This window comes from Cricetulus griseus, chromosome 4 (assembly GCF_003668045.3).
Source record: "Cricetulus griseus strain 17A/GY chromosome 4, alternate assembly CriGri-PICRH-1.0, whole genome shotgun sequence".
In the NCBI taxonomy this organism is placed as follows: domain Eukaryota; kingdom Metazoa; phylum Chordata; class Mammalia; order Rodentia; family Cricetidae; genus Cricetulus; species Cricetulus griseus.
This window is the reverse complement of record NC_048597.1, coordinates 52,058,539-52,201,038: the sequence shown is the minus strand read 5'-3', so window position 1 is coordinate 52,201,038 and position 142,500 is coordinate 52,058,539. Positions and strand designations below refer to the sequence as shown.

The following is a 142,500-nucleotide window of genomic DNA, read 5'->3' as shown; positions in this document are numbered from 1 at the left end:
CTGTTCCTGGAACTCTTCTTTGTCTCACTCATCCCACCATTGTATTTTTCTGATAGACTATCGTTTCTTCCTTACAGGAATTGTCTACCCCTCACCTAGTAGGTTATTTATTCAACTATGTAGAATTTACTGGAATGAGGACATACAGAAAAGGGGTACAGAAAGTTCCCTAGGGTGCCCTGCAGAGGAGTTGAAAGTAAAACAGCAACAAAGTATCTTCTGTTTGTTAAATATTTTCAGCTCCTTTATTGGATTAGCCACGATAAAAGAATATGGAGCAGGAAAGAACCTTTGAGTTAACAGGGAAAACATTGCCCTGGAAATAAAAATTAATGTCTTAGCCTTAGGCAGGTCACTCACTTAACGTATCCTATTTGCAGAATGAGCAATCTGGACACAGTGTCCCTTAATTTGCCCCTTGATAGATGTTTGCAGAGTACTTGGTGTGTCCAACATTCCCTTAGGCTCTGGGGTGACATGGTGAGCATGTCCTGCCTACATGGATTTAACAAATGGTATTAGCACAGGGTAGAGATGCTAAAGATTTATGGACTTCCTTATTAAGTTACAGTGCTTAGAAATAAATCCTGGGATATGAGAACTCCTCGAGACTAATCTTGGGGATTTGATATGTTTTGGCTCACGATTTGACCTATTTGCATTTGAGTCAGGCTTTTGAAGGAAGTACCAGTTCGGATTAATTAGAGTGTGAGCCACTGGGATCAATCCAAGTAAAAAGAAGAGTGTGTGTGAAAGCCGGGAAGCAAGGAGAATAATAATGGCCAAACTGCTGAAAGATGAGCATTGTGCTAGAAAGTAACAGATAAGAACTGGGGTCACTCAGACTGCCTCATGGCTTGAGGGTTTCCATAGAGTGTGAGTTGCATTTTGAGTGCACATTTATCTTGTTTGTAGTAGAACTGGGTTTGACCTTCTAGGGTCTCTGATACCAAATCCATGGGTTTTCCACAGTGGCCAGTACCTAGGACCAGTACCTAGGCTTCTATTATGTTGTCACATGTGGTCCAGAGAACCACTTCAAGCCATTTATACCTGGTTGCCCTGATCTCTGGCCTAACAACTGCTACTGAAGGTTGCTAGTCATTATGTCTTAGACTTGATGAATGAAATGTGGGACTTTTTGCATGGTGATTTTTGTTGTTCAGTCCTAGGCTGATAGGAATCATCGAAGGTTTAGAAAATGAGTTTTAGTTGGATGTAGACCAATGGGGTCATGCAGAATTGTACTCCTAGAGAAAGAAGCAGCAGCTTCAACCGTGACCTAGTTAGTTTGTTTCCTTCTTTTCACGGATGAGGAAGCTGAGATTTCATGTGAATGAATTGCTTGGAGCCAAATCATGGCCCCAGTGAGAGCTCGGTGGTTCAGTTCTCAAAGCCTGCTAACTGTACTGAAATGCTGGAAAATGGAAAGGGGCGGTGTTACAGTCACTTGAACCCTACTGTAGCTCTTGAACATCATGTTCTTCCAAAATTTGTGTAAATTCTCCTCATTGTAAACCTGGCGTGTGTACTGTGTGCTGTGGTATGCTGCCGTGCTGCTTCTCTCCTCCCTTCCCGGGACTGAGGGTGGACCTCATGACCTCCCACATGCTAGGCAAGAGCCACTTCTTGAGCCAAGTCTAATATTTTGACACATGAAGAAGATTCTGTCCTTTTAAAGAACAGTTTTTTAAAATTACACAAAGCATATATGGTCCACAAAAATTTCCCTTTCTCCGTCTGTCACCATTCCGGGAAGGAATAACAAGTCTTGGCTTAATGTGCCATTGGCTTCTCCAGGATTTCCTGTGCCTTAGATGTGTCTTAACTCTGCTTGTTGTTTACAGTGCTAAAAGGTAGGAGTGATTGACATTTTGACATTTCTTCTAATGAACTTAGGTTTATTCCTCTCAGTTCAGAAACTAATTGGGGAGCCTGAGTCTGAGCCAAGTGAGTTTCCTGGGTCCTTGTCCTATTTTTAAGTGACCTTCCCTTAGTGTTTGTTCATTGTAGTTTTAAAAGATAAATATATGAGGATTGTGGCAAAACAAAAGCTAAAAAATTAAAAAAGCTAGTCTACAGTAACTATCTTAGGAATGAAGTAACTCAACAAGTAGAAGAATGTGCCAAAATTTAAATAAACCCTTTCCCCATTTAAAACCTTACATTGAATTTCTTTGTGTTGACTTTCTTTAATTCATACTGTATATTTGATGATTCCTAGATTTGATGCTACCTCCCTACCTACCCAACTTCAAATTCTCTCTCTTTTTTGTTTTGTCCTTTGTTGTTTTTCTCTTAAACCCACCAAGTTCACTGTTGATGTTACCCTGCTACTCTTGGTTGTGGGGCCTGTCCTGGAGTGTAGTTGGCCTAATGGAATTATTACACCATTAAAGAAAACTGACTTGCCCCCACCCCCAGCATCGATTAAATGCCTAAATAATTCCTCAGCTACTGGTGGGACTTTGTGTCAACATCCTCCACTCCATGCTTGGATTTTGTGTGGGCTGAGCTTGCACAGACCCTTTGCAAGCTCTCACAGTTTCTGTGAGTTAGTATGTGCAACAGCCCTCTTGTGTCTAGGAAATACTGCTTTCTTGAAGTTATCCCCCACCTCTGGCTTTTCCACCCCTCTTTACTTAAGGATCCCTGAGCCTTGGGACTCTAGAATGTGAAACGGATGTCCCTTAGGGCTGAGCACTTACTCCTCAGTCTTATTCTCCACATGCTGACCAGGTGTAGGTCTCTGTACTTGAAGTAGTTGCCATCTACTTCAAGAAGAAGCTTCTCTGATGATTGAGAGATGTACTTGTCTGTGTACAGTAGTAAATCATTAGGAGTGTTTTAATGCTGTGTCCATTTAATGGAATAATAGTGGATTCCCCCCTAGGGCCTATGACCTACCTAATCTCAGTCTTTTTATACCAATAACAATGCCAGATATGGGTTCCATTTTATAGAAGAGGCCTTAAATCCAATCAGAAAGTGATTGGTTTACTCCTGTAAAGGCCCTAAGTGTGTTTCCTAACTTGGAGAAGGAAAGGAAGAAACTTTTCCATGAAACAGTAAGAGAAGTTTTAGAATGGGCATGTATGAAAAACACAAGTAAAATTCTTAGAAAAAAATATATCTATTCATGATTTTCTTTACTGGCTTTCAGTTACTCACAATCAACTGTGGCCCAGAAATATTACATGCAGAATTCTAGAAATAAACATTTCATAATTCTTAAGTTGCAGCCCATTCTGAGTTTCATGAGGAAATCAAATTGCCCCATCCAAAACCTGAATGGGCCTTCATTCCACAGGGAATACCCAGTCCTTGGATCCCACCTTGCTCTCTGTTCCCTGGTCCATCTCATCTACCTTACCTACTCTGTATGCCTACCTGCCTGTGAATTACTTAGCAGCTTCCTTGATGACTGTTTTTGCCTTATTGAAACAAAAATCCCTGACAGAAGCAACTTGAGGAAACAACTGACTCACAGTTTCAGAAGTGTCAGCCTTTTGGTTGGAAGGCATGGGAAGCAGCTCAGTTCGTGGTGGAATGTGTGGCAGAGGTTGGCTATTAACATGGGAGATGGCCAGAACCAGGGAAGGAGCATAACTTCCAGAGGTCTGCCACTAGTGACCCACTTCCACCAGCTGGGAACCAAGCACTCACAACAGCTGCTATAGATGACCATCACAGCTGCTAAAGAGAAAATAAACAAGTCAGCAACAAAGGAACAATAGTAATAGTGACTGATGAGATAATGAGGAGGCCAGATGTGGAAGGAAATTGAAGGACATCTGCCAGAAAATGGAAGTAATGAATGAAAGAAAAGAAACTATGCCAGTAAGAAAAGGCAGAACCAGGGAGGAGGGTGGGGTGAAGGGAGGGAGAGGGAGAAGGGATTGACATGTGAAGCAAGCTTGTTTCTAATTTGAACTAATAATAATAATAAAAAAAAACTACAAAAAAAGAAAAGAAAAAAGAAAAGGCAGAACCAAAGGGAGATAGTATACTGAGATGAAATAGACCATTGTAGGACCTACACCCTAACATAACAGCAATAATCAAGTTGTTCCCTGTTTGTGCATGAGAGGTACTTAAAAACACTAGTAAGTTAAAAATGAAAAGATATTCCTGGTTACTGTATTGCTTCTCATCTGAATTACACTGAACACCTAGTGGAGTTCCAGTCATACACATTCATCCGGCTAATTGTGATTCTCTTACTAAACTGTGAGTAAAATGATGCAACCAGCTTTCATTTAAAACCCATCTACCAGTTGAGAGTCATCTTGGAAAGTGTTGGAGTTAGGTTCCCATCGCCCAGGTCAGGTGGTTCAGAAACGCCTGTAACTCCAGCTCTAAGTGGTCCAATGACTTCTGGCTTCTCTGAGCACCACACACATGCATGCACATAAATATACACAAGATTAAATATTAAACTCACCCATCATACCTAGGATAAAATTCAAAATCCTTTTAGGCTTTGTGATTCGACCATCCCAGGCTATTTTTTGACTATTGAGCTCTGACTGCCTCATTTCCACCTCAGTCTGGTCTTCCCACACCAGCTGTGCTGCAGCTTTGCATTGCACTGACCTTTTCCCTCGGAGGCTCACAGTCAGCTCACTCAGTTCTGCTCACATTTCAAAATCTCTTAAGAGAAAGCCTTCCTCTGGGCAGTGGTGATGCACACCTTTAACCCTAGCACTCGGGAGGCAAATCTCTGAGTTCAAGGCCAGCCTGGTCTACAGAGTGAGTTCCAGAACAGGCCCCAAAGCTACAGAGACACTGTCTTCAACACCACCACCCCCAAAAAAGAGAAAGAAAGCTTTCTTGGCCACCCATGTAGAGTCATCTCCCATTACTTTCTGATTGACTCCATTTTTTCTTAAAGTACTTACTATCTGCTCTAAGAGACATGCCTCATCAACTCCTTGAATGATTGACACTATAGTCCCTGAATTGGTGCCTGGAACATGGTAGGTGTTCATATTTGTTGACTAAATATTTTATGCTATCTTTAATAAGCAGCAAGTAACTGACCCTAATTTTTATGACAGTAAGAGGTGGAATTGAATGAAATAAATGCTAACAGCAATTATTTGCTGTTAGCAAATGCTGGAAGCAGTATTGATAATCAGGGGAAGTAGATTTCAGAGCAGGAACAAAGAGAAACACTTCATAAGAATTAAGTAACATTCCAACAGGAAATTTTAGGATTCAGAAACTAGTTGTATCTGCAGTGTAGCTTTTGTATATCGGGAGCAAAAAGTAACAGGCCTCTAAAGGGAACACTGGTTATGTAGGAGATGAGCATCCAGTAAGAGAGCAGATGACAAACTATAGCTTCTGAGTTGCTCCTTTTACAAAGGCAACATGAATTCTTGTAATACATCTAAAACAAGCAAAAGTAGGTCACAAAGGAACTGTTATGCAGAACACATATTTAACAGCAGAGCTCTAACAAAGTAATAGAAATTGTCTAACCCATGGGAAATGGGCAAATGGTATGAACAGGAAATGCTCTGAGGATATGCAAGTGACCAGAAATAGCGACAATACTAAATTTCACTAATTAGAAAATTTCTGATCTGTAGGTGAAAAGTGCAGAATAGTACCTTTTTCACATCAAATTATTTTCAAAAAATAAAAGTGTTGTCAAGGGGATATGGCTTGAGATGGAGATAGGATCACCAAAGGAGGCTGGTGAGCAGGCAAATCTGCTAGCTCCGGCCTCAAAGGAGAGACTGCCTCATATATGAGAGTCACTGAGGAAGACACTCAAGTCCACTTTGGCTTCTGCACGCATGCACATTTGCACACATATAAGTGCAAAAAAATAAAATGCCCACCAGATAATTCCTATTTTAGGTAACAGCATAGTAGCCTGTTTTTTCCTCACTTTCAAGCTGGTGTTTGTTATTTTACTTATGTTTTATTTGAAAGTTTTTGAAAGAATGATAGTTCTGAGTGGAATAACAAACTAAAAGTAACAGTGGGAAAGTTGCAAATAACGTTGTATGTATACACCGTTTATTTTTATGAGTAATTGTAAGAGCTAACTGTCATCTCCCTGCAAATATCCTTTGGAAGGAGCTTTTCTACAATCATTAGAGAATGGCATTATATCTTGTTACTATACATCCTATATTGAAAATGTTATTTTGTTAAAAAAAAAAAACACAGGATTAAATAAAACTTTAATTCTGAAGAATGCACTTGCTTTATTAAGAGCAAAGAAACTTTGTATATGGTTTTCTGTGGTGATATCTTGTTTGTACTCTAACAAATAAAGCTTGTCTGAGGATCAGAGGGTGGAGACAGTTTTCAGCCCTTTTTGGACGAAGGGTAGGACTATGGGTTTTCCCATTACCTGTTAGTGAATGAATCAAACACAAGCATGCCAGCATGGAATTGCAGAGTGCTTCTAATCTAACGTCTCCAGCCTTGTCTGGGTTCTTCAGGAAAAATTCTCTTTTTATTAACAGGTGTGCCCATTGAGTCTTTAAAGCTTCCTCCTCTACCCAAAATCTCCTATCTCTCTTCCCTCCTTTTTTATTTATTTGTTTATTTTTTGGCTTTGTGTAATAGCCCTGTCTGTCCTGGAACTCATTCTGTAGACCAGGCTGACCTCGAACTCATAGAGATCCGCCTATCTCTGCCTCCTGAGTGCTGGAGTTAAAGCCAAGTGCCACCATCACCCAGCCCAAAATCCTTTTTCTCTGTCAGTGGACTAAGTTCGTAGCCCAGCTGGGGAAGCTTTTCCAGTGAGAGCTGCTGTGACCCTTCCTATTCTTTTTCAGTATCCCTGAACTGTTCCTCTTGTTTTGGTAGCTTAATCATGCATTGTTTTGCATTCACTTTCTGGAGACTGCCTACCACAGTATTTCTCAACCTGTAAGTTGCAATCTCTTTGGGGTCAAATGACCCTTTCACAGGGGTAGCCTAAGATCAATTGTATATCAGATATTTACATTATGCTTCGTAACAATAGCAAATTTACAGTTATGCTGTATTGATGAAAATAATCTATGGTTGGGGGTCACCACAACATGAGGAACTGGATTAAAGGGGCTGTGGCATTAGGAAGGTGGAGAACCACTGGCCAGCTTAGAGCAGATCCTGAGTAAAAGATATGAATGAGTAGATGAAATGTGTCTGTGTCTATTGTAGTAGAGACAATGAAGTATCTTGACCAACTTGTATTTATTTGCTTTTTATAAAATTTGTTTTTGCAGTTTAGAGTGCTTATACCTTGGAGGAAACTTCATTAAGGAAATCCCACCAGAATTAGCAAATCTACCTTCTCTGAATTACTTGGTGTTATGTGACAACAAAATCCAAAGTGTGCCTCCTCAGCTTTCACAGTGAGTAGTCTCGGCTCGTAGACACAGCCATCTGTGGTTAGGAGCCACTGTCTGGGAGAGATCCCTGCTTTATAGATTGAAAAGAATGAAGAGCATGCCAATAATCTCAGCACTCTGGAGGCTTGGGCTAGATAGTAAGACCTGATTCAAAAAGAAAAGGCAAAAAAATAGGTATACTTTAAAAAAAAAAGCCGTGCTTAATCGCTCTGCAGCTTGTTATGAGCTGAGTAATTTTCAGTTTTATTTAAGTATTCTGGTTCATTCCTCAAAGTAATTGCTCAGCTCTCTCTGTGTGTATGTGAATGTCTGTGTGTGTGTGTGTGTGTGTGTGTGTGTGTGTGTGTGTGTGTGTGTCTGCATGCAGGTAGGTATAGGTATGCATGCTCGTGTGGAGGCCAGAGGATGACCTGGATGCCATTCACTTCCTTTGAGATAGGGTCTTATCAGCCTGCAGAGTTCACCAATTAAGGCCAGACTTGTTGGGCAGAAGGCCCAGGGAACCAACTGCCTCTGAGACCCCTGATATTTTTTAACTGACATTTTCACATTAATGCTGGGGATTTAAACTCAGGTGCAAGGCAGAGGCTTATAGAATAGTAATTTGGCATAGCTTTCTTGAGGAACTTAGCAATTTGTATTTGATGTTAAGCAAACTCCTGTCCATATGTGGCTTTATAATGAAAAAGGTCGTTATTTATGGCATGCCTGAAATCTTTTGTAAGTGCTAAAATATGCCCTCCAATGTCTTTAAATCTATCATTTATGTCCGCTAGGACATCAGAATACTTTGTGTTTTAAGTACTCTTAAGATCCCAGAAGGAAAGTCTTTGATACAGCATTTATAAAACTATTCTGAGTTGGTTTTTAGACACTTTATTTTTTCTTCTGTTGATCTCAATCCTAATTGTTCATTCATATGGGAGGCTCAAACCCTGTATATACACACATAGATGTATTTATGTACATTTAGAAATGTATGTAACCATGACTTTCTAAGCTGTTTTACTCATCCATTGCCTTTGGCTTCTGGGTTGTGTTCATTCCAGGTTGCATTCACTTCGTTCTCTCAGTCTTCACAATAATTTGCTGACATACCTGCCTCGAGAGATCCTCAACCTTATTCATCTGGAAGAGTTGAGTTTGCGAGGAAATCCATTGGTTGTCCGTTTTGTTAGAGATTTAACATACGACCCTCCAACTCTTCTGGAATTAGCTGCAAGGACCATTAAGATCCGAAGTATTTCTTACACTCCCTATGATCTTCCTGGGAATCTCCTAAGATACTTGGGTTCAGCCAGCAATTGCCCAAACCCAAAGTGTGGTGGTAAGTGAATAGAATGTTGGCCTTTTTCACTCCTTAGCTATGTTTAAAATTTAATGTTGTGTTGTTTTAATTAGGTAAAGTTTCTTTCACACAAAGGTGATTACTCCGCCCTGAGCCTCCTTCCTTCTTAAAAATTATTTTTATACTAATTTTGACTTCAAACACAAGGAAAATACCCAGGAAATCTCATCCTGTCTTGGAACATTGTGAGGAAAGTACGATGAAAGAAAACACAAAGAAGTGTAAACGGTTCTTCTGTGTTTATTTTAAGGTTCACTATTCATTGTATCAGATACAGTCAGGGTACACTTAAGAGATATGTGCCAGCAGACTGAGTGTGTGTCCATTTCTGGATGTACAAAAGAACTTTATATTCTTCAACTCCATGGTCCCAAGATTCTCATTTAGAGCATTGAGAGACAAATACTACTTTTAAATAAGTCTGTTTTTAATGAGTATAGAAAGGCACTGGTGTGAGGATAAGTGTAAATACCAAGAAAATGTTGTGTAATGATGTCAAAGCCAGGTAAGATTTTCCCCAAAAAGCGTCATCTTGTCGAGAGATTATTTTACAGGTAAAAAGAAAACAAAAATTAAGTTTTTCAGATTGTTACAAGTTAAAAACTGGGTTTAAGAAGAAAAGTGTTCTCTGAGCTGGTTTGGTCACCTCCTCTCCAGAGCAAGGGTTGCTGTCTTCCTCTGTGGGCCTCTGTCTAGAAATGTCTATGGCAGGGGACTATTGAAACTAGGGTGTGAAGACTTTTAAGAGGCACCATTCACACCATTGCTTCCTGTGAAACCCAGTGTGCCAGAATCTGTCCTCTTGGAAATGGGCCTCTAAAGAAAAAAAGAACTCTCCTCTCTTCACTGGTTTTCTGTTGACTTCTCTAGTATTTTAAAGAGCTGTTTATGTTAGGAATGCCTTAAAAATTACAAGTTCAGAATTTCAGATAACATCGATAAATCAGTAAAATAAAATCAATTATTTTACATGCTTCCCTACTACCACCACCACCCCAAGTTCCTTATTGAACTGTAAGTTAAAAATCATATCATTTATGAGACATTTTTTCTTTGTGTGGTTTGAAAGCTTACAAATGACTAGTATTATGAGAAGCTAATGCAGTTACGAGGATTTATTATAAGCCTAGTGAATGTATCTACTTTCTGAGTTGTTCAGAGTAGTAAACCATAAAATGTTATGGGGGAGCCATGTCTGGTAGCTCGTGCCTTTCTTCCCATACTCAAGAGGCACAGGCAAATAGAACTCCCTGAGTTGGAGGCAGTCCTGGTCTACACAGAGTACCAAGCCATTCAGGGCTACATAGTAAGATCTTCCCTTTAAAAATTAAATAAATAAGCCAGGCGTTGGTGGTGCACGCCTTTAATCCCAGCACTCAGGAGGCAGAGGCAGGTGGATCTCTGTGAGTTCGAGGCCACCCTGGTCTACAAGAGCTAGTTCCAGGACAGCCTCCAAAGCCATAGAGAAACCCTGTCTCAAAAAAAGAAAAAAATAAAATAAATAAATAAATAAATAAAGTTAACGGTGGGGAGTTCTCCTTTGATTAGACCAGGTCACTTTGTTTCATCACGTGATAGAGAGTAGTTGGGAAACTTAGGTTTGAAGTTTAAGACACAAGTCTCCATAGTCCAGTTATCTTGCAGCCAAGGGGATGGACTTTACACATGTAAGGTGTTTCTAAAGGACCAGCCAGAGTCTGGAGACATAGTAAGCTTTGCCTTCCTCTCAGCTCTGGCTGTAGCTCTATTTCCTTGAAGGACTATAGTTCAGGAGTACTGAAGTAAGAACCAAGTAAGGGAAATACCAGTTGTTTTGTTTGTTTGTTTGTTTTTTGTTTTTTTGTTTTGTTTTTGAGACAGGGTTTCTCTGTGTAGCTTTTGGAGCCTGGCCCACAACTTGCTCTGTAGACCAGTCTGGCCTTGAACTCACAGAGATCCTCCTTCCTTCCACCCAACTGGAAATACCAATTTGGGGATTTTTTTTTGTTTGTTGGTTTTTTAATTTTTTAAAATTTATTTCTCGACGGGCAGTGGTGGCTCATGCCTTTAATCCCACCCAGCACTCTGGAGGCAGAGGCGGGCATATCTCTGTGAGTTTTCATTCCTGGAGCTCTCCATGTGTGTCCCTCTTGGGGTTCCCCTTTTTCCCTGGCTTCTCTGGGGTTGTGGATTGTAGGCTGATTATCTAATATCCACTTATGAGTTAGTACATATAGTGTTTGTCTTTCTGCGTCTGGGTTACTCAGGATGGTTTTTCCTAGTTCCATCCATTTGCCAGCAAATTTATAGCTGTCATTGTTTTTTACTGCTGAGTAATACTCCATTGTGTAAATGTACCACATTTTCTTTATCCATTCTTCAGTTGATGGGCATCTAAGTTGTTTCCAGGTTGTGGCTATTACAAATAGCTGCTATGAACATAGTTGAGCAAATGTCCTTGTGGTATGGTTGTACATCCTTTGGGTATATGCCCAGGAGTGGTTTTGCTAGGTCTTGAGGTAAATTGATTTCCAATTTTCTGAGAAACTGCCATTCAGGTTTCCATAGTGGCTGTACAAGTTTGTATTCTCACCCAGCAATGGAGGAGTGTTTCCCTTACTCCATCCTCTCCAGCATAAGCTGTCATCACTGTTTTTGATCTTAGCCACTGTGATAGGTATAAGATGGTATCTTAGAGTCCTTTTGATTTGCAGGAAATGCCAGTTTTAACTCTTTTTTTTTTTTTTTTTTTTTTGTATTCACTAAATGAGATCATTGGCTTTGCAACCCAGAGATGTAGAGCCTGCATAAATGTAAGATGGCATTTTGTTTACTCTCCCACTGATGGTGCACATGTGTCAATCCTAAACCTTTGGGAGAGGTGGAGGCAGGAAGATCAAGAGTTCAAGGCCAGGCTAAAGTTTTAAGGGCAGCCTGGGCTATAAGAAACCAAAAAACAAGAATGGATGTTAACAGCTATCTCCTTTCTACAAATTCTTGTATGGTAATTACTTCCTCAATTGCTATTAAAAGAAGTGTTTGTTTAGCCTTCCTCTAGTTTTGAAAATTTCCTATAGTCTTTAGACTATAGGAAAGTGCCAGCAACTGACAAGGGTCTGTAGAATAAGGACACTTCACATAGCCTGTAATCTCTGTCAGACACTGGTCCCCAAGTAACTCAGAGAAAATATGTATGCTAAATTGTGTCCTGTCCTTTCTTGGCTGGCTCCCTTCAGATATATAGTCTTGTTTGTTTATGTTTGGGTCCGGGGGGATGAATGATTGAGAATATGAATGAATTGTGTCACAGCATACAAAGGAAGACTTGCAGGAGTGAGTTCTTTCTCTTGCCTGTGTAGATTCTTGGAATCAAAACACGGTTGGCAGAAGCACCTGGCTGCTGCACCATCTCAGCAGCCCTCCTTGCCTTCTCTTAGCAATCAGATTGCCACCTGGGAGGTCGTCCATTATTTCTCTACACTGTGCTGTGAGAAGGGATTGCTAGAATGCTTCTGCTTAAGATTCACAAAGAAAGCTTGAGATGTAATGTTTCTTTAGGAAAAAACTCTGGGTCTTTGCCTTTACTGACTTCTTATATTCTTCTTCTCTCTAGGAGTCTATTTTGACTGCTGTGTCAGACAAATTAAGTTTGTGGACTTTTGTGGGAAGTATCGCCTCCCCCTGATGCACTATTTGTGTTCTCCAGAATGTTCTTCCCCCTGCAGCTCTGCCACACACAGCTCCACATCCCAGAGTGAGTCTGACTCAGAAGATGAAGCCAGTGTTGCTGCACACCGAATGCAGAAGGTCCTTCTTGGTTGAGCAGCAGTGGATGTTGAAAAATACTAAAACTAAGCAAAGATGATTAAAAAAGAAAATGGAGCTTGAAGATGATTGGAAACCTTCGTGTTTTCATCTTGAATGTCCGTGTAAGAGTTGCAGTGACGTGAAAGGTTTTGCATTCCATCTGTCCATTCAGCTAGATTGAGTCCAATTCCATGTTTAGATTTTTGAGTATAATTTATTCTGAATGGCAGTTCAAAATTCAGCTGGTTGGTCACAATTTTCAATTAAATCTTTGATGAAACACTAGCAAAATGGTACACTCTGAGGAGCAGTTACAATCTGCCTGGAGTGGTGTCACCTGGGGCAGTTGGGCTGACTAAAGTAAGATATCATGACCGTTGTGCTACCAGAGTTGTCCTGGTTTGTGCTGAACACTATGCCATAAATAGAATGAGCCTTCTTGTGTTACCCCCAGGTTAGAACCTTTGTGCCCAACAAACAGTACAGTAAGGACTATCATTTTTAAATGGAATGTGTAAACTTCAGCTCTTGTTTTGTATGATTGTTACTGACTTTATGCAATCTAGCTGTGGTGTATTACAGTGCCTTAATCCTAGCAAGGGTATGGAAGCTTATTCTAGAAATGATTTCAGAGCAACCTACAACTTGACACTATGCAAAACACTTGGGAATGTGCTTTAGCAGACTAGGGAAACAACTGTATAGATAATACCCAAGGCCTGCAGGCCTGGAACTCTTTATGTAGAATGAGCTGGCCAGGAACTCAGAGATCCACCTGCTTCCACCCCCTCGTGCTATCATTAAAGGTGTGCACCACCACCTACTTCCATGGCCATCTTAATTTCAATTTGTTAACTGCAATGATCTCTTGTAAGCATGGCTTTCACATTTATGGGAGGCTGTAGTCGTGATCCATCTATTTGCCAAAAGACAGAATAATTGTTCTTGACAGAAAAATCTAGATGGCAAATAATCTTAAAAAAAAAAAAAAAAAAAGCTGCTTTATAACATTGAACTAAATGAGGGAAAGTTGGACATGGTTGTGCACACCTCCAAACCAGCACTTGGAAGGTAGAGGCAGAAGATCGGGAGTTCACAGTTAGCCTAGGTCCCATAGTGAAGTTGAGGCCAGCCTGGGCTGTATACGTGAAAACCTGTCTCAAAGTGGAGGTGGGGAGGATTTTGACCATCAAATGCACCTCCTTTGCTTGTATTGTATACTAAACCAAAACTTTCTCTGCATTTGAAAAAAAACCCTACAACTAGATAACATGACAGTTGAAGGTAGTCAGAATAGAGCTCAGTATGTTCATCCACAATAGAATAGTTCTTGAAGTTAGTTAAACCATTGAACACTAAGAAAGCAGTATTGATCAAACAGGAATGAAAATATTAAAATCCTGTGTCCTTAAGGTGGAGGAGAAAAATAGTAATGGATTATTGTCATTGGAAATTAACAAATTTTACTAAGTAGTTGATTATGCAATAAAAACAAATATTAAAACTAAGTTGACATCAGAAAATATCTAACTCACTACTTATTGATGATTAAATAACCAACCTGTAATAGCATAAAGGCCGATTGGTAAATGCTAAAGGTAGTTTCAGATTTCATTAGGATGTCAGGTGTTTTCTTAAAGAGTGCTTTGTTAGAGGTCAACCCTATGCTGAGACTATTTGCATGTTAGTTTTCTTGTATATATTATTTTATTTTAATAGAATATATTAGTAGATTATGGGATAATTCAGGGTTTATGTGTGTTTGTGTTATGTCATGAAACACGAGAGTTTCGTGGCTGCAGTTGTGAAACGCTGCTATAGTGAGTCCCCTTACCTTTCCCTCGAAATAGTGTAGTAAGATTAAGGTTTTTTTTTTTTATTTAGAGATTTTTCTTTCTGTTTATAGAAGTGATATTTTCTACTGCAAATGTAATTGTATGATGTTATAAAGTCTTTGTATTTCACCAAGTGAGCAGTTGTAAGCTGCCTACTGCAAGATTAGGAAAGGCACAGATGACTTGGGCAGTACCAAAGTGTCAAACTGTAAATGCTTTGTAATTAGATGACTTTAGTTAATATAGAATGTTTTCATGGAAAATATTCAGATTGATGGGACTGTATTCTTTTGGTTTAAATACTTCTACTTTCTTGATTGATTGTCATCTTGACCTAAGTAATAGCTTGAGTAGCCTTTTAGGAATTACTTGTAAAATAGCCTTGTAAATAGAGCATCTAACCATACATACCCTTTCCAGCCTCCTAGAAAGGAGGTATACTGGTTCATCTTTCATAAATGTAAATATTCCAGCCTGTGGCATATAGGTGTATCCTATGGTGTTCTTTCAGCAAAGTGTTTATTGTGCTTTTTTATGTGTATAGTTAAACTCTGTGAACAGCGTGCCAAATCAGTGTGCAGCTGTCTTTGTGGAGATGAGGATTATAGGGATTAGATCCAGGGTCTTGTGCAAGCTACAGTCCACACCTAGCATAGATAGCTTTTAGTGAAGTCTTCAATAGCAGCTGTTTTACCTTTTTTTGGTTGTTGTTTTTTTCTTTTCTTTTCTTTATTACCCATCTTTGTCCTTACTCTTTACTAGAGCTACCAATGATTGCTATTTTTTCATACTTTTTCTTTTTTAAAAAAGCTGATTATAGACATTAACTTAGTGAGATAGGAATTGGCCATCTAGAAATATGATCATCTTCTGAAGTCAGCAGGATGTATTTTAAGCAGTAGTCTGTCTCTACAGGTATGAATCCCATGTTTATCCAGCTAGTGAACTTTTAAAATCAACAAGGGCTAATTTTTCATAATATGGCTATTTTATTTTCTGAGACAGGGCCTGGCTATGTAGCCCAGGCTAGCCTTGAACTAACTTTGTAGCCCAATCAAGCCTGCTTGTAATGCTCTTGCCTCAGCTTCCCAGCTGCTGGAATCACAAGTATAAACCATGGGTCCAGCTCAGTATTTTACTTAGAAATGTGCCAAAAGTGCCGATTAGCCTAAAAATCTTGATGTCTAAATTTTTGTTGCCAATATTAAAAATAAACATACATTGTAGATGGGCCTCAAATATTAGAAATTTGGGGGTGATATAAATAAAGGGCAATCCTTAATAGTGCAGCACAGTACTACAGACCAGTTCTAACAGACACTGAAAATACTGGGTTTAAATGAAGACTCAAGAAGGGGCTGTTTGCTGGAGTGTTAAGTAAAACAAATCTTTAAAAGCAGCAAAGGATAGGGAAAGAGAAGTCATAGGTACCCAGGGAAGTCTTTGAGCCAGTAAAGCCCTGTAGAATATTAAGAAATAGTTTTGAAATTAATCCACCAAGTGGCCTCCTACTGCCATCTAAAAATCTTATCACTAAGTTTATTACTGCTAATGTTATTATTGAATCAATCCCTGCTGCTGGAGGTTGTTCTGTTGCTCTGCATAAAGCAGAGCCAGCAAGCTGTAGGCTTTCTTTCGATCTTGCTCTTCCCAGAGTTTCTATTAGAAAGTAGTTCCTATTGGCCTGGCTTATAATACAGCAGGTAATCTTAGTGAATGTTTTCCTTTTTGTTGCCTTTTTTTAAAAAACTGCAAATCAAGTATTTAGTAGTAGCTATTTGCATAAAAAGCAAACGTTTGTTTTCATGTTCATGCTTGTAGATGAGACTTTACCCGTAAAAGTATATATGTAAAATGATTTAGCTGCATTTAGTTTTAAAGGGCCTAATTATTAACCGAATGATTTGCCTTTCTTCTAAAAGTAGAGATTTTATTATTGTAAGTATTGCTCTCCATTTAGTTCAAAATACTGATTTTTTTTTTAAGTTAGACTAGGCATGTAACCCCTGTGGTGAAGTATACTGTGTAGACTTTAGGCAATGTGACCTGTAGCACATAGTTCTGTTCCCTTGCTTAGAAAAGAAGTGTTGCGTTAGCCCTCACTATCTTTGTATTAAGCATTTAATGTTGTGTAACATTAATTCAATAGCATACAATTTTTCCATTTTCATCATAGTGTGATCTTTTTGATAATATAGTAGGTAACACTATCTTTTGTGGTCTGAAAGTGCCTTTAAAGACTTCCTTTTAACCCAAAGTATAGGAAAGAAAAGTATATTGTATGGTAAATTGTCAATGATGGCTGTGTGATCTTCTACATTGACTTGAAGGAGAAAGACTGATCCTGAGAGATTCCTTTGCCTGCAGCATGGCCCACTGTGTGTAGGGCTTCTGGGAAGGGAATCTTAACCATACTGTGCCAGGAGATCAGAGGCCTCCAGAACCAAAGGTCAAGCACTACCACCACCACCACCACCACCACCACCACCACCACCCTCCTCTCAGTAGAAAGGTGTATCTTTCATATAGTATTTTATTTAAATGTTCATGCTACACAAAGGACAGCAGAAGTTCCACTGCTGTCATAGTTACAGCATCTTAGGAAAATATTGTCACTGAGGTCTAGCATGTTTTACCACCAGTTTTCCTATAGGTTGAAAGGGGGATAGTTTAATAAGTGCCACCATTGTTTTTATATTTTTCTTGATCTCTATTTACTAAGGATTGAAGTAAGAAGCATTCCACTAATTCACAAAGCTAAACACTTAGTAGGTGATCTTGATGGGTGCTGCTAGGCTTTTACTCAGCAGTAGTCAGCCTCAATAATTGACATACTATTCAGTCTCGTGTGTGTGTGTGTGTGTGTGTGTGTGTGTGTGTGTGTGTGTGTGTGTGTGTGTGTGTGTGTGTGTATGTGTATTAGATCAAGTGGCTTAGTGAAGGTTATTCACATGCAGAAAACTCGACATTCACCAGAACATACTTTATTCTTTTGGCCATGAAAAAATTGAATAAAATTGTGTTATTCAAAACTCCATTTGGGAAAAGAAACTAGGATGAGGTTGGCATTGCTGTTATTGGAACTATATCTAGGTTGGATGGTTGAGGGCCCTTGTTGTCAGTTCACATGGTCAGCACTGTGTTCCTGGGAAAGTGTTGACCCCAGTAGTCACTTTCTAACAGCCACGTGCAGACTTGTGTTGAGGTTTGTTGCATTCTGAGCCCACTCAGTGTTGTGAAAAGCAGAATATAATGGGAAAGACTGTCTACATAATCAGCTTTAGCTTTTCGTAAAGTTGGGGGCTTCATATGCCAACAAAAGATGCTGAAAATGTGTTACTTTTGTCAAATTATTGTGTGTGCTCCGACGACTTTAATTTCCAGTATCTATAGTCTTGTGTATTAGAAATATCTATATAGGTATATATGCAACTAAAATGTAACTCAGAAATATAGAACAGTAATGGAGTTTGTTTTCTGGAAAAGACAGAGTCCTATTGTATCAAATTTATGTAACCTTATAATGGCTAAATATTCTAAAAAAAATGTTTAAACTATTTAAATTCTTGTGCCTCCTCACCCAAAGGAAATGAAAAAATATATTAACTTTATATATCTTCTTCATGAATTTTGCCTTAAACATTGTGCCTTGTTTTATTAAATTGTTTTTATTAGACTCCAATTCTGGTTTTTGTAGCAGCATTTTATTCTAAACAAGCATTTTTTAAAAAACCTTTATAATGCCTGTATTTGGTATATCACTGATTATCTGTTTATTGAAATTATTGAATATACAACTCTAAAAATTAAGTGTGTTAGCATTTATTGCACATGCTAGATACAAGAGAAAACCAAGTTAGAATGTGTTCTCTATGAGAGTTCCTTCTTCCCACCCCACCCTGTGTTGCAAACTAATCACCTTGCAACCAAGGTCAGTCCTGATTTGTGTTTATTTCAGAATCCTACACTGATACAATCTTAACTTAATGGTCCCACACTTCATATTGCCCTTCTTTAGAGCACCCGATGTTCTGAATTCCAGAATGTAGAAGAATGTTTTGGTTGGCTTTGAGCTGGGCAAATAGTGACTGGGAAGGACAACATTTGCAAACCAGCTAATGCTTCAAAATTGCTGAAATGGGAGAAACTCTGTGCATCTCTGGTTATTATCTAGAAAAGGTTCCTTACAGAAACAGGCCTAAGGAATGGAAAGGATGAGGAAAAAAGCATGTCATTCTGGTCTTTTACCTTTCCTGGATAAAACTCTTCTACTCCTTAGAGCTAATGATGGAGGAGACAACATCCACCTAACTCTGCAGGCATCTGATGGCCAGAACATCCAAGGGCATATGAGGTTACATATGTCCCATCCATCACAACAGTCACTTCAACTTCAGGAGCAATTGATTAACTTAGCATGTTGGAGCTAGAAGTCAAGTGTATTTACTTGAGGGGGTGGAAAGCTTAAAATCAAGAGACCTGTCTTAGGGTTTCTATTGCTGTGAAGAGACACCATAACCACTGCAGTTCTTGTAAAGGAAAACATTTAATTGGAGGCTGGCTTACAGCTTCGGAGGTTTAGTCTATTATGGCAGTACATGGTGGCATGCAGGCAAACATGGTACTGGAGAAAGAGCTGGGAGTTCTGCATCTTGTGATCCACAGGTAACAGAAGGAGATGGTACCACACTGGGTATAGCTTGAGAGTATGAGATCTTGAAGCCCACTCCCACTGTGACACACTTCCCCCAACAAGGCCACACTTCCTCCAACAAGGCCACATCTCCTCATAGTGCCACTCCCTATTGGCCAAGCATTCAAACACATGAGTATGGAGGCCATAACTATTCAAACCACAAGACCCTTTTTTGTTCTTGACAGTTTCATGAGTTTAAGGCTGTCTGACATGAACATGCTGTGAATTTAGAGCTATCTGTTGGAGCATGGTGGGCTCAGCAGTAGGTACACAACTGAAAGCAACTCAAATCTTATCAGTAACCACTAGTTCTGCATTAAGAAATAGGGCTCCATGCACATTGATGGGGCAGCCTTGACCCAGGGCCAGTAGTAGCAGCTACTCTGATTTCATGATTGTAGTGGTTGTGTCATGCCTACAGTATGGCATTTCATAGCTTTTCTTCCTATCTTCCAGCACCTACATTATTCCCGACACCTCCTCTGCAATCTGAGCCTTAGGAGATTATAAATGTTTAGGGTTAGATGCTCAGTCATCACTTGTGAGCATTTTGGACAGCCATTAGTCTGCATTGAGCTCTGTTCACTGCAAGGAAGATTCTCTGATTAAGGCTGAAAGTTTTTGTCTGTAGTATAAAAGGTAGTCCTAGTCCCCATCTTCCCCTGCCCCCACACACCTTGGGCCTGTGACCAGTCCAGGAGTGAATTATTGATATGGGTTTCACTCCTATGAAACGGGCCTTAAATCCAATCTGCTACAATGTTTGACCCGAGTCTGATCCTGGTCCCACAAGTTCTGACCTCTGCAAGTGCACAGTGGTGCATGTACCCACACACAAATAAATAAATGTAGAAGTGACTTTATTTTTGCACTTGATTTTATACCTAAATGAGAGATGTAGTCACTATTGAGATCCGAATTAATGGGTCAAAAGATCAAGTGGGAAAATATTTCAAAAGCACAAAGATTAGACTGGAGGCTAGCTTCAATAGTGTAGTGGATTGTGGGGGGATCTGGACAGGCAAAAAAGGTTCAGCTAAGGAAAAGAAACAAATCTGCAATAGAGAAAATGTCTTAGACCAAGAAATCCCAGACACTGCTGAACGGCTCAGGTAATTACATACCAGACTGTGAACACAAACCCTAGCAAGTTCCTGCTAAAATCTGAAACTCTTTGTGTGGGGGTGGGGTAGGGAGCTCCAAGCAGATATACAGAAAGAACCTGGGGAATAGAAAGTTGGGTCCCCAGGTAAGAGCACTTGATGACTTGCAGAAAACCAGAGTTGGGTTCCTACCATACAAGCAGCAGCTAACAACCACCCTCCAGCTCTCGAAGATAAGATGTCCTCTTCTGGCCACCTCAGGTACTGCATGCAGGGGGTACACATACATGCAGGAAGATACACACACACACACATAAAAAATAAATCTTATTAAAATCTTATTAATAGGGCTGGAGAGATGGCGCAGAGGTTAAAAGCACTGGTTGCTCTTCTAGAGATCCTGAGTTCAATTCCCAGCAACCACATGGTAGCTTAAAACCATCTATAATGAGATCTGGTGCCCTCTTATGGCCTGTAGGCATACATGCAGGCAAAATACTATACATAATAAATCTTTTTTTAAATCTTATTAATAAAATTAAAATTAATAAATAAAATATCTAATTATTAATAAATTGAATAAATAAAAATTAAATCTTATTAAGAAACAAACAGAATCTGGTCTCTGGAAATAAGTGCAATAATATCTAGACTTCTGATAGGAAAGGACTCCAAAGAAATCCTTGACCAGTCAAAACTCCACTCAGTTACCAGGGAGAAAGCACTCTACCTACAGATAAGCCAGAAGTTGGAGACTAATGGAAGAAAATGTTTAAAAGGGGACTTAACCAACCAACAGACAAACCTTAATAGCTAGGAAGATGATAAAGGGAAGATATGGCAGTGAGCAATGAAAATAGGTACAGAGATAAAAATATAGATTGTGAATGCATAAGCACACATGATAAACAACACAATGGCTAAATGTATAAGGCCAAAGCTGTAAAACACACAAGAAGGATTAGATAAAATAGTTACACCTAAAGACTCCAATATGCTGATTTCAGAATCGGGCAAATCTTGAGCACCTGTTTTAAATATATGCCAGGCATGATAATAGAATTGAATACTGTGACGTTATGGGTGCCTATGTGTAAATATACCATCTCTCAAATGAACAAAACAATGAAAAGATACTTTGGTATCCATAGGAAACTTACTGAAGTCAAATATATTTAATAATGCATAAATCCTGGAAGTGAGCAGGCTATACCCCAGCACCCAGAAGACAGGGGAGGAAAGATCATGAGTTCAAAGCCAGTCTGGGCTACATAGTGAAAACCTGCCTGAAAAACAAAACAAACAAAACAAAAATGTCTTTAAAAAATTCCCACAACTACATTCACTGGTCCTGTTTCTTTTTATTGTTGTTGTTTGTTTATGATAAGTCTGTCACCCAAGTCCCTTTGCCTTTCTCTGCACTGCTGGGATATGTCATTAGACATAGTTTCTGATCTCACTCAAAGTTAAAATTAGATAATATAAAAATTATTAAAATTGGGGCTCAGCCATTGTGCACATACTATACTCACAGAGGTCCAGAGTTTGGTTCCCAGAATGCTGGTTGGACAGCTCACAAACACCTGTAACTCCAAAGCCAGAGGATCCAGTGGCCTCTGGGGGAACTGGCACTGACAGGCTCCTACCCACACACAGAAATGTGTACAAACACAAAGTTACAATTTTTAAATGATCAAGCTCATATGAAGAAGAAAAGAATTGGAGTATAAAGTACTTATAATCAACCAGAATATTCATACTTTTTGGCCGGGCGGTGGTGGTGCATACCTTTGATCCTAGCACTCAGGAGGCAGGGGCAGGCAGATCTCTGTGAGTTTGAGGCCAGCCTGGTCTATAGAGCGAGTACCAGAACAGGCTCCAAAGCTACAGAAAAACCCTGTTTCAAAAAACAAGAATGTATACCTTTTACCAAAATCCAAAGGTCACAGTGAAAACTGTACTCGGAAAATAAAAACATGTGCCATAAATGTTTTCCATGTTAAATAAGAGAAAACAAAACAGTTTGTCTTTTCATAAACAGATTTTTAAAAAAAATAGCAAAGGATGGAAAACAAAGCAAGTGACTATGGCAGAAAAGGAACAACTGTGGGTAGACACAAGATTCTCGTGTACAAAGAGGTGTTCAGATCTGTTTGGGATGGGATGGAGTGAAAGTGATCGGTGAGCCATAGAGAGGATGAAAGCTGTGAGGATTCTATGCCGACAAACTGGAATTTTGAAGACAGTGGGTAATTTCCTAGTGAAGATGCAAATTATCTAAAGTGAAACCAGAAAAGAAAGAGAAGCCAATCAATTATAGAAAAGCTGGGAATGGCACTTTCAAATCCTGCATGGTGACAATCCCAGGGTTCCATGTGCTCATAGATGAGTGTCAGTGGCCCATAGCTAATTCTGGTGTTTTTGTAAATAGCCAAGGTCTATAAGAAAATTAAAATAGAGTTCTCCAGTCCCTTTTGTGGTTTAATCTCAAAACTGTGTAGTTTCATTTCATCTAATGGAAAATGCCAAGGGCTGTAAAACTCACTTCATCTTGTTCTAGTACAAAAGCACTTAGGACTTTCATTTTAAATTTAATAAATGCTTTGGGTCTATTTTTAGAGTTTCAAAGAATGATGAGTGAAAGAAAAAAACAAGAGACAAAGGAGAGAGAGGGAAAGGGAGGGAGGGTGGGGGGAGAGAGACAGAGAGAGAAAGAAAGACAGAGAGAGAGAGAGAGAGAGAGAGAGAGAGAGAGAGAGAGAGAGAGAGAAAGAGAGAAGAGTGTGTCTTTGTCCTCAATGCCACTCTGTCCCAATTACTTTTCAGGCCTCAGCCACTGTCAATATCTTTGTTTACAGTGCTCATCCCCTGTTCTCCCAAAACACAGGTAATATGACTTTCCAAAAGAAAGGTCTGTTTCTGGAATTCTTTTCCCAATGACTGTTTTCCCCTTGGCAAGTTTTGATTTGCAGTGACTTTCTTGCTCTTGCCAGCAGTTTGTCAATGAAATATTTCATTCTTGTCCATAGGAGACCACAAGCATCAGCTCATGACCTAGGCCAGCTTTTCGGCTGCATTCCGATTTCAAAGATATGAAAACATAGAAACATGTATGTCACAGAATCAGTGAATGCCAAGAGAATAATCACTTATAGAACATAGGCATGAATATTCCAGGAAATATATTCACAATCGGGATCATATAATATATCAAAAGAATTACCAAACACCAAACCCAAAATTATGATCACTAGTTGAGCAATTCACAAGGAGACAGATGGGGGAGATGTTTGAGCTATGAACATTGAGATCATTTAAAATTTGTCATCATTACAGAAAAAAATGGTGCTGGAGATTAAGTTATAGTCTTAGTTCAGTCACCTGCCATCCAGGTGCCCTGGAGCCTGGCTCTCCTTGTCTTCAGGTGAAAGTGGGGCATACCTGGGTCCTATTCTAGGAGCCTGGGCTTCTAGGAAGACTTCTGAGCCACAAGAATCCAGTCCAAGTTTTACCTAGGTTCTGTACAAGTCAAACCCTTGGTTACTCAGGAAGAAAACTGGTCACACTGCCCAATAAATCTTCCTGCTCTTTAATTTCACACAACAGTGCAGAGTCTAATTCCAGCTCAAATGGGAATTTAAAATGACTAAGTTCTCCCTCTTAACCAACTCCAGGCAATGTGCATGCCCTGGTTCCTTTCTGAGGGCCCCATAAAAGCCAAGGTTAGCCTCAATTGCCTTGTGGGAGAGTCACAGACATTAAACTTGTTCTGAAAGCCTACTCAGGGCAGCTCACACATCCAGCCAGTCTCTCTTTCTGCAAATATTTTTTATTACAGTGAGTTTACATATGCTTATTTACTTACTTTATAATTGTAGAAAAGTAGGCACAACAGAAATTTAACATCTTAACAATTTTGGTTTTTGAAACAAGGGTTCCCTATGTAATAGCCTTGGCGGTCCTAGAACTCAACTCTGTTGAGACTGAGAGAGATCCATCTGTCTCTATCTCCCAAATGCAGGGATTAAAGGCATTTGCCACTACACCTGGCTCATTTAAAGGCGTTTTAATCATATAGTTCAGTAGCATTAAGAACACCCACAGTACATTGTTGTGCAACTCCCTTATTTACATTGTACAATTATTTAAAAGAACAATGAATCGGAGCTTGAGAAGATGGCTCTCAGCCCTTAAGATCGATAGATGCTCTTTCAGAAGACCCGGATTTGGTTCCTCGAACCCCCACAGCAGTGTACAAGTACTTGTAATTCCAGTTTCAAGGCGTTCCAACACCTCTTTTATTCTCTGCAGACTCCTGCACTCATGTGGTACACATAAAATCACTGCAGGCTCACACCCATACAGATAAAATAAATAAATCTTGTAAATTAACAACCAACCAAAGGCTAGGGATGTAACTCAGTTAGAAGGGGCTTGTGTTTGGAGATCCAGGTTCGATCCCCAGCATCTTATGAACTCGGCATGGTGGTTTATGCATATTATCCCACCTCAGGGAAGATTGAGGGCAACCTGAGATCCTGAAAAGAGAAAAAGAGGCACTGACTGAAGTTAGGTGCTACAGGAACACAGATCTACTACAATAACCTAAGAAGAAATGAAGAAAAATTTAAGGGGCAGAGTTTATTGAACTCTGGGTCCCGCTCCCCAAGAGCCTAAACAGTGCTGTCCTACAGCCAGGACAGTAATGGACAGAGTCAGAATAAAGTTTTAATCAAATTCAGGAATGTTCACATATGTTGGCCGTAGGCCTTGGGAGTCTTTCATTTTGTGGTTGAAAAGAACAATAAAACAATCATATCTGGGCCAGCAGGAAGCAATGGAGACCAAACGAGATATGTTGAAAGTTTGTATAACCATGAATGCTCTGGATGTGGTTTGATAATCAGAGCATGTTACTCAGCATTAAATTTCAAAGTATTTAAATCCTGGAGCTGGAAAAATTTAACACAAGTGACATGTATAATGAATACTTGACTAAGGATCCATTAGTTAATGAAACAGGGAAAGCTGCAAATATCAAAAAAGTTAAAGGAATCGCAAAAGAGACCAGAGTAGATGATTTTTAAAAGGAAAACTAGAAACAGTGAATTTCTCACAGCTATCTTAAATTGTGCTGTGGAGCCATCATTCACACTGCACGTGTCTAGGATCCAGTCTAGTAGAGTCCTCTGCTGAGATGAATGGAGATGAGATGGCTGTCTGTCCTAGTGCTAGACGGGGCCCAGGCTGCTGAGGAACCTCAGAGGCTCAGTTGCCCAACTTTGCTGGAACTCTTTGTCCCTGTCTTAGATGTCTGACACTTATCTCAAAGGGAATCATTCTGGCCCTTGCTGTTCCAACCCTGACAAACTTCCACTTATGCTCCAGGCACCCTCGCATGCTCAGGTAGGAAAGGATTCAGGACAAGTCCTGGCAATATGTTACTTGTTGTGGAGTCTGGCTCCAGGCCAAAACCCTGTATGTGACCTTTGAAAGCTACCTTCGGGCTTTGCTTGGCGGAGAAGCTGTAGTCACATACCACACCTGAAGTGTTGACAGTTAATTGCCATTTGAGCTGAAGTCAAGGATTTGCCTCCCTTTCCCCTGACCAGGGAGCCACGCCCACGTATGTATTTATCTTCAAAGCTCTGGCACCTTCCATTCAGAGACCTCTTCTAGGAGTTGGCTGATACATGTCCCTGGCACTTCCTCTTTATTGAAAGCCTTGCTGGAGCAGGTTCTGGACTTTGGCCCAGCACTCTTCCATTCCTAGCCCCTTTCTTGCCCTCTTAGTCCCTGGTGGCATACGCAGGGGCCTTTCTTAAAGGCTCCTCAACACTGAGAGGGCCGCTTCCACTTAGACTGCACGCATCAGAAACATTTCATCAATGACCTAAATGCCCAGCAGTGAGTATGTGTAAATAAGAGTTTGTGCATCTAAGATAAAACTATGCAGATATTTAAGATATAAGTGAAAGGTTGTTTATTATTAGCAGTTCTAAGTGGCACACACTCTGTTTATTCTAAGTGGCACACACTCTGTTTTTTACATTCAATAAGTACAGCAAACAGAGTAGATAGCAGAAGTTATCTCTGGGGTTTAGGATGGTCCAGTTGTGATGGGTTTTCCCTATCTGTGCTTTTTTTGGTCAAGAACAATGATGTATTTATTTCTGTGATAAAGAGAGAGTAGAAGTTATCATTTTTAATAGTCATACTTTTTAAACAAGCACTTGTGTTTCTGGGAGTTCATCTCTGAGTTTAAGCATACATGCAAAGACTAAGCTACAATATTTCTAAATGATTTATAAGAGTGAATATTTCAATGCAGCATAATTTCTAGTGCTTGAGGAAACTGAGAAAATAGCTTAGCAAGTGCACGGATTCTAATATCGGCAGCTAAATTGACTATTTAATGATCTGGAAAGACTTTCATAATACATTAAGTAATAGGTTTAAAGTGTCAAGTTACATAACAGCGTATTTTCATACCCTTTGACCTAGTCATTCCAGTTCTAAGAAATACTAGCACAAAAAAACAAGTGTAAATACTGTATTCATGTCAGTAAAGTATTAGGAACTGCCCAAATTTTATCAATGGAGAATACTGAAATAAATAATGGTATATTCACATAATGGAGTACCAGCAACTATTAAAAAGAATGAAGTCTTTATGGACAAACATAGAAAGTGTGATTTAAGTATGTATAAAATGTCATATATATAAGATCCACTGGCAAACTCTAGCAAAAGCTTTGACTTAGAAACCTGTTAGAACCCCTCCATTAGCTTCATCTCTCTATACAAATTCTAAAACAAACAGGGCTCTGAACACAGTGTCACTTCTGGGCACTTCTCTTCACTGTCCTCCCTGGCTTCTGGGGAAAGCCTGAAGGGGAAGTCTGTAGGGGTCAGGGTGTGTGGGCCATGTGTCTTTTCAAATGTGTACAGGCATTTCTGGCTTAGAGAGTGGAATCAGGAGGGGTCTCTCCTGGAGTCAACTTCTGGGCCACAGGTTTGCTTTGTGCAAGTTTGTTCTCTGCAAATGTGTCTGTGATGCTGTCTGTGTCCTGACTTAGACACAGGCACTCCCAGCATACTCCCACCCATTGCCAGCTGTTGGGAGTCTCTGCCAGTGTTGTTTAAGCCAGGCTTGCTGAAGCTGGCCTGCTGTGAGGAGCTCTTATGCTCAACTGAGCTTTTCCCACTCTCTCTGTTTGGTCTGCCTTTTAAAAATTCTTTTTCCCTTTTCATCGGCTTGCTTTGCATGTTGTAGGCCCAGAGCAGGGGACTATTAACCTCACCTGGCCAGCAGCCACCCTGCCCATCCCTGCCATGCCTGAAAAGCTTTGGGGTCTATAAATACCTACTGTTCTCAAGCCCGCACACTCTGCTTCCCTTATTTCAGTGACCCTCTCACAAGTTTGGGTAATGTATACCTTTGTGTTTTCAATAAATAATTCTGAAGTAACTGAAAAAATGTCATATATATAAATGTAATTGTACATATCTATATGCATGCATGTCATACACAGAAATGTAATTGTATATGTGTACATATGTCATACATAGAAATATAATACATTTCTATGTATGACATATGTATGGAAATGTATGCATGCACATACAACACACACACAGGTAGGTAGGCGTGTGTGTCATAGGACTGAACTCAGGACCTCACACAAGCGGGGGGGGGGGGGGAGAGAGGGCTGCATTTTCTTAAAAACATTAAGGCTGAGTAATTCCCTTTTCAGTTTCTATCCTAAGAAGTGCTAAGATAACCACCAAGCTTCCCAGCCTCAGAGGACAGGCTGGGTGTGGACTCTGGACATCTAGCTTGAGGAGTGTGGGAGTCCTGTTAAACCCCGCCCCCATCAGGAGACGGGAGGAAGAACTTTAAGGGAGGTAGGAAATAGGAAGTAATGGAATACATGCACTGAGACCGAAGAATTGGGAACTAACTGGAGCAAGAGCGGGAACGAGCTGAAGAGCAGAGGGGAGGGCAGTGAGGGAGAGGAACGAACAAGAACGACATACAATGATGCACATGGATAAAGACGCCATAATGAAGCCCATTACTTTGTATGCAAGCCTAAAGGGCTAGAGACATGGTTGAGTGGTTATTAGCACGGACTGCTCTTGGAGAGGACCCAAGCTTGGTTCCCAGAACCCATGTCAGGTGACACAACCACCTATAACTCAAGTAACAGGGGACCAATGCCTCTGTCCTCCACATGTATCTGCAATCACAGGTCCACGTGCACATGGGCGTACACACACACTTAAAAACAATAAAAAATAAATCTTAATTAAAAAGCAAAGCAGTGAGCCATTGTGCATAAAATATTTGGTGACAAAAGCAGGTTGGAGATGATGTTGGTTGGTCTTTGTCAACTCGACACAAACCTAGACACGACCAGGAAGAGGGCAACTCAGTTAAGAAATTGTATCCATCAGACTGACCTGGAGGCAGGTCTGTGAGAGCAGGTTTGTTTGTTTTCTTTTTCTTTTATTTTATGTGTACTGATGTTTTATGTGATGATCTGTCTGTACATCACATACATGTATACCCTGGCACGGAGGCCAGAAGAGGGCAGTGGATCCTCTGGAACTGGAGTTACAGGTAGTTGTGAGTCTCCATGTAAGAGCTAGGAATCTAACCCAAGAACAGCCAGTGCCAAGCCATCCCTCCTGTCCAACATTTTCTTGATCAATGATTGAAGTTTGAGGGCCTGGTTCACCGTGTGGAATGCTATCCCTCTGCAGGTGGTCCTGGATTGTCTAAGAAAGCAAGCCAGTAAAAGCAGCATTACTCCATGGCCTCTGCTTCAACTCCTGCCTCTAAGTCCCTGCCCTGAGTTCCTCCTCTGACTTGTCTTTATGATGAACTGCAAGGTGAAATAAACCCTTGTCTCCTCAAGTTGCTTTTGGTCATGGGGCTTTATCACAGCAGTACAAAGCAAATTAAGGGGCTGGAGAGATGGCTCAGCAGTTAAGAGTACTGGCTGCTCTTGCAGAAGAACCAGGGTTGGTGGCTCACAACCTCCTGTAATTCCAAGCCCCAGGGGGATCCAACACCCTCTTCTGGCCTTTTTTGGCACTGCATATATACGGTGCACAGACATACATGCAGGCAAAACACCCACAATACATAGAATAAAAATAAGTAAATCCTTAAAAAAAAAAAAAAGCCAGAAAACTGAGGGAGATCACCTATTGTATTTTTTTTTGAAAAACAGGGTTTCTCTGTGTAGTTCTGACTGTCCTGTGAACCCAGAGATCCACTTGCCTCTGCCTCCCTAGTGCTGGGATTAAGGATGTGTGCCACCACCACCTGGGGATTTTTTTCTTTATATACTATGTACTTCTGTTTCCTGAAAGTCTTCTCCTGTGTATCTTGCTACTGCCTGTCATGTGGAACTCATGGTCTGACAGGTGAGGCCTACACGACAGGCCCCTGTTGAGAGTCATAGTGGTGTTCCACACCTACAGTCTGGGGTACCACCAACCAAGCACTGACAAAAGAGGACACTTACCTCTTTAAAAGACCTGCTGGTAGCAAAGCGTTGCTTTAGGTGCACGACTTTTACGTGAAAAAGACAACCCTACAAAACCCTGCTTACTATGACTGTCTCTTTGTTCACACAAGACAGGCCCCCACACACATAAGGAGCAGAATCTCCCTATTCACTTTGTAGGCGGTCGTTTGATTTGTGCCCTGAAACGGTTCTTACCACTGTTACTGGAATCCTGCAGGGCAGTGACCCCTCTTCCTTAAAGCTGCTGCTGCTGCTGCTCAGCTCTTTCTTGGGGATAGATTCTGTCCATCAACATCACCAATTATATTTTTAGGTACCACCCTGTGTGCACATGGTTTGGTTTTGCTTTCATCTCTCTGAGCTTCTTCGTTTTTAAAACAAGAGGTTTGACCTGGACTGACTTTAAGAGCTGTGCCAGCTTTCAGGGTCTACACCTGCATGCTGAGTCAGTTGTAGAGGAAGGCATTTGCACGTGTCTCCTTCCCCTAGTAGTTTTTAGGCCCCATTGGGAAGCCCTCTGCTTTGCATTTCTATTCAGCATCACTGCAATTTAATCATTGGTCTCCACTGACTCTACTTAGTTAGCAGTCAGGAAATTACACATTCTAGTTCCGTCCTACCCAACCCGTCATCTCCCTTTACTCCCCAACAAGATCTCTGCAGTTCAATCAAAATAGGCAACTTGCCTTGGGCATCCAACCCTTCCCCTTGTCTGCAATGCTCAGGAGTCCTTTTCTTTGGGCAATTTCAAGGTAAAACGCCTACGACTTTGTTTTCAATTCTAACGAGAAACAAAATGAAAAGGGAATCAAGATGAGAATCCAAAACAGAAGTTATAGTTCCACGAAAAGGGCTGGGATGGGTAGAAGGCTTAACTCAGTCGGCTGCAACAGCTAATTAATAAGCTCAGGTAATAACAGTGCTTTGACCCACATGAAAACGCACCCACCAGTTGGACACAGGGGGCCTTTCCTTCTGTTCCTCCCTAAGAAGGTTCACTAATATTTCATCTTTAGAACGTATCTACTGAAATGTGCACATGCATTCTGTTGGCCTGTCTCAAGTTCCTGTCAGCCATCTTGTAGCTAGTAATCCGTCTTGCTGTGCAAGTTGTTCCTACTTTGGAAACACTTCACAAGTTAGTTATCTACAAAAAATGGCCCCTCAGCCATTGGTGGTTGGTGGCACAAGCCTTTAATCCCAGTACTTGGGAGGCAGAGGCAGGCAGATTTCTGTGAGTTTGAGGCCAGCCTGGTCTCCAGAGCGAGTGCCAGAATAGGCTCCAAAGCTACACAGAGAAACCCTGTCTCGAAAAACAAAAAACAACAATAAAAAAATGGCTCCAAAGTGTCAAGCCCTAAATTTCAAAAACCTCTCAGATGATGCAAATGAAGAATTCAATTCAACATTGTTGGAGGGAATGAATTGTTAACATGAGTATTCAATAAAAACTAATTTTACAGATTAACAAGATGGCTCAGTGGGTAAAAGCATTTGCCACTAAACATGATCTGAGTTTGATCTCTGGAACCCACTGGTAGAAGGAGAAAACTGACTCCCAAAAGTTGTCCTCTGACCTCCAGAGGTCATACTATGTTGTGTGTAAGTGTACATATGTACAGGCAGACACACACACACACACACACACACACACACACACACACACACCACAATATTTAATTTTTTTTTTTTACAAAAGCAACAGTGAAAGCTGGGGCTGTAGCTCAATTAATGTAGTGCTTGCCTGGCATGCATGAGGTTGTGGGGTTCAGTCCCTAGCATGACACAAAAACTGGGGGAGGTGGCCCACTTCTGTAACCCAGGAGACACAAACAGGAACATCAGAAATTCAAGTCATTCTCAGCAAGTTCAAGGCCCCCTGTGATAGCACAAGATCCTATCTCAAAATAACAAAAGACAAAATAAAAATTAAAAAAACAAGTTCTTCCAAACATGGAAACTCTAATACCATTTCCACTAATACCATTGTATCAATCACCTTTGTATCTGTATTAATTAGGGTTTCTGTTGCTGTGAAGAAACACCATGATCACAGCAAACCTTATAAAAGAAAAGAAAGCTAGGGAGGTAACCTTAAATCTGGATCTGCAGGGAGCAGAAAAAGACAGATCCACTAGGCCTAGCTTGAGCTTCTAAAACCTCAAAGCCCACCTACAGTGACATACTTCCTCCAACAAGGTCACACCTTCTATAATACCACTTCCTATGAGTCTATGGGGGCCATTTTCACTTGGACCACCCCAGTATCCTTGAAATAACATATATGAGAAACACAACATAATGACTGGTCCTATGGTTTCTGGGATGGGATAAGACAGATTGTCATAGCATGTGGGGGGACATCCGCCCCCCCCAAACCTCACAGCCAGCAGGGGACTAACTCAGGACAGTGCCATCTTCACAGGTACTAGGTCAAAACCTTCCAGAGACTGACCTTTTCTTAACACATTTAAACATAGAACTTGTGACCTTCGACCTTTATAATAAGAATGGATTTTATTGGTTAATAAACAGAGCTCGGGGCTAGAGCCTAGAGAAAGGATCTGTGATAGGCATACGCATAGATTCTATTGGTGGAGAATTCAAAATACATGGGGCCTCTTTCACAGGGATATGTCCTATTCACTGCAGAATTAGGATTAAGGCCTAAGCAATGTTCAGGATACTCAGGGTAGAGGCTGGCTCCTAATAGAATAGCAAAGAATCACCAGGTTGTTTGAGCATATTATTCAAGCATTCCAAGTGTCCAGGCATCAAATAGGCCTGGGTGATTGACTATCCTGGTTCCTCCCGTGCTTATTCTAAGCTGTGCTCACTGCAATAGTAGAAGGACCTGGAAGAGCAAAACTCTTTGTTTCATGGTAGCCAAAGAAGACAGACAGGCATAGACAGAGGCCTGGAAGAAGACAGAATCCCAAAACTGTAACACCCTACTTATTCCCCTGACCTCTGAAAGTTTCTATCACTTATCAATAATACCATCAAAATGGCAAATCTAGGAGGCTGAGAGAATGGCTTCGTTGATGAAGTGCTTGCCCCATAAGTGTGAGGAGCTGAGTTCAGATCCCTGGAATTCATGTTAAAAACAAACAAGCTGGGTTCAGCAGACTGCATCAAATCCCAATGCCAGTGGTGGTGACAAGGGGCCAACTAGTCTAACCAACTGGTGAGCTCAGTTCAGCAGGAGACTATCTCAAACAAAGTAGAGAGGAATTGAAGAAGACAGTGTCAACCTCTAACCTCTATGTGTAAGTATATACATGCATGCCTGCACACACACGTGTACATACATACCACACACACACACACACACACACACACACACACACACATAGAGTTTATTAGTGGTTTAACCACCTCATACTCTGCCTGCCAGGCCCGCCTATCCTTGCTCCTGCCTCGCTATTGGCCCTTTAGCTCTTTACTTGGACCATCGGGTGTTTTAGACAGGCACAGTAATACAGCTTCACAGAGTTAAACAAATGCAGCATAAAAAAAGTCATACACCTTAAAATAATATCCCCCAATACAAATGTGACTGGAAATAAACAAATTAGGCCAATCTCAAAAAGACAAATAGCACATATTTTCCCTCATTTGTAGGACCTGGACATTCTAGGCACAAAGGCATAGATGTATAGATGACATGAAAGTATATATAAAACTGTCTAGGAGAATGAAGGGGACTAATTAGACAGGGAAGGCGGGAATATGGAGAAGATATTAGGGTATGGGGGAATATGTTCAAAGTACATTGTATACTTGCATAAAAATGGTCTTTTGTAACACCAGAAAATACGATTTTAAACCTTTTAATTTAAAAGCAGGAGAATTTGAAAATCTGTCAAATTCCTAGATATGCAGAAGGGCATAGCATGTGCAGGGCTGTGTGCAGAACCAGAAAAGACGAAGAAGACAGTCAGGTGGTACAGAGGACTCACAAGCTTGAAAAGCAAGGTGTTAGGACTATGTGCAAGGGGGCACAGTAAAGACAGTGTTTAAATGGCCACTCCATCATCAGGGGGAAGGTTTTTATTGTGAGTAAGAGAGAGAGGGAGCACCCAGAGGCATCTGGAAGAGTCCAGAGCAGAGAGAAAAGGAAGTAGACAGAACATGGCCAGGGCTAGAGATGTGGGGAGGAGGAGTGAACAGTGGAGAGAGTAGGAGATGCAGACTATGGGAAGGGGGGATTTTAGAGAGAGTAGGGATCTGAGGAGAGAAGGGTCAGGCTGTCAGCCGGGGGCTTTGAAATGCATAGCAGATACTTGTGAATAGGGACTGAAGGAGTTTGGACACAGGCGTGGGATTTGATTTGCAACCGCTACAGGTATCTGTCAGCAGAGAGCCACATGTCCCTTCAGCCAGGGGCTGAGAAAGGACTCCTCTTGGCAGACAGGGGCCAGTTTCACAAGTTCCTCAGGAATGCTGGCTTTTGTGAAACCACCAGAAATCTATAGTCTGAGTTGAGCTCATCTCTGAATGTATGGACTGCCTGCAACCTAACAAGGACTAACTTAAGTCATGGAGCACTGAAGAGACTAGAGCTATGTTTCTGTTATGTAGAACAGAGAGCCAGTAAACAGAATACAGGCCTAGAAGCCCTAGCCAATAAATTATAGCAGGAAATCCCCCAATCTGGAGAAAGATACGAACATTTAAGTACAGTAAGCACTTAGGACCCATGTAAATACAACTAGAAAATAATCTCTCCATATTATAGTTAGTGTCAGGAATATAAATATAATAAAGAATATTGGAAACTCCAAGAGGAAAATCCTGAGTTACTTACAAGAGAACCACAGCAAATTTCTTGGCAGAAACCCTAGAAGCTGGAGGGATGGACTGGTGTGTTTAGCCCTAAAACACACCAACTGAGATTAGTCTATGAAGAAAAGTTACTTTTTTTTTTTTTTTTGTAGTCCTCGATGTCCTGGAAAACTTATCCTTTTAAATGATAGAATTAAAAACTTTCTATAATGCACATAAACCAAGTCAATCACCAGACCAAATTATGAAAGATATAAAAGAATCCTACACACAAAAAACAAAGACAGATACATCAGAAGAGCTTGGGAAAGAATGACTTGCACTAGGAGAATAGATAAATAAATGAAAATACAGGAAAAAGATCAAACATTATCATGTTAGTTACTTTTCCATGATTCTGACCATAATATGTGAAGGAATAACACTGAAGGAAAGATTTATTTTACTCCACAATCTCAGAAGATTCAACCCATCATGGCCAGGAGGACATAGCAGAGCTCACATCATGACAGACAGGAAGTAGAAAGGAGGGACTATGCTGTCATTCTCCTGCTCTTCTTTTTACTTCCAGTACATGGAGGGGACCAACCACATGTGGTCTTCCCTCTCAGATAACCCTCTCTGGAAATGTCTTCCCAGATACACCCAGTGCTGTGCCTCCTTAATCCCCTAGGTGACTCTATATCTACTCAAGTTAGCAATGAAGATTAATTAACACATTTATTAACTTGATAAGCAATAAAGCCTTGATGATGAAAAAGCAATACATATTTCAATGACAATCTTGAATGCAAATGCTCTTAACTCTCCAAATCAAAAGCATAGATTGCTTTTAAAAGTCAGCATTAAAAATAAGATCCTAGATGACCCAGCAATTAAGATCACTGGCTGCTCTTCCAAAGGACCCAGGTTCAATTCCCAGCACCCACATGGCAGCTTATGACTATCTGTAACTCCAGTTACAGGTGATATGCCACCCTCATACAGACATACATGCAGGCAAAACTCCAAAGTACATTAAATAAATCTTTAAGTAAAAAAAAAAAAAAGATCCTACTATTCACTGCCTACAAGAAACCCACCTTAGTAACAAACACACATACAAACTGAAAGCTAAGAGATTCTAAGTTCACAGAATCAAAAATCACTCAGGTGTAGTTTTAGTCATATTAGACAAAGCAGGCTTCAAGCCAAAGTTAGTCAAAAGGGATAAAAAATGATCACTACATATTGATAAAGAGAACAACCCTTCAAGAAGCTATTGGTCTTCTCAACTTCAAACACAAAGGGACATATAGCTAGAGATACAATAATAGGGTATAATGTCAATACCTTGAGCTCATCAGTAAATATAAAATCATACCTCCAAAAATCAACAAAGAAAGTTAAGACTCAAACTGTTCTTCAGACCAAATGGACTTGACAGACTTCTACAGAATATTCTGTTCAACAACCATGGGATGCGTATTCTTCTCAGAAGACCACAGAACTTTCTCCAAAATAGTAATCCACAAAGCATTTCTTAACAAAAACCAAATAAAAATACTCACATCTTACAAGATCAAACACAATTAAAAACATAGATCAGCCCCTAGAGTGTTTACAAAACTATATACATCAGTGGAGACTGAACAGTATATTTTGGCATGATCAGAAATTTTTTAAGACCTAGAGTTGAATGAAAATGAAAACACAAATTACCAGATATTTTGGAATACAGTCAAGAAAGCTCAAGAGGGAAGATTGGGTCTACAATGGCCTATGTTGAAAAACCAGAGCAGTCTCAAGTAGATTTCCTAATAATCATTTCAAAGTCTTTAAACAGCAAAGAGCAAATTAACCCTGACAATAGTAGATAAAAGGAAGAAATAAAATCAGGATAGAAATTAATGAAATGCAAAATAAAAGAATAATTCAAAGAACTATGACACAAAGAGTTGATTCTTTGAAAAAAACAAAAACAAACTGGCAAATTCTTAGCCAAAGTAGCCGAAAGAAAATGAGAGAAAACCTGAGTTAATAAAATAGGCAGTGAAAAGTTGGATAGTTACAGCAGACACCACTGAACCAGAGGACTGCTAGAGAATAATTTGGAAACACATCTTCCAGTAAATGGAAAATGTAGGAAAAAATAGACAAATTTCTGGACACATTTGACCTACTAAAATAGAACCAATAGTGCATAAGCAAACTAAACAGATCATTAACAAGCAAAGAGAATTAAGCAGTAAAGAAGAATCTTGTATCAAAGAAAAGCCCAGAACCTGGTAGATTCACTGCTGAATTCTATCAGACCTTTGAAGAATCACATGGATACTCACATTGTCCTATATAACAGAAAAAGGGAGGGGCATTTTCAAAAATGACACAGATTCCATCTCACCATATTCAGAATGAAAAACATACAAGATGGGTCAGTGGGTAAGACACTTGCAGCTTGCACCTGAGGACTGGAGTTTGGGTGGGGATCCCCACCCCAGGGCAAGCTGACTAGTTAGACAGGCAAATCAGCAAACATGGGTTCAATGAGAGACCTTCCCCTGGAGCTGGAGTTACAGGTGGTTATGAGCTGCCTGAGGAGGGTGTGAGGTTGCAAGAGCAGTATGCTCGCAACCACTGGCCATCTCTCTGGCCCTGCATTATTCTTTATGACTGAACATTACTCTACCACACACATACACTACGTTTTCTTTAGCCAGTCATTCATTGATGGGTATCCGGGCTAATACTACAATGTGGCTTTTATCAATAGTGCTGCAATTGACACGGGTGTGCAGTCATTGCGTCTACATTCTGAACTGGATTTCTTTGGATATCTGCAAAAATGGTACAGCTGAGGGAGGTGGTGGGAAGGAACGTGAGGAGAGGAGGGAGGAGAAATTTTGGTTGGTATGTAAGAAAAATAAATTAAAAAGTAAAAAAGAAAAGAAAAGAAAAAGGATCATAAGGCAGATCAGTTTGGGGGATTTTGAGGGACCTCCACACCCCACCCAGATACTTCCTCTTTCCCCCTCCTTCCTCCTCCCTTCCCCCCTCTCTCATGTGTGTGTTTGGTGTGTATCCATGTTTAAATGCATATTCGCATGTATATGTACACCTGTGTGTAAGCGCACATGCACGTGGAGACCAGGGCATGATGCTGAGTGGCTTCTTCCTCAGTCTCTCTCCACCTGATTAAAGGCCTGCACCACCATCACCAGACTGAAATGCAATCCTTTTTAAATAAAATAAATTAAAACATATGTGGCCAACACCTTGGGGGAATGAAGATGGGCATCCTTTGCCTTGTACACACTGATAGTTACCAGGGTGACGGAAAGACACAGCCAGTTGTGATGTACAACCCAACTTAGGGCTATAACAGACAGAATGCTGAGACATGGAATAATAGTGTTGGATGAGGGGAGGGAGCAAAAGAAACCGATGCATTGACAGCCCAGGGTGTATCCAGATATCTGCAGTTGAAAGAAGCGGTCAGGGGTTGGACTTTCCAGCTGTAAAAGTTTAGACTAGACTGTGTTGGGGTTAAAATCACTCTGGAGAGTTACTGCAGGGGAGGCGCAGGGGAGGCGGGCGGTTTGCTTGTTTTGTCATGAAAGTGACATTCTTAAGTCTGTGTTGATGGTGAGGAGACCCGGAGGCAAGAAAACTTGTTAGGAAACTATTAAAATGATTCAGCCCAGGGTAATTAAAACTTCACAGGGGCAGCAGTGTGGGAATGCAGAAAAAGAAAGTCTCCAGAAATACTTTTGAAGTAAGAGTGGTAGATCCAAGTGGGAGATGAAAATCCGTGGCCAGTAATTGAGGAGCTGCGGGAGAGCTTAATGGAAAAGGGGACAGAGGGCTGGGAAAGGGGGACCAAGCTGTTAGGAGTCCAATATAGAGGGCAGTGAGAGTAAATGGCTACCTTTAGAGGGATTCTGAGGGAAGGTAAGAGGCCACGGAGATCAGAGGGGAATCTTTAATGTGGGACCACCGACTCAAGACCCAGCTTTGGACTCCGAAGTGAGCATTGACAGAGAAAGGTAGTCCCGGAAATGTGTGTGTGGATGCGTGGGCACGCGACCATCCCGTGGAGGTCCGAAGTTGATGGCAGTTGTCTTCCTCTGGTGCCATCCACCCTAGTTTTTGAGGCAGGCGCTCCTGCTGAACTGGCTGTTCAGCAAACCCCAGAGATCCGCCTGTCTTTGTCCCCCTTCCCCTGCCTCCGGCCTACAGCACCCTTTTCCTTGTGAAGAGAAGCCTACCATGTGATCTGAACCCTACAGCCCGACTCGGTTCCCCTCCTCTCCTGTCCCTAAAGTATGTGGTAAAAATATGGTGGTTGGGAGCTGAGAAGTGGCTCCTGGCTGAGTGAGTCCTACACTCAGCGCCATCACTACGTCTTGGTTTTGTGGTTTTAGAATAAAAGAAACGAAGATATGAAATTCAAAATAGATTCCCAGGGCCCAGTCACGTCGCTCCCTACCTGGGCCCATGCCGGGTTTTCTTAAGTCAAGTCCTACCTACCTTCCTATTATAAGTAACGTTCTTGTCTTTCTGATTCTAAAGTAAACAAACTCAATGTAAAGAATCAAAAAGTACAGAAATAAAAAAGGAGATTAAAGACTAAGAAGAGAGGAAGGAAAAAGAAAGAGGGGAGTAAAGAAAGGAGAGGGGAAGGAAGGGAAGATGCAAAAGCCCAGGGAAAAACTAATGAATAACTCCCGTCTCAAACAACAGGAACAGGCACAGGACCTGGAGGCCTGAGCATCCTCCTCCCGCCCGCAGGGCTCCCCAGGCCAGCGCTCCTGGAGCTCTTGGCGTGCACTGCGAGGAGTTGCTCCGGGGACTCTCGAGCTGCACAAATGGAAGTGGAGGTCCAAGGAGTGGAGGATGCGGGGGCAGGGGACGCGGGAGTGGAGTGGCCTGCAACCGAACGCAGGATCGGGTCCCGGCGCGGGGTGGCGCCAGAGGAGGGCCGGCTGGCCGGCAGGGGAGGAGGCGACCCGCAGGCACACCGCACAGCCGCTGCTCCTGCTGTCTGCGTGGCGATGGGCGCGGTCCGCGTCCCTCCTGCCGCCTTCCAGCCCCGAGAGCCCACCAGAGACCTAGAGAGCACGCGCGTTCCAGCCACAGCCGAGGGCTCGGCGCTTCTCAGTGGACGGGGACCCCGCGAGGTGAGCAGTGCGCCCTTGAGGACCCCGCACGCGAGATTTTGTAGAAGTTCCTTGTGGACGCCGTGTGTCCACAAGACACGGGGCACCCGAAATCTACAGTAAGAAGTGGAGAGAGCAGGGGCACTCTCGTCTCCTCAAAAAATTAAGAAATCCAAGAAAAAAAAAGTAGGGACGAACGCACGACCTCGCAATTTGGGGTGGGGGAGGAAAAAGAGAGGGGAGAGTGCTGTGACTGGGTGTGAACAGAGTGCGACTTCTCTGTTCTGTTGAATAAGCGGCAAAGTGCTGAAAAAGCGATCTCAGAACTAATTCCCACAGTCTGGAGATTTCAAGCGTGACTCCAAATCTGCCCTGCAGGTGCAAGCTCACCAGGAGGGTGGCGAGCTGAGGTTTCCTACCCTGGCTCTGAAGTCTGAGAAGAAAGTTTTACTGCATACACTGTGTAAGGTCCGGGAGATGGCTTTGTTCCTGGGCACCGGAGGAGCGCCCCAGGCGCCCGAGCATCCTTGGATCTGGGCAGCGCTTAGAAAGCTAGGCACCACGTGCTACTTTCTTGGCGTTCCTGTAAACTGTTAACATTTCAAGAGTAAAATACTCCGTAGGGGAGAATGGCATGGCTGCTCTTACCCATTTGCTCTTTTTCTGGGTGCACACATGAGGAATAGGTAAAATGTGTCCTGACCCTGTAATAGACTTTTCCGTTGTATTGTTCACATATGACTTAGAGGCTGGCATTAAGTGTGTGCATACTTCAGGTGAAAAGGGTTTCCAGTGGGAAACCTTATTTGTTGGTGTGTTAATTAGGCAGCCAGGCCGGTGAAGAAGAAACAGTTTTTCTCCACCAATAGCTGGATTCTCCCAGCAGTTGGAATACCAGCCAGGCTTCCAAGTTTGTAGATTGTTTTGTTTTTTAACTGCTGCCAAAGTTACAAATGGGTGTATACAGATGAGTGAAGGAGAAACCACTTGTCTGGGGGCTTCAGACCTTTGGAGCCTGAGGTATAAAGTGCTTTGGCAAGCTTAGCTTGAATTAGGACTCAGAAAGAGTGGAGGGGCTGTCTGGTCCCCATTGTGCTTGTCTAATTCCCCTTGGGACCACCACTGTATCTGCCGTATTCCCTTCCTCTGTGTCTCACCTCCAACTTTTAGCTTCTCTCTGTTCCCTGATAGCCTAGAGTTGGCTTGGTCAGAGGCAGAGTAATGGTAGCCTGAGGATAGAGATGCCCAGGTCTAGGGGAAACAGAAATCCATATCCTCCCCACCCCCCATCCCCCATCCCTCCACCCCCCCACCTTGTGCAGAAACAAGGAGGGTAAACAGCAGAAGGCACCTTCCAGACTAAGAGTGGAAGGATGATCAAGGAACAGAGTCACCTATAAAGAAGAGGTCTCGGACACATTGTTCCTTGATGAGGGCGCCTTGAGTTCACATACTCCCTATTTGTCCATGAAGGTATTTGAAGTTGTATTGCAGGAAAATGAGGCCTCTGAAAAGTGCCCCCTCTCCTCAGATTTACCTTAAAAAATCTGTGTCTATGTGTATCTCCCTCTCTCTCTCTCTCTCTCTCTCTCTCTCTCTCTCTCTCTCTCCCCCTCTGTGTGTGGGTGTGTGTGCCTGTGTATCTGTATGTGTATGTGTGTGTGTGTGCCTGTGTATCTGTGTATCTCTCTCTCTCTCTCTCTCTCTCTCTCTCTCTCTCTCTCTCTGTGTGTGTGTGTGTGTGTGCCTGTGTATCTGTATGTGTATGTGTGTGTATGCCTGTGTATCTGTATCTCTCTCTCTCTCTCTCTCTCTCTCTCTCTCTCTCTCTCTCTCGTGTGTGTGTGCCTGTGTATCTGTATGTGTATGTGTGTGTGTATGCCTGTGTATCTGTGTATCTCTCTCTCTCTCTCTCTCTTCTCTCTCTCTCTCGTGTGTGTGTGTGTGTGTGTGTGTGTGTGTGTGTGTGTGTGTGTGTGTGTAAAGGCACATGTGGTTCTTGCTTCCACTTGTTTGAAACAGGGTCCCTTGTACTAGTTTGTTAGTTGTCTGCCCCAGTCTGGTTGGCCAGAATCTAAGGATTCTGCCATCTCTGCCTTTCACCTGACCTCCTGGTAAGGCGGCTGAGATCACAGACCTGACTGAACTACAATATCTGCCTTTCTGTGTTCTCGGGATCCAAACACTTGCACAGGAAGCAGTTTACCCACTGAATGCATGTTTCATTTCAGATCTTGAATGTTTTCAGGGAAAGTAATTTCAGTGGACAGAGGTGAGAGAAAAGAATGGCCAGGGCCCCTGTAAGCCACAGAAGTAGTGAAGTGAAATCTGACTTGAGCAGAGAAACTGGACTTGGTAGTTGAACAGAAAACAGACAGAGCCCTTATTTTACAGAAAGGAGTGAGAATTACTGGTGCTTGGGTTCTGATGAATTTGCTAAAGGATGCTGATAATGAATGCAAATCCCTCACTTTTTTTTTACCAACATACTATTATGAGCAATTTAATATATGCCAAGAAGATATCTACCTTTCTTTTTATAAACTTTTGACGGTCTTATTTTTTTAATTTATTTATTTTCACTTTATGCATGTGAGTGGTTTTTGCCTGCATGTATGTCTGTGCACCCTGTGCATGCAGTGCCCATGAAGAACAGAAGGGAACATCAGATCCCCTGGAACTAGAGCTACAGGTGGTTGACAGCCACCATGTGGGTGCTGGAAGTGGAATATGGGTAATTAGAAGAGCAGCCAGTGCTCTTAACCACTAAGTTTGGGACCCAGATCCAGGCCTGGACAGAGGTTAAGTCAGAAACTGATTAAGAAAAAAATATTAGAAAGATATTTTTGAGAAAAAATATTAATTATGCTATATAAATTTTGTTCTTGTAAATCTTTCATAACAGACGACAGATCTCTTGATTTTGGAACTCTCTGTCTCCCTCTCTCTCTCTCTCTCTCTCTCTCTCTCTCTCTCTCTCTCTCTCTCTCTCTCTCCCCAAATTTAAGATAGCACATGTGGTAAAGAGATAAGACAAGAGGGAGAAAGGCAGACTGATACTGTTCTTTTACTTATTAATTTATTCATCCATTCATTCATTCATTCATTCATCCATTCATTGCAACTGGGTCTTCGTATGTAGTCCAGGCTGGCCTCCAAGAGCCAATCCTCCTGCCTCAGCCCCCAATGTAGAGATTACACGTGTCTTATTTTTAAGATGTCAGTTGGATTTATCATTTCCCCCATGTAAAACCCTCCAATAGCTTCAATTCACACTTAAATAAAATCCAGTCCTCCATCAGAGGTGACCACAGCTCTGTGTGATGGGATGTGCTTGGCCTCACCAGATCACATCTGTTGCTGACCATCCTCTGTGGTTTTCACTCTGAGCTCACCCACCTCTGGTCCTTGTGACCTTAGTGAGAGCATGCCTGGCATTTGTCACTTTTTGATGCTGTATTTCCGTCTCTGTCAATTGGACAGATCCTTCACTGGAAACCCCATAAGGGCAAGAGATTGTTGTTGTTGTTTTATAGCTATGTTCCTAGTTGGCAAATGATAAGCAATTAACGGATACTATTGAATTTACTAGGTAACAAACTTGACACACACAAAGCCTTCTCTCTCCCACTAGGTATGTGAAACCAAGTTAAAAAAAAAAAAAACTAGGTAAAATACTAGAAGTCAGCCAATCAATTATTTATAGGTAAATGATGATGTGGAGATCAGTGGGCCTTATCTTGACGGTGTTTCTAAGCTTCACCTCCTTAAAGTCGGGTCAGTTTTGACCACATGGCCCAAGCAAAATACACAAAATTTCACTCCCTCAAAATTTCCCTCGTGTCTCTTTCTAGCCACTCCCACCGTCTAAAGCCATCGATTTCTCTTACTTGGATGTTAATGGCTCCCACAAATGCATTTGGGTAACATATCCTCTTTGTCCAGCTTCTTTTTGCTGTATTACCCCTGGGAGATTCATTGCTGTTGCTGAGTGTATCAATAGTCCATTGCCTTTTATTTCAAGGTGGTATGCGTTATATGAATATTACTGTGATGTTTATTCATGTTCATATTGATGGACATTCAGGTTGTTTCTGGTTTAGGGCTATTTTGAATAAAGCTGCTATGATTATACTTATAGATTCTGCCTCATTTTAGTCCCAAGTATTTCACTTGAAATAGAAAATCCTCCTGTGTCCCCATGGCAAAGTGACAGGGGCTCGGTGACAGGCAGAGTGGTGTCCATCAGTAGACATTTCTGCTAGGAGCTGATCTACCTCAATTCTGGAGGGGATGGCACTTGGAAAATGAGCTCCCATGTAAATCAGGGGAGCCCTCAGGTTTTCCTTAAATGTATTTTAGGCCCTTAAAAAAGACAGTGTAGCATGCCTCCTAATCTCGCTGTTATAGTCCCCTCTCTCAGATTCCCAGTCCCAGGACAAGCTGACTCTAATCAGCCCCCCCTCCCCCGAACATTATGCTACTGAGGTGTTAAAACATTCATGAGAAAGAGTCTTGTTCAGAACCTGATGAAATATTTATGTGTTTCCATGGGGCATTGGTTTCCATCTAGATTTCTCAAGGCCTTTTTCTGAGCTGTTTGTCATACTCAAGAGATATACACACAGATGATACAGTCTCAGATGATCCCTTGTTGCTGACGCCAACATTAGAGTACCCTGCTCTCTGGAGACGGAGATAATAAGCACACAGAAAACTATGATCTTCCATTGTGTCCTCATCAAGCATGTGCTGTTGAAATGGCTGGAGAGGAGAAGGGCTTGTTAATGGGGAACACTCACAGATGGGATCTAGAGGGGGTCAGTGAAAAGAACATGCTAGAATGAAGGAATCATTAAAGAGGGGGCTTACATTTCAAATGGGAGAATGAAGGCATCAGTCTTATAAAAGGCTTAGTTCCTCTGATTCAGTCAAGGACCAATCTACACAAGCTAACTATGCCCAGTGCTACAATTAAATTATGGCTTCCTGTCGTGAGAGTCTTTGGCAGGAGTGGACTCTCCGAAGGGGTTCCATGGGAGAAATCAGTCACAAGAATAAATGGCTTTGGGGAAAGGTTCTGAAGGGCCAATGCCTCTCTGTCCTGCAGCTATAGTGCAGACAGTGTTTCCAGAGGCAAATTTGCATTTGGATATAATAAGATCAGGTGTTATAATCAGAACCAAAGAGGCAGTATGGTTTGAAGAAGGTACAAAGAGGATGAGGGGATGGGTAGCCAGGCTTCAGTAACAGATAAAGCAGAACAAGAAACAGATGTGGGAAGATCTCTGTGAGTTCAGGACCAGCCTGGAGTACAAAGAGTTCCAGGACAGCCAGACTACATAGTGAGACTCTGTCTGAGATGAAAGATAGACACAGACAGACAGACAGACAGACAGACAGACAGACAGACAGAACAGACAGATAGATCAATAGAGACAGATAGTGGGCTAGCTAGAAAGCTAAAGACTAAGGCATTGATGGGACTTTAGTCTGCCTGTCATATGTACCCATGTAACTTTTGACCAGAGATTGGGTCAGATTTTGAGCCATTCTTGGGATGTGTGTCTGAGATATGGTCATAGAAAGTACTTCCAGACTATTCTACTATGTCCTGTCCAATCTAGAGAGAGGCTGGGTGCAATCTACTCCAAAGGAGGTGACAACATGAGATTAGGTTCAGTTAACATATCCCCAGATGTGACCAGAGCAGGTCTCAGTGCCCACCTTACTGCCCTTAACAAAATGCAAATGCTCCAAGTCAAACAGAATCTAGAGATTGTGCTGATTCTCTTCTCTATCATGACTCATTTATTTCAGTGGGGGCAGCTGAGGTCTAGGTACCCCTTCATCCAGCATACTTCAGCTGAGGGATAGTTAAGTGTGAATGAAAATGGCTCCATAGACTTACAGGGAATGGCACTATTAGGAGGTGTCACCTTGTTGAAGAAGGTGTGACCTTGTTAGAGGAAGTGTGTCACTAGGGTTGGGCTTTGAGATCTCAGATGCTCAAGCCAGGACTGGTATTGTCTCTTTCTTCCTGCTGCCTGCCAGTCTGGATATAGAACTCTCGGCTCCTTCTCCAGTCTGCCTGTACTATCATGCTTCCCACCATGGTAACAACGAAGTAAAGCCAGTTCCAGTTAAACACTTACCTTTGTAAGAGTTGCTGTAGGTGGGCAGGAGAGATGGCTCAGAGGTTAAGACCACTGGCTGTTCTTCCAGAGGTCCTGAGTTCAATTCCCAGCAACCACATGGTGGCTCACAGCCATCTGTAATGAGATCTGGTGCCCTCTTCTGGCCCGCAGGCATACATGCAGGGAAAACACTGTACAGAATAAATAAATAAATCTTTAAGAAAAAAAAAAAAAAGAGTTGCTGTAGTCATGACAATAAAATCCTAAGACAAAAGCAGCTGCCAGACCATCATCCCAGCCCACCAGACTGGGACTGTAGAGACAGTAGTGTGGTACTGAAGTTGTGTGTTTGATGAGCCATGGACAGGGCTGCCAACCACCTTCCATATGTGTTTTCCTTTCAGGCTGCAGGTTCCTGTCCAACATTGGCCACACTTCTTATCAGACTCAGATGTTGATTTTTTTTAACCTGGAATGAAAATTGGCAGGTGGAATGATAAGTGTGATAGCCTTCCACAAGTGATGCTATGATGAGATATGTAACAGTGGAAGTGCGGATTCTGGGAAGTTAATATTGGGACACATAGTCATCCTTTGGGATCTGAGATAGGTTGGTTCAGGAGCTGCTGCAGATAACAAAATCTCCAGACACTCACATCTCTCATATGAAACGGTATTATATTTGCATATAGCCTATATGCATTTATGAAACCTATTACAATGTAAACAATTCTATATTCTATTGTTTAGGGAATGATGACACGAAAGAAAGTCTACGCACAGACACAATTTTCCTTTCTCCAGCATTTTCAGTGTGTGCTCAATAGAGTCTACAGCTGCAGAACCGCAGATAGAGAAGGCTGGCTGTGTGGATTAGCCAGAAGCTCTGCAGTCAGGGAGAGCATTTCTTGGAGTGAGGACAGCAAATGGCATGGGAAGGTCTTATACAGAAATTTCCATTCTGGATGGTTGGAATTCCTCCCTTGCTATGGTGGGGTGGCAGGGTTCCAGAGTAACACTGGGAACATCTGACCAAGTGTGTACTAGGTTTCCCACGGCCACTGCCTCTGCTGGAACATCAGGCTGTTCATGGGTACTGCCAGCACTCCATCATGGATTCTGAAGGGCACCTGGAAGGGCTTGAGAGAAAGAGCAAAAGTGGACATGTTAACTAGGAAATGCTGAGAGCCTGAAAGTGTGACCTGGGCTGAAAGTATGGTAAGGACTTGAAAATGTCAGTTTAGCAAGATTCTGGATCAACAAAGCTTTTCTTGGAGGTTAGGCATGGTGGCATATGCTTTTTTTTTTTTTGAGATTTATTTATTATGCAGTGTTCTGCAGGCATGTATGCCTACATTCCAGAAGAGGGCACCAGATCTCCTTATAGATGGTTGTGAGCCACCATGTGGTTGCAGGGAATGGAACTCAAGACCTCTAGAAGAACAGCCAATGGCATTAAGCTCTAAGCCATCTCTCCAGCCCCATGGCACATGCTTTTAATCCTTGCACTGGGGAGGTAGGCCAATCTCAGTGAGTTTGAGGCCAGGCCAGCAGGGCTACTTAGTGAGACTCTGAGCAGAAAAAAAAAAAAAAGTAAGGGAGCTGGAGAGATGGTTAAAATGTCTCTGTTCAGGGCTGGAGAGATGACTCAATGGTTAAGAGCACTGACAGCTCTTCCAGAGGACCCTGGTTCAATTCCAGCTCACATATGGCAGCTCTTACCTGTCTGTAACTCCAGTTCCAGGAGATCCGACACTCTCACACAGACACACAGGCAGGCAAACACCAATGCACATAAAATAGAAATAAGTAAATTGTTAGAAGGAGGAGGAGGGGGAGGAGGGGCAGGAGCAGGAGGAGGAGGAGAGGAAGAGGAAGAGGAAGAGGAAGAGGAAGAAGAAGAAGAAGAAGAAGAAGAAGAAGAAGAAGAAGAAGAAGAAGAAGAAGAAGAAGAAGAAAAGGAACAAGAAGGTTCTGCTCTTCCAGAGGACCACGACTTGGTTCCCAGAACCTACGTGGTGGCTCTCTACTATCTGTAACTTCAGTTTCAAGGGCCCCAACACCCTCTTCTGACCTCCACAGTCTCTAGGCAGACATATGGGACATATACATACATGCAGACAAAACACACATTCACATAAAATATAAATAAATAAAATTTAAAAGAGAAAATAGGAGGACAGAAGATGTATGGGTTGTGCTGGGTAGGACTGTAGAAGAAAAATGGGTGTTGGGAGACAAGTGAGTAGTTAAAAAGTTAATTCTTCAGATTTTCAGCTTAAGAATGTTTTTGAATCCCCTCCCCTCACAAACACACACAAGCCGAAGATGCTGAAAATGTCCATTAGAATGAAACCAAGTTACAAAGCCAGAGCCAGGTATCATATCTGCAGGGCCATTGCCTTGGCCAGTGCCCTTCTGAGGGTGATAATTAGAAGCCCTCAGGTGTTTTCCAGCACTGCTCCAAGTATCCTCCACAAAAACAGTCACAGACCACTTCCAGCCTGAACAGCATGTCTCTCCACAGCTTCATGTGAATCCCTGCAGGGGCTCGGCTAGTTCTGTGTGTTTCACCTCTGGAGGAAGCAAGCCGAGCCAGCAAAGACTGTCTGTCAGTGGTTGGAGTAGCAGGATTGTTGCAGACAAAAGCCTCAGCTATTCTCTCATGCATGCCTCTGCTGGCTATCCATGGGCTCTGGCAGCTTCCTGGGAGGCTCTGTAGCTGAGACATTGGAGTAGGCATGATTATCATTTCATAGCCACTCGGACTGTCCAGTAGCATTGTCAATCCTGTGCTTTAATTGGCTTCTGTTGAGGTACACGAGGCGAGTCCTCTCTCCAGGAGAAGTCCTATCTGCCTTTGTCCACTAGGATCAATGGAAAGCAAATGCCAGAGAACCACTTGCCCCACTGAGCTCTGGGGGCTGGTCTTACTTGCTGTTATAAAATTTCAGGTCCTGTTTAACCCTGTTATATTTTTAAATTACAAAATCAGTACTCACACTGTATAACAAGTCTAGTAAGAAAGTGGTATGTGAGAAAATGCTATTGAACCTAAGCTTTCTGTATTCTCCCCATTATCGGGACTGTGTCAGAGGTTCAGTGTGAATACTTTCATTCCAGTCCATCCCAAACCAGACATTATGGAATTATTTTTGATCTTATACGTAAACAGGAGAATAACGTACCAGTTAGTATGCTGTTTCATTTTACTTATCATATTATGTACATTATTGTAGATTAACACATACAAACAACCCAATTTAATAATAGAACATTTTCATAATCTCTCCATTGACAGCTATTCATGTTTGCCTCCAGTTTCTTTGTTTTTACGCAACCCACTATGCTATAGTGAGTATACTATGTTTATCCATATACTTCGGGGGGTTGTTTTTGTCTATTTATTTGTTTCTTAGTAGGGCTAAAGGTTAAACCTAGGACCTCATGCATATGAGACAATGCTCTACCACTAAGCTACTTCCCTAGTCCCCATACACTTTGATTTCCATTTTTGTTGGAGAGATTCCACCGACTGGCATTTCTGGGGCAAAGGCAATACACACAATCTTAATTCTCAGGGTGGGTGAGGTGAGCCCCTTCCTCCTTTTGTCTTTCTCACCTACCTTTCTGCAGGAGGGCCTGTGTGTGATTCCCCAGGAGAGCCTACAGGGAGACTCTGCCAAGCATGGATTATACCAGCTCAGCGGGTAGGGAGTCTGCAGGGTCTTGGCTTCATTGTATCTCTCTTGCTGTTGGTTGGCCAGGCTGTTTATAATTCCTCTTGCTCATTTATTCCATGCTGTGGAGTAGAATTATACATGGCCTTCATCTGGGGTGAGGCCGTGTGAGGGGCAGTGTGCTGGAGAGGGCGGGGCTTTCAATGGCTAGTTTCCCTGCTCTCCCACCGAGCCATATCTCGGGTTTGTCATGCCCTTTCTTTAATGGTTTCATTGAGAAAGGTCCTTCCATTCCTGTCTCAGTCTTCTTCCATTTTAAGGATTTGGGGGAGCTTTGTAAGTATATACTCAATCAACTGTAACTGATTATTTGACATGAGGATAATTACATGCGAAGGTAGGGGTCTTGGAGCTTAAGGATCAGCGCCAAGCAACAGATGTGAGCACTTTAAACAAATGATTTTTGTGAACCCTGGAGTTAGGAATGAGATTTTCAATAGTTCTTGGCTTTCATTTTTTAGTTTTGCTCTTGTTGGGCTTTGGAATTTAGTCTGTTGGGCTAGGGGAAAGTAGGATTCCCCACCACACCAGAGAGGAACAAAACAACAGAGGGCCATTCAGGGAGGCTGGTGAGCGCAAGCGATCGAAATCCAGCTAACCAGCAAAATAACAAGATTTTTAAATCCTAGTGAAGGCGGCAGCGGGAACTTGGGCCTCTGAGCTGACAGACACCTTGTGGGAATTTGTGATCCTAACCCTTATCCGATGGGATTCTGCTCATAAAACACCAACATTAACCAATTAAGTCCTTTCCTAGGCAGTTTCCTAGGAAAACTTCTGTAGGCTGCTACAGAAACAAACAAACAAAAAAAACAAAACAAAACAAAAAAAAACTGCCACTGTAGTCTGTGGTTGTGGCTTAGCAGTTTCAGAGTGGATTTCAAATCCCAGATTGAACACTAAAATAAGAGAAACAAAATAGAAATTATTACAACTAATTTCTTTTTGGCTTGTTTGTTTGTTTGTTCGAGACAGGGTTTCTCTGTGTTACAGCTCAGGCTGTCCTGGAACTTGCTTGGTAGACCAGGCTGGCCTGGAACTCACAGAGATCCACCTTCCTTGGCCTCCCAAGTGCTAGGATTATAGGCATATACCCAGCTTATTACAACTGATTTCTAAGGAGAAATGTTTAAGATTAGTTGGCATACATATGTGCATATTTATACATATGTATGCCTGCAAATGAACATTAGCTTTCATGTTAATATGTATTTTATATAAACCTTTAATTTTCAAATATGTACTCAATAATAATGTTAATAAAATTAATACATATAGGTGTATCTTTTATAACTTAAGCATTCTAGTATGTATCTTTGTTTTTTCTTTTTTCTTTATAGAAAGGGTTTCTTTATGTAGCCTTGGTTGTCCTGGAATTCACTCTGTAGACCAGGCTGGCCTCAAACTTACAGAGATCTGCCTGCCTCTGCCTCCTGAGTGCTGGGATTAAGGGCGTGTGCTACCACCAACTGTCTCTATTAAGTATCTCAGTTGATGTTGTAGTTAATACTAAGAAAAGTCATATTGTACATTATTTGTGCTGTCATTGTACACATAGAGTGATGTTACCTTTATTTTTAAATTACATTTCTTTATTAATGTGTGTGCTCACATACATGCCACAGTGTGCGTGTGAAGGTCAGAGAACAACTTGAGGGACTTGGTTATCGCCTTCTATCACGTCGGACCTAGGAATCAAACTTAGAACATCAGGCTTAGCAATAGGTGCCCTTACCCGCTGAGTCATCTCACCAACCTGTAAATGTCCATTAAACTGGTCTTGTCAACAACAACAACAACAACAACAAACAAGTAAGGTTAAAGATCTTTCCAGCATTTGGTGTCTGCATCTGACAGTGACAGGCTAACTGGCTAACTGACTATCGCTTCTATGAAGAAAAATCTAGAAAAGCTATATTAAAAAAAACATTAATTAATCAAAGTCATAGAAGACATACATACCAAGGCAGCTAAGAACTTAAGAGCTAATAACCCCCAAAAGGAGAGAAACCCATTAATGAAACTCACATTCCAAACTGCCTTTTTGCTTGAGCCACTTGCTCGATAAGAATCAATAAAGTAGCTGTTTGGAGTCTGGGAAGAATATTGTGCAGTCTGATAGGACTGAGGAGAAAGGAAGGGCACATGAACTGGGTGCAGGAGACCACAGTCACAAAAGAAGAGACACACAGTGGAATCAGCCTAGAAGCCTAGGAACAGTTCCCTTCAGTTCTTTACAGACTTGGAGGTAGCACAGACAAAAAGAGTTTTTAAAAAGACAAGCAGTAGCTGAGAGGACTGGAGCACTTATTCAGTGGTCAAGAGTATTGCTTTTCCCAAGAATGAGAATTCAGTTCCTAGCACCCATGTTAGGAGCCTCACAAACACCTGTAAGTCCAGCTCCAGAGGGAACAGATGTGCTCATGTGCACATATGCACACGCAAACACATACATACACATAATAAAAATGAATCTTTAAAAATTAAAAAGCTGAAAAGATAACCAGAACTACTTGTTTTGGTGTTTTTATTTTTTAATTTTAAAATGATTTAAAAACATTTTTAAAAAAGTATGTGGGTGTTTTGTAACTAAAAGTGAAAAATAATCAAAAGAGAAGCTATTCCCACAGAAAGAGTGTGGAAAATCACATATCAAACCAGTGTCTAGGTGGAAATATATAGCAGGAAATGCTGGCGAGAGGAGTCCCACCAGGCAAGGCATGAACCAATAGTCTCAGAACTCAGAATGGTGAGGTAGGAAGACTACCTGAGTTTTAAGACAGCCTGAGCTACATAGTGAGTTTCAAGCGAGCCCAAACTACAAAGGAAGACTCTGTCTAAAAAGTAAATAAATAGACAAACAATAACAAAAAGAAAGGCTGGAATCAATACCTTCAGCCTTCATCTTAATCAACTAAAAGGAAATGAAATTCAAAATAAGCAAAAGAAAAGGAACAACACATGTCAAGGCAGCAATCAATAGAACGGACTTAGAAGGAATCAGTGGAAGCCAAGCCCTTGAGAAGATCAGTAAAACTCACTGAAAAGCCATTAGACTGCTCAGGGAGAAAAAGAGCAGGTGCAGTTTAGTTACATTTAGAAGGAGAATAGGCACACATCTTTAATCCCATCACTAGGGAAGCAGAGGCAGGCAGATCTCTGAGTTCGAGGCCAGCCTGTTACAGGGTGAGCTCCAGGACAGCCAGGGTACACAGATAAACCCTGTCTTGAAAATCCAAGATGGAACACACACACACACACACACACACACACACACACACACACACACACACTATAGACTCTACTTTCTCCAGGAAAGGAAAGCTCACAACCTCCTCTGAAAGTGTGGTTGGGATCATTTAAGAGTCATGACTTGAGAGACAAAATGATTGGGTGATTTTTTTTCTTTTATTGAAAATAGTTTTTTTTCACACAGTGTATTCTGATTATGATTTGCCTTCCCCTAATGCCTCCAAATTCTTCCCCACCTCCCCTCCTATCCAGATCCACATCCTTCTAACATGAGAAAATAAACCGGTATCTAAAGAATAATAAGAAAAGAAAAACAAGTCAGAATAGGACAAAACAAAGAAAACAGAAGAAAAAGAACGCAAAGAAAACGAGAAATACACACAGATGCAGCGACACACACATTTGCGCACATGAGAATCTCATTAAAATACAAAATCAGAAGCCATAATATATACACAAAGCGTCCGTGAGGTGAAAAAAACAAACAAGCCCGACACAACATTGTGAGACAAAGAACCTCCAAAGATGCCATTTGGTTCATTTTGTGTGGACGACCTGGACAAGGGGCCTGCCCTTACGAGTGGTTTGTTTCCGCAATGAGTCTCCCTTGGAGAAAACTAATGTTTTATTTGCAAATAGATACCAGTTGGAGACAGCTTCTGGGTTAGAGGTGGGGGTGTTTCCCCTTCTCTCAGCTGTAGGACTCCATCTGGTGCAGACCTGTGTGAGCCCTGCTCATTGCTCTCATAGTCTCTCTGAGTTCATGTGTGTGTCAGTTGTGCTGTGTGCCTTGTTTCCTTGGTGACCTCCATCCCCTCTGGCTCTTACAACCTTTTGATTGTCTAATTTCATAATCATAATCATAATCATACTTCCTTGAAATTGATTTTGGAGAATAACTCCAGTGGGTTGTCGCACATACATATGTGTGAGCTTTATCTGAGTGTCCTGCAGGAACGTATATCAAAGGTGTGTGCCATACTCCAACTCTAATGGGATCCTGTGTTCCCTATGCCATACTAGGGCTCTCATTGAGTGATTTCCCCGGGCAACACCAGCCATCACCACTTAGGACTTGTTAGAATACAAGAGCAGGCAGAACATCTTAGCAAGAAGTAAAGGGGGAGAAGGGGTGGAGGAGAGGGAGCAAAGGGAAGAGGAGGAGGAGAAATCATTGTGTTCTAGCTAGGCTTAGTATAGTTTAAGGAAATGGCTACAGAGTGACTGGTGTGTTGATGGTTTATATTTTCCATCTTTCTCCTAAAAGAGTCCTAATTGCTCCTGCCCAAGTGATTTGAACTGCATAGCAATGCTGAACTACATCTTAGGGAACTCTAATGTCCTGTTGAAACTGGAACTCACAGAGAGCGTGAAAGCTCACTTACAATGATTCATACCCGAATGCTTTCGGGTAAGTCCCTGGGTCCCAAAGGCTTTGGCACTCACATTCCTTTGTGTAGAACATCCAGTCCTTGAACAGAGTGGCCCTTACCCAGCTGTGTGGCATCCTCACCAATGTCCTTTAGCCCAGGGCTCAGGGTCACTGTGCTCTGTTAGTGCAGGAACTTAATGAGCCTGCTCAGCCTGTAATCTGAGTACTGAGAGGGACAAGGGTCTCCCTGCAGCAGGTGAATCCTGAGCTGTCCGAAGCCTTAAACTTACCCTTCTCTCTGGTCCTCATGCTGCTGGATTTGTCGTAACACCTGACTGTTTGGATGGTGAGAAATGGCAGTAGGTACACCAGCAAGGGCAGCCAAGTGTCATTCAATAGTTTTACAAAAGCTGATTTTTAAAAAATTATTTAATTTTATTTTATGTGCATTGGTAGATGGGTGTCAGATCCCCTGGAAACTGGAGTTACAGACAGTTGTGAGCTGCCATGTGGGTGCTGGGAATTGATCCCAGTTCCTCTGGAAGAACAGCCAGTGCTCTTAACCCCTGAGGCCCCACAAATTCGAAATATAGAAATTTAGAGAAACAATATGAATATGTAGATAATCCTGATTATGGGTACCCTCGTGTTCTGTATAGATGACCCTTCTAGATGGTGGAAATGAAAGAAGTTGACATTTTTAAGATACAGCAGGTATCAGTTGCCTTTGCATAAGTACCATATGTGGTATGATTTAATCACTAACAATCCCATGAAACACATATTCCTGTTTCATTGAGCAGGCAACTAAGAACTGGAGAAGTCCTGGCCAGAGACACCACTATTAGAGTATTATGAAGCTGGAGCTCAAATTGAGACTAGGCTATATCTATTATAGTGTCACTTATTATATCTCAGCATAGAAGGGAAGCCAAACTCCACATACTGGATGGAGTGGTAATTTGGCCCAGGGACACTACAGTATTCTCTTCATTTAAATGACACACTGTATATAAAAACCCTACTGCTTATAGGACTAGAGAGATGACCCCTATAGGACTAGAGAGATGACCCAGAAGTTATAATCACTTGATGCTTCTGCAGAGGACCAGGGTTCAGTTCCTAGCACTCATGTAGCTGCTCACAATGATCTGTAACCCTAGGACATGGCCATCTGATGCTCTCCTCTGGCCTCTGTGGGTACTACATACATATGGTCAACATATATCTATCCAGACAAAATACAATAAAATAAAAATAAACAGACCTAAAAAATGAAAAAGATTCCTATTGCTTATAAGATGTTTACCGAAACTTTTGGGAATCCAAGCCAGCGTCCACTCTGCATACTGGTAACAACAGCACCTTAGAGAGACATCTTAGAGAGATCTGTGAATATCCACACCCTCTGGAGCTCCATCTTGACTCAAGTTTGTCTGTTGTGCTTTATTGTATGGTGCTGGGAATCAAACCCAGAGCCCAGAACATATTAGACAAGCCCCTTATCTGAACAGAGTTCCCAGGTTTGCCATGATTCCATTTTATTGTTGGCAAGGCAGGGTCCTACTCAATTGGAGGTGAGAATATGATCCAAGGTGATTGTGTTGGAGAAATAATAATATATGTGATTTGAACGTAGAGGATGATTCAACACTTGCAAATTTCCAATGCATATATCCTTAAAGGCATAACTTTAAAAATAATAAAAAAAAACTCCCCCCCATGGTTGTGATATTTTTCCTGGGGAGACTATTTCTGTTCACCCCAGAAAGGGAAGGCAGTGACTGACCAAGTTAATCAGTCCAATAAGTCCAATGTGGCAAATCAATGAGCCTATCAGGTCTTACAGAACATGAATAACAGGTTACCTTGAGCATGGTGACTTGGGCAGCTAAAGCAAAGCCCGACACAGCATGGATGGCAAATCATGAAGCCCCACATACTGGAGCTCCCTGCCAAAACTGCAGGCAACTAAATGTTGGCTGCTTATACAACCTGAGGGACAGGCCTTCTGAGTCTTTTTCCCTCCAGTGAGTCTTGTAAGTTTCTTGAGCCTCCTGATTCTTTTAGGTTTCTTGTGAGTTTCATGAGCCTGTGAGTCTCCCTCTCCCTGTATATTTTAATGTGGAGAAAATGGCCACACAATTAAATTTACCTTGTTACCTCTCTGGATTTGTTTGCTTAGGTCCACATTTATATCTGGTATAATTTTACTTTGGCACAAAGACCTTCCTCTGGGATTTCTCTTTTTTTTAATATATTTTTATTAATTCTTAGAATTTCATAGGTGCGTACAAAGTATCTTGATAACATTCTTCTCCCAGCTCCTACCAGATCCACCCCAACTCCCAAGTTTATAGGACACTTTATGTACACACACATACACATAGATAGATGAGATATAGATCGATGAGAGACAGACAGATAGACAGATATAGATACAGATATATCCCACTGAATCCAATTTGTGCTGCCATACTTGGGCATGGGGCAATCTACTGCAGCAAGGTCCATCTACCAGGGCCACACCTTTAAAAACAACAGACTCTCTGTCCTCCAGAGGCCATCGATTGCTTAGACTACCCAGTTCTCATATTTTCTTGACCTGAAGTTTTTAAAGAAGATAGTTATTTCTTTCAAATTGTTTTCTTCCCTCTCCACTTGGATGGAATACCAGTTACATGTGTGTTGGAACACTCACTGTCATTTCATATACCACTGTGCTTGTTTTTAACTAACCATTTTTTCTTCTATGCTTCATCTTTGATAATTTCTCTTGCTAAGCCTTAAGTTAACCATTATTTCTTTCAAAAGCATTTAATCTGGGGTATCTTGTTCCAGAGATTCTATTTTTATCTGAGGGCATTCTAGTCAGCTCTTCTTTGTATCTGTTTCCTGGGCCTTCTCGTGTTTTGCTTTCTACTCTAGCAGCTATGTAGAACAGTTGTTTTAAGGTCTGTATGTGCTAGCTGTATCATTTCTGTTATGTTCCCATCTAACTATATTTTAAATTTTTATATCTGTGAGTTGCATTTATTTTGAATCTTTAAACTCTTGGCATGCTTATTGGATGTTGCATGTGTGTGTATATATATCTACATGATCATGTATATGTCCACGTGGGGTGCACATGTATCTATATATAGAGATAGATAGATAGATAGATAGATAGATAGATAGATAGATAGATAGATACATGTGTGCGTGCACATGGAGAAACCAGAGGTCGAATTAGCTTATCTCCTTTAATTATCATCCACTTTACTTTCTGAGACAGGGTCTGTCCTTGACATTATGCTCACTAATCCAGCTACACTGGCTGGATCTTTCTGTCTCCAGCTCCCCAGTGCTGTGATTACAAGTGTACATTGCCGTGATTGCTTTTTTTAAAAAAAACATGGGTGCTGGGGATTGAACCCATGTCCTTATGCTTGTCAGCTAGCATTTTACAGCTGAGCCATGTCTCCAGCTCCTGGATGATAAACATTTCTAATTATGTTGTTAACTGTTAGATCCTGTTGTGTTGCTGAAAAGAAATTGGGTTGTGTTCTTGAAATGGCTGAATACTCTATGAGTTGCTCTGGTCCTTTGTAGTAGTCTCTCTCTCTCTCTCTCTCTCTCTCTCTCTCTCTCTCTCTCTCTCTCTCTCTCTTTCTTTTTTTGCAGCACTGTTAGGCAGGCCAAGAGCACCCTTTGGACTTGAGTTAGTTTAGTTCAGCTGTCACAGTGTGGCTTTCCTGAAGATTCTAGTCAACAACGTTCTGCATGTTATGAGTCTCTCTTCTCTGGCTGCTGGGAACATTGTGTAATCGCAGCTCCAGGGACTGTGCAGTTGCTGCCTGCCAATAGTTACTTCTTCAACTTTAAGTAGTGTTCTCTCACTTGTGCAGAGATCCGTGAAAGCCTCAGACTTCCCGAAGATTCCCTGAGCACTTTCTCTCTCTTTCTTCCTCTCTGTGCTTTCTCTTCTCCATTACTCTACCTAACAAATTCCAGCCACATCAACACCCACCTTCTTCCTTCCTTCCTTCCTTCCTTCCTTCCTTCCTTCCTTCCTTCCTTCCTTCCTTCCTTCCTTCCTTCCTTATTTCAGCAGGACATCTAGTTTCTGTCTGGATTGGTTATCCTCTCTCGGTGCTCCAGCCCAGAAACTGCCTTCAGGCAAAGTGTCTCTGAGGAGCCAAAGCCCTATGATCTGTTGCCCAATGTCTGAAAAAGAAATGTTTCACATGTTTTGTCTGTTTTTTTTTTTTTTTAGTTGTTTTTAGAATTGCTTTAGGAGTAAAGCAATTCTCATAGTGTTTAATTCTTCCTGAGCAGCAGAACAATTTCTGTGAAATAACCTGCAAATAGATGGTGGTTATGTGACTAACTTTTCAATGACCAGTAATAAACAGGATTATTTATAATAAAAATTAAATAAATAAGTTAATAAATAGGCTATAAGACCATTGAAAGCCCCATGAAGCACTATTTTGGAAAAGAATTCTGTGTGGCTGATAAATGAATTGCAAGCACAAGGCCTTGGGTCTGCTGCTGTGTGTAATATTAACAAGGTTTCCTCACGGGGACCTTATGTAGAAATGTGGGGGTGAATTTGTTTTAGAAAGGGTGTGGCAGAATTTACCCCTTGAGCCTTGTGTTCTGACTCTGCTCTCGTGGTCTGATGCCTCTCCCTAATCAGTCAACACTGTAACCTTCCAGTAGTTCTCTTCAGTGGCCGAGCCCTCCACTGCTTCAGAACTTGGACCTAGGAGTTTGTCAGCCCTGAGAGATGCACTTGTGACTGGTTCGTTTGTGAATTTCTGTGACAGAGTTCCATCTTTGGGATTGTATGCCTGCCCTATATGGCAATCTCATATTGTCCTACATCAGGTTTCTGAGCTGGATATTCATGGACCAAAGGAAGAGTTTCTCAAAACCTAGTTTCCTGGGTCCCCTTGAGAAAATGGTGCATCACATGTCTTTACCAGGGATTCTCAATTCGGCACAATCTGGGGACAGTTGGCAAATGACTGGAGACATTTGTGGTTGTTGAAAATGGGAGGAGAGTGTCAGGCATACCACTAAACATCCTATAGTCAGAATGGTCCAGACAACAGAGAATTATCAAGCCAGAAAGATGTCTCTGGCTTACCAATATGATAGAAAAGACAATATAAAAACACATCTCATGGTGTAATCTGCTCTGCAATTTGTGACATTGCTCAGTAGATTATGTCAAAAAAAAAGAGCCTTTTTAGTTGGAATTCCAACAAAATTAGGATATGAATAGCCATGCCTTGTTTGTTTCTTAATTTTATATCCGGTCATCTGCCTGGACCACACAAGAATTCAAATGCTGTTGGGAAGACAGTGGATTTTCATTTTCTCATGATTGCTCTGTCGTGAAGCTGGTAAATAATTCAGGAACATAGTAGAGGCCAGTGACCGGATGACACCTGGTGCTATATTGTCCATGCCTAAGTACACAGACTCCAAAGATGACACTCTGCACCTGTCATTATTGTTCTGCCTTAATCATGGGTCTAGTGTTCAGTGACTATGGATTAGTAGCAATTAATATTTGTCCCAAGCTTCCTCCACAAAGAATCCTGCGTTGGGCACTTTTCTTTTACTTTTTTTTTTTTTACTTTTTATTTATTTAAAAGGTTTTTTTTTTCCATTATACATACCAACTACAGTTTCCCTTCCCTCCCCTCCTCCTGCTCTCCCTCCCCTACCTTTCCCCCACCCAACCTGCTATCCACTCCTCAGTAAGAGTGAGGACTCCCATGGGAAGTCAACAAAGTCTGGCATATCAAGGACCAAGCCCCTCCCTGCTACATCAAGGCCTAACAGATATCCCTCCATAGGAAAGGGCTCCAAAAGGCCAGTTCATGCTCTAGGGATAAATCCCCGTCCCACTGCCAGTGGCTCCACAGACCGCCCAAGCCACAGAACTATCATCCACATTCAGAGGGCCTAGTTTGGTCCTATGCAGGTTCCCGAGCTGTCAGTCCAGAGTCAGCAAGCTCCCACGAGCTCCGGTCAGTTGTCTCTGTGGTTTTCCCCATCCTGATCTTGACCCCTTTGCTTATATAATACCTGCTCCCTCTCTTGGATGGGACTCCTGGAGCTCCGCCAGTGCTTTGCTGTCTGTGGATCTCTGCATCTGATCCATCAGTTACTGGATGAAGGCTCTATGATGACAACTAGGGAGGTCTGCAATCTGATTACAAGGGAAGGCCAGTTCAGGCACCCTCTCCACTATTGCTAGGAGTCTTACGCTGGGCACTTTCAAAAGCACAAAACAGAAACGGCACCCTCTTAAGTTCCCTCTGTAGGGAGCCGTCCCTGCATTCTCCATTACAAGATGGCGCCTTCATCTGGCAGGCACCGAATGTAAACAAGTTAGTGCACGCAGGCGCTGGGTAACTTTCCATTCCTTGATCTCTGCCTCTTCCGTGGCGTCATATGGTCCGATGAGCTGCAGCCAATCATGTGGTGACACGTCCGAGGCGGTGGTTGCCAGCCTTTATTAGGGGACAGGATTCTTGGCTCGGGGTCTCCGCTCTGTAAGCTTATGCTCTCTCTCTCAAGACGCATTAAAGCTTTACTGCAGAAGGATCCGAGTGTCCTGTGTTGTTCTTGCTGGCGAGACAATCGCGCAGGACATCCCTCCATTCCCCAGATCTATTCTCTCTCTTAAAGGATGGGTTGGATTTTAAAAAGCAGGGATAAGACTCAGGCATGACCAATCCCATCCCACACACCTTCTCTCTCTCCCACCCCCACCCCTCTTCCTCATCTATGTTTGTAGCCAGGCTGGCCTCCAGCTCCTGCTCACCCAGCTTGGCAACCCAAGCCCTGAGATTCCAGATGTCTGGCTTGACTTCTTTCTAGTGAATATTGTGATATTCATATTACAATATTCATATTACAGATATCTTCTGAGAGAAATGACACCTCTCAGCCCATTTCTCAGTTCCTCTCCCTGGAGCCTGATTAGCCCATTGCACCTGGGCGATTCTGACAATTTAGAAACCAGTACAAGCTCTGGACAATGCAGCTGTCTAGACATGGAAAGCTCTTCCACACCCTGAGAGATGAGAGCAAATAGCTACAAGACAACATAGGGGAACTCAGGCCAGAATCACCTAGAATCAAACAGAGCTTAAGCCAGGAGCTATGTGGAAAGATCTTAGAACATGAATATTGGGGAGGGAAAGGAGGAAGATCTGCCTCAGAAATCAAAAGCACAGTTTTTTTGTTTGTTTGTTTTTTACATGTATATAACAATCATAATTTTATTTATGTTCATGTGCACATGTATATATTTATGCACATGAAAATGTATATTATACACACTCACACACACACACACACACACACACACACACACACACATATATATATATATATATATATATATATATATATCACATACTGAGTCCATTTAGCTTTACTCATATGAACATGTGTACTGTACTGACCACTTGTTACTGGACTGATTTTTCCACTTTCATCAGTCATTAGTTATGTGTGGCTCTTCATCTAGGGGTGGTATCACATGGCATTCCCCTTGTCTATGTTAGCATGTCAACGGGTGCTGTCATCATGCTGCCCTTCTTCAGGCAACCATGTTGTTGAGAGTTCATGGGTTCATCTTCCTTGTCATATCTCATAGCAGACATTCTGATCTTCTGACTCTTACAGTTTTTCTATACCCTCCTCCCCAATTTTCCCCTTAGCCTTAGGTATAAGGGGCAACATTGAAGATGTATCTGCTGGATTGGGCATTTCATAGTCACTCACTCTCTGCACTTTGGCTGATTGTAGTTGTCTGAGACTCTCTGCACTTTGACTGATTGTAGTTGTCTGAAGTTGTCTCTGTAGTTGTCTGAAGTTGTCTGTAGGTATCTATGTAGTTGTCTGTAGTTGTCTCTGTAGTTGTCTGAAGTTGTCTCTGTAGTTGTCTGAAGTTGTCTCTGTAGTTGTCTGTAGTTGTCTAAAGTTGTCTCTGTAGTTGTCTCCATCTATTGCAAGAAGAAGTTTCTTTATGGGAGGTGCCAGCTACAGCTGGGAGCATAAGCTTAAGTGTTTACAATGTAGCTAGAAGTTATGTCATTTAGGAAAATGGCAGTAGAAGCTTTTCTTCCTGGGTCTTTAACCTCTCCAGTCATGGGCAGTTGAATGAGTTTCCAGTACTAAGAAAGGATTTCCTCTTGTTGAGTGGAGTTTAAGTCCAATCAAACAGATGTTCTTACTCTTACAAAGAAGTGCCATCCCTTTACTGTTGACAGTATCTTGCTGGTCCAAACATTGCTGTGGTTCATAGGGTTAGCAGCTGGGCAAGACTACCAATGGCTTCTGCCTTGGCAGCTTGCATAGTATGGAAGGAGGGGTTTTATTGGTTGTTCTACTGCAGCCACTTTGAGGTGACTGGAGAGAAAACTGGATGAGATTCACCTTGAACTTCTAGGTTATTCACTGTACTCAGGGAATTTGGGACTATTTTGCAGTTTAGAGAAGTTCCCTTAGTCACAGGGGATTTCAGAGAGGCCTCTAGGGCTCAGGGGAATTCCCCAGCTTTCCTATCTGGGCTAGGGTATAGTTCAGCTCAACTCCCAGAAAGAGGTCAATGTGCCCAGGGCAGAGGTCAATGTGCCTAGGGCAGAGGTCAATGGTACAAAGGTAGCGTTTAGGTCTTTGGACTGATTAAAGATTACAGGATTGCATTCCCTCTTGGATTTGGAGTACCTACATCTTCCCCTAAGAAGAGTAGATGCAATGTGCGTCTTTCACTGGGGTAGGAGTCAAGAGGAGACAGGCCCCCCATCAGCAGGTGCTGGCTACTCAGACAAGTAGACAAAGTCTCCAAAACAGACTGACAAAGCTTTTGGAGAATATATTTAAAAACAAACAAACAAAAAAACAACACAACAACAAAAACTTCCTCAAATTCAGACAAATCATTGAAAGGTTTTTAACAACTTAAATTACTTATGAGAGAAAACCCTCACCAAGGTGTATCCTGGGTCCAGTTAGGTTTCTAATGCTATGGCTCTCATAACACAACCCCAACCTTCAAACAAACACATTTTGAAGCTACAAATTGCATCTCTTTCCATATGAAATGCACAATCTCTCAATATCTCTTCTTCCATATCAAATGGTCTCTCAGCATCACATGAGGCTAGTGGATGCCCTTCCTTCCCCAGAGAGCTCATGCCTTTCTTACTGTGTTTCCCTCACTTGTACTTTGAGCGACTCTGACATAAGTGATTAGTTACTGTGCTTCTAATTTGTTTATTCTTGAAGAAAGGATCGGGTCTTTCTCAAGTCTGTGACCTCTATTCCCAGTACAGGGTTACAGAGTGTATGGAGTATAAGAGGTAAAACTTTTTGGAATTCCTGAAGGTCATGTGGACATTTCCCCCCTTTCTATTTATTTAAATGGGTTTACTAGGTATGCTCAGGAAAGAAAAGGTTTGTTTTGGCCTACCGTTCCAGGCTACAGTCCATCACTGCAGCAAAATCAAAGCAGGAACTCAAGGTAGCTGGTTACACCCATAGCCAAGAACACACAGTGAATGAACACATGCCTGGTGTTATGCCAAGTTCACGAGACCCCCCAAAAAAATTACCAAGGAGCTAACTCACTGATGCAAGTTACAAGCCTCGGCAGGGACCCTGTCCAGCAAACTGGCACAGCAGCCGCAGGAAAAAGGGTGCCTGTCCTCAATTGTAAGGGGTTTTTAAAGGAAAAAACAACACACACACAAGCAGGTTGGTACGTGGCTTGATTGTTCAGGATTGAGTAAGAGTAAGGTTTGGATTCATTGATGTGGGAGCTAGGGGAATTTCAAAATTGTTACTAACGGTTGGCCACAAAGACAGTTGTGTCGAGAAGATGTTATTTACCAAAATTAGTCATTGCCTAACCATCCAGATGGGGTCACTTGATAGTTTGGGTGCTCCTTGGAACTGTTTATGGTTCCTTGGCTGAAGCTGAGTCAGTCTTGCGTCATGCAGGGAATTTCTCAAGGTGGCTTTTTCTGAGGATGAAGTTTCTCCATCCTCTCTAATTTACCTCTTACACCTGGAAGTTCTCAACTCACTTTTGACATGTAGACAGTCCAGGATCCCCAGAGAAAGGGTCCAGACCTGTTACTCCTCTCGAGTCCTACATGGTGACTGCCAAAAGTACAGTTTTTAAAGAGCTTGGCCATTAAAAGGCTCTGGAGAGTGCAGAGATTTTTTTACCTAGAAATTATTAAATGTACTTTATCTCTGATTCTAAACTATTCATTACAATGAGTTTTAAATATATTTATTAAAATATTTTCTATTTTAAAATGTTGTGATATCTATAAGCATATAAGTACACATGATAGAATGTAGCTGTATATTAAGATAGTAAAAATATTTTAAACCTGTGTGTGCATATTTGTTAGTTTGTCTTCTTTCCTCCAGGGCCCGGCTTGGGAGCGCTTGGAGCGCTGACTGCCCTCTGGTGGTCAACTGGTGTCAACACGTTGTATGACCTGAGATGCCCACTCTTGATCACGTGGTACCCACTGGCCACAAGGGGACAGCAGAAGAATGTCTGGTGTTCAAGTATGACTGGTGAAGGAGTCTAATGAAACAGCCCTTCTACTTGAATACCCTTTTACCCTGGATTTGGAGTCTGAAGGCAGCTCTGAGATGGGGTCCCTGAAAGGACGACTTGAGTTCTTCCTGCATCCTTGCCAGGGAGTAGCCAAGACTCAGTAGGTGTCGGTAGAGGAAGCATGTGGTGACATGGAGCCGGAAATCAACTGCTCTGAATTTTGTGATAGTTTTCCTGGCCAGGAGCTGGATCGGAGACCCCTTCATGATCTTTGCAAGACGACCATTGTAAGTGAGCGGCCATGGGCATCAGGGCTCCTCGCAGCGAAAGGAACTGCCCGTGTAGGACAATCATGACCCAGCTTTGGTGCTGCCTCTAGAGCCTTCATTCTTGTTTTGTTTTGTTTTTCGAGACAGGGTTTCTCTGTGTAGCCCTGGCTGTCCTGGAACTTACTTAGTAGACCAGGCTGTCCTGGGACTTACAGAGACCCTCCTGCCTCTGCCTCCTGAGGGCTGGGATTAAATGCATGCACCACAAACACCCACCAGATCCTTCATTCTTAACATCTTTCTTTTCTTTTCTTTTTTTTTATGCTACCTCCAGACTGATTCGCAACACAGCGGTACAGACGTCTCTCCACTGTCTCCTGCCCTCTTGGGTGTTGTTTGGACTTTTCTTAGCTGTGGACTACTTCTGGTGCTTTTCTTTCTTGCTTTCACAATTCGCTGCAGGAAGAACAGGTAAGCAGCCTCCTGCCTAGATTCTCACCTCCTATAGCCAGAGCTGGGAAACCCAGAGTGTTAACATCATCTTGGTTCCATGAGCAGCTTAGCCAACATCCATCAGCGCAAAGCCTGTGATTGTGGGGACCTTGTCTTTCATGCTCCCCAAGTGCCTCTAGCATTTAGAACAGATTGGCACATAATGGGCACTCAGTAAATGTGTTTGGTGGTCTTGGAGGGAAGACCAATCCAAGTGGTGAATGCTGCCAAGAAAATGGCTGGGGAAAGCATGTGTATCAGGGCTAGAGAACTACAGCACTTCTATAGTGTAGGCTAATGCCCATCAGCTAGTTATACAAGGATAGCATTGTCTCACATGTGAATCTGCTCCCAGTAAACCAGTAGTTGGAAGCATTCAGGAACAAGCTTTGACAGCTGAAACAAAAGAAAGTTTGGGCTGGAGAGGCAACTGGGTTGGTAGAGTGCCTGCCCAGCATCTGAAAAGTCCTGGGTTCAGTCTCCAGCACTGCATGTAACTAGGTGTGGTGACACATGCCTGTAATCCAGAACTCAGTGGGGGAGGCAAGAAAATTAGGAATTCGACGTCATTGTCTTAGGGTTCTATTGCTGTGAAGAGACACCATGTCTACTGCAACTCTTATAAAGGAAAACATTTCATTGGGGCTGGCTGATAGTTTCAGAGATTTAGTCTATCATATGGAGGGTGACATGGTGGCAGGCAGGAAGACATGGTGCTGGAGAAGGAGCTGAGAGTTCTACATCTTGATCTACAGTCAGCAGAAGGAGACTGAGAGAGACTGAGACTGATGAGCCAAGCATCGAGTCTATGGGGCTATTCCTATTCAAACTACCACAATCATCCTTGACGATAGCAAGCTTGAGCTAGGCTCTTCCTTCCCAGCCAGTGAGATGGCTCAATGGGTAAAGGAGCTTGCTGCCAAGTTTGATCACCTGAGTTTGATCCCTGAGACCCCCACATGGTAGAGGGAGTGAACTAGCTGTTACAAGTTTTTTCTCTGACCTACACACACACACACACACACACACACACACTAAAAGATAGAATAAAATTTAAACCTCCCACCCCACAAAAGGAAAGAGAGCCTTAACCTGAGAATACCATGCAGTCAACTCCCTTTGCACAAGTAGTGGGCAGTCAATGGCTTCAGGAGCCACGGCTTCCCTATCCACAAAGCTGAAGGAGTAGAAGAGGACACAGAGGAGACATTTGCCTATATTAAAAACAAATAAGTAAAATCCCTCGATTGTTGAAGAAAACACCAGGTCAGGAGTTCATTTAAAATTTTAGTGACAACATTGTCTATTGAGGATAAATGCCATAGGTCCTACATCTTGAGACTTAAGGCTACAAAAGTAAGCTGTGATTCTGGATACAGGGTATCATGATTATTTACTAAGGGTTAGTGCCTGAATTGGGAGAATTAGTATTTTGTTAGGATTTGCTGCAAAGTTCAATGCAGTTTGAGTGTTGTGCTTTCAAGAACAACCTAGTGTTTTCCTTCTGGTCAAGACCCATAATTTTTACATGTAAGTTTTCACCAGGCAGGATTGATCAAACATTGAGGTAAGATGGCTCAAAGGTTAAGAGCTCTGGTTGCTCTTCCAGATGACCCACGTTTGACTCCCAGCACCTACATGGCAGCTCACATCCTGCTGTAACACCAGTTACAGAGCACGCAACACCCTCTTCTGGCCTCTGAGGGCACCAAGCACACATGTGGTACACAGACATGCATGCAGACAAAATACCCATACACATAAAATTCAATTTTTTTTTAAATGGGAGTTTCCCTGTGTAAGAGCCCTGGGTGTCCTGGAACTGCAATCTGCCTGCCTCTTCCTCCCAAATGCTGGGATTATAGGCGAGTGCCACCACCACCCAGTCTTAAATTAAAAGCTTTATCAAACACTTACACACCATTAAAACAGAAACTCCTGCTGGGTATGGTCGCATACACCTTTAATCCCAGCACTTGGGAGGAAGAAGGCAGGTGAATCTCCATGAGTTCAAAGCCAATCTGGTCTACAGAGTGAGTTCCAGGACATTAGGGCTACACAGAGAAACCCTGTCTCAAAAAGCCAAGAAGAAAGAAAGAAAGAAAGAAAGAAAGAAAGAAAGAAAGAAAGAAAGAAAGAGTGCCGTAAAATTTGAGCAACATTACAATCAGATGATCTGATTTATTTCAGTTGAGGTCTTTTGTGTGTGTGTGTGTGTGTGTGTGTGTGTGTGTGTGTGTGTGTGTGTGAGAGAGAGAGAGAGAGAGAGAGAGAGAGAGAGAGAGAGAGAGAGAGAATGAGAGAGTATTGTGTGTGTTCCTGCATGTGTGTGAGCAAATGATTACACATGAATGTCAGAAAAGTATTTTAGTTGTAGACATTGCATTTTTTAATTTTAAAATGAAGTTAACATGGCCTACAACAGAAAATCAGTAAAGATCTAGGAAACTTGACCTAACTGATACTTGTATAACCCTCCATCCAACAATAGCAGACTCACTCACATTGTTTATAAGGACACACAGAACATTTACCAGACCTGTAAAGATTCTAGGCCCTAGTCAACGCTGTACTGAATTTAACTGGGGTATGGTGGCTCATACTTGCAACCTCGGCACTCAGGAGGTAGAGCAAGGGGTGGAGCAAGTGAGAGGCTAACCAGGCCAAATAGTAAATTCTGGAATGGCTTAGACTCTGTCTAAAAAATAAAACAGATGTAAAAGAAAGGAAGGAAGGAGGGAAAGAAGGAACAAACAAATGAACAAAAGACAATTTAAAAGAAATCAAGCCATAGTGAGTATGTTCACTGAATAAATTTGAATTAAATTGAACTCAGGACATTCTAAAATACACAGAATCCACTTAGAAAAAAAAAAAAAACATCCTCAAAGAAGGAACTAAAAGGAAAAGTAAAGTAGAAAATATCTTGAACTGAATGAAAAGGAATATGACCAAAGTTGTTTAGTCTCATTAGGATAGTACTTTGGGTATTCATCTCTTTATTAGACATGAAGAAAGGGCCCAATCGCAATCTCACCCTCACCCATACAAAAAAAAGTAAAGAACAAATGAGCCTAAAACAAATAGTGGAAAGGAAATGATAAAGATCAATAGAAATCGATAAACTAGAAAACACAAAACAATAAGAAAAAAATAAATAAAACCCAAAGCTGCTTCTTTATAAATATCAGTAACATTGACCAAGTTCTGGTCAAACTTGATGGGGGGGGGGTGAAGATACAGTTAGCCAAATGAGGGGTGGAAGAACAGCCCAATCACAGTTGCATGCCCCTCCCCCCTCTATATATACATAGTCAAGCTGATCCCAAAATCCATATGAAGAACCTATACTACCCAACACAGATTTAAAAAAGCATAAAGTCATTAGGAAGCACCCGATTTCAGGACTGACCACAAAGCCACAGGAATAAGGTCAGCTTGGTACTGGCAAAGATAGACATGTACATTGACACAAAGAACACACAGGTATACCTACATTTCTGTGGACCACAGATACCAACCAAGAGCAAAGGCAATTTTGTGACAAGGCAAGTTCAGCCTTTTCAACAAATGGCTAGATACCCACGTGCAAGAATTACCTTTGACCTGCACCATGTACCATGTTCAGAAACAAAACCCCAAACTGTAATGTTTACTTAAGAATAATAGAAAAAATTGTGATCTTAGAAAAAAATATTCCTTGCATGAAATATCAAAAGTATATCCATAAAAGAAAATGTTTTCAAAATTTGGGTTCATAAAAATGAAATAACCTATCTTCCAAAGAGAGTCTTGAGAGTATAAAAAGAAAAGGCCATGAATTGAAATGAAATATTTATAAATCTGATAAAAAATACTTCTATTTGTATGTGTTGGCATACACTGCTTGTAAGAATGCATTCTGGTAAAGCTATTGTAAAAAACTAGTCCACCAGTTTCTCTCAAAATTCAATCTTACCCAGCAATCATACTCTTGTTAAGAGAAATGAATGTATGTCTATAGAAAGACTTGTAACCAATGTTCATAGCAACTATGGATATGGGCATGGGTGGTAGTTGACTTGGTCAGTATGGGTTTCTCCAGGGACTGCTCCCTTCAGGCAAGGATCAGGGCCAGCTCTCCTGTGCTCGTGGTGAGGGCTGGGACCCGCTCTCCTGTTGCTGAGGCTAGTGTGGGGAGGGCAGTTCTCCCAGAACTCTCGAGGGTTGGGGCCAGCTCTCCCATGACCATAGCACTAAGGCCAGTTCTCCCAGGAGAGGGGTGCAGCTCTCCCACTGTGGCAGCCAGCAAGGAGCAGAGCTAGCTCTCTGGTGCCCAGGCCACCAGAGCCATGTGTCACATTGGGCCATGGACATCATCACAAACTCTGGCTGCCTTTGGGCCACAGACCCAAACATGGCCCCTGGCAAAAGCTCAGACCTGGACATCACCATGACCTCTGGTGGCCATACAAGGTCACTCAGTTCAGCCCTTGAACATCAATATGGCCTCAGGTGGCAGCCCAGACCATAGGCATCTCTATGGCTGCAGTAGGGCCAGGGGATCTGATGCCTTCTTCTGGCTTCCATAGGCAGTGCACACACATGGTGGGTGCACAGACGTGTGTTCAGGCAAACACTTACACACATAAAATAAAAATAAATGTTATACAAACATTCTTATGTTTCTGAGAAAGCTCGCATGGGGAATAAAATATGATAGTTTGGTTTTTTAAATATTTATTTATTATGCATACAGTATTCTGTGTGTATGTATCCCTGCAGGCCAGAAGAGGGCATCAGATCTCACTGCGGATGGTTGTGAGCCACCCTGTGGTTGCTGGGAATTGAACTCAAGAAGAGCAGCCAGGGCTCTTAACCTCTAAGCCATCTTTCCAGCCCAGTTTTTGGCTTTTCAAGACAAGGTTTCTCTGTGTAGCCCTGGCTGTCCTGGGACTCGCTCTGTAGACCAGGCTGGCCTCAAACTCAGAAATCTGCCTGCCTCTGTCTCCCAAGTGCTGGGATTAAAGGATGTGCGCCACCACCCCCCACAGTATGTTTTTCTAAAGGGCTTGCTAAGTATTTTAAAACCATCTCATAATTTTAGTAGATGTTAATAATTGATATAGAAAAATACTTCCCTGATGTTATTCATGAACTTACTAATAAGCATATTCCTTTAATAATATTTTTATTAAATTGTACAATTTAACTGTTGAAATTGTTGAATACTTCAGGCCCAACAGGAATCTCTCCTGGTATCTATTCTGACATGCACAAAATAGGGCTCCTGTTGTACATTCTGCATTAAGCTAGCTTTGTTCAATAAGCCCTTTTATTCTGTGGCCTTATTTCACCATTACTTGAGATGATAGTTCTAGGTGATAGATTGATATCTTGTTGTATCTCAAAATCAACACTGGAATTCCCATCATAATCTTCAGAAAAATGTTGCTGTCTGAGAAACATGAGTCATAATTATTGTGTAGAATGTGAATTTTTATTTTATGTGCAAACTAAACCACTTAACCAGTTACTATTTCATGAATGTAAGCAAAAAACTTAAGTCTCCTGGTTCAGAGCCAAAGTAATCAACACTCATGACAGAAACAGCAAGCAGTGTCAAGTTAGACTTATTGACTCCCAGGTCAATGAGGGGCTGGTGGACACAGTCCAAATCCCAAGAGGGCGAAGAAAGGCCTACGGTGGATGCTTGAATAGCCAGTGGGTTGCCGTCAAGGGGAGGGGCACTGGATCTAGAGGATTCACTACCTTTAAAGGGAGTTATAAGTTTGGTGTGTGGGAGGGAGAAGGGGGGGCGGGACGGAGGGACAGTGGGAAACTGAGATCTGCCTCATCTTTCAAGGTTGCTCATGTCTTAGACAAACAATCCTGAGAAGGGCCTGGATAAAGAACAGGCAGTACCTGTGTCTTGGAGTACCCAGCAAGAACATACTGAGCAGTTCCTGGGCCCACGGAAACTTTGCATCCAACCCAGAGCTCTGCATAAAGGTGCCTTCCATATCTATAGGAGTGACAGTCATACCCAGTCTGAAAGTACCCTTCCCTGTGCCCTCCTCACTCCTGTACATCTTCCTCTCCGGGTAGGATCCTCACACGGTCCTCTGACTGTTTCATACTCTAGTGTGCCTTGCTGTGTTTGCCTTCTCTGCCTTCAGGAGATCCGAGTCATGGCTCTCCAGCACTACCCTGGATCTGTCTTGGACTCTGTCTCCCTGGTCTCATGTCACTGATCCTCATTACAAAAGTCCTTAAGATTCTCTTGCTTTCCTGAGAAGGCTTCCCTCACCTTTCCTTCATTCTTTCCATTTCTGAGAGCATCACCGTATCATCTGAGTGAGGTTGATCTTATTACAGTCAATAGGAAATGTTTAGTGGGCTGACTACTTATATACCCAGGATACTGTGTAAAATGTGATTTATGGGTTTCTGAGACCTTGAAATTTATCTGTCCCCTGGGTAGAGAAATATGAGCAAGTTGAGGTACATTCTGTTTTTGGGGAAAAAAAAGTAGCTTTCAGGCAGAAGTGGGGCTAGTGGGGGAGGGAGAGGACCAGCAGGAAGGGCTGGGGACTGGGGAAGGGCCAACAAAACAAAGAATGCATGAAAATGCCACAATGATATCTATTGCCTTGTATACTGATTTTGAAGAAATTAGTTTTAAAATCTGGTTTTGAAACCTAATGCTTTGCTGCTGGGTTGGATCTGTGTTGTTTTCATATTGATTGTTCCAAGCTGTCATCTTAGCGGTTTGACTCATTGGAGCTGAGAGCAAGGTGATGGGAAGGACAGGCTAGCAATGCCCATCGCTTTGGGCTGAGAGAAAGCTTGCACACGGAGTTCTGGGGTCATTGTAATCTCTGACATTGTGGTTGCTAACCAGGACAGAAGAAGAGGAAGTGGTCCATCCTAGAACAGACACTGACCACGTAGCTCAAGTGAGGGTGATGTTGCAGGGTCTGATGAAGCAGAGGGGGCCAGGAACAGATCCTGCAAGAAGCTAAGATTCGTAGAAGGAAAATATCATTTGGGGAGTCGTTTCCAAGGGATTGGGCATCTAGCTAAAAGTAGGTGTAGCATCATGAGATCAGATGCCACTGGCTTGTGGGAACAGGGCAGGAAGAGATGCAATGCAAATGTGAAGTGGTAGGGGGAGAAGGTCTTTCTTGGGCCCTGCCTGTGGCATGGAGTATGGAGTGTGTGGAGGTTAGTGGGGTAGCAGGGTTCATACCTAGGAGTAGTCTCAGCACAGAGCTTTGGTGCTCTTTAGCCATCTGGCAGTCAGATGGATATGAAGCCTAAATGAACTGCTCACACCTTCCTTCCTACACCATCTCATGTGGATTTACATAACTAGCCAAGCATAGTGGCACAAGCCTTAGGAGTCAGAAGCTGGAGCTTCACCAGTTCAAGACTAGCCTAGGCTGCATAGTAAAATTCCTGCCCAAGAAAACGAAGAATAAATGAGTAACTAAAATAAAAGTACACACACACACACACACACACACACACACACACACACACACACACACACACACTGTTAGTATTCAGGCATGTGTGCACATGAGTGCAGGTCACTGAAGTGTGCACACATGGGTGTCAAATACCTCTGGAGCTGGAGTTACAGATGGTTGTGAGACACCTGATATGAGTACTAGGAATTGAACTCATGTCCTCTGTAAAAGCAAGTATGTGCTTCTAGCCACTAAACCATCTCTCTAGCCCCTCAAATGAAACTATTCTGTATGGGCCACAGGATAAAAACCGAAGGAACAAAAGAAAGCAGATTTTAATATTACTGAATAAAGATAGAAAAAGAAGGGGCTGTTTATATTCAAATAATATAAAAACTATTATTCATGAAGGAAAATATTGTTAAATTTCTCTACATTAATAAATTTCTCTACATAAAGGTGGTGCACATCTTTAATCCCAGCACTTGGGAAGCAGAGGCAAGAGGATTTCTGTGAGTTTGAGGCCAGTCTGCTCACATAGCGAGCTCCAGGACATCCAGGAATGCATAGAGATGGATGGATGGATAGATGGATGGATGGATGGATAGATAGATAGATAGAAAGATAGATATTGAATTTCTCTGTTAAAGATCCCACTAAAAGACAAGGCAGCCATGCTATAAAGTGAGAGAATGTGTTCACATGTATGTATCACAAAAGGATTTTTATCCAGAATGAAGAACTATAATCAATAAGAACTGTTATCAATAAGAAAAACAGAAACCCACTTTTTATTTTATTGAAGATAGGTTATTTTCTCAAACAATATATCCTGGTTATAGTCCCCCCCTTTTATTCCTCCTTGTTGTTCCTACCTCCCCTCCCCTCCAGATCCACTTCCTTTCTGTCTCCCACTAGAAAAGAACAGGCTTCCAAGAGATAATGGCCAAACATAAGAAAATAAAACATAATAAGATGAAGGATATCTTTTATAGGAATATAAGATAGGAAGTGACACTTCACAAACAATCCACCTAGCCAATACCTGAATGATGGTCAATCAGAGACATGAAGTTTGAAGTCACAGTGGATAGCCTACATGCTTACTTAATGTCTAGTAGGCAAAAGATGGACGAAGTCAAATTTGGAGAAGATAGGAATTGTGATGCTGTTATGGAAATATAGTTTCTTAGCTAGAGAGATGCCCATCTGAGAAATGCCTCATGATGTGGGGCATTGTGTGAATGTCGTAGACACATTACACACACCTAGATGGCATAGCCTACTACAGACCTAGGCTATAGAAACCATTGCTGTATATGCAGCAATGTAAGCATGGGGTGACTGTAAGCATGAATATATATGTGTGTGTTCACTCAGTAAAACTGTTTCACAAGATCTATAAACCTTCAACATATTCATATCCCGTGTGTCTGAAATCCCAGAAGAACTGCACATATCGCTACCAAAATACATTTACTAGAATATTCTTAGCCGTACTATTTATAACAAAATTATTTCAGGCTATTTTGTGTTGTTTTAACAGAATATCTAAAGCTGGATTGTGTATAAAGAAAAGAGCTTTATTTGGTTCATGATTCTGGTAGCTGGAAAGCCCAAACAGAACGGCGCTACTATTGGGTAAGAGACCCTAGCTGTATCACAACATGACAGGACAGAGGACTAAAAATATACAAAAGAGGCCAAGTATGTGGGAGTTGTCTTGATTTTTAACAGCTGGATTTCATGTTAACCAACCTAGTCTCACAGGAACAAACCTATCCCCATGATGTGGACATTAATCCCTTCCCGTGGTTACAGTGATCCAAATCACCCTTTGATGTCCCATCACCTCGACACAGTGTTGCACTGGGAACCACAGGGCAAATCGGTTTGGGTGGGAATAGATGATATCCACACCATAGCAGAACTGTGACCAGGCTGGGAGCAGCTCAAGTGTCCATCAGCAATTTAACGTCACACTACCTTCAGAGACAGTCCATAAATTAGTGCTACACAACAGTGACAATGATCTCCATCTGGACAATACTGATGGCTCTCAGCAAATTACTGTTGATCAAATAAGCCAAACACAAAAATTGTACCTAGTATGATTCCTCTTGTGAGAAGCATAAAGACAGACAAGCTAGTCTGTCAAAAGTCAGGGGAGTATTTACCCTAGGCCAGGAGAGAGAGCAAGGGGAGGTGACACAGGGACCAACAGAGCAGGAGACAGGCTTCTCAAGTATAAGTAGACTTCCTTTTTTAAATATTTTTTATTTTAGAAATACTCTTATTTTACATATCAATTCCCCCATTCCCTTGCCCTCTCATCCTCCCATGTTCCCCACTGCCTCCCCAACTTATGCCCCCAAAGATAGTGAGGCCTTCCACTGCGGATCATCAAAGTCTGTCACATCATTTGGGGGAGGGCCCAGGCCCTCCTTCCCATATCTGGGCTGCAATAGTACCCCTCCATAGGGAATGGGCTCCCAAAGTCTATTTGTGCACTAGGGATAAACACTGGCTCCACTGTTAGAGGTCTCATAGACTGCCCAGGCCTCCTTGCTGGCACCCACATTCAGAGGGATTGGTTTGGTCCAATACTGGTTCCCCAGCTTTACAAGTGGGGTCCCTGTGCTCTCACTAGGTGAGGTCAGCTGTTTCTGTGGGTTTCTCCAGCACAGTCTTGGCTGCTTTGCTCATCCCTCCTCCCTCTCTACAACTGGATTCCAGGAGTGTGGTTCAGTGCTTACCTGTGAGTGCCTGCTTCTGCTTCAAACAGCTACTGGGTGGAAGGCTCTAGGAATGGCAACCAAGGTAGTCATCAATCTCATTATAGGGGAAGAGCATCAAAGACAGCCTCTCCACTACTGCCTAGATTCTTGGTTGGGGTCATCCCTGTGGATCCCTGAACATTTCTGTAGTGCCAAACCTCTCTCCAAACTTATACTGGCTCCCTCTAGACTTCCTTTCTTGAGCTGAGTGCTGGATGCAGAGGCATGTTTGATGTGAATCTCTGAATTGTATACTTACACATACGAATTTATCTTTATTGTTTCCATTTTGTTTTGGATTTGTGTTTGATTTTTGTTTGGTTTTTGAAAACGAATCTTGCTTTGTAGCCCTGGCTAGCCTGGTACTTATTGTGTAGCCCAATCTGACCTCCAATTCATGACAACCTTCCTGCTTCAGCCTCTAGAGTGCTGGGATTATAGGCATGCACCAGCTTCACTCCTGATCATGTGCATTTTTCTTCAATGTGCTTTTAAAAGTATCATTGGTTTGGTTTTTTTTTCCCCACAAGATGAAAACCTCCAAAAACAATACATGTCTTTTTGTTACAAGAAACAAAAAATCTTAAACATCATTTTTCTGGGAAAAATATTCTTATGTTTATATTATGTATATTAAAGGACATAATGATTAGTTATACAGTAAATGTGAAGTGAACTATGTAAGACTTAGTTATATATCATTGATTTAGAAAAAGGAGGAAGAGGAGAACTTGGGCCAGCAAGACTTTATCTAGGCTCAAGAGATGAAGGTGCTTGCTGGCGAGGCTGACAACTTGAATTTGATCCCCAGAACCCACAGGGTGGAAGGAGAGAGCCAGTTTCCCACCAGTTGTTCTTTGACCACCAACATATGGTATGGTTTATGCTTACATGCGCGCGTGCGCGCGCACGCGCGCGCGCGCACACACACATACACCAAATAAGTGTAAAAAAACAAGAATATGTTTATCAAAAGACTCCATTAGTTGGCAACAAAAGTGCACACAATAAAAGAAAAACAAGGGGCTGGAGAGATGGCTCAATGGTTAAGAGCACTGGCTGCTTTTCCAGAGAGGTCCTGAGCTGAATTACCAGCAACCACAAGGTGACTCACAACCATCTCTAGTGGGATCTGATGCCCTCTTCTGGCATAAAGGTGTACATGCAGATAGAGCACTCATAAACATAAAACAAATAAATACATCTTAAAAAAAGTAAATGAGAGTCCATCCCATGTGAACGGATGCTCTCTCAGCCTGGACACATGGGGGAGGGCCTAGGCCCGGCCCAGGATGATGTTGTGGAATTTGGGGAGCCCCCATGGAGGACCCTACCTTTCATGGGGAGTGGGAGGGGGCTTGTGGGGGGCTGGGGGAGGAGTGGTAGAGGGAGAAGGGATTGGCATGTGAAATTATAATTTTGTAAAAAATTAAATAAAAAATAAAATAAATGTAAAACAAGTCCAAGATCACCAAAGTTAAAACTTCTGTGCCCCAGAGGATGAGAGAGAGCTCAGTTTAAGAGCATATACTGAAGAGATAGTTCAGAGGTTACGAGCACTGTCTCCTTTTCTACATGTCCTGAGTTCAATCTCCAGCAAAAATGATGACTCACAACCATCTATGATGAGATCTTGTGCCCTCTTCTGGCCTGCAGACATACATGCAGACAGAACACGGTACACATAATAATAAATAAATCTTTTTTTAAGAGCATATGTGGTTCTTGCCAAGGACCAGGGTTCAGTTCTCAGCACCCATATCAGAGGGTTCACAATTGCCTATAGCTCTAGCTTCAGGAGATCTGACACCCTCACACAGACATACATACAGGCAAAACACCAATGCATATAAGATAAAAACAAATCATTAAAAAGAAAGTGTTTTAAAACTGTATATCAGTTAAAGGATTTATATCTAGACATTTGAAAGAATGCTTACAACCCAATAATAAAAGACAAACCAAAATAAAATGAATATCATAACTTTTGTGTTTCATGTCAGCAGACCCTTGTAGGACATAATCTCACTCCCATAATGAAGAGTAAAAATTGGTAGAACCATCTTGGAAAACAGTATAAGGTGGACTAGGAATCCGGATAGATGTGTTTCTGAAAAGATATATAAAAACTCAGCGGGTCCTTCCTTAAGTAGAGGAGGAAGGCAGATCAAACCCAATTGCATACCACTTTCCACCCACTGGGGTAGCTGTAGCTAAAAAGTTAACAAGTGTTTTTGAGGCTATGAAGGAATTATAACATTCACATACTAGGGGTAGAAATGTAAAATAGTTGCGCTGCTATGGATGTCGATTGCAAATACCCCTAAATGTTAAATGGGCAACAGTTAAATTCCTAGGTTTATATCTAAGGAAAGGAAAACATATGACCACATCAAAACTTATAAGTGGCTGTCCGTGGTATTACTTTTAATAGCTCCAAAGTGGAAATAACTAACCCAGGTGTCAGTTTTAAAAGCCAGTCACAAAGTGTCATGCATTGTATGAGTTCCCTTCATAAAACAGTTCAAAGTCAGAGCTAACTAAATTATAGTGCTAAAAGTTAATGCAGAGTTTTGCCTCTAGAGAGAGGGAAAGGTAACAATTATGACGTTGCTGTAATGTTCTTGTTTTGGACTTGGGTTATGGTCACATAGATGTTCTCTTTGTGGTAGTTCACTGAACTACACATTTATAATCCTTGTCCACAGTCATTATGTTTTAAAGGCAAACTGTCAGAAATGTGTAGTTAGAGGAGTCATGGACAGGAAGTAGCTACCCCTTCAGGGGACTGTGAAGCATGGGAACCAAAAGTTAACTTCCAAGCAACCTCTTTACATAATTCTAGCAGTCATGAGCACCATGCTTTCCCAGATTCATGTGTGGAAGCCCTAAGTCCCAATGTGACTGTATTTGGAGGCAGAGTCTTGAATGACATTAAGGTCGGTGACAGCACTAATCCCTCAGGGCTGGTGTCCTGAGAGTGCACATTGCAGGAGACCTGCTGGTGCAGAAGAGGCCTGTGGAGACAGGCAGCTGTCCGCAGGCTGGAAGGGATGCTGCACTCCAAAATGGCCTTGGCCAGCTCATGATCTTGGACTTCTAGCCTCCTGGATATGAGAAAATAGAATCCTGGTGTTTAATTCATCATTTCTGTGGTGTTTTGTCATGGCAGTCTGTGCAGAATGGTACAGCAGGCATTCCTATGTATTTCACTGCCCTTCCTCTGAGCAAATACAGTACTGAGATTTATTCCTAAATTTCCTGCTCTCTCCTGGTTTCAATAAATGTAATTGAATATCCAGATTTTACTCCATTGGGGTACTAACTAGATTTGAAAATAATCTAACATTAATCTACACCTGGTCCCTCCCTGCGCCATCTTCACTTCCTGTGAGGCCAGGAGCTTGCTTTTACCTTTAATTCAGATAGTGGATGTGTTTTCAAGCATTTTGAATTTTGCAACTCTCAACGCTAAAGCAAGTCTCTCTCTCTCTCTCTCTCTCTCTCTCTCTCTCTCTCTCTCTCTCTCTCTCCGTGTGTGTGTCTGTCTGTCTCTCTCTCTCTCTCTCTCTCTCTCTCTCTCTCTCTCTCTCTCTCTCTCTCTCTCTCTCTCTGTGTGTGTGTGTGTGTGTGTGTATGTGTGTGTGTCTGTCTTTGTGTGTGTGTATGTGTATGTGAATGGGTCTGTCCGTCTGTCTGTCTGTGGTGGGAGGGGTGGTGATTGCTGTGCTAATCTATGCACAATGACCTTTGTTTCTATCTGACTGAGCAGATGTAGAAATTAATCATTGTCACTCCTGGATGGCGCGGCTGCAGCTGTCCCCACTGTCTCTCTCACCCCTGGTAGATTTATTAGTGTTTTGTTTGTTGGAAAACATGTCTGAGCACAAAAGAACTAGCAAATTGGAGTCACTTATCTGTAAGTATAGATTTCTAGAAACATGTTTTTGCCTATGTATTTATAAATATACACCCTGAACCTTTAAAAGAAACAGGATGATGAAAAGAAAGAGAAGGCAGTACAGACTGGCCATGGTGTTTCTGGGGCACCAGGATGATTCTTTCCCTTCTGAACTTTCACTTTGGATATGGCATGGCCTCCCAACCTAGGATTGCAAAGAACCAAGTCCCCCTCTATTCCTCCCTGAGACCTGAGAATACCTTTCCTCTGGGCCCATGAAAATTAATGGTCTGGGTTTACTTAACACTAAATATCATTTTATGGTAAGACCATCTACAACCTTCAGACTATAGCCACACCTCCTGGGTCCTAGACACTCCTATTGTGCAGATGTCTCCACAGCTCCTGCAGATCAGCCCTGGTGATCCTAACACAGACCTGGATGGACATTGAGTAGCTATGACCCTTTGCATGTTGGAAGTTGACCCCAAAACCCAATGTAGCTTGGTGGGACTGGGCCTTTGTCTGTTTTCATTCTGCTGTACCAACAGACACCAAATCAGGCCAGCATGTCACAGGGTAAGGGCTAAAGAGAGCAGACCACACCTGTCAAAATCTGTTCATTCCTTTTTGATGGCCCCTTGCCTGCCCGAGTCTTAGACCTGGGGAAGGTATCCCAGCCAGCCTGGGCAGGTCTGGCCCCACCCTTCCCTCGTTGGGCCCTGTGAGGGTCTCTGCCTGATAGACAGAGTCACTTTACACTCTGTCCTTCCCCTCCCTAGAGTATCTCCTGGCTGTGCACATCTTATGTATTCAGTTCCTTGCTCACCACGCCTGTGACTTCAAGTTTTTGGCAGCTGCCTGTGGGTTTGCCCAGACTCCCGAGTTTAAACTCTTCTCATTTACATTCTTTGGATACCGTTTGTCAGTGCTGACAGTATTTCTACCTCTGGAAGTGACAACAAGCATCTTTGTGTGAGAACACAGACAAACATCAACCTTCATGGTCAGAGCCATCCCCCAAAGCAAGAGACATAAAACACCTACTAGTGGTGGCTCATTTTGGACAGAGTCTATTACGGAAACATTGCTTTAAAATTATATATTTTTTTTGTTGCCTGTACTGTCTCTTGGTTGATAATGAGCATTCTAAAATTTACTGTGTTTCACAGGTTAAAATAATTACAGGTAGAAATAAAATATATTATAAAAATTATAAATAGAATATATAGATAAAGTATATCTGAGCCTTTTCTTTTTATTGCATTACTTATTTATCTATGTGTGTGGAGTGAACATGACCATTTACATGCTACTGTGTGCACGTGGCAGTCAGAGGACAACTCTCAGGAGTTGGTTCTTTCCTTCCACCATGAATGTCCCAGGGATCAAATTCAGGTTATCAAGGCTTGGTAACAATCACCTTTACCTATGGCGCCATCTCCCTGGCCTCGTATCTGACTTTTAAATGTTAGTTTATCTTTCAAGTGTTCTAGAATTTTATGCTGTCCTACTCATTCAGGATCACTTTACAGCTCTCTGGTCTCTTCCTTTCTTGCCTGCAGAATTTATTAAGTCCCTTGTCACTTTTGTTTTCCCTCCATAGAACTTACTTTTCTCTTGTCCTAAAAGTGGCTAATGTCAGATATTCAACATTAATATACTCTGAGAACCTAACCCAGGCATCAGACAAAACTGGGTGGCTCCCTTCCTTTCTGTCCCAATGCCCAGGCTAAGGTGGGAAACGCAGTAAAACAGAAATGTGCTTAGCAGAGGGCATTGTCCTCAATGAACCCTGAGTAGAAACCCCTCAGACCTTCGAGATGACAGGAGGAATTCAGAGGCTCTCTTGGTGTCTTTAGAGATGGGGTTCACGCACCATCCATCAGCCTTGCCTCAATTCAAAAGTTTATGGTATAATCACACAGCTGGGAAGCCATCACTAGACAATAAGTTTATTGTCCAAGAATCACTAATCCCAGAACATTTCATTGTCCCCCAAAGGTACTCTGTGGCGGTTTGCAGTTTCTCTCCATCCCTCCTTCCCCAAGTCCCTGGAAACTAATTATTCTTTCTATATCTATGGTTTTTCTACCTGGAAACCAATTATTTTTCTAGAACTGTGGGTTTATCTAATCCAGACCCTTCATGTACATGGATTCATACATTAATGTCTGGCTTCTTTGATTCAGCATAATGTTAGCATGTTTACTAATTATATCCATGTGGAAGCATCAATCAACATTTCATTCCTTTTTGTAACTGAGTAACATCCCATTATATGGATACCACACATCTTGTTTATCCATCCATCAGTTATCTATCATCAGATACTTGGTTTTTCTTGCGTTGGGACTGTTATTAAATGAAATGTTGCTCTGAAAATTCACATACAATTTTTTTTTTGTGGGAGCATACATTTTGCTTGCCGTGGAACAGAGTTTCCTGGTCATATGGTAACTGTTTAACCTACGTTTAAAACTGTTTATCATGATGGCTGCACCATGTTACAGTCACACCAGAAATCTATGGGGTCTCCTACTTCCCCACATCCTCACCAATGCCTGTATACATTGCCTCTTCCACTCCACCCATCCCATGGATATAAAGTGGTGTCTCGTTGTGGTTTTCATTCTCATCACCTTGATGACCAATGATGCTTGGAGTTTTCTTATGTACTTATTGGTCATTTCTGTATGTTCACTGGAGGAATGCCCATCCAAATCTTTTGATAATTCTAAAAAATTTTTATTACTTTAATAATATGCTGAAACTAGTGGATGTCAAACTAGTTCTGCATTAAACTCCCCAAGAAGCTTTAAAAAACCTCAAGCTGGAGGCTAGAGAGATGATTCCGAGGTTAAGAGCACTTGTGACTCTTGTAGAGGACCAGGTTCGATTCCCAGCACTGGCATGGTGGCTCACAACCATTGGTAACTCCAGCTCCAGAGAATCCAGTGCCCTCTTCTGGCCTCTAAGGGCACTGCATGCATGTGGTGCACATACATACATTCAGGCAGAACATTTACATACATAATATAAGTGCATCTTTTTAAAAAATGATGCTTAGGCTTGTCTCCCTAAGTTAAATCAGAATACGGGGCAGACATTAGAAAAACCATCCAGGTGATTGAAGTTTGGAGAACCATCGCTACAGACCAGGTGACCAAACTCGTGATACTAACATAGAAATATTAGCAACATCGAAGCATTATGACATTATGCAAGTCATTTTAAATCAGAGAGTTGGTTCAAATATAAATCATAAAGTGGCTGATGGGGCCAAAAGGCAGTGATTAGCTATTTAATAAGGCAGGGGGTAATAAAAACGAACATGCCTGTAACAGGAAGTTTCAAACCACCTACAGCTAGAGAAAATGACCTAGCTGTGATTCTTATCTAGGAGCTACCCTCATGATGTAACTACAAGTGCATGAGGATTAAAGTAAATTCGAGTGTCATGACACAATTAAATCCGTGAGCCCGGGAAACTTATCTCAGTATTCGATTGTCACTAAGGGGGGAAAAAAGTGTTCGCTAGGAAAAATTGAAAGGTGGTTTTGAAAGTCGCAGGACAAATGGAGACTATTTTTAAAGACTTTATTGGAAGCGTAGAAAAAGAGCAAGTGAGAAGTTTTCAGAAATCTAAGCACACGAAAATGTGACAGCCACAGTGGTTACTGTTGGAAGAAAATGCCATCTCTCAAAGAATGTAAAAGGAGAGGAGAGCAGAGGCTCCCAGTATATGACAGGTTAGGAACAGGGTGTTGGGGCATGTGTTAGACATTTAGAAGTGCCTTTGAAGAGAGTTAAGAACACATAAAGGGAGAAGCTAGAATGACAGTGACATCTTTTGCTGCTCTATGGGGGCACAGGGACTGATCCACTTACAAAAGACAATAGGCTGAGCTAATTCCACATCTTTGCTTTATTATCACACCTAAACTGCCTCCCAAAGGGACCCGGTTGCAGTTATCAAGTATTTTTCTGGGCTTTACAAATTCCCGTGTAGGCAGTCAAATAAATACAGGCTAGCTTTTAGAAGTCTTCCAGAAGAGCATCTTCTCTTGGTTGTTCCTCTCCCAGAAACTTTTCATCCCTCTCACCCTTATTATGACCAAGCCTCTTAAAGACCCCTCTCATCAGCCACCTCCATCTATTCATCTGTAATTCATTCTTCAACCCATTCTTCCACCTCCACTGAAAGGGCATTAAATCTGATTCCTTGCCAAGGTCACTAAAAAGCATCGACAGATGCTTCTTAGACTTCATCCTTTTTAGCTTTTAAAGATGTGCTAACACTGTAAACCATCTCCCCTTTCTTGCTTCCCTTCTTTTTTCTTTTGATTTTGGTTTGTAAACAGGGCCTACTATGCAGCCCAGATTATCCCAGAACTCATAGTCCTCCTGCTTTTCCCTCCTAAATGCCAAGATTCCAAGCGTGTGCCACTCTGCCTGGCTCCATTCTCCTTCCAGAATATTCTCTTTTCTTAATGTGTACCATTTATAAAATCCAGTTCTAGGGTGCTGGATAGATGGCTCAGTGGTTAAAAGTGTTTATTGCTCTTCTAGAGGACCTAAGGTTAGTCCCCAGTACCCACCTCAAGCAGCTCACAGCCACTTGTAACTCCAGCTCCAAGGGATCCAGTGCCCTCTTCTGCTCTTCAAGCCTCTTCAGGCAATATGCACTCATGTACACACACACACACACACACACACACACACACACACACACACACACACACACACACACACACTTAAAAATAAAACTATTTTTTTTATCCAGTTTAACCTCTGTGCTTTTTCTTTTCTTTTGATTTCTTGAGACAGGGTTTCTCTGTATAGCTTTGTAGATCAGGTTGGATGTCACCCTGGCTATCCTGGAACTCGTTCTGTAGACCAGGCTGGCCTCAGACTCACAGAGATCCATCTGCCTCTGCCTCTGCCTCTGGAGTGCTGGGATTAAAGGCGTGCGCCACCACTGCTTGGCCACCTCTGTGCTACTTATCACTTGCTTCCAACAGTCCTAAAATTCCATCCACTCACTTAATTCTGATGTCACCCTGGATTCCAGTCTTGACTTACTTCCTACACTGCATCTTTTGTCTGGTTTTAATGTCTCCTCTTCAGTATCCTCAGCCACGACTTCCTCCTCTAATCCTGGTCTGACTTTGTAGTTGCCATAAGGATGTCTCCATAGTTAATTTATATTCTTTGGCTAAAATTAGACTCTAAAATAATCGCTAGTCTTACCCTTCCCCTTGATTATGTAATTTCCATCTTGTTCACTAATAGTGCCATTCATCCATATCTACTTCTACTTCCATCATCTCCCACACACGCAGCTATTTAACCTCTGGAATATCTCTCAAATCAGTCTCTTCTTATCCAGATCCATTGTCCAAGTATAATTTTAATTTGTTTTTTTTTAATTTTATTTATTTTATGTGTATAGGTGATTTGCCTGTATGTATGTCTGTGTGGGGGTGTCAGTTCCCCTGGAACTGGAGTTACAGACATTTTTGAGCTGTCATGTGGGTGCTGGGAATTGAACCTAGGTCCTCTGGTAGAGCAGCCATCTTGCTAGCCCCCTTAATTTGTTTTTATTGGGATGGTTGCCATGGCCCCTTAGTAGGTCTTTCTCATTTTGTAAACTTCATTCTTTTGTCAACATAACTTAAGAAACACAATTTAGTTTCCTAACACAGACTTAAACTCACCTAAAACCCTTTAGGTTAGCATTTAAGGTTTATGGGAGTTCTGTTTTTGTTTTGGGGATAGGGTCTCACTGCATGGACCAGGCTGACCTGAAACTCACAGAGAGTTCCTCTGTCTCCTAAGTGCTGGGACCAGAGGCATGCACCACCATGTCTGACTTGCATTTCAATCTCTGTGTTTTGTTTGTAAGATACAATTCCTACATTTTCCCTTTAAGCCATGCTCTAGCAGTGTACATAGATTGCCTGCCTGTATCAGTTCTTTGCTTGTTTCATGACAGTTCATTTGTCACCAGAAAAACACTCATCTGTCCTTTAAAACAAATTCCTTTCTCTTAAAATGAGGGTCCTGGGCCAGAATTAGCAGAATCACCCAGAAACAACCTCAGACCCAACCCTAGATTCTACTTAATCCAAAAGTTTGGGGGTAAGGAGGATCAATAGTCTGTGGTTTGACAAGCTCTCCCCATGATTCTGGTCACGCTAGGAATTAAGAACAACTGTTGTAAGACACAATTCCTTTATCAATCTCCATATCCTTTGAATAATACTTATTTTATCTCAGAATTAGATCTACTTATTCAGTTACCCATTTCCTTTGCTAAAGTATGAGTCAAATACTTTAACTTTTGTACTCAACTCCTACCATAATGCCCAGGACTAAGAAGGTTGATCCCAGAGAACCTATGTAATGATAAATCTTTCTGCCAACCACCTGAGTTCCACCTGCCGCCACATTAGGGCCCCAAGTAACACAGAGAGACTTATATTAATGCTGCTGGCCAATGATTAGGATTTCTTTTATGCTTGCTCTGTCTTAAATATCAACCATAGCCATTAATCTATATATTTATAAAGACTTATCTTATGGAGGATGCCGGCAGCATTCATCCTCTTCCTAGGATCACATGGTGGCTCCACAGAGAAGAGAGGAGGAGGAAAAGAGCAATGTCCTGCTTGTCCCTGCTTATATTCTGAGCCTGCCTGCTATGTCACTTCCTGCCTGGATCACAAGACTTCTCTTTACTACATTTCCCAGAATCCTCCTCAACTCCTAGTTCCACCTATGTTACTTCCCTATTGGCCAACAGTGCTTTATGCAACAACCAATAAGATAAACATACACACAGAAGGACCTCCCCCATCAAACCCAGGTAAAAAGAGGACTGCCTAGGAAAGGGGGTAGAGGAAAGACAAGATCTCCTAAGAAAATTGGAAGTATGGGGGTGTGGGGGAGGATGGAAAGGGAGAGGGGAGGAGGGTAGGGGAGTGGAGAAAGTTGTACAGCTCAATTAAAAACAAGTTACCAAAAAAAGGGGGGGGATTGATAAGGACTGAGTCCAGTAGGGGCTGGGGATTTAGCTGGTCAGTTAAGTGCTTGCTGAGTAGCCTGAAGCCCCCAGTTCAGTCCCCAGCATGCACACCAACATGGTAGATGCAGGGGCAAGCACTTGGAATCCAGCACTGGGGAGGCAGTGGGCATCCCTGGAGCTCACTGGGCAGTCAGTCTAGTCAAACCTATGAGCTCCATGGGTGCCCTTCAACAAAGACGTGTGTGTGTGTGTGTGTGTGTGTGTGTGTGTGTGTGTGTGTGTGTGAACAAAAGTAAATATTAAACTATAAGGTGAGGAAGATGCTGATGTCAGCTTCTACATGCACACTTATATGAACACATACATACATGGATGAAATTAATAATAAGAATTCAGCCTACTGAAATATACCTTCTTCCCTACAAGATTTATTCCTGATAATCAAATGGAATCCAACGATTCTACTCATTTTTTAAAGGATTTGTTCATTTTTTTAAAATCAATGGGTGTTTTGCCTGTGTTTCTGTATACCACATGCCTATAGTACTCCCAGAGACCTGGAGTAACTGTTGTGAGCCACCATGTGGATACTTGGAGTGGAACCTGGGTCCTCTGGAAGAGCAGTCAGTGCTCTTAACCACTGGGATCTCTCTAGCCACGCCCCCAAGGCTTCTACTCTTAAAGGATGATACATAACACATACACACACACACACACACACACACACACACACCAATTAGCAAAAATATGGAAAACTAAATTTTACATGCATCACTGCATGACAGTTTAGTAATTTCTTGGAAAATTAAGCACATACTGTGTGATTCAGCCATTGTATTACTGGATATTTACCCTAGAGAAATGAAAACATATGTTTATACAAAAACTTATATGTAAATATTTGTAGTTGCTTTGTTTATGGCACTCAAAAAATGGAGACATTGACAACAGACTATTTGAAAAGGAAATTAAGAAAGCAATCTCATTTACAATAGTGTCAAAAAATCAATAAAATAACAACTTGGGAGCCTGAGGTGAAACTTGGGGCTGAAGCACTTGCTACACACATTTGAGGACCCAAGTTTGACTTTCCAGAACCCATGTAAAGCTGGGCACAGTAGTTCTCAATGCTGTAATTCTAGTGCTTTTATGATAAGATGGAAGGTAGAGTCATGAGAGTTCCCAGAGGTCCATGGCTCAGATAGCTTGGTGTACAAAGCAGCCAACAACCAAGAGATCATGACTCAGACAAGATGGAGGGAGAAGATGGATGCTTGAGGCTGTCTTCTGACCTCCAAGTGCGTGCCCACACCTGTAGACATGCATATGCACAGACACACACACACACACACACACACACACACACACACACACACACACACAAATTAGTTGTTCCTTTTTCATCAGATTATAGGAAAGAATGTATAATTCCTGTCTGTCATAGTGCACAGCCAACACTGCCAACCCATCTCTGGAGCCAAAGGCTTAGAGATACTAGACAGTGGCAGAAACCCAAGAACCCAAAGCCAGCTGCAGCAGGAATTCAGACTGGATTCCAGCCAGTGGGTAAAATCAGGAGGCATGATGGGAAATCAGCCAACGCCCTAAATCTGAGCCAACAATGGGCTGTGAGATACAGGCAAGTCCCTGCAAAAAGCGCCAAAAGCTGTGCTACCTCAGGGAGCTGAGTGGTCCTCTGTGTCTGTTCTTGCTGACACTGCAAGATAAACCAGGTCATAAAACTATTCCAGGATGCTAGCAACCAGGGTCAGAAAGGCCTCTGGAAAAGGTTCATTAATCAAGGAGGTGCCAACTGGGTCGCAGGCAGCCATGACCAATTCAGAGAAGGGAAAGATGCTAGAGGAAACCAGAGTCAGAGATGCAGGTCAGTTGTGCCCACACTGTCACCAGTGGAAATCCACATACCAGTCCTTTCATATTAAAATGAGAGTCAGGGCAGGGTGTGAGCCCCAGGGCCCTGGGACTCCAGTTGTGCCCTGGACAACTGGTGGGGGGACAAGGCAACAGAGAGCAAACAGGTCTTCCTTCATGGTTTTCTTACTTCCCATTTTCCTAAGGCCTGAACCCCTAATACTCACCTAAATCTAATGATTAGAATTAATGTAACAGACTGAGCAGTGGTGGTTCATGCCCTCAGTCCCAGCACTACCGAGGCAGAAGTAGGAGGATTTCTGATCCTGGTCTACAGTGTGAGTTCCAGGACAGCCAGGGCTACACAGAGAAACCCTGTCTTTAAAAAAGAATTAATTTAACAGACATTTAATAAGGTACTAGTAAAACAGCCTCACAGAGGTACTCATAGCTAGGCCAAACAAGGTCCCGGGATCATGAATTCCCAGAATCTGTCCTGATAGAGACCCATTCTTGCTTGTATTCATGTATTCAGCATTCCTTGCAGATTTCCAGACACACCATGGCCCAAAATTCTCCTGACATAATAAACCCGGAGACTGAAAAGAGAGGAACAAGGGAGCAAAGATGGATTTGCAGCCACCTGGGGCTGGCGCTCTGCGATTGGATGCTTCAGACGGCCAATTGTGCTTGTGCTTTTTGTCCTACTTAGAACCAGGGTGTCTGCTCTGGCTTTTTTTGGAAGTGCTACAAGAGTCTTGCTAGAAATCACTGGTGTCCTTCCCTACAGCTGCTGTGGGAGGGAGAATGGAAGTTGAAATCGCTGCATGATCACAGCCAGTATGGAATTGGAACCCTAGGGTTAGAGAGCCTGGGGGAAAGGAGATTTTCTTCTGTGTGTCTATTGTCCCCTCTTGCTGTTTGAAAGCACATTTAAAATGTTTTACAGTTGTGTGGGATGTGGAAACATACATTTGGGCGTTAATTTTTAAAGAACTGATATCGAATGTTAGCATAATACTTTTGGATAAAGCAGGGTTCCTTTACAAGGCACACATGTGGCTTTTGCTTTCTCCTCACTAGCAGTGCGCCTTCAATGTTCCTTTCACTGCTGTCCTACACTGGAGCCGGTACAATGAGGTAATGGACATTTGCTGTGAAATGGGAATCTAAATTTCCATATTTCAGCTTTTAAAATGGATGCAAGGATGCAGTTTTGAATTGATACTTTGTTATGTTGGTAGCCCTGAAATATGTGTGCTGTAAATCCATGTGCATTTTCAAATATTAAATGTATACAGCCTATATTTATTTTGTGGGGTGTGCAGATGGCTCATCAGGTAAAGGCATGTGCCACCAAGCCAGACTCTCTGAGATTGGTCCCAAGACCCACACAGTAGAAGGAGAAAATCAACTACTGTGAGCTGCCCTCTGAATTATATGTGAATGTTATGGTAAACACGTGCCAACACACACATAAATAAATGTAATTTGAATTTTTAATCTATATATTCTCATATGTGTGTGTTAAATAGCCCTGGATACTGAGAAAAGAACTGTGAGTGTTGAATGCAATTTTTATTCTATTTTTAAAGAGAAATAAGATGCAGAGCAGTGGTGGTGGTGCACACCTTTAATCCCAGCACTCGGGAGGCAGAGGCAGGTGGATCTCTGTGAGTTTGGGACCAACCTGGTCTCCAGAGTGAGTTCTAAGACAGGCTCCAAAGCTACACAGAGAAACCCTGTCTCTAAAAACCATATTTTAAAAGAGAGAGACAGAGAGAGAAATAAGAGAGAGAAAGAAATACCTTTGTAGTGAAAAAGTTAGAAACCCAAAGGAATAGCCTTAAGAGCTGAAGGCAGAGATTCTAATTTTCTTTGCCATCTCCATTTTCTTAATGCTATGATAGATTCATATTCGGGAATTAGTTGACACAGATTGACTACTAATGAAAGGATATGCAAAGCAAAAGACACTGAGTTCATCAGCGAAAGGAGAATCTGGGGCCAGGGCATTCATCAAGTTTTCTTTTATCCTTAATAAGCAAAGCTTTTATTTGGATGATAGTTGATCGGGCTATAAAATCCACATCTCTGGAAACCAGGTCAGTCTACGGGCTAAGGAAGTGAGGCAGAAATGTACGTGACTGGCCTGCTGATGAGCCAGCAACAGGGGCATGATGCTGTGGCTAAAGGCGAGAGCTGGAAGGACCTTGGGTCTCATCAGGTCTCACGACTGCTAACCATGCGGCTAATCCATAGCCCTTGTGCTTCCAGGTCATTTACAACTTCAGTAGCTGTGGGTCCAAAATGACTGATTGGTGGATGGAAAGTTTGCTCTCTCCGGATTAAAATGAAGCTGTACAAGCCCCGAGCTTGCTTTGAAAAGCAAGCAAGCTTAGGGAGGGCAGGCCCACCCAGCATGCAGGGCTTTAAGATATAAAGGAAGCCAAGCTTCCACACCCAGCTTCAAGCAGCAAGGCGGTCCAAGATCAGCAGGTTTTCTGAAATCTGGGAGAGCAATGTATGCTGTTCACTTCTGTCACTAACATAAGCTGAGAGTTGGGAACCTGTGTGGTCATAAAGATGAGGTCCGCTGTCACATTCCGGGGTGCTCAGGGCCCTCCTGGCCGCATGACCTGGGAGATGTGTTAGACAAAAGCGTTTTCTAGGAGAATTCTCCAGAAAGGGTTTGGCCAATGGAAAGGAACGTTTGGGGGAGCCTGATCTCATTGGAGACAAGTGAACATACGTGTGCACGTTCATATGTGAATGAATACTCCCACAGATGCTGCGGTATCCTAGAAACCGAGGGTGGGAGAGCACGGAGCTTCACAAACACCCTGTTAGGATATCTCATTTATTTTCAGGCCTCTCTCATCACCATGCAGGGAGGGAAGCCCAGGAGAGACTCACCACACAAGAAGACTTGTCAGTGAGGACTTAGGGTGGCCAGAACCCATAGTCTGCAGAAATCTCAGCACTCAGAACCCCATAATAACGCTGGTCTTTTTGTGTGCAGTAACACCAGGGAAGTCTCAGCCATTCCGTGGAAGTCCACAGAGACACCTGGAAGCCACTTCTATTACCCAGCATGTGTCATACTTGTCTAACACATGGACATGAAGCAAGGTCACGGTCCCCTCTGACTTCAGTGATTGCTAACATGTTGGCTCTCACCTGCAGGGGCTTATAGTCCTCTTACAGAAGGAAGTTCCTGGAAAGAAACAGGGAGAGCAGTTAGGAGGTTATTGCAAGGAAGACTTCCATCAGTTGGTGGCAGTAGAGGTAGTGAAAAGTAGCTGGGTTCTGGTTGTATTTCAAGAATGGAACCAATGAGATTTGAAGACAGATTGGGTGTGGGAGGTAAGCAAGTGTCAGCGATGACTCCAAGGTTTTGGATTCAAGCAAACAGAAAGATGGAGTTCTCGTGCTGAAAGGAGAAGAATGGTGGAGAAACAACTTATGGGAGAAGACAAGGAGTTAAATTCTGAATGGACTGTGGTTTAAAAATAAAGGGAGAGAGAGAGAGAGAGAGAGAGAGAGAGAGAGAGAGAGAGAGCACCAGATGTGGTGGTCCACACCTTTGATCCCAGGCAGAGGTAGGTGGATCTCTGTGAGTTCAATGCCAGCCTGGAACACATAGCAAGTTCCAGAACAGTCAGGAATACACAGTGAGACCCTATCTCACTGAGGGGAAAAGGTTATATTTATGTTTCAAATTCCTGAAAACAGAAATAATTCAAATGATGAGATTTCAGAGACCCTGAAACAAAATAAAACGAAATCATTATGGTTAAAGGATGTCGAGCTTAGGAAGTGGAAAGGTTACATTGATCTCTCTGGGTGGTCCTCTAGAGAGGCCTAAGTGGGATGCAGAGGCAGGGTGACGCAGATGTGAAGCATGAGTGGTTAGAGGTCACACTAGTAATAGTGTGAGGTGTGCAGAATTTTAACTGATTAACTCAAACCCTAGAAATGGGCAAAACAGCAAACAGATCAGATCTGTGGCTCCACACTACATCATATAATAAATCTGGAGTTTTTCGTGACATAGGTTTATAATCCTGTTGTAACATAGATCAAAAACAGTGGACTGAATGAGAAACTCAACAAATTCTCAGAATCAAAATCTTTTTTTATTTCACTGCAGAGCTGTGAATGACTCCTATATTTGTTTTTAGGTGTGATGTGATGAAGCTCAATAATAGGGGCTGGGGAGATGGCTCAGTGGTTAAAAGCATGTACCACTAACTATAGTTCCAGAGGCCCCAGGTTCAACTCCCAGCACCCACATTGTTCACAGTCATCGGTAACTCCGGTTCCAGGGAATCTAATGCCTGCTCCTGTCTTCTAAAGGCAGAGACAGGCCACTGGTGCAGACACACATACAGGCAAAACACCCATACACATACATTTAAATAGAACAAAACTACTCAATGCTTGTCTTTACATCAACTCATGAGGCATTTTATAAAGTATGTCCTGATACTCCCTGAGCCAAGACACACTTGGGTGGACCTAGGCCCTATCCCAAAGGACTTGATAGACTCTGATGACACCCTATGGAAGGCCTCACCCTCCAGGGGGAGCAGAAAAGATATATAATAGGTAGAGTTTTAGTTGGGGGGTGTGGGGGAAGAGGGGAAGAAGAGGGAACTGGGATTGACATGTAAAACAATCTTGTTTCTAATTCAAATAAAAAAAAGAATAAAAATTTCTTTTAAAAAGTATGCCCTGTGAAGCTTTCTTGACAGGGTATGCCACAGCCCTCCCCAACCCTGAACCATGTTTCCAAATTCAGTAACTCAAAGTCCCCTAGCTCAGAGGCCAGTGGTTGAGCTGGTGAATGTTATAAGCATCTGAGTCCATTAGCCTACAAGAGAGACAACACAGATTTAAAATAGTTCTACAGATGCTTATTTACATGTCCTAAGACTACTGGAGAATAGAAAAATTGAGAAAATCCTTTCCTCACATTTCCAGTCAATAAATGAAGAAGAAAGAAGAAAAGGGAGAGAGAGACAGAGAGAGAGAGAGAGAGATTGTTATGTAATCTTAACTCCCCCCCATCCCGCACCTTGTTGCAGACTGCTAGTCACCTAGTCTAGACTCTTCATATGTGGAACACAAGTCATATCATTATAATGAAGTATATAATATTTCAATCTCCTGGTTTTGTGACATCTTCTGGGTGTTGTAGAAGAGTAAAAATGTTCAGCTTTGTAGACTTCATCATTTAGTGCAAAAGAAAATAAAATGACATGGTGGTTGAATAACTCCCAATGTGGCAAAAACGGTTCCCCAGACAAGTCATTCACCTACTGAATTGGAGCTGATTGACGTTTAAGTGGCTTCACAGGTGTTCGCTCAGAAAAAAAAAAAAAAAAAAAGGTTAATCATCTCCTATTCATTTTCTTCTTTTATAAGATATTGCCAGTAAAACTCAAGAAAAATACCAAAAACTACCCGTCTAGGTCTATGGCATGTTTATTTGAACAATGGGTTCACACCAGTGCTTGAGACATGAAAACTAGAGAATGCCTGTTTCATCAAAAACAACTAGACTGGGTTCCTCTTCACTATATCAGAAAGGGAGAATTCCAAACCAGGGTTCATGCAATACTGGATTGAGCAAATGGCCAAATTAGGGTGTTCAAATAAAGTAGATGCATTGAAGAGCAGGGGTGTAAAGCTACCCATCAGTGATGTAGACAAAACAGATGTTTGGCTCTGAGATCCTGGCAGGCATGCCATAAGGAGGTCACCATCATGCTCACGGCTTGTGTGTAGGAATTGTGAGAGGCAAATGGAAAAGGAGCACAAGTCCTTGTCTTACAGAAGCTCAGACATCAGTGACCCACAGAACAAGCTGGATCTCCCCTTAGATCAACTGATTCACACTCTGGATTTCCACCTCACACCAACTGATTCACACCCTAGACCTCTGCTGGTGCCTAGAGTTTGTCTGGAATCCCAGTTACCCACATTCCCCTGTAGTCTTCTGCTACCCACTGACTTCATTTTGCCCCCCTCCTAAAAAAAGGACACTGCCTCAATTCCCTGCTTTTGTCCTCTGCTTCGTCTCTCTTCCATCAAATAAGGAAAGAAAAGCAATGTGTATGTCTCATAACTGGTGTATGTGAAGAACCCCGTGTCTTCCAGCATGTCTTCAACACAGGTGCAATGGGTCATAGATATGTTACTCTTCCTATTTCCACCTAGGATTGTGAAGATGTCCAGCCCCAATCTGAACATTGTGACCTTACTGGGCAGTTGTCTGACTTACAGCAGCGCTTACCTTTTTGGAATTCAAGATGCTTTGGTGGGGAATTCCATGGAAGCGCTCATTCAGGTAGGTAACATTTGCAAATTTTGTTTCAGACACCAAGTTGAACTTAGATAATGTTTCATGCTCATAGCTCCTCCTATGAGCGGCAGTTATGTATCTGTGTTATGGGCATTCAGGGAGGCCCACTTTCTACCCCATGTCCCCTGTGGGCCTGAGACATTGAAGATGGATGAGGGTTCCACTTGTGACTCTTGCTTCTGTCCCTCCCCCAACCCCCCAGATGAGACTGTCCATGCTGTGCATTGGGACATCCCTTGTGTTCGGCCCTATCCTGGGGAAGAGCTGGCGACTCTACAAGGTGTTTACCCAGAGGGTCCCGGACAAGAGAGTGGTGAGTTGGCAGCCAGTACACAATGCTGGGCTGGCTGCCCCAGGAGCTCCATGGTGGCTCAGAGCTGTGGGAGTTAGTACACATCTCTGGGATGACTATAGGATGGCTGGAATTCTTGTTCCTCATTTCAATCCTTAGAGTCACATGGCTCCATAAAGCCCCAGACTTCTAGGACTGAGAATGAGAACTAGATCTTTAAACAGTGGCTGCTTTAAGTACACCCACCCCAGGCTCCATGGGAACCTGTGAGCTGGCCAATACCTGGCACAGTGGGAGTGAAAACAAGATGCCCAGAGAGACTGGCTCTTGGCACAGACAGGAGCTGCCATCAAAAGTGTGAGTGTAGAGAGGCTATAACAAGAAGCCGAATTATTCCTCTCCCTAGGGCTCAAGTCTCTTCCATGCCGGCAATTCTCCACACTGTGAAAGGGCATAGCCAAAGCCGTGATCAAGAACAGGGACATGGCGGGTAGAATTGATGGTGCAAGCCACGCAGCAGTCAGGTCATCTGCATGGCCCTGACACCCAGCATTTATTATAACCATACTCCTCCATTTTACCAGATTCCCTGATACAACTGCCCAGACCTCAGAGCCAGACCAGGGGCCTCTTCGGCTAGAGATTCCCCAGACCTCGGATATAATTCTGTCAGACTTCTTCTCTGTAATTATGGGATTTTTAAAACCAAACATTGTCAAATCATGGTGGATACTTAGCAAAAGTTCAGCTGTGAATAACAACACAGATGCAGAAAGTTGCCTAAAAGGACAGAATTCATCACTCTTGATTCCATTTCCAAAAATAGCTTTTTTGAGGTATAATTGACACCCAAGAAATACAATATAAAAAGTGTGACATTGTATTCACCTGGCAGAGGAGACACCATGTTCAAGGCAGGTGGTTTTCCCAGAAAGAGGCTCACACATTGCACTCGGGATGTGCTGGCCCCTGAGATTCCCACGTACATAGGAAACTTCCATGATTTGTGGTAGTGAGGGACTGTATTAGCTCTCTCTCCTGAATAAAAAGTGTGATTTTATGTCTTAACCCATGGAACACGTGATCCAGCAAACTCCACCATCCCCACATGCTCAACATCCTCTGCCCATTGTTACATTGTTACATGATCCCTCGCTACCCATAGGACACCTCTGTTTTGCTTTCTGGCTTTGAAGATTAGCTTTCACTTTTCAGAGTTTCACATAAATGGAATCGTGGCTGGAGAGATAGCTCAGCAGTTAATGGAGTAGGGTTCCCAGGACCCAGGTTTGGCATGTGCACATACCTGCACACAGGTGCACCCATTTACATAATTTCAAACTAAAAATAAATCTTAAGAAAACAAATTTTAGACATCTTTATTTTATGTGTATGAGTGTTTTGCCTACACGTATGTGTATGCACCATGTGTGTGCCTGTGACCAAGAAGGAAAGAAGAGGGCATCAGATTCCCCTAGAACTGGAGTTACAGATGGCTGTGAGCCACCGTTTGTGTGCTGGGGAGCAAACCGGATCCTCTGCAAAAGCAGACAGTGCTCTTAACCACTGGGCCATCTCTCCAGCTCCTAAAAGCAATTGAAAAAAAAAGGTTATCCTTAGCCACATAGTGAGCACACATGAGACTCTATCTCAAAAATAAATAAATAAGGAAAAATACAGTTTGCTGCTGGTGACATAGTATAGTGGGAAGAATGCCTGCTGTGTAGAATACGGTGGGCACTCTCGTTTAGTCTGGTTTGTTTTAGTCATGTAATTATTTTGAATATAATTACTCGTCCATGCTGCTGTGTACATCAATAGTTTATCTGTTCATCCATTGGTGGAGTTTGGGTTGCTTCCATTTTGAGACTAATACCGATAAAGGTGGTGTGAACATTCGTGTACACATCTCTGCATAGATGCATGCTTCCATTTCTCTTTGCTAAAAACCCGAGAGCACAGTGGTTGGCTCATACGGTTAAGTGTGTATTTTAACTTTGTTTTGGTTTTGGTTTTTGAGGCAAGGTCTCACTGGGTAGCCCTGACTTGCCTGGAACTCACTATTGTTATCAGGTTGGCCTTGAATTCAAGAGATCTGCCTGCCTCTGCTTCCTGAGTACTGGAATTACAGAGGTATCCCCTGACATCCAGTGCTAACTTAGTCTCTGTGGATTATGCTTTGGATATTAAATATAAGAAATGCAACATTTTTTCTCCTGCATTTACTCCTAGAAACTTTAGTGTGTGTGTGTGTGTGTGTGTGTGTGTGTGTGTGTGTGTGTGTGTGTGTGTGTGTGTGTGTTGTGTGCATGCAAACATGTGTGACAGAATGGGTACACTTGCCACAGATTGTGGGTGGTCCTCTCCTTTCACCACTTGGGTCCTTGGGGTCAGCTCAGGTCATCAGGCTTGTTGGCAAGCAGTTTTACCTGCTGGACCATCTCACCAGCTCTCAAGCAAGTTTTAAATTGGTTTGCCAATCTGCACAAAAATCATGTTGGGATTATGACTAGAAATGTATTGAATCTAAGATCAAACTACTGAGAATTGATTCCTTAACAATGTTAGTTTTTCGCCCATGACTACTGTGCATTTCCCCACTTATTTAGGTTTTTATTAATTTATCTCAGCAGTGTTGTGTATTTCACATACTTTTTAGCCAGATTCATTACTCTTTAAATTGTTATACTTTGTATATTTAATTGTTTGTAAACTACACTTTTACACTGATTTTTGCTCATATGCAGACACAGAGGTGGTTGGTTTTTGGTGCTGATCTTGTATGTTTCAACCTTGCTAATTTACCTAATAGTTCTAGCAGCTTTGTTTTTTTAAGACAGTCCCACAATATAGTCCAGGTTGACCTGTGTAGTCTAGGTTGGCCTCAGATTTGTGGGGATCCTCCTGTCTCAGCTTCCAAAATGCCAGGAATATAGCTGTTCTAGGGCATGCAGATTTTCTAGCAACTTTTTAATAAACTCCATTAGATTCTCTGTGTTGATGTCATATCACCTGTGAATAAAGAGCTCTTTTCTAATAGAACTGGTCAAAAACAACAGTACAACTTTAAATTGGGGTGATGAGCAACATATCCCTCATTTATTGTTGTTTTATATAAATTTATGTCTTGACCACATGTATGTTTGTGCACCATGTGCATGCAGTGCCCAATGAGGCCAGAAGAGGGCATCAGATCCCCTGGAACTGCAGTTAGAGATGCTTGAAGGCACCATAGGGATGATGGGAACTGAACCTCAGCCGATGCTCTTAACAAATGAGCCCTCTTTCCCGCCCCCTTCAATTATTCTTGATTTATGGGGAAGGTGTTCAGCCCTTCCATGCTAAGAACAAATTGGGTGTGGTTGCCTATCCGGTAGTCCTAGCACTTGGGAAGCAGAGTCAGGAATTTGGTGAGTTTGAGACCAGCCAGAGCAAGACCCTGTCTCAACAGTTGTGAAACTGTGTTATACTCTTTGTATTTGGTAGAATTCCTCTTTGGCCAGGTGGTGGTGGCACACACCTTTAATCCCAGCACTCGGGAAGCAGAGGCAGGCGGATATCTGTGAGTTCGAGACCAGCCTGGTCTACAAGAGCTAGTTCCAGGACAGCCTCCAAAGCCACAGAGAAATCCTATCTTGAAAAAAAAATATTTTGTTTGGGGTTGTGCTTATACTTTTAGTAAATATTGTTTTGTAGTTTTCTTTTTCTATGGAAGATTTATTTACCTAGTTTGGGTATTGGAGTGGCTTGATCTGTTGGGCACTGGGGGCTGGCAGTGGGACCAGGATCTTGTCTCTGGTGCATGAGTTGGCTTGTTGGAGCCCATTCCTTATGATGGGATGCCTTGCTCAGCCTTAATGCAGGAGGGCAGGCTTGGTCCTGCCCCAACTTAATGTGCCAGACTTTGTCTACTCCCCATTGGAGGCCTTACCTGTTGGGAGGAGTGAATTGGGGGTGAGCTGAGAGGGAGGCAAAGGAGGCAAGAGGAAGGGTGAGAGGGAGAACTTTGCCTTGTAGTTTTCTTTTTCTATAGTACATTTGTTTATCTAGATTGGGTATAAGGGTAATCCTGACCTTGTAGAATGAGTTGGAAACTATTCCTTCCTCTTCAGCTTCTAGAGTGTTTTGTTTACGATAGTAATATTATTATGTACTTGTCACTGTCGTAGGATAACCACTATGCAACAGTCTACTTTCATTTCTTCTTATCCCAATCTTTGTGTTATTGCTTTCATTTTACATGTGCTATAAGCCCCACTCAGTTGTCATAATTTTTTATTAAACAATTATCTTTTAAAGGTATTTAGCAAAAATAAATCACATCTTTTCCTACGTAATTGACATTTCTAGCGCTCTTAATTTACTGCATACATTTGTTTGTTTGTTTGTTTTTTAAGACAAGGTCTCACTATGTATCCCTAATTGGCCTGCCAGTCAGAGAGATCCACCTGCCTCTGGCTCCCAAGTGCTGGAATGAAAGAAGTGTGAAACCACACTCAGCCTTATATCCCCATTTTCATTTGGTATCATTTCCCTTTGGTCTGAAGGATTAAGAACGTTCGGCCGTACAGTGCCGAACTCTTTCAGCTTCATAGGGATGAAAACATCTTTATTTTGAGTGTGTTTCCAAAAGACACGTAGCCATTTGCTTGTTGTGTGGTACTGGGGGTGGAGTTCAGAGCCTTGTGGTATTGGGGGTGGAGTTCAGAGCCTTGCTCCTACTTGTCAGTCTACCACTAGCTGTATCCCAGTCTTTGAATATTTCCTTTTGGTTTCTGTACTTAGATGAAGATGGCCCTCTCCCACTGTCTTCTCACTGGGCCTTATACTGTGAGGTCTGACACTGTCTTGATCTTTGCTTCTTGGTACAGAGCGTGTCTTTCCACTGATTGCTAGCAGTGGTTTCTCCTCTGAGCAATTTGATTAAGCAATGTTTATCTTGCTCTTGCGAACATTATAACTGTCTTGCTTCTTTCCGAGGGTGGTTGTCGAGAACTTGGATCTGCCACATTGTCACCCTGTACAAAACCCAACTCCAAAGGGATCAAGGACTTCAACATAAGACCAAATACCCTGAACTTGGTAGAAAAGAAAGTGGGACTAGGTTTGAACTCATTGGCACAGGAAAGGCCTTCTCAACAGGACAGTGATAGCACAAGCATTAGGACCAACAAGGGGACTTCATGAAGCTAAAAACTTCTGTACAGAAAAGACACCATCATTTGGACAAAGCAGAAGTCTACAGAATGCAAAATTCTACTAATTAGGTAGTAATCTAGAGTATATAAAGAACTAAAAAAATATCAAAACAGTCTTATATATCTTTTATTAAATTGTCATAATCAATTTAAGATTTATTGTCATAAAAAGAGCAGTCTCTTCATACTAGTGAATCTATAGGGAAAATACTAATAATGCCTCCATCTTTCAGTCCCATCTCTGAGTTATGGCAAAGTCTGGTAGTAGCTCTCCACATTTCTCATGTGCTCATAGAGATAAAAGTGAACTTCCTTTACAAGACCACTGGAAACCTTTGCCAGAAAAGTTAGGACATCAAAACATTAAACAAGCTGGGTGGTGGTGGCACACGCTTTTAATCCCAGCACTTGGGAGGCAGAGGCAGGCAGATTTCTGTGAGTCTGAGGCCAGAATGGTCTACAGAGTGAGTTCCAGGACATCCAGGCCACACAGAGAAACCCTATCTTCAAAAACTAAAACAAAACAAAAGTTAAACAAATGGAAAGGTTTAATGGTAACAATAACAATAACTGAATAGACTCTCAGGGAAGGCATTCAGTCTTGCAGTCCTCATCGGTGTTGTTGTTGATGGCTGCGTTTGACTCTCCAACAGAGCGCTGTCACTATAGCCCATAGCTCAGAGCACAGGGCACACTCTAGCACCCGTGTTAAATACAGCCAGCAAGAGAGGAGACATCTTGACCTTGACTCTTTTGCAGATTATCAAAGACCTGCAGTTGCTGGGTTTGGTGGCAGCCCTGGTGGTGGCTGATGTAATCCTGCTTGTGACGTGGGTGCTAACAGATCCCATCCAGTGTCTTCAGATCCTTGGTGTCAGCATGAAGGTGAGGGCCTCTCCCTAGGCAATCTAATTCCTGATTGAGCTGGCTTCTGTGACTGTTATTGTCTCATCAGCAGTTGTCCTGCAAAGAAGTAGGGAGCGGTGGCTGCCCTGAGCACCTTGTACCTTGTCTGCAGGCTGAGCTGCCACCTACAATGCTCCTTGTGCCCCCCAATCTTCTCGTGGGTGTCCTCCCAGATGTCAGAGATGGGGAATCTGCCTGACAGCTCTCTCTGCTTGCACAGAGACACTGATGAGAACTAGCTCTAGGGAGTTGCCTTCCCCTCCCTGTTGGGAGATAAAGGTGAAGTTTTGATTTTGTCATTGTAATCATTGGACTTCAGTTCAAATCACAGCCTGCATCAGCCGTGCCCCTGGGGGAAGGCTGCATAACCCAAGTATCCTTTCCAGATAGAGGGGTAAGGAGGGGCTAGCAATGCTGCCTAAGCACTCTGGTTTAGGTTCTAACAGAACCTAAATTTTTCTACATTTTTCCATACTGAGAGGGGACATTCTATGCTATGGAAGAATTCACACCCCAGGAAGTTCACAGAGCTCTGCTGTGTGGTCCCAGGAATTTGAATCCCTTGGTTGTGACCCTCGTGTCCCTCACAGGTGACAGGGAGAGATGTGTCCTGCTCTTTGACCAACACACACTTCTGTGCTTCGAGGTACTCTGATGTCTGGATTGCTCTGGTTTGGGGATGCAAGGTTGGTACCACATTTCCACAGGTTACAGTCTGTCTCCAACAAAGTAGATTTGGAAAGAGAATTCCAGGATTCATGAGATTTATTCATGGGTAGTGATGACGGGGAATGGTAAGCTCAGAGCCAACCTGGGCCCATGCATGGAAGTCCCAAAGCTGTGAACCTTTTATTTCTCCACTGTTTACATTTGGAGGGGTACTTTTACAGCTCCTCATGCGCCTTCATTCAGTCTACTGACAAATCATTGGGAATTCAGTTTCTTTGGTATAAATGGTTTGTTTTTCTCTTGTGAGGAGGGAGTTCTGGGGAAGGGATTTTTTTTTATTTGTTTGTTTAGGGTCTTCCTATGTACCCCTTATTGGCTGTATAAACCAGGCTGGCCTTGAACTCATAAAGTGAGCCATTGTATTTTTTTAAAGGAAGGAGTATTTTTTTAAAGGACGACTCCAGGAAGCAAACAGCTATCTCTCACTTGTATCCCAGAAATGGTTAGGAACCAAACCTCTGAATGCTACAGAATGGCACTGAACTCTGCCCTGGCCCCTTCCTAGCTGAACCCCAATGTCATGTAGCCTCTGGGAGCCATAGTCCCCTCAAGTAGGGACAGTGATGACAGCCCCTTTATAGCTGCTTGGAATTCACACACAAGAGTTTCCAGCCATCCCTGTCCTCCAGATTGTTCCATCTTACTATTCTTCTTTCTCTGGCGCTCGGCAGTTCTGAAGCACTTGGGCCTTCTCGGTTCTGGGATCCCTGAGCTTATCCTCCCCTCACCTCTCCACCCCGCACCCCACCTTTATACATTTCTCTCATTACTTTCTGGGCGTTCTCAAGGTACTCCTTTTCACTATAGAAGTGTTCTATAGGATATGGAGAACATCAGAAAACTGCCTGAACCAACCCCCTGTGGGACTCTGCCAGCAAGGAGCTCCGGAGGAGGGTTGAACCCAGCCCCCATGCTTGCTGACAAAAGGTAGATGACAATCAAGGATCAGATGTGACCCCCCCTCAAATAGTAACCACGGGTTCAGTGACTTTTACTCACACCTATTATCCTTTTTAGCAAGACTTTTAGTGAAATTAAACTTTTATCAAAATCATATTTTAACATTTCAGAATCACAGAGTTACTTTTTTCACCTTTGGTAAAAACTAACAGTGATGTAACTGTTGAGTGCTACTCAATGGTATCGGTTACCTAGGAGTCAGGCCCCATTGGCCCCTTACTGGTGTCCATCTACTCAGTGAAGATCCAACGGAAACTGGGTTTGACCCTGCAGCCCCATTTGGGACACTGGGTATCAGGAGCACCATTGCCATGCTGATTCCTTCCCTTCTAGTATAGCCAAAGCTTCCAAAGCCACCCCTAGAGCCATGCCTGTAAGTGGAGTTGGCCAGGTCATGTGACCTCAGAGTCAACAAGACATCTGGCCTGACTTTCCTTATTCTCCCGAATCCTCTTGACTCTTGGCCTCACCTCATACCCAATGGCATCTACACATTCCAGTTACAAACAGTGCATGGCTGGCTCTCCTCTCCTCTCCCTACCAGCCAAGCTCTTGACTTTGTGCTACACAGTCCAATTATGAACAGGGCATGGCTGGCTCTCCTCTCCTCTCCTTACCAGCCCTCGACTCTGCTCTTTTTGCCCTCCTGTTGTTATTGCTGTTGTTGTTTTGAGTCACAGTCTCACCGTGTGGCCCAAACTGGCCTCACAGCAATCCTCCTGTCTCAGCCTCACCAGTGCTGGGATGCCTGGTCACCTATGATTCCTGGCGCGAATATCCTTGGTAGCAATGGTTTGTAACACAGTACTGTTGTTACAGGTCGGAAAAGACTAGTGTGTGCAGAAAACCTACACTGAATGCTGCCTATGAAAGCTTTGCCGTCTGGATGTGTGTAGCTGTCTCTGGGGAAAGTAGCGCTGTCAGGGGCCATGCCATTTTCTCCCTCGTACAAGTGAGAACCGGGAGGACAGGTTTATGTTTGTGAAGACAGGGAAAGAGCTGAGTTCCTTGTGGTAGAGGCGGCAATGGCATAAGCAGTTCAGACATAGCGCCTGCTGCCTGTGCCTGTGCCTGTGCCTCCACTCATTCTTGCTGGGGTCCCAGCCTGCCTTTGTTCTCCTCTTTTTCCATCTTTCATCTCCCAAGAACCCCCACTGCACAGAGCCACCGGCAGCCTATGGAGTTCCTTTGTGTGGAACAGAAAACAGTCTTCTTCCAGGCAGATGCAGTCTTGCAGGTGCAGAGCCTGACAAGCAGATGGTGCCTTTGAGCTCCCTGGGAAAACAAATAATAACCCTCTCCCTCTGGCACTGCCCTACTACTGTAGCACAGGGCTGGAAAAGCGGACCACAGGTCCCTTTCGGTTCCCATGTGCCACTCAGCCTCATTCACTGCCAAGCCACAATGGGCATGTAGCACCCCCCCCCACACACACACACACACCAGCAGGAGCTGGCTTGCCTGCCTTCCAAGTGCCCACTGCCCCGTCTGTGGAACTCCTATTCACCTACATATGGCTCTGTGCCTTCTCCCAGAAGGATGTTGTATTATCCCATGACTTGCTTGTCAGCCTCTGATAAACTCATTCTCAGTGAAGGACAGGAAGTGTCCATCAAAACCCATAGCTATGAGGACTTATCTCCTAGTTTTCTTGTGTGGTATCTTAGTGGAAGCTCACAGCAAATCTTTAGGCAGATATTATTAGCCTGGCATTACCAATGAAGACACTGTCCCCAGCCCTGCTGCTCTGACCTGTGGTCCCCTTCTCTGTGCCTCTGGTCCCTGCTCCTCCTGCAGGGGCTGCTGCTGCTGTATGGTGCTTACCTGGCTGGCCTGACCAACCATGTCAGCTCTCCTCCGGTGAACCAGTCCTTGACCATCATGGTCGGAGTCACCCTCCTGCTACTCAGCGCTGGGCTAATTTTCGTGCTCACCAGATACTTGCACTCCTGGTCCAATCTAGTCTTTGGATTCACATCTGGAGGGATCTTCGTTTGCACAACCACCATAAACTGCTGCGTATTCCTTCCCCAGGTATGCTGGGAGTGCTCTGTGGGGGTCATTCTATTTTCCCTGCAAATACAGTAGTCAGAAGAAGGGCTAGGGGCCCCTTTGTATCTCCTCAGTGCTTAGGAGAAGACAGCTCTGTTCTCCAGTCAGGCCAAAGAGGGCTACCAGTGGCAGGGGCTGTTCCTTGAGATGGCCTCACCCCTGCTTCCCACAGCTCCCAATCTGCTCTGCAACTTACTGTGTAGCCCAGGCTAACCTCAAAGAGAAAACTTTTTTTTCTTTCTAATTTGGGATTTGGGATTGCAAGTTCATAGAGAAATTTCTACCTAGAACTTGTAGAAGTGAAATGGTTTTCCAAGCCAGGTGTGGTGGTGTACCCCTGTAACCTCAGCACCCGGGAGATGGAGGCAGGAGAGTCAGGCCATCCTTAACTACACAGTGGGCTTTTCCTTCTTTATTGGGGGGGGGGAACTCTGAGTCTTCTCTATAATCTGGAGAGATTAGCCTGGCGGTGGTGTTGCATGCCTTTGATCCCAGAGCTCAGGAGGCAGAGGCAGGAGGATCTCTATGAGTTTGAGACCAGCCTGGTCTACTGAGCAAGTAAGTTCCAGGACAACCAGTGCTACACAGAGAAACTCTGTCGTGAAACACACACACACACACACACAAAGAGAGAGATTAAAATGTATTTCCTTTTATGGAGGTTAAGAATAAAATCAAATAAAGGATGGTAGAAGCAGAAAAAAAAAAAACCCATCCTGCAAGGAGAGGAGAGGTGGAGAAATACTTAAACCCAGGAGGAAAGCTCTGGTAATGGTTTTCCGAGCTGATGGGCTGCAGGGCCTCATCCATCATATTAATGGTCTAGCCACTGGATGCTTTCTTTTTCCCTCCGGCTCTCCTTGTCTTCACCCTGAGGCAACCCCGACCCCTTCTGAATCCCACTGTTGACTGTCAAGGTTACAGTCAACTTTGAGCCTCCCCAGCATGACAACATAGGCACTTCAGTCTCCTTCCTGCTCAATAATTCTCAACAAAGCATTCATGGGGAGGGGGGTGGTTCATGAGCACCTAAGACTTGGTGCAGCTTTTGTGCCACAAGCTGGAGGGACTTTGCAGTATCTAAACATTGTAAGAACTGTTTTAGAGACAGGGTTTCTCTGTGTAGCCCTGGCTGTCCTGGAACTCTCTCTGTAGATCAGGCTGGTCTCAATCCCACAGAGATCCACCTGCCTCTGCCTCCTGAGTGCTGGGATTAAAGGCGTGTGCCCCACCACCTGGCAAAAGGATTAAGGAAAACCCACAGGTGCAAAAGAGAACACATACCTGAAGGCTTGGTGACAATGCCTTCTTCTACAGTAGAAAGTGGTCCAAGATACTTATTTTGCTTGGTCAACAAGATTCCAAGGACATTGTCTCTTTTCAACAAAAGCAAACCACCAAGTCAGGAATCTAGTCTCAGATACTGAAATATTGAATGAGGACAAAAATGATGCTAAATTGAAATGAAGCATTGAATAGGCAATTTAGACACTGCAAAATATTGAGCTAACAAACTAAGGAAGCAAAAGACAGATAACTATAAAAGATTAAATAAAAATATAAAGAATAGGTGTAGGGGCAGAATTCATAGTGAATAGTGGAAAGAGGGAGAAAGGGAGAGGAGGAGGAGCAAGGAGGCGGAAAGGAAGAGGGAGAGAGACAGAAGAAGGGAGGGGGGAGGAGGGGGAGGGAGGGAGGGAGAGGGAGGGAGGGAGGGAGGGAGGGAGGGAGGGAGGGTGGGCACTAGCCACAAAGGAACTACCTAGGGAAAGGCTTTATGGTTTGTGCCACACCCCTCTGAAAATGGAGGGATCCACAAGCTCCCTGCATGGTCCTAGTTTTGTGTTTCTGCTCTGCACTCTCACCCTTGCGTTCTCAGCCTCAGCCGCAGGATTTCTGCTTCCTCTGGCGTTTGAATCCTCTACAACTGTGATGAGCACATTAACTCCTGTCTCCCAGAATTTACCTACAGTTGCCAACTGTGCCGGAGTGCGGAGTGCGAATTGGGAGGAGACTGCTATTGAGTCCCGGAATGTGGTGGGTGGGCGACCTGTCCCTCCCCTGCCTCACCCTTTTTCCGTTTTCTTGGCCTTCCCCTCTCTCTCTCTCTCTCTCTCTCTCTCTCTCTCTCTCTCTCTCTCTCTTCTCTCTCTCTCTCTCTCTCTCTCTCTCCTCTCCTCCCTCCCTCCCTCCCTCCTCTCCCCTCCCCCTCCCTCCTCCCTCCTCCCTCCCTCCTCTCTCTCTCTCTCTCTCTCTCTCTCTCTCTCTCTCTCTCTCTCCTCTTGAACTGACCGTGATAAGAGACTAAACTGCATTTTATAGTATTTTAGTTTCAGGGGCTAAGTCGTTTTTCATCAGAGAGAAATGACCGAGGTCTGTTCCTAAAATTGATTTCTCCTCTGAGCTCAAAGATATTTGGTAGAAGCCAAATATCCCTGTGAGACTCGCGCTGTGTCCCCTGGGCCGTGAGACAGCCGAGCACATTATGGAAGGTGTCCTAGGGGAGCTAGGAGAGAATCGGGTACGGGTGATGGCTGCAAGGAGGTGAGTCCTGGGCTAGCCAGAGCCTTCAGAGCTGCTGTGACCCGGAAGGGTCTCTAGGCGGCGCTGGAGAGCAGGGTAAAGGGACTGTAGGCAAGGGAACCAAGAAGCTTGTACACAGCCACCAGGAAATGCCTTGGGTATATCTGATGCCAAGCGCTGAGGTCATCGCAAGCCTCCAGCCAGCCCCTGCTTTTGTGACCTGAGTATGACCCATCCCCCACCCTTCCATTCCATTCCGAAAGGCAAAATTCCGAGGACATTTTCTCTTTCAGCCCTGCGTTCATGACACACTTAGGACTTGTCCCCTTTACGTCACGCCCACAAGACTGGAGAACTATAAGAAAAGCATCCTTATTTATTCTGGTGTCCTCTAGTCACATCTTAGCTGGTAGGGACAGGCAGTGACGCACAGGGTCCTTCACCTCTTTAAGTCTGAGTGAAGCAGATATAAGAGGAATTAAAATGTGTGTGCCGAAGGCTTTGGAAGCTGCCCCAGACTTTCCTAGAGTTTGCAGCGCCTTCACAACAAATGGGCGTTGGAGGTCAGTCTTGAGACAAATACAACAAGGAGACAGAGAGAAATAAGACAAAAAATGAGAATGAACTCCCAAGAGTGGGAAGAACTCCAAAGAAGGAAAAGCCAGATTTTACTCTTTTCACTTTATTACATTTAAAAGTACTTTCATTTGTGTGTATGCATGTGCATATGTGTATACATGTACACCAGGGTGCACGGATGGAGGTCAGATGACAACTTGCAGGAGGAATTGGTTCTATCCTTTCACTATAGAGGTTCCTAGGATTGAATTCAGGTCACCAGGCTTAGTGGCAAGCACCCTTACCCAATTGTGCCATCTTGTCAGCCCACTCCTGGCTATTTTTAAGTTAATTTTATTTTTATTATTTTTTATGTGTATGATGTTTTGCCTGCATGAATGTCATTGCACTGTGTGCATTCTTGGTGCCCACAGAGGCCAAAAGAATGTACCAGATCCCCTGGAACTGGAGTTACAGACAATTGTAAGCCAGCATGCGGTTGCTGAGAATCAAACTGGGTTCATCTAGACTGCTGAGTCCTATCTCCAGCCTCTCTGCTATTCTTGAAACAGAAATAAGGTGAGAAGTCAGAGGCTAGAGAAGCAACTCCGTGGCTTCTAGAAACACAGTGTGGCCTGATGCCACATGGATTCCCACTGGTATTGGTTTCCTGGGGCTGCTATAATACTTGTCAATGGCTTTAAACCAAACAAACATGTTGTCTTTGTCTTCGTCAAGATTTTTATTGCTGTGAAAAGACGCCATGACCACAGCAACTCTTATAAAGAAAACATTTAATTGGGGTGGCTCCCTTACACTTTCAGAGGTTCCATTCATTATCATCATTATGGTGAGTATGGCAGTGTGCAGGCGGACATGGTGCTGGAGCTGAGAGTTCTACATCTTGACTCAGAGGCAATAGGAAGTTGACTGGCTGACATACTGAGTGAAGCTTGAGAAAAGAGTTCTCAAAGCCTGCTCCTCGCCTCCCCCCCCCACACACACACACAAGGCCATACTTCCTAATAGTGCCACTCCCTTTGGGGCCATTTTCTTTCAAACCACAGTCTCGCCGTTCTGTAGAGCAGATGTCTGCAATGGGTCTTATTTGACTGGAACCAAATACCCGTAGATCTGCATTTATTCTTCTTCAGATAAGGAGAGAATCCATTTCTTGGATTTTCCAGCTTCTAGAAGCCCCCCTGCCTTCTTTAGTTCTTGCTTCTCCCTCCCCTTTCTGACCCAGCAGAGGGGCACCTTCATGGCCATCCCTCCCCTCTCTCTTTACACTGTCGTCTTCTCTGGCTCTCCTCCTCTCTGATATGAACTCTTGTAATGACAACGTGCCTACCTGAATAATCCAGAATAACCCTTCCATCACCAAACCTTAACATCACCATCACAAATTTCCATTTGCCGACTGATGGCGTTGGTGTACACCTTTAATCACAGGACTCGGGAAGCAGAGGCAGACAGATCTCTGTGAGTTCAAGGACAGTCTGGTCTTCAGGGCAAATTCCAGGACAGGCTCCAAAGTTACAGAGAAACCCTGTCTTGAAAAACAAACAAAACAAAACAACAACAACAAAAAGAAGGCAGGCAGTGGTAGCATGTGCCTTTAATCCCAGCACTTGGGAGTCAGAGGCAGGCGGATTACTGCGAGTTCAAGGCCAGCCTGGTCTACAAAATTCGTTCTAGGACAGCCTCCAAAGCTACAGAGAAACCCTGTCTCGAAAAAAAAAAATCCCTTTGCCATCTTAGATAACAGTTAACCAGTTCCAAGGAATCAGAGACAAGAGATGTGAGGAGCTATAACATACCCTATAGCATCCGTATCACCCAGAGGCCAGAAACAAAAATTTATAGGTCCTTTGGAGGAAGCACCTTGATCCTTGAGGCTCCATCATGGATATTTCAGAAAATACAAAGAGTCACGTCTTGAGGACCAGGACCTTCAGAAAGAAGGAACTAAAAGGGAATGGAGGGCTTTGGTCAAAGGGTGCCTTGGCTCCACCGGTTTAGGGAGATGAACCCAAGGGTAAACATGGCCTTATGCCTATGTTGAGCCAGTCCTTGACAGCCATGTGGATATGACTCCAGCAGACTCCTATCTAAGAATGTTCTAGGTCACTTCTGTTACTATAAAAGTTGGTCAGCCCATGCCTCTACCAGTTGCTCCCGGAGGAGAGTTTTGGGACTCCCAGAATTCTGTCTCTTCATCAGTTACATGAGAATCCAAGATGTGATAGTTCTGATTTTAGCTGTCAAAAGTGATGTGCGACCTTGGAAAAGTCACACTCCTACTCCCTTTCCCTGTTGGAAAATACAGCCATGTGTCAGACATGATATTCTGTTGTTTTTATTGAGATCCATTGGTTTTTATTTGCTCTTTGGTCATTAATTTGGGTTAGAAAGCCTCCAACTGGGCTCTCAATAGCTGGAAACACATTGCTCCTCAGCAACTGAAAGATGATAAGGAATAACTACATACAACTAGAAATAGCTTCATACACACGTTCTTGTTTAGACAGCTCCCAACCAAGAGCTTTAGAACACTGCTCGAGACATGTCTTTGCACTGGTTTCCTGTGATGCTTTGACAGCAGAGAGGCTGTTCTGTATCATGTTCTGTCTGATTCTCAAGCATTTTTAAAGCACGAAACCTTAGCATCCTCCATGTTTTCTGTCATTACTGTCTATGAACACTGCAGAGCAAATGGCAGTGTGAGGAGTAAATAGCTTGTGCTTATGTGTATTGGTAACAGTGTCCCTCGTTCCTTGGTATTTATGAGAAAGAGCAAGGGAAGCATTTCTGGGTGTGTAATTAAATAAATAACATGTGTTCTTTTGATTAACAGCTGAAGCAATGGAAGGCATTTGAAGGAGAAAACCAAACAGTCAGAAGGATGGCCAAATATTTCAGCACCCCTAGCAAAAGCTTCCATAGCCAATTTGATGAGGACCAGAGCTGCCACTTGAGGGACGAGAAGAGCTGCATGGAGAGGCTCCTCACAGAAGTAAGCCCCACCTTGCCCAGGAGGTTCCCTGTGAGGAACGCCAGCCATGTGGGAGCAACCCTGCATGCCCTCATGGTCCCGCACGCCCTCAGGGCCCTTCATGTTCTCATGGTCCATGCATGTTTTCATGGCCCCACATGTTCTCATCGCCAACATCCTCTGTCCCAGTTGTTCTTCTAGTTTCCCCAACAGCAAGCAAAACCTCACCATCACCCCAGTGACCCTCGTCCATCTCTCTCATGTAACAGATAGGTGTAGACTGAGTCATTGTGCTACGAGTTGATGAACAGGACAAACTTGGTTCTTATGGAGTCCACAGTCAAGTGGAACAAATGGATATTGGTTAAGTAAACATTTAATCATAAACTGTGATAGGAAAGCCTGGAGATGAAGTGCAGCCGATAGAATGCTTATCTAGCTCACACAAAGGCCGGGCTTTCATCCCATGTCTACTAAACGGGGTGTGGTGGCATCTGCCTATAGTTCCAGCACTCAGGGAGTGAAGGCAAGAGAATCAGAAGTTCAAGGTCATCCTCAGATTACATAGGGAGTTCAAGGTCAGTCTGGGCTACATCATACTCTAGCTCCAGAACCAAAAAAGAAAAATTTGAAATTGTGATGATAATCCTGAAAGAAGCAAGGTGATAAATGAGAATAATGGGTTGTGGAAGGAGGAAAAGGAACCCAGAAGAATAGTCAGAAAAGACTCTGAATGAAGACTAATAGTAGAGAATCATTGGCCAGGGGAAGATTTAAAAAAATAAATCCATGCAGAGGGAACAGCATTGGAAAGAGCCTGAGCTCTAGGAGATATTAGGACCCCTGTGAACACTCTTTACAGTCATGCCATTGTGTCCAGGACCTGATGGGGCCTCTCTGTGACACCTCAGCCTTCTCAGTGCCCAGCATTCTCAGATGTGTCTACAGGTGTCAGTGGCAATGAACGAGGGTCTCTGGATGTCACCAAAGCATCAAGGCACCTTGGGTGCCCCAGCCTTTCTTTATTCTGTACTTGAACCACAATTGGCCCCTCTCCCAGACAAGCATAATGTGGGCTTGAAAAACCCAAGGACTGTGCTCCATAAGAAGGCAGCACAGGGCCCAGGTGAATGAATTAGTAAGTATTTTGACACAAATTAAATCAAATCACATATATGTGCGCGTGCGCGTGCGCGCACACACACACACATATACACACAAAGCATTCCTGAGTTTGTGCTATTAGAGAAACCAAACTTGTTTTTGGTACAGGGACTGTGTCCTGAACATGAACAACCCTATGAGAGGACAGTATGGGAAGGACCTTAGTTAGACACACCCTGATGAAGGGCCAAGCCTGGCCGGCACCTCTGGGCCCTGCTTCTCTGGCCTCCCACAATATATCCTCCTCTCGGGGTCTTTTTTATCCATCAAAGAAACCTCCCCCTTTCTTTACTATTTATTAAACATCCTGGACATTATTTCACAGCCAGATTTCTCTCCACCTGCCAGGGCCTGCCCCTGGTGTTCTGTAAAGTCTTTAAAGAAACATTTTCCCCTGATAAACCGAGGGCCTGAAACTTGGCTACCAGCAGGATGGTTTCCTTTTACAATCAACCAACACTAGAACAACCAAATGGACTGGAACGGACTCTTTAGCCTTATGGTAATTTCTTGAGCAGCTTATTGTACTTCTGCCATGCTATCCTGTTTCCCACGCAGTGGCTGAATGTGCTCTTTCCAAAAGAAACCTTGAGTCTGCCGGGCAAGAGCCCTTAGCAAGCTCAAGTACATAAGTAGCAAAAAAAAAAAAAAAAGAAAAAGAAAAAAAAAAAAGCTGCCTCTGCTACAGTGTCTATGCTTCAGCATCTTCTGTAGAACAGGCCTGAGAGCCAGCAGCCAGTCCTGGAGACCTGGAGGCCAGGATGGTTTGCTCTGCGTCCTGGGTGCCAGCCCTGCCCCTTCCATACATGGGACTGGCTGAGCTCACTGGACCTGCTTTGCAGTTCCCACCATCTGACAGCCCAGCTTCTCATTTGTGTCTTGTGCTTTTAATTGTTTTCCCTTTTGAGATAGTGTCTATGTAACCCAGGTTGACATCAAACTGTGATCCTTCTGCCTCAGGTCCCCAGTGTACATGAGAGCAGTGGACAGACTGTCCCCTATGCTGACGACCCTCCCTTTTCTTCCGGGTACTAGAGAAGGAGATGTGGGCTCCTAGGGCCTGTGCCCTCTTCCGTATACCTTTGACATTTTGCTTCCTGCCATGGACCAAAATAATGATTTAGAAATGAACTTAAAAGCTGCTGCCACAGGAGGTCAGATTTTGGACTCACTGTGGCAGGACCTCACACCGTGCCTCTAATTAACACAGAGCCATGGTGAAAACGGAGATTTGCTTCCTTTTGTGGAAGAAGGGAAATTGACTGTTTACATTGATGTTTCTAAATCTGTAGTCAGCCAGCTTCAGACATTTGGTTAGCTTGGAGGAGGGCCTTCTTCCCATCTGGAGGCTCATAGGAGTTTCCAATACTCAAAGCCATTTGTAGACAAGGCACAAAGAAACAGAAGTCCTGTTTTTACCCTTAGAGTGTGGTCATCAGCTATGGCTTCTTCCTGCCTGCTAAGGCTGGCATGAGAACATGTGGGGTGGGTTTCAGGAATGGGGTGCTAGGGGAGGAAGAAAGGGATCAAGTCCCTACTGAGCAGCCACCATGGTTACCTTGTGAGGGTCTTAGAGTCATCTGACACCTCCCATATAGCACAAGGAGCCCTGTCACTCATAGGCTTCTTCTAGCTGGTCTCCACTCACCAACCACAGCCTGACCTACCAATCTTCAGAAGCGGGAGGGAGACCTGGCAGGTGAGAACTTCCCTGAAAGTCCCTTCCACCTGCTTCCCCAGTCTCTCACTGGGCTTGGTGCCTCTTCTGGTGGTGAGAAATCTGACCAAACCATCAGGAAACCAGGAGAGCCAGCACTACTAGATGCCACCTCCTAGATGCCCAGGGAGAGGGGGCTTACAGGGCCACTGTGAGCTTATTGGAATATCCCAGCTATCCCAGCTATCCCATTGCCCAGTGGGCAATGACCACTGCCCCCTTAAGTGGTCATTGCTGACCAAGCGTGGTGGTATAAACCCCTAATCTTAATGCTTGGTACACAAAGCAAAGGGATTGCCATCTGAGGCCAGCTTGGGCTACACAGTGAGTTTTAGGCTGGCTGAGATACCCTGTGTCAAAACCCAAAAGAATCACTTCTGGACAACTTTTCCATGTAATTTGATAGGCAAGCCTAGGCTCTGTCCAGGGGCAGGCTGGGTTGTCTATTTTTGTAAGACAGAGTCCATTCTTTTGTTTCCAGGACATGATAAAGGGATGTTCCAGCACTGGTCCTTGGCTCCTGAAAAGGAAGGCAGCCACAAGGGCAGCCCTGTGTTATCCAGACAGATCTTGCTGGAACCCAATACTTGCCATACTCTCTTCCCCACACTTCATCCACCCAGACCATCCATTCTTTGTGAGACCCTTCACTGCCCCTCTGCCTTGAGCATATAACCCTCCAAAGGAGAACACGCAGCCTGAGCTAGGCGGCTCACTGCTAAACTCCACAAAGGCAAGAGTGTGGGCATGCCCAGACACCCCAGCAGCTCACACCCATATCTACTTCCTGCCTCACAACTTGCAGTTAGGACAGGCACACTTCTGCAGCTGTCACCTGCCTGCCCTCTGGGGCACAGCCTGTTTATTCACTAACATCTGCACAGGAGGACAGTATCTTGATGGCAGAACTGCCCTACCCTCCTTCATCTTCTGGGCTGCACTCTAGAGAGCTACTAAGTCAAGTAAGTCCCACCTCCAAGCACAATAATCCTTTATGGGCCTCACTGTGATATTTCTGGGCATGCAAACAGTATGCATTGCTCATGGCTGTCCATACCCTCTCCTCCATCCCACTTATCTTCCCATCCCACCCCCATTTCCTTCTCAGTTCCTAATAGCCCATTTTCTAATTTAAGGTCATTGTTGTTTGTGTATCTACACATGAGAAAAAAAAATGAAGTATTTGACTGGGTCTGGCTTATTTCATTTAACATGATGCCCTAAAATTCCACCCATTTTTCTGCAAATCACAGGATTTCATTCTTCATAGTTGAATAATACTCTATTGATATATATTGTATTTTCTTTATTAAATCTTCTGTTGGTGGGCACCTCAGCTAGTTAAATCTTTTGTGCTATACAGACAGTTCTATAACCAACATGAGCAGGAGGATAACTCTTTATACTCATTTTATTTCCTTTGGATATCTGTCTACTCAAGACTGGGATAGCTGGATCATATGGTGGTTCTACTTTTAGTTTTTGGGAAACTTTTGTTTCCCAAAGTGGTTGAACTAATTTCATTCCCACCGACATTATGTAATGGTTCTGTGCTCTCCACATCCTCGCCAGCATTTTTAATTATAGACATCCTAACTGAGATTGTTTCTCATGTGATTTTGATTTTTGTATCCCCCTTATGCATAAATACATTGAGTATCTTTTCACATATGTATTGACCACATATGTATTGTATTTCTTTTTTTGAGAAGTGCCTACTGAGATCATCCATCCATTTTAAAATTGGACTCCTTGAATCCTTATTGTTGAATTTTTAAAGTTCTTTATATATTCTGCATATTGGCCCTCTGTGGATGAATTGATGAAAACATCTCTGGTTCTATTGGTCATCGCATTGCTTTGTCGAATGTTTTCTGTTCAGAAGACTTTTACTCTGATGTAATCCCACTTGTCATTCTTGCTTTTATTTCATGTTAAGCTCCAAAAATACTGATACACACACTTTTTGTTTTGTTTTGTTTTGTTTTTCGAGACAGGGTTTCTCTGTGTAGCCCTAGCTTTCCTGGAGCTAGCGCCTGTAGACCAGGCTGGCCTCAAACTCACAGGGATATACTTGCCTCTACTTCCCGAGTGCTGGGATTAAAGGCATGCAACACTACCACCCAACTACACATATGACTTTAAGAGCTATTGATAGCCAGTTGATTGCTTAGGCCTATCACACCAGGAGACCCTGTCATTTCCAAGGAAGTGTTGAAAGCAACTTGAGATTTTCATTGGCTCTCTTAGCTCCCATATGAATGGTTGTCCCAGTAATTTTCATCCATCTCCTATTCTTTCCGTTTTCCAGGCTGTCTTACAAGAGACATAACATTTGTCATCCCTGGAGAAATGCTTCAGATTCGTTTTTGTTTCCATGGGTATAAGAAACCAGAGTAGAACAATCCCAAACACCATTCTGTCTGGTGTCCTACAGAGTAACCTGACTCTTTGGGGGCTGGAGAAAATGAGATAATGGTGCAGCTACCAGCAAGCCTTAAGTCTAGGCCCTCTTCATCCTCACAGATACGCAGCAGTACGCAGCAGTACGCAGCCTAGGGACGGGAAGGGAGCCCATAGTGACAACACCTCTTACTGCCTTTCTTGGGTACCACATATCCATTACTGTGCTAAACACTTGGCATATGTCACCCAGTTTAAGTCCCACCTCCAAGCTTAAGGCTACCAACCACTTTATTGGAAGAAGTGGGATGTGAGCAGGGACTCCAGTGTCACATTTTCCACCATGGAAGGCCTTTAGAAGCGTTGATGGCCTTGCTTTTATTCCACAGAAAAACGCAATAATTGAAAGCCTGCAAGAACAAGTCAACAACGCCAAGGAGAAGCTAGTGAAGTTAATGTCTTCCGAGTGGGCTGTGTCAGCCGCAGCCTCTGCCCATGGGCTGGAAGTTCAGGGACCTTCGGAACAGCCTGCTGCTTCTGAAAATACTATCAGTGCAACTGCCCAGGACTCCCTACACGCCTCAGTGGCCTCCCAGGACACGCAAAGCCCTGGGGCATCTAGAAGGGACACCAGTCCCTCCCCAGACCAAAAGGACAACGGGACTTTGAAACAGTTTTGTGATCATTTGGACATGGGTTGCAGCCGGATACCACAGGCTGAACAAACTGAGGGTTCAGAAAGAGGAGACCAAGGACGCAGTTTCATGCCAGATGGAGTGGGCTGTGAACCCCATAGGCCCAAGAACTCAGAGAAGCTCCCAGAGAGGCCACCTCGGGTCACTTCAGTGGTCAGAGAGAAGCTTCAGGAAGTCCTACAAGAGCTGGACCTAGGCCCCGAAGCTCCCCTTTCCCCACTACCTTGTTCCCAGCAGCTTTGGAAGAGCGCCACTTCCCGCAGTCCCCAGAAGATGTCCCCATCTAAACTGGGTTTCAGCCCATATGTGGTGAGGAGAAGACGCGCAGCCCAGCGGGCCCGCTCCCACTTCCCTGCTTCTGTGGCCCTCAATAAGGGGCATCCGGCAAATAGGACTGTTTCTGGTGCACAAAGCAGACTGGCTGTGCAGAGCCGGGACAGCCCCAAGCTGGACCACCAAAATGCAAGGTCCAAGGTACCAAGGTCCTCTTCTGTAAAACCATCACCACCCTCAGATCCTCACCGGAGACGGAGTACCCTGGAGGGTAACAAGCGATGCCAGACAGAGCCTCAGGGGGCCGGAGGATGCGATGTAAGCGGTCCTTGGCAACCTCCTGCTTCTACCCTGGCACAAAGTCTCACTGCCCCATGCCTACCCTCTTCACCAGGTCTGCCCAAGCAGCGTCAGCCTCGACCCCTAGCGTCCCCTGGCTGTCCTTCCTTGTCTTCTGGGTGCTACAACCTTGACAGTGAGTCCAGCAGCTCAGATGAATTTTTCTGCCGCTGCCACCGGCCCTACTGTGAAATCTGCTTCCAGAGTTCTTTGGACTCCAGTGACAGTGACACATCAGACAGTGACCTTGAGCAAGCTTCAGAGCTAGCCTCCTGGGAAACGCTGTGGGCCCGCTCCAAGCCTGTTGTGAACTTCAAAGATGACTTGAAGCCCACACTAGTTTGAGAAGCCGCAAGGTGGGTCTGGCCACAGAGATCAGTCTGGCTCACACAGAAACAGGGATCGTGGGAGGAGAGCCAGATTGCTGTCTTTGACCAGCACCGTGCCTTGACCAGCTTCAGCTCTCTCTCTACTGTGTTCATTCTTACTTTGAAGATCTGTGAGCAGAAGTGCACTGCCCAACCCGCTACTACCTCAGCATTACCGCGAGGAGCTCTGGTGAGGGACTGTAGAACTCCTTAAACTGAAGGTGCTAAGTGAACAGATAGAGGTGTCCATTCAGTCTGTATTCTATGAAACTTTGCATGTATACCAAGTGGCTGGCTGGCTGGCTGGACAGTAAGATAGTTGGTTGGGAGATTTCTGCAGAACCACTGTGAGCCACCAAACTAGCCTTTCAGTGAACAGACTTGCCAGGTAGATAAGCCTATACCATTATCCCTCCGACTCACAGGAAAGGATGACTTACTTCCTGCTGAAGCCCATAAGTGTCACTATTTCAGGCTTCCAGCTTCCCGTTCAAGTCAGTTCAGCCCCACGTCTTCTTGTCTACCCACCATCATGGCACCTCACTCACCGTGATCCCCAACACAGTTTTCTAACATGCACCCATAGGCTTCTCAGATTGCTTTCCTGAGCTCAATAGTACCTATCTCTTGCTCTCTCCCAGTGGCACAGTGTTCTACTTGAACACATAGCAGCAATCTGTGTTGGGAGATTTACTGGTCAAAGATAGTTTTAGTGCTATTGAGATTGCATGACCACCAAAGATACATAAACCTAGAAACAAAATGGGGAAATAGAAAAGAAGATATGGAGGGCCAGGCATGGTGTTTAATCCCAGCACTCTGGAGGCAGAGGCAGGTGGATCTCTGTGAGTTTGAGGCCCACTTGGTCTACAGAGAGAGTTCCAAGACAACCGGGGCTATGTAGAGAGACCCTGTCTAAAAATAAAAAAGGGAATGGAAAGAAAGGAAGCAAAAAGGCTGTGAACATTTCACCTGAGTCAGGCTTGGTACTTGGCAATACCAAGTGGAACTTGGTGGAACTTAGTAGTTCCACCACATTTTAGTAGTTACTAGTGATAATCCTTTAAAATAGACGCTCTTATTCCTGCAGCCAGGGGCTATGGGGCTTGGAGAAAATGAGATGACAAGCCCAACAACATAGTGCTGGAAAGTAACTAGTGGAGAATTGGCATACACTGCTGAAACTCGAGGTCAATGGCTTTCCCCAGGGACGAATCCCTATTCATTCTTCTAGAAGTGGCAGACAAGATTTAGGAGAAAGATAAACAAGGGCAAAGTGGCTTCGAAGATCTGCTCACCCTGCAGTCCCAGAGGACAAAACCAAGCTCTTCATCCCCTCTTCCCACTGCTGGGGCACACCTACAGTTCCAGGGGAGCCATGGAGTTGGTAAAGAGTGAACTCCAGGAACCCACCTGCCACTAAAGCTGCAGGGAAGGCAAGCAGGTAGACTTTGAGTATTGCTTAATGCATCATCTCCTGTCTGTGCTGCCATACTGCATCTATGCTGCGTGTGGGTTTTGTGAAGGAGTTTGGGTTTCAGAGGGGACATTTGACACTAAACATCTCACAGATGTATCAAAGACTCTCAGGGTCTGCTGACACCTCGTGGGCCTCCAGGCACTTAGCCATGGAGGCCCTACTGGTAGGACAGCCATCTACTGTTCAATACCAATTTCATAATTTATTCTGAGTAGGGGATTGTAGTTTCTGTGTGCATTGTTTTACGATGACCAAGTGTACTTTTATAAAGGAGAAATGGCCCTCAAAATAAGTCTTTTCTAAAGTTGTGGTCTTGCATTGGGGAGGATGAGCCTGAGGAAGACCAAGCCACTGGAAGAAGGTAAAATACACAACTGTTGTTGGATTCTGACAGGTTCCATGAACAACTTTTTTGCAAACTTCAATTGTAATAGACTCTCTGATATTTCCCTGTACAGATCCTTATCCCCAAAACAACCCCTCGAGTGGATGGAGGAAACAGTGAAGACTCCCAGAGACTCCTCCCAAATGGTGGGGTCTCTGGCTGAGCTTCTCCTTAGCTCCTCTCCTCCCACCATGCGACCACTAGCAGCCTTCTGTTCCTTACATTGAACCTGAAGATTCATAACCAAGCACCCCAGCCTTCTCGCTCTACTTCTAGACCCTGAATCCCACTAGTCCAGCCCTTCCACAGCCCCATCCTTTTCTGAAGACCCACCCACACAATATATGCTCTGTGTGAGTAGTTTGCCTTTCAAGACTTCAGTGAAATGCATTCTTTCTTTGGCTTTTCCTGAGCATGCCCAAATGGAACTGACTGGTTCTCTGAAACGGGAAGGGAGTTTCCCAGTCTGCGTTTTGGCCTTGTAGAGGCTTCAATTTAAGCATTTTGCCTAGAATGACTTTGTAAACTATACTAGATCTGACTGAAAAGGTGAAATGTCAATGCTAAATGTTCCCTATTTATAATTTGGTTCAAATACTATATGCAAAGCACCATGGCAGTCTATTAAAAATTACTGCTGGGGATGGAGAGATGGCTCAGAGGTTAAGAGCACTGGCTGCTCTTCCAGAGGTCATGAGTTCAATTCCCAGCAACCACATGATGGTTCACAACCATTTATAATGAGATCTGGTGCCCTCTTTTGGTGTGCAGATATACATGGAAGCAGAATGTTGTATACATAATAAATAAATAAAATCTTTTAAAAAGAAATTACTGCCGGGCGTTGGTGGGCATGCCTTTAATCCCAGCACTCAGGAGGCAGAGGCAGGCGGATCTTTGTGAGTTTGAGGCCAGCCTGGTATACAGTGAGAATGCTAGGATAGGTTCCAAAGCTACACAAAGAAACCCTGTCTCAAAAAAACAAACAAACAAACAAACAAAAAAACCAAAAACCAAAAAACAAACAAAAAAAATTATTGCCTCCAGGCCGCCATTCACCTTGTGTACCCCAACCTCTTTTCCTCACCCAGAGAGTCCCTGAAGTTTCTACTCAAGAGCAGCCAATCGATGATGGGATCTGTAGAGGGTTGCACGTGCTGTTGCTGCTCTTGGCAAGTTCTTGGTTACTTTCTTGAACAAGAGGCAGTGAATTGTGTAGAGGAATCCTTTAGACGTCACTATTGCTCCTGCTGATGTCATCACACTACGTAACTGTTGGCCCTAAGGCCAGCCAAAGCACCAGGCCCTACTCTGCCCCCACAATATGGTTTCTGTTGATTGAAAATCTTGGGACCGAAGGTATCTTTCTCCACAACAAAGGTCTGCCCTTATCTCCCAAGCCTCCCTTTCTTTATAAAAGAATCAACTTGAACTCCTGTAAGTTCAAGGAAAGCCATCCCATGTAGGAGGCATGGCTTTTTAAAACTTAAAAAAAAAGTTTTGAAGAATTGTTTATGTGTATGAGTGTTTTGCCTGCTGGTGTATTTGTGTACTACATACACAGAGGCCAGAAGAGGGCATTAGACCCCCTAGAACTGGAGTTACAGACAGTTGTGAGCCACTAGGTGGGTCCTGAGAATTGAACCCTAGTTCCTACAAGAGCTGAGCCATCTCAGCCATCTGAGCCATCTCTCCAGACCCAAGGCATGGTTTTTAAAAGAACTGCATCACTTTCAAAGTGGCACAAAGCCCCGTTTACATCATGTGTTCCCTCCATGGATTACAAGTGCCCAAAGCACTAAGCATATCTTTTTCCTGTTTGTCCCATCTTGACAGTAGACCTCGGAGAGCTTTGCCCAGGGGAGAACCCAATAAATGGCTGATGGGCAGCTTTGTGAGGGGGCAGATGGAGAAAACAAGGGACAGCAAGGTAGCAAAGGCAAAATAAAGACCTTGCTCTGAGCCAAGAACAGAGCCAGAACAGGAGACAGCCATCTGGCTTTGCTTTCCCCCAATGCATAAAGAGCATGAAATAACCACTCCAAGACCCAGAAGTAACTCAATTCTGAAAATGACAGACTTTAAGTCTCTTAGGGAGGGGTGGGAGAGGATAATGGAGTTACTGGGAAAGAAGCAAGAAAGCTCTTTTGAGCAAAATATTCTCTTGGAGATTCTTGCTTCCTAGACTTGTTCATGGAACCAGACAGTGTTTTCAGGATATCTGTTGACCTGAGGAGGACATAGGCATCTACATAGAGCTCCTCCAGACAGCACCCCCTTGCCCACAGGCCTGCTTTCCCTAGCCTCTGGCACTATACCTACTCTGATCTCTCTGGATGTCCCAGATCTCAGCATCCTCCTCAGACAACTGCACTTGAAGGGGGAAACATCCTGAGATATGACCACTTCACTACTGAAGTGGCAAGAACAGGAAATACCAACGTCGTAAGACAATACCTGTTGTGAGTTTCCCAAATCTAGGCCAGGGTTTCCTGAGGCATGTGGCTTGGAGAAAGTGCTTGGGGAAGGCCCTGTGGAGGCCTGTAAGGCAGTGGGAGAAAAACAAGAAGAAAGAAAACAAGTCCATAGAACAGGGAGAGGCAAGAGGGACACATAGTGAGGGAGGAAAAGGGCAACGAATGGAGGCTCTAGGCGTGGCTCGATTGGTAGATAGCTCCTGGCAATCACTCCTTCTCTAAACAAGGATGCTGGCTTCAGCTCCCAGCAGAGATGCAGGAGGCTGATTTTTGGGAAGCAAGGCTGAAATGCCCTTGTTCTGTCCTTTACTTCAGCCAAGGGAGTATGTGATCATCTGTTTATTTCTCCATTTCCCCCCTCTAGACTATGAGCGTTGCAAGGCTGGAACATATTGCAGTTGTCTCCTTGGCTCCCAAGCTCAGCACCGTTTCTTCCATAGGGTTGTTGCTCTGCAAATATTTGTCAAAAGAAATGAATCAAGGAAGGAAAGTGACACAGAACAGTGACACCAGCAAGGCAGCTCTGAGAGGTGGCCTGGGAGACAGGACTCAGGTGCCCCACCTGTTCATGGAAGGGACACAGTGTTACTGACTTACCTTAGTCTTATCCCCCATGGTATCTGACCCTGCCCTGTATCAAAAGAAGGTAATTGTGTTGGTGAGATGGCTCAATAGGAAAAGGTACTGTGGCCAAGTCTGTGGCCCCAAGTTCAGTCCTTAAAGTCTACCTGGTAGAAGGAGAGAAGCAACTGACTCAGGTTTTCTCCTCACACATACATATGCAAACACACAGAGAGACACACATACACACACAAACACACATACACAAACACACAGAAACGCACATATATACACACAAATACACATACACACATACATATGCAAACACACACACAAAGACACACATACACAAATATACAAATATAAACATATACACAAACACAAACAAATAGTAAAAAACAGCCGGGCATTGGTGGAGCACACCTTTAAGGCAGAGGCAGGCGGATCTCTGTGAGTTCCAGACCAGCCTGGTCTACAAGAGCTAGTTCCAGGGCAGCCTCCAAAGCCACAGAGAAACCCTGTCTCGAAAAAAACAAAAAACAAAAAACAAAAACAAATAGTAAAAAACAATTTAAAGTGAACAATTTATGAAACCCATTGTTTTCTACAATCAACAAATGCTTTTAAAAGTTGCAAGTCAGTCCCTGCAGTGGCTGCCACCGTCCACCCGCCCTCAGCCAGTGGCTCGGTGCCACCTCGGGCCAGCTGACAGGGCGGCAGACAGCCTGGTACTCCTTGGGGTTCGGTGGGCGGCATCTCCATGGGGCTGGCCAGTGGTGTCCATGTGCTGTGAGGACGCTTCCACCACTCCAAGGAGACAGTTCAGAAGTTCCTGGATGGTGTGCCTTGGGAGGAACTGGCAATAATTGAATCCCATCTCTAGGGTTTTTTGTAGGCACACCAAGAGCCCACAGCTTCAATAAGGAAGAGTTTGACTGCCATATCCTCAATGAAGGCTTTACTGCCAAGGACATTCTGGACCAAAAAATTAATGAAGTTTATTCCTCTAATGACAAGGATGCTTTTTATGTAGCAGACCTTGGAGATGTTCTGAAGAATCACCTAAGATGGCTAAAAGCTCTCCCCCCTTTTATGCAGTCAAAAGTAACGACAGCAGAGCCATAGTGAACACCCTAGCTGCCATTGGGACGGGTTTTGACTGTGCAAGCAAGACTGAAATACAGTTGGTGCAGGGGCTTGGGGTGCCTCCCGAGAGGATCATCTATGCAAATCCTTGTGAGCAAGTGTCTCAGATCAAGTATGCCACCAGCAATGGAGTCCAGATGATGACTTTGACAGTGAAGTTGAGTTGATGAAGGTCACCAGAGCACATCCAAAGGCCAAGTTGGTTTTGCGGATCACCACTGATGATTCTAAAGCAGTTTGTCACCTCAGTGTTAAGTTTGGTGCCACACTCAGAACCAGCAGGCTTCTCTTGGAATGGGCAAAAGAGCTAAATGTCAATGTCGTTGGTGTTAGCTTCCATGTGGGGAGTGGATGTACTGACCCTGAGACCTTCGTTCAGGCCTTGTCGGATGCCCGCTGTGTCTTTGACATGGGGACAGAAGTTGGTTTCAGTATGTGTCTGTTTGATATTGGTGGTGGTTTTCCTGGATCTGAGGATACAAAGCTTAAATTTGAAGAGATCACCAGTGTTATCAACCCAGAGGGGCAAGTACTTCCTGCCAGACTCTGGAGAGTTATAGCCGAGCCAGGCAGATACTATGTTGCCTCAGCTTTCACACTGGCAGTCAATATCATTGCTAAAAAAATAGTATGGAAGGAGCAGATGGGCTCTGACGATGAAGATGAGTCCAGTGAGCAAACCTTCATGTATTATGTGAATGACGGAGTATATGGGTCATTTAACTGCATTCTTTATGATCATGCACATGTGAAGCCCCTGCTGCCGAAGAGACCCAAGCCAGATGAGAAGTATTACTCATCCAGCATCTGGAGACCAACGAGCGATGGCCTTGACCGGATCGTCGAGCGCTGTAATCTGCCTGAAATGCATGTGGGTGATTGGATGCTCTTTGAGAACATGGGTACATACACTGTTGCTGCTGCATCTACTTTCAACGGGTCCCAGAGGCCTTCTAACTACTATGTGATTGAGGCCAATGTGACAGCTCATGAAGCAGATCCAGAACCATGGCTTCCCACCAGAAGTGGAGGAGCAGGATGTTGGCACACTGCCCATCTCTTGTGCCCAGGAGAGCAGGATGGACCATCACAAAGCAGCCTGTGCTTCTGCTAGTATCAACGTGTAGATGCCATTCTTGTAGCTCTTACCTGCAAGTTTAGCTTGAATTAAGGGATTTGGGGGGAACCATTTAACTTAATTACTGCTAGTTTTGGAATGACTTTGTAAGAGTAGGGCTTGGCACAGATGAAGTATGGAAAGCTAGGAGATGGGTCACACTTACCTGTGTTCCTATGGAAACTTTGAATATTTGCTTTCTATGGATTTCTATCACTTTTCAGACATACTAATGTGTGCCCCTCAGCCACTGAGCAAGCATTTGTAGCTTGTACATTTGGCAGAATGGGCCAAAAGCTAATGTTGTGACCCATTTTGAAAATAAACTATCTTGAAATTAAAAAAAAAAGTTGCTATGTTAAAAAAAAAAAAAAACAAAGAAAAAAGGGGGCTAGAGCGACAGTTCAGGGGTTAAGATAACTGGTTGATCTTCCAGAGGACCCAGGTTCAATTCCCAGTCCCCACATGGTAGTTTATAACTATCTGTAACTCTAGTTCCAGGTGATCTGATACCCTCACACCAATGTACATTAAAAAAATTAACTTAAGGGCTGGAGACATGGCTCAGAGGTTAAGAGCACCAACTGCTCTTCCAGAGGTCCTGAGTTCAATTCCCAGCAACCACATGGTGGCTCACAACCATCTATTATAAGATCTGGTGCCCTCTTCTGGTGTGCAGATATACATGGAAACAGAATGTTGTATACATAATAAATAAATAAAATCTTTTTTAAAAATTAACTAAAATATTTTTAAAAGAAAAAGAAAAAAGATGGCATTTTAAATGGACTTCTTCTCCATTACCTTTCAGACCAAAAAAAAAGAAAAAAAAAAATGTCCGTGCTGCAGTGTCTGGAATGGTGTCTATGTGGCTTTCAGCAAGATGTGCAACCTCCTTGTGGCTCAGTTTCCCCAAATATAAACTGGAATAGTAACACCTACCTGACATTGCCTTCAGCTCGTTCCTGGCCCTTTGGTTCAGCCCACTTTGGAGGCTTTTCGGGCCAGGGTACTTCCCATGGGGAGAACAGAAACCAGGCTGGGGCCAAAGAAAAAGATGTGTGAAAGCCAGGACATGGGGTTTGTTTAAGGATAGCCAAAACATATGAGTAATTTCCTTTGTAGAAGAAACATATACTTTGCAATAGAAATAAGTAAGTCAATGCATATACTCACATATACAGGATAGTTACTACGTGTCATTTAATCCGTCTCCTTTAATACTTATTACCATCTACAAAGCAGGTATCTCGGTGATGAAGAAACTCTCCCTGGGAGAGGTTAGGTAAGAAAAAGCCCTGTGACCGATTAGAGGCAGAGCCCGGGTGCGCTCTGGAGTCGTATTGGAAATTCCTAAGTAATTCTTGGACTCCCCCAACGCTGCTTCTAGAGCACATGCTACAAGTATGCTTCCAGAACTGAGAGGAATTTCAGCGCAGCAGGGCAGGGCCACGCCTGAGGTATCCCGAGAAAAGGCCGGCTGGTCTGGTTCTGTCAGTCTGTTGCAAAATCTTCCATGCTGAGTCATTGAGCAGTCCCCGAGGCTGGAGGCTGCTTTCTGAAGCTCCCTCCCAGGTCACTCCAGCCCTTTCAGGAAGTTACATTGTGAACACTGTTATACTGAAAGCAAACGAGTCACCTCAAGTTGGTTCCTGCGCCCCAACCCCCCTTGAGCAGTAGCCAATTAGGACAAAAAGAGTAAGGGACCCATAAAGCCTGACAGCATAGCCCCACGGTGGTGGTCCACACCTTTAACTCCAGCATTCAGGAGGCAGAGACAGGAGGATCTCTTGAGTTTGAGTCCAGTCTGGTCTACAGAGCGAGTGCCAGGGCTACATAGAGAAACCCTGTCTGAAACAAACAAAAAGACCCCATGGCATGTAGATGCAATGTACACCTCAGATCCTTAGCTGAGAACTCTTGCCAGAGCACACCTCTGCCAGGCAGAGAAGCCTCCTTGCTCTCCATTTCCTATAAGACAGTCTCACTGACCTGGAGTCTGAAGTGCTCCCGATTGAGCACCAGAAATCTCGGCTTACTAAAAGTCTCCTTATTCTTATCAAATGGCTTTGCTATTTCCACAGCATATCCCACATGGCTGAGGCCTTTTTCCCCTCTCTCCTTCGTGGAACTACCCTGGCCTGAAGTGGCTTCCCTTCCGACTAGTACCAGCTGGCCTGCTTTATTAGGTAATAAAATCTCACACTCCTGATAGAGTACCGAAAGCAGCTTTATTGTTGATCTTGGGCAATTATATCAATCCTTCGTTGTTAACTTTCCGGCTGCTCATAGCTTGCTCTTCAAATGTTATCAGAGGCTCCATGGCAAACACTGTTTAACTTCTCATTGCATTTCCACAGTATCGTTCCCAATGCTGGATGCCCAGTAGACATTGATCAAAACTTCAAGGTTTATTCTGCAAATGGACCAACTCTCTGCTACTACCTGTCTGTAATGAGAATATCCTGAGTAGATAAAAAGGAATTCGTTGGCTTTTTTCCCCCTCTCAAACTGTATCTGAAATTTAGCATTTCAGACAATCTTAACTGGCTGTCTCCTTGCATGGGAGAGGAATACACTCTTGCTGGAAGTTACTGTGTATCAGCTATTGTACTGGGGCTTACAAAATATATCTCTATATTTTGGTTATATTATGATATAATACGTGGTTCTAGAGGCTGGGAAATCAGAAGTCAAGGTACCAGCATTGGTGGTGAGAGAGGTAGTTTCTGCACAGAAGGAATTGCTGGTCATGAGATAGCAGAAGGCAGCAGGGCAAGGAATCCAAACAGCGTCAAAGTCTGCTTTTTAACGCTATGTGTAATTATCTATGCCCGTGTAAGTGTATGAAAGAGAGGGCAGGTGCCCATGGAGGCTAGAAGAAGGCATTCAATATATCTGGTTAAAGGCCCGTGTGAGCTGCCCAGTGTGGTTCTCGGGAGCCAAACCCGGGTCCTCTGGAACCCTAATGGTCACTGCCAACCACCACACCATCTCTCCAGCTCCCTTCTGGGATTTTGGTTTTAGTTCTGTACTTCTCCTGTTCCTCCTTCCTGTCCTTGTCTTCTTCCTCCTTCTCCTTCTCTCCCCCCTTACTTTTTTCTTTTTTCTTTCTTTCTTTTTTTTTTTTTTTAGCACAGGGTCTTGTTGTTTTGTGTTTTACTTTTTGAGGTGCTGCCACCCAGCTCCCAAATAAATCACACAAAGTCTTATTGTTTCTTATAAATACCTGGCCTTAGTTTGGCTTGTTTCTAGCTAGCTTTTTTTTTTTTTCAACTTAAACTATCCTATCCACCTTTTGCCTCTGGGCTTTTATCTTTCTCTAGTCTATATAATTTTCATTCTTCCTTACTCAGATGCTGGTTGTGTTGTGGTTGGGTGGCTGGCCCCTAATGTCCACCTTTCCTTACTCCTCAATCTTCTCCCAGATTTCTCCTTCTATTTATTCTTTCTGCCTGCCAGACCTGCCTATCATTTCTCCTGCATAACTATTGGCCAATCAGCTCTTTATTAGACCAATCAGGTGTTTTAGACAGGCAAAGTAATGCAGTGTAGAGATATATTATTTATGATTTATTAAAGCTTGCCTGATTGAGAAAGCAAAGTCAGCCACAAGCTATAGAAGCCAGGTACACACCTTTAATCCCAGCAGCTGGAAGCTAGGAGGTGGTGGTACACACCTTTAACCCTAGGCCTCAAAATTAAGAGGTAGACAGATTTCTGTGAGTCCAAGGCCACCCAGATCTATACAAGAGTGAATCAGTCTAAAAGAGAATTATAGCTCACACTTTTAATCCCAGGACTCATGAGAGGTATATAAGTCAGTATGAGGCATTCATTCTCCAACCACACTGAGGAGAGGCAGCAGTTTGAGACTTGGTGAAGAGCGTGTGCTTGGATCAGCCCTTTCAGCCTGAGCTAGAGGTGAGAGCTAGAGACTGGCTGCTTTGCTTCGCTGATCCTCAGCTTGAACCCCAATATCTATCTCTAGGTCTTTTATTAATTTGTGTTACAACATAGCATCACAGAGTTAAACAAATGCAACATAAAAGAATGCAATACACCTTTGCATCACTAAACAAATGTTCCACAGCATAAACAAATGCACCACATCTTAAAATAATATTCCATAGCAGGGTCTTTTTTTAAAAAAAATATGTATGAAAGTTTTACCTGCATGAATGTATGCGTATTACATGCATGCCTGGTACTCACAGAGGTCAGAAAAGGGTGTCGAGAGGGTGCCAGATGCCCTGAAGCTAGAGTTACAAATGGCTATGAGCCACCATGTAGGTGCTGGAAACTGAATCTGGGTTCTCTGCAAGAATAGCAAGTACTCTTAACTGCTCAGCCATCTCCCCAGACCTTTTCACCGGGTCTATGTACCTCAGGCTGGACTCAGACTTCCTATGTATCTGAGGATAACCTTTGAACTTACAGCAATTCCTCTGCCTCCCAAGTGTTAGAATTATAAGAGTAGCCATCATGACTGACTGAAGCCTCTTTGATGCAAGTTTTAATGGTGCTTCTGACAGAGAAGCCCTCATGGCTAATCACCTCTTATATTGTCACACTAGCATTATCCCAATTTGGGAGGGGACACATTTAAGCCATAGAAGTCCCTAAAATTCTAGACCCAATTTCTTAAAATATCCTCAAAAAACAACTAAACACCTGCCCAGATGGGTTTCTATCTATGATCAGCTACAGGAAGCTGAATATTTAAAAAAAAAAAAGGGGGGGGGGTGCTGGAGAGATTTGCAGAGGTTAGGAGCACTGGCTGCTCTTCCTAGAGGACCCTAGTTCAATTTCAAACACCCACATGGCAGCTCATAACTATCTATAATCCCAAGATCTGATACCCTCACATAGACTGACATACTTGTAAGCAAAACACTAATGCAAATAAAGTATAAATAAATTATAAAAAAATAGCAAGAAGTTGCTGAATAACAAGCTCAATCCTGAGGCTTCTCCTGTTTGAAGATATAGTAAAAACTAAAAGCAGGACACAGGTCCATTGGTGCCATCTGTGATGTCACAAGCAGACACTTTTACTGAGCAAAGGGCACTCATACCAGTGGAATGCAGCCAGATGTTTTATTTCTTATGATTATGTTGTTACCTGGATCTTGACTCTCATGGCCTGGTTCCAATCAGAAGCTAATGTTGTCAATCATGCACTAAAAGGATTTCTTCCTCCTAGTCATGACTGCAGTTCCTGGGATACCCTGAGTCCTGACTTCAGAAGCTTCAAGTTTTAAAGGCAGTGTTAATGAGATCCTGAGTCTTGGCTCAGATCTCTGGGGTTCTGCCTGTCATCTCCAGCTCTAGACTTTGCCAAATCCTGGCTTGAGGCCATCCTACTCTTGCCTTGGCATAGCTTCCATGTGGTGTGTAAGTAAGGCAATGGGTTATGCAGACATATCTCCATGATCTAGTTCCTTCCTGCATCTCAAGTCCACATTCAGCTCCTTCCATATGAGCTCATCTTGCATCTCAGCTCATTCCCAGGCAAGTTATGACCTAGCTCCTGGCCAGGAAGCACTCACCAGCTACCTGGTAGTAGAATGCAGCCTGCTAGAGATGTATGGCAATGTTGGAAGCTGGTGGTACCTTTAGAAGGTAAAGCCAGAAGCAAGTCAGGCCTTAGTGACATGTCATTGAAAGCAACAGTGGGACTACCTCTTCAACATTCTTTCCTTGCTTCTTAACCATGTGGCAATAGGTTTTGCTCTGTTTTGTGATCTCCAATATTACCATATGGCACTCCCACCAAATACCAAGTAGCAGTGGAACCAATCAATAATGAACCAGAACCTCCAAAACATGAGCCAAAGTAAACTTTGTGCTATGATGTTTATTAGTGTGTGTGTGTGTGTGTGTGTGTGTGTGTGTGTGTGTGTGTGTGTGTGTGTGTGTGTGTGTGATTGCTGGAACCTGCAAAATACACAAGAGGCCATTGGATCTCCTGGAGCTGGAGTTACAGACAACTGTGAGGCCCCTGACATGGGTGCTGGGAACTGAACTTGGGTTCTCTTAAAAAGCAGCAAATGCTGTTCACTGCTGAGCCATCTCTCCAGCTCATCTTTTAGTTTTGTTTGTGGCTGTTTGTTTGGTTTGGGTTGGGGCTTATGTAGCCAAGGCTGGCCTCAAAGTCACTGTATAGTCAAAGATGACTTTTTACTCCTGACCTTCCTGCCTGCACTTCCCAAGTACTGGAATTACAGGTGTGTACCAGCATGTCTGGCTTTCTGAACTGACTATCTCAGGTGTGTGATACAGTGAGAGAATGGTGTCTAAGAGTCTTCTGCTGTGATTTAACAAAGTGTGGGAAGCTGTGTACTCAGTAGACAGGTGCTGAAAACACTGAATAGAGAGGGGGATAAACAAGGAAGGCTGAACGCTTAGTGGACAATTACTTCCAACACATCTATCAACAATGAAGAAGTAAAACAAAAGATAGATATTATTTCCAAGAGTGACAAGAACAATATAAAATAATAATAAAGCAGGTTAAAGAGGTGGAGAGTAGGAGAGAGGATAGATGAATAAATATATCAAATTTCTATCAAATGAAAGCCACACAAATAAAGCTTATGTCCACCCAGGATTTTCCCCACTAGATTGTACATAGAAAACTAATAGGAGCCACTAAATGTTCTATTAGTTTGCTATGGTTAACACAACATAGTATCATGGACTAAGTGGATTCAACAAGCAACATTTATTTTCTCAGGGTTCCAAAGTGTTAGAAATTGGTTGGATTCTTCTGAGGGCTATGAGGGAAAGACCTGTCTCCTTGAGTGGTAGACATCCATCTTTCCCCTACACCTCTTCACACACCTTTCCGATCAAGAATGAATCACGGGGGCCATGCATGACACTTTGGAGAGGTTTCACAAATGTTAGGCTGAATTCACGTTTGTCCAAGAAAATGTAGCGCAGAAGGTGACACTATTTAACCCAGGAAGCTATAAAAGGTTCACAGCCTGAAGCAGTTCCTGGAACTCTCTGAGTCAAAGGAAATTATGTTTCCATGACACAGAGTCTGACTCTGGATTTCTTAATTAGGGGTATCTGCATGATGAGAGGAGACTTGTTTCTGAATAGTCATTGCTCTCCTCCTCTCAAATCAATGGCCCACTGCTTCTGACCTATGAATTATCTCTACAGCAACCACATGAGTCATGGAAAGAGGGTTTGGCTCTCAGGAGGGCGATGAACGGCAGGAAGGAGGGAATGTATCTTTAGCCTGAGACCCCTCATCAAGGTGCAATTCAGCCTCTCAGTTGACAAATGAAGCAGGAACAGCAAAAGAACTTTCAACCAAGCGTCTCTCCACATCCAAGATATTCTATTCCCCTTCAGCAAAGGCACCCAAAGTCCTGCACCAACTGGAAACATTACTTGTTGTGGCTGGACCAACAATAAAAACTCAGGACCCAACAGCCCAAAGGGAGTCTGTCACGGGTATGAGAGGTAAGGGGGCTGGTAGCACAATGAGGTTTCACCTTCATTCACATGTTGAGGTCCTACTGTGTGCTTAGGTGATCCCCTAGAGACATAGATAGGACTGCTTCATCTAGCCAGCAGTCTCTGAATGGGACATCCAAAGACCTTTGAACATGCTTCCCATGTTATCTTCCGTGACTAACCTTGGTCTCCACAGACATGGGTAGAGGTGACCCACTGGGTAAAAGCCTCTGCCACCAAAACTGATGACCTTTATTTGAATTCTGGGACCCACTTAGTGGAAAGAAAGAATTAATCCCCCCCCCCCAGTTGTTCTCAGACCTTCACAAGTGTGCTGTGGCATGTACAGACATTCTTGCACACATAAAGATCCCACAGGGTCTTGGTCACAGGAAGTAGCACTGGTTCGGATAATCAGAGTGAAGAGCCCAGGTACACGAGGGCCAGGTTTCCATGCTCCTTTCCTACCAACCTCAGCCTGTGCCCAGTGTCAGACTGGGTACCGATCAACAGCCCAAGAACGACTTTCCGAAGATGCTCCACAAACCTGAGGCACATCACCCAGAACCACATATAACAAGTAGGGAACTTTTCTCTCACACTGCTGTGAAAAGGCTGCTGCTGAGCTGCCGTGCCACTGAAAATGGCTCAGAAAAATCCTCGGCTTTTAGTGGCGTCTCCCTCGGGAAAGGCTTCAATCTAATCCTCTTTGCGCTACAGCTTCCCGGGGGAGTAAAAGGGAGAAGACACTTGCAGCCAGGGCAGCCTGTGATAACGAGACTTTGATGTTTTGCTCTAGGAACGGGTTTTATACAAAGGGCTAAAAAGATGTGGTGTGCTTTACAAAAGGCTAAAAAAAATGCAGTGTGCCCCTCTGTCCTGAATCTGAGACCAGAGTTTATGAAACGCAATCACCCCACAGCACAGGGTGAGTGTGGAAAGCTATATGAAGCGCATATCTAATTAATCTTATCAATAAAAACCAGGGGTCAGAAATCAGGGTGAAAACCTGAGAGATCAGAGAAGGAGAGGAGCAGCCATCAGTGACTTCCTACCTCTACGGTTCCTCCAACCAAAAGGATCTAGATCCTCTCTCTACTCCACCATATCACTTCCTATATCCTCTCTGTACATACCTCCAGACCTCTATGGTTAACTAGCGGCTCGTTCCTCCTTCTGACTCTAAACAAGCTTTATTTGTCAGAACACAAACAAAATATCACAAAACAGTTGTCATTTTCATAAATGATCTCAACTATATTCCTAGAAGCTTGCCTCTGTCCTATCAGAAAGAGATGCCTCTATCCCCTCACCTCAGCATCACCGGGCCTTTCTGGCGGCCTCAACAAAGAGTGTGGGGCTTTCAAGGTGATGTAGAGGGTAAGATCAGTCCCTGGGTCCTACATGGTGGGAGAAGAGAACCAACTTTAGAAAGTTGCCTTCTGGTTTCAGCAAGTATGCACACACACTAAATAATAAAGGAAGAAATAGAACTTTAGCCAGGCAGTAGTGTTGCAAGCCTTTAATTCCAGCACTTGGGAGGCAGTCAGGCAGATCTCTGGGAATAGACCAACCTTGTGTACATAGTGAGTTCTAGGACAGCCAGAGCTACATAATGAGATGCTTTTGTTTTGAGAAACAAAACAAGGCGGCCTCCTACCTTAAACAAGAACAAAAAAAGGAATACAGTATAAGTGATGTTTGCTGACTTTTCAGGCAAGGTTGTTTTAAAAATAATGGAATTTCTGTCTGCCTGCTCTTTCTGAACACTTGACATTGGAACACAGCTCTATGATGTTTCTCAACAGAGAAACCACATAGAGAGGTTCAAACAAAGTTCCAGCCAACAGCCAGCGTCAATGCTCAGATGTGTTAGTAAGCAAATTTTTAGATCTAAGCCTCAGATTTTTGTAATTCACTTTTACTATTACTATTTATTTATTTTGAGTCAGGGTCTCACTACATGTCTCTGTGTGGCCTGAAACTCACTGTGCAGATCAGGCTGGCCTCAAACTCACAGAGATCCACCTGCCTCTGCTTCTCCAGTGCTGGGATTAAAGGCGTGCACCATCACCATCCTGCAGAACTGCAGATTTTAATTTGTGGGCTCAAATTTAGCCTATTGCCTATTTTAAATAAATAAACTTACTTATTCATCTATAGCTGCCTTTGCAGGACAGTGGCAAAAATGATAACATAGAACCTAAGGCCCACAAAGACATAGATAATTTATTGTCTGGTCCTTTACAGAAAAAGTTCACCTGCCTTTGATGATTCCAGCCCCTGCTCTGTGAGCCACCCAGCTAAGGTCTAGTGGAGCACAGGGAAGCTGTCCCTACCAAGGCCAGCCTCTATCTTAGATTTGTGAGACAAATATTGCTTCAAGCTACTAAGTTTTGAGATGCTTATTCCATAGTAACAAATCAGAATTATTTTTCGGCTAGGTTAAATGCAAGAGAACCTTGCCCTAGCTGGTAATCCTGTCCTCAGATTCTATTGCTTTGGCCTTGTCTCTGTAAATATCAACATGCAGGAATTAATTAGCAGCAAATGCAGTAGGCATTCACAACTCAGGTGTTTTCTGTTCTCAGTTCCAAGGGGACTTGGCTTAAATGTTCCCAGTTCTTCAATAACGCCGTTAGTTATTGCATTAGTTTTATCGCCAAGAAAAGATAATTTCATATTATTAGCTAGTAACACCTCATTAGCTCTGACCCCCCCATAACTGCTTGCCAGTTGAGACGGCTGATTATTCTGCACTATCAGACACAACTGTGAGTCGATGCTACCAGCGACACCTTCTATAACATACACATGCAGACACTGTCTGCATTAAAACAAGTGAAGCTAAAATGCAAACACAGATTAAATATAGAACCAGAACTAAGGCTATTTCTGTTATTAAGCAACGTTGAGGTTGTGTTTAGTGATGCTTCATCTCTCACATTAAATTGTATGAGATTTTGTGGGGGATTTGGGTTAGTGTGATAAATTGTTTTTATAATTATATAAGCTGTGACTAGAGCTGTGAGCTCAGGTTTGTGTGTGTGTGTGTGTGTGTGTGTGTGAGAGAGAGAGAGAGAGAGAGAGAGAGAGAGAGAGAGAGATCAGAATACTCAGTATAGCTAGTCAGTAACATAACTTTTTTTCTTTAAAATATTCCTCACAAGAAAATCTCACCGGGCAGTTGGTGAGGCATGCCTTTGATTCCAGCACTCAGGAGGCAGATGCAGGTGGATTCCTGTGGGTTCAAGGCCAGCCTGGTCTACGGAGCAAGTTCCAGGACTGCCAGGGCTCAAAAAAAAATCACAAATATTATATGACCCCATTTATATTCTAGGGGTAACTAGAATTCCCAGAGACAGAATTCAAAATTGGGTCCTAAGGGTGGCTGGAGATCAAGGAATGAAAAGTTATTGTTAGATGGGCATGGAATTTGAGTATGGGATCAGTGAATATTTCTACACAGAGAGTGGTGCGCAACAGAGTAAATCTACTTATCACCACTGAACCTGATACCTAAATAAAAATAATAATCCTTCCCTTTAAAATAGCAGACAACCCAGAGAACGTCCCCCTATGGCTAGATGCTTAACCTAGATCTGTGAAGTTTTTAACTCTGACGGTGAAAATAAGCCCCTAGGGAAAGGGAAGCAGAGAACTGACCTCAGGGAAACACACTTCTCTCCTGGACATACAACCATCCACTCCCCCTGCTATGGGGAAGGAAGTGATTCCAAGGTGAGGGACTCAAGGAAGGAAGAGAGCAGTCCCCTAGAAAGCACAAAGGTTATACATCTCTTCTACCTGTGGAAGCTTAATCCTTACCACATCTCCACTGTGGTTTTCTTCCATGAGAATCCCTGCCTGTAGCAGAGGAGCACCTCAGAGCAAAAAGGGAGACTGAGGCAATGGGGTGTCCAGAACAGATCTGGAGGCTAGCCCTGGAGTGGCTCACACTGATGCCAGGTTCTGCCTTATACCCTGTACCTCCTCCAAATTCCTTAGCTCTTTTAGATCTAAACAACTGTTTTCATTTCCATTTTATAGTGTAGAAGCCGAGTCCAGAAAGATTGGCAGCGAGGGTGGAAACCAGATCTCTTTGATTATGAAAGCCCTGGCTGTTGCCAGCTTTGCTGCCCTGTCGTATTGGGCCTGGCCTCATTGTCATGCAGACCCACACACCTGCTTTGAGACAGCTTTGCCTTGCTGCCTGAGATGTCTTCATCCTGAAATTCCATAACCACATTCTGAAAATAGTTCTAAAAATAATGTCACAAGTAACTTCTGTTCACCTCTTCCTAGGAGAAGGGAAATAAACCAAATCAAAGGCAGCTGCTGGGCCAGTCACCCCTTCCTGTATTTGTTTCTTCTCTTAAGGACAAGAACTCCCCCACCCCACCCCTTCTCTTCCTGCTCTCTGTGGTTCCTCCATTAATTTTTTTTTTTTTTTTTTTTTTTTTCAAAACAGGGTTTCTCTGTATTGTTTTGGAGGCTGTCCTGGAACTCCCTCTGTAGACCAGGCTGGCCTTGAACTCACTAATCTGCCTGCCTCTGCCTCCCGAGTGCTGGGGTTAAAGGCATGTGCCACCAACACCCGCGCCTCCATCAATTCTTCTCCTCTCCCAAGTTATATGTGAGGCAGCATTAGCCATGACAGTCTTTTCTGACTAATTCTTTACACATTAGCATGAATTGATTTCTTACATAGCAGTGCCCCTTTGGTGGTTTCCAGAGAGTGAGATCACTGTCCTCCAGTAGCCAAGGAACTGAGAGAGAATGACTATACTAAGTGACTTGTATAAACCCTGTTGATTTCATATCAGAATAGATCATATATGTCAAGGATTGAGCTCACACTGTAGGATTGGATTGCTAGATGCCATCTGTGCCCCTTTCTACTCTTACAGTTGTTTCTAGACATCAGGCTTGTTCCCAGAGCTCCAAGGCCTGTTTTTGACAGCTTTCCAGTGCAAAGGCTTTCGAGAAGCTCATAAACATTGCCTTTCATTGTCTCAATTTTTTTTCCAGTTTTTCAAAACAGGGTTTATCAATGTAGCCCTAGCTGTTCTGCAACCCACTCTGCTTATTTGAGACTGGCCTCAAACTCAGAGATCTGCCTGCCTCTGCCTCCTGAATGCTGGGATAAAAGATGTGAGCTGCCACCTCTACCCAGCTTCAATCAATTCTCTCTCTCTCTCTCTCTCTCTCTCTCTCTCTCTCTCTCTCTCTCTCTGTGTGTGTGTGTGTGTGTGTGTGTGTCTTTATTTATTTATTTTGAGACAGGGTTTCTTTATGTAATATCCCTGGCTGTCTTGGAACTCACTCTGTAGACCAGGCTAGCCTTGAACTCACAGAGATCCACCTGCCTCTTTCGAGAGCAGGGATTAAGGGTGTATGCCACCACCTCATGGCCAATCAATGCTTCATATTCTACTTTTAACTTCACTAGCAATACGTGTGTGTGTGTGTGTGTGTGTGTGTGTGTGTGTGTGTGTGTGTGTGTGTGTTTGCATGTAATGTGATGGCTATTTTATAAGTTTAAATTACTGTGCTTACAAGATCTGTAAAACAAAAATGCCTCTGACCTGTAAACCCCCACTTGCCCAGGGACAGATAACTGGAATGCTGGGGACTGTTGTTCATGTAAGATAACAAAGCATGTTTTTTGTTTGTTTTGTTTTTTCTTTTCTTTTTTTAGTTTCTTTCTTTTCTTTCTTTCTTTCTTTTTTTTTTCTTTTTTTTTTTTTTTTTTTTTTTTTTTTGGAGCCTATCCTGGTACTCTGTGATCCGACTGCCTCTGAGATTAAAGGTGTAAAGGCGTGCGCCACCAACGCCCGGCTTATTTTGTCTTTTCAAGACTGGGTTTCTCTGTGTAAAAGCCTTGGCTGTTCTGGAATTCACTCTGTAGACCAGGCTGGCCTTGAGCTCACAGAGATCCACCTGCCTCTGCCTCCCCAGTGCTGGGATTAAAGGCATGTGCCACCACCACCTGGCAACAAAGCACTTTTTTGCTTCTGCAAAAAAGCTTGGTTTTCCCAAGTGCAATTGGAAGTACATAGCCTTCTGAGGTTTGCCTTTATAAGACCCTGACTAATGTAATTTAGAGTCATATTTTGAGTGTGGGTCTCGGGTATGGATCTGGCCAGTATCCATGGTATTGGCCAGTATTTAATAAAGCTTGCTTAAAATTTGGCTCAAAAATTGTAGTAATGGCCTTATTTTTGCCTGGTGGGACTAACATAACTATGCTACAACATGCATGTGTGAGTCAGAGGACAACCTACAGGATTCAGTTCTCCCCTCCTACCCCAAGGTCTCAGGGATTGAACTCGGTTATTAGGTTTGACCCTTACCTGCAGACTCATTTCACCTGCCCTAGAGATACTTTAAAAATCACTCAGAGAGGACTGGAGATATAACTCATGGTAGTGTGTACATAGCATGCACACACACACCACACAAAACTACTCAGAGAAATCTTAAAAGCAAAATAAACTCTGTGCAACTCAGCAACAGCTCATCTGACCAAAGGTTTACCCAACATTCAGGAAGAACCTTGCTCTGTTTCCTTTAGAAAACCTTGATTAAGGGATCAGTCTCAGCTAGGTGTAGTGACTCATGCCTTTAATCTCAGCACTTGGGTGTCAGAGGCAGGTGGATCTTTGAATATGAGGCTACCCTGATCTACAGAGAGCACTAGAACAGCCAGGACTACACAGAGAACTCCTGTCTTGGGGAAGTGATGGGACAACAGTCTGCCCTGCCCTCTTCCTAGCATGTCCCCAAAGGAAGCCTGTCCTAAATTTCTGGTTAGAATACCCCAGGCCTTCTCCTACACCTGGAAAGCTCCCAGCTCCCAAGCCTCTTGTCTGTAGCAGCATGTCTAAGTCCTTTCCCAAAGCTTTTTCCCTACCCTCTTGCAGGCACACCAGACACAGACATCTGCCATAGTATTTTGAAGAGTTAGTTCATTGTTCCATCTAATTTCCCCAGACAATGCTTCCTTACTAGATAGTAACTGTGTAGGGATTGAGGAGAATGTCGACTCTCAGTGCCAAGTTCAGTGAGCTGTTAATAACCTGGACAGCAGGTGGGGATTGAAAACACACCCATTGCATTCTATGAATATCCTAGCTGTCTAGAACCAAGCCTTGTGAAGTCATTGAACAATTAAACTCCCTCTTTTTTGCCCATCCTGGGACTTAAAGTTGGAGGTCCATCAACATCACTAGGCAGTTAGTGAGGGATGAGGTATGACTAGATGAGTATGTGAAAGGGTGTGTGTGTGTGTGTGTGTGTGTGTGTGTGTGTGTGTGTGTGTGTCTGTGCACATGCACCAAGTGGAAACACCTGCATATGTCTGGATCCCTCTTGAGCACTGATTGGTTCCCTTTCTTTATTTTTCCTCCAAGAGAGACAATAGATTTGTTAAGAAAAGAAATCTTAGCTGAACGTTGGTGGCACTCGCCTTTATTCCCAGCACTCGGGAGGCAGAGGCAGGTGGATCTCTGTGAGTTTGAGGCCAGCCTGGTCTACAGAGACAGTTCCAGTACAGGCTCCAAAGCTACACAGAGAAACCCTATCTCAAAAAATCAAACAAAGAAAGGAAGGAAGGAGGGAAGGAAGGGGGAGGGAGGGAGGGAAGGAAGGAAGGAGTGAAGGGAGAAAGAAAAAAAGAAAAAAGAAAGAAAGAAAGAAAGAAAGAGAAGAAATCCTAAGAATAGAAAGTGTTCCAAGAGAGGAATATTCTTCCTTTGCTTTCTTATATAAAAAAATGTAATTTCCCTGGCATCAGCTCATGACCAAGGTCAAATGGATGAATGGTATTTCTATATTCTTTAAGGGTGTCTTCCTTCCTAGATGCAAGACAATTGTGTTCATGGAATGGCATTGGAGCTCTTCAGTAGTCTCCATCTACTCTTCTTCCTCCAGAGTCTTGCTACTCAAAGTACAACCCTTGGGTCAGCCATGTCAGTAGCACTTTGGAACTTGCTAGAAACGTGCTTTCAAGCCCCATTCAAATCTACTGAGTAGGAATCTACATTTTCCCCAAATTCCTAGGTGACTCACATGCATACACATTAAAGTGGAAGGAGTCTGAACTTTGGCATAACTTTAGGCCATAAAGTTTCATGATGGGTGTGGCAGCATCACTGCTAACTCTATGGTGCCTGGTCTAATCCTATGGATTAGGGGAATTTTGTACACTTTAGGTGTTCAACAGGAAGCCCATGAATGGTAATGCTGTGGTACTAAGTAGCCCAGATCAAGTTTTAGAGAGTTAACCATTAAGCCTGAATTGGTGGAAGCCTAAACTTTAGATTAGGGCCTCTGTTAGAAGTTAGAAGTTTGCTCTCTGTTTACCAGCTATGGAAACACACAGTCACTAACAGAAATAAATGTATAGTCCAGATAAACCAAATTAAAGATTTCTCAGTCCCTGCACACTGGTTGCATGCTGGGTGTGGTTTGCTTTCTAAAAGCACCAGACAAAGCTGGGCGTGGTAGCTCACACTTCTAATCCCCAGTACTCTAGAGGCTGAGGTAGAATGATTGGCACACGTTCAAAGACAGCCTGTGCTACCCAGGGAGTTCTGATCTCAAAACCAACCAAACAACAACAATGTACATCAGATAAGCCCTAGATTTAGCAAGCCGGTTGGCATAGGGTAAGAGTCCTCTGAAGCTACCATGATAGATCTCAGAAACCCACACAGCTAGAATCCAGCAAGATTGCCTGATGCTACTGTTGACCAAAGAATGTTTTCTTTCAATGACATAAGGAACTGTTTCCAAGTATTCCTAAGACCAGAAAAGTTATGAGTCAGAACAGAGCATATTCTTGGGGATAGTAAGAGTGGAGAGCACCTGGGAAAAGAGGCCAAGCCATCTGTAAACAGATTGCCAGGGTCCTGGCCAAAGCTTACCCTTGGCAGATGAGTATCCATAGAATCAGACAGTAGATGGCCATCATACTTTGGAGAGCTTCCTAAGATCCAAAGAACACTGTTTGGGGTCTAGGATCCCTCAGGTAACCCTTGAAAATATAAAGCTGCCAGATGGTAGTAGACAGGCCTTTAACCCCAGAACTTGGGAACCAGAGGCAGGAGGATCTCAGTAAGTTCAAGGCCAACCTGGTCTACAAAGCAAGTTCCAGGACAGCTATGGCTGTTACACAGAGAAAACCTGCTTCAAAAAACCAAAATGAAAATAAAAATAAATAAAAGTTTGTGCCATCATCACCTGGCTTATTTTCATTTACGTGTGTGTGTTTGTGTGTGTGTGTGTGTGTGTGTGTGTGTGTGTGTGACTGTCTGTTATATGTATGCAGGTGCCCACAGAGACCAGAAGAGGGTATGAGTCTGGAGTTGATGTTACAGACAGCTGTAAGGTTCCCAACATAGGTGTTTGGAAACAAATTTGGGTTTTCTGGCAGAGTCAAAAGTGCTCAACCCCTGAGCTATCTCACCAGTTCCCTTCCATCTTTTCTTGGTATACAGGAAGTGGTGCTTCATCTCCCTTTTCCCTCATCAGGTCCTAATAGCACTATTTTTTCTGTCTCCAGCTACATTGGCTGGCTCTTACTGACAGAATACGTGTGTGTTCAGAAGGCCAAAAGTTACTCACATAGGAGCCACCATTGACCCATGCAGTGTCCCACCAGATTTTTTTCCTAGACCATAAACAAGGTATGCATTATGCATATAAGTATGTGAAAATGTGTTACATATGCAGTGTGCACATAATATTTGAGTTTTGAGGTTAAAAATGCAATAACTTAGCAGGGTGGTGGTGATCCACACCTTTAATCCTAGCACGCAGC

The 142,500-nt window shown here is 43.2% G+C and overlaps 2 protein-coding genes, 1 long non-coding RNA gene, 1 other non-coding gene and 1 pseudogene across 5 annotated transcripts in view; 4 read left to right on the top strand and 1 right to left on the bottom strand.

The window, feature by feature from the left end:
• Lrrc58 (leucine rich repeat containing 58) overlaps positions 1-13,761 on the top strand; it is a 15,340-nt gene extending 1,579 nt beyond the window's left edge. The window contains exons 2-4 of the mRNA XM_027412704.2: positions 7,239-7,367; positions 8,414-8,691; positions 12,305-13,761. Of these exons, the coding sequence (XP_027268505.1) occupies positions 7,239-7,367; positions 8,414-8,691; positions 12,305-12,513 (616 nt within the window). The 3' untranslated portion in view covers positions 12,514-13,761. The remainder of the gene's footprint in view (positions 1-7,238; positions 7,368-8,413; positions 8,692-12,304) is intronic.
• Positions 13,762-64,568: 50,807 nt separating this feature from the next.
• Positions 64,569-119,799, top strand: Gpr156 (G protein-coupled receptor 156). Of its 2 annotated transcripts, XM_027412701.2 has the most exons (9): positions 64,569-64,982; positions 65,299-65,435; positions 94,716-94,845; positions 95,063-95,173; positions 101,110-101,235; positions 101,847-101,942; positions 104,743-104,979; positions 110,936-111,094; positions 116,747-119,799. In XM_027412701.2, exons 1-9 carry the CDS (start codon positions 64,887-64,889, stop codon positions 118,007-118,009), a joined length of 2,355 nt encoding a protein of 784 aa, XP_027268502.1. In that variant the 5' UTR covers positions 64,569-64,886; the 3' UTR covers positions 118,010-119,799. The 2 variants fall into 2 exon arrangements, with proteins under 2 accessions (XP_027268502.1, XP_027268503.1); XM_027412702.2 differs by lacking the exon at positions 104,743-104,979.
• LOC113835418 lies at positions 96,033-96,191 on the top strand. Its single transcript, XR_003484969.1, has one exon. It is a non-coding gene; the product is annotated as a U1 spliceosomal RNA (small nuclear RNA).
• Positions 100,456-107,057, bottom strand: LOC118238789. Its single transcript, XR_004769934.1, has 4 exons — positions 106,863-107,057; positions 106,282-106,420; positions 104,770-105,018; positions 100,456-101,313 (listed from the first exon to the last, which is right to left on the bottom strand). It is a non-coding gene; the product is annotated as an uncharacterized LOC118238789 (long non-coding RNA).
• LOC100768232 lies at positions 118,464-125,535 on the top strand (annotated as a pseudogene).
• Positions 125,536-142,500: the final 16,965 nt, after the last annotated feature.

What these genes read in the sequence shown, in the direction of transcription:
- Gpr156 (XM_027412701.2), top strand. Translation starts at nt 64,887, where the DNA reads ATGGAGCCGGAAATCAACTGCTCTGAATTTTGTGATAGTTTTCCTGGC. An exon ending in ATTCGCTGCAGGAAGAACAG is followed by an intron (nt 65,436 to 94,715) that starts GTAAGCAGCCTC and finishes ATTTCCACCTAG; the next exon opens with GATTGTGAAGATGTCCAGCC. An exon ending in TCCTTGGTGTCAGCATGAAG is followed by an intron (nt 101,236 to 101,846) that starts GTGAGGGCCTCT and finishes TGTCCCTCACAG; the next exon opens with GTGACAGGGAGAGATGTGTC.